Below are 144,179 nucleotides of genomic sequence, written 5' to 3' on the forward strand. Positions count from 1 at the left end.
CACTCATATTCCCTAACAACCCCAGACGCACTCAAATTCCCTAGCAACCCCAGGCACACTCAAATTCCCCGACAACCCCGAGAAGGCCTTGGCAACCCCAGGCACACTCAGATTCCCCGAGAAGGTCATGGCAACCCTAGGCGTGCTCATATTCCCTAGCAACCCCAAGCACACTCAAATCCCCCGGCAACCCCAGGCACGCTCACATCACCTAGCAACTCCAGGCTTACATCCAAATTCCACAGCAAAACTAAGCGCATTCACACCCCCAGGCAATCCTTGGGGGCTTTGTCAATATCAAGTATGATTCCTATCTAATTCATAAACAATACCTTGTCCAACTCACAAATGCAATAGTCTAGGGGGGGGGGGACAAACTCCACCCATCCCGTACACTAACAATAACATTTTACTAAAAAATGACACTAATCTCGATCATTGATATCTCATTCCCAAAGGAAGGCTCAGATAGCCCTCTTATGCGCTGACCAAAACCTTTCACAAAGGTCTGGAACTCATGATTAACCCTTCGGGCTAGTTGCCTTGCCAAACATGGTTGAGATAAACTCTAACTTATGCCAATTATTTAGTTATACTATGACTGAACCCTTACTACATCGCCCATGAAGGGCCTTGCCTTCATAAGGCACGACAACCCTCGATCCTTGTATAGGTAGCAAAACTGCATCTCCCTACAAAAAATAGCTCAACTTCCGTTTTCTACAAATATGGACCCTAATACTCACCTCACAGCTCATTCATGCTCTGTCAATTTTTTCGCACTTCATTGGTTCTATGTGATGATCTACACTTGGAGATCATCAGAACCTGTACTTGGTTTTGATCATTTGTTTTAGAAATGTTTTAAATCTTTGAGATTAATTTAATCCTTGATAGGTTCTATGTCAATATTATCAATACTTTCAAACTTTGATATTTTTTGATCTTTACCAGTTCTATATAATGATCTACAATTAGAGATCATCAGAACCTACAAGTGATTTTTATCATTTGTTAAAATAATGCTTTAAATCTTGATAGGTTCTATATGATGATACGCACTTAGAGATCATTAGAACCTGAATTTTAATTAATCTTTGAGAATCATTCACCTTGATATTTTTTATTAATCTTTGATGCTAACCGTCGTTGGTTCTTCATGATGATCTACACCTGGAGACCATCATAACCACTAACCTAATCATCTATACCATGATAATTATGTGGGTTTTTAATTCTCAATGAGATCATCAAAACCAATAAAGTCTTTTTGGTCTTAAAGAATTTCTAATATGATTTTCGCTTTTATTTGTGATCTAGACCTAGAGATCACTAAATGTCTTGAGCTAAAATAGTTTTACCCTAATATTTTAGGGCGACCCTGAACATTCTTAGGGAGAATGGGAATGTTTGTAAAACAACCCCAAAGCACAATGTTAAAGATCAAATTAAGTCTCTTTCATCAGTGATAAAAAATCACAATTCTAAACATTAGATAAATAAATACAACTCCAAGATTAGGGGAATACAAGAACTGAATAAATTAAGTCTAAACATTAGATAAATAAATTAAGTTTCTTTCATCAGTGATAAAAATCACAATTTTGTTGTTGACAGCAGTTAAAAAAAATAAAAAAAAAAGAGGCAGAATCACAATCAGCCTCTTGTTGGTTGATAGCAGTAAAAAAAAGGGAGGGCCGAATCATATTCAGCCTTTTTTGCTCTCTCTCTTTGTTGTTGACAACAGTTAAAAAATAAAAAAAGAAAAGAGGCAGAATCATATTCAGCCTTTCTTTTTGGAGCTATACGTGAAAGGGATTGACTCAATAAGGCTGGGTCTCTTTTTTTTTTCTCTTTTGGCTAGAGTAATGAGCTAGAGAATTAGAAACGTGCTAGGCCTCTTTAGCTTCTATATTTATCTAAACAGAAGTCCTAATCATAGTGGACTTTTGTTTACCTAACTAATGGATAGCTGGCTGCCTTTTAATTTGTTGGGCCTTTCTTTTACGCCCATAAAGACAAGTGTGAAGTATGGGACCACACTTTAAATAATGGTCCATATTTAATTATTTAAAAGCTTTTAAGTCCCATTAACATATTACTAAGGCCCATTTACCATAAAATCTTGTAGGCCCATTAACACATAACTTGGGCCAACTTCAATTTAAAACAAGGGACTACACTTTATGTATGGGCCCACATTCATAATTTTCTTAAGCCCATTTAATTATACTCTTTAAGCCTTATGTAAAAGCTTCTTGAGCCTATTAAATAATGGGCCACACTTAAGTCATACGGGCCAATAATAATAAAAGAAAGCTTAACAATATACGTGTAGACCCTTTTTCTTTTACAATTTCCAGTCCATTGAAGGGGATTTTATTTTTCACTTTAAGTCCTAATTAAGTCTAATTCACAAAATTCTAGCCCAATCAATTAAAAATGGCTTGAGCACTACAACCTCAAGCTATTATTTTGAGTTCACAGTGCTCAAGGGGGCATTGTTAAGTCCTTAAGTTTGCTAAATTAGGAGTAGGTTATTAAGATACTCCCAACCATTTCTTAAAATAATAATAATAATAATAATAAAGAATAAAAAGGGCTTTCTTATAAGCCTAGTTAATCTTATTGATGGGCTGAAACATTTTAGTAAAGAAAGGGACATGCAGTCTAGTTTGGTGAGCAATAGGCCCTAAGTTAATAGGTCTTGTTTGTAATGCAATAAGCATTTAATGGGCTTGTAATAGAACCCATTTAAGCGAACACCTGGCCCTAAAAGAATAAATCTGTATTAACTAATTTTTTGTGACGTGTCTCAATTATTTATAAGGCGATGCCACTTGTCTTATTCTAACAAGAGGGCTATTTTCCCTCCTTTAACAACTTGAAGTGGGGGGACACATGTCACCTTAGCGGAGAGAGTTACTTTCCCTCCTCTAACCACTTTAAGGTGGGGACACATGTCACCCTAGGGGAGAGAATTACTTTCCCTTCTCCAACCACTTTAAGTGGAGGGGGACACATGTCACCCTAGGAAGAAGGATTTATTTTCTACAATGAAGAATGATCTATAATAACCCCTCTCCTACAAGGGGAAGGGGCTAATGCCTTTTTGTTGGTTAATTCTATTTAGTTGATAGAATTTACAACAACAAGAGACAAACCAAAGGAGAAAGAAGAGAAGATTGTGGTGTGGAAGAAAAAAGGGAGAATAGGAGAAAGAAGAAGGTAGGGATTGCAATATTCCTCCTTCACCTCTTCATTATGATACTCCTACAACTTCCTCTATTATACTTATGTCTTTCCTTATACTCCTTTCACACACTTTCTTTCTTTGTTATTATTATTTCATTTTTTTTTATTCTTATCTCATTACAATCATATATGAGGGAGGCAACCATCTACAGCCTTGTTCATGAAACTTGGCTGGTTATGATTCCTCACAAGTTATTAACCTGTGTGTAAGGGGGAAAAACATCTACAACCTTGTTCATGAAACTTGGTTGATTATGGTTTCTCACACTATGATAAATGTGCATAATCTCAATTTAAAGGCCATTTGCAGCCTTATTAATGAAATACGATTATTTATGATACCTATTTACTTGTTATATATAAAAGTTTGTTTATTTATTTGCGGGTGTTTTTCTCAAACAAAAAGGGAATATATACCCGATTTTTCAAAGGAAAATTCTGTAAAGAAATGATACTTAGTTTAGTCTATTCATTCGTACTTCTGAATCAGAATCAAAAGGTTTTCTCTGCCCCTAGTAGAGATGTAATTAAGGGAATATCTACGTGATATCCTGAATGGGTTTACCCAAATAACAAAAAAAAACTCAGTTATTAGTCTAATTGGGTGAATTATGTTATGTGAGAAATTATACTAAAAAAATTTCCACTAAAAGCAGTATTTGGGTCTTTGTAATGGCTGCAATGAGTAGCACTATCTGGACTGAAAGAAAAAAGCAGGCTTTTCCAAAGTGTAGTGGAATTCCACTAAGTACATAGCAATGGTTAGTTTAAAAGAGTTTATAATTTAGTCTCTTGCCCTGGTGTTTTATGGTTTAAATGATGCATGATGAAGTGTGAGAATTCAAGGCTTCTTATGATATGACTTGAATGGCATTCTTCCCAAAAAACATTGTTCACCTTGTACTGATCGAAACAGTCCCAAAGAGAAGCCTTTAACAACTCCAATAGGCCGATTTGAACACTCAAATAATAGTCTTGACAACCAAGAATGAAGCCTTGCTTTGATACCATGTCATACAACCAGTTCGTACACGAGAAGAGAACATAGTTTTGGGGTATAAAATTGAATCCATCAACTCCACCCTAAGAGCCAACAATTATATATATGAAATATTAGATATTTGAAAATAAATATTTACATAAAATCCCTAGCATGAAATAAACAAGAAGGAAAATACAATACAACAGGGAGTATAGAGTATGATACATCATTGAGACTCTAAACATGGGAAACATTCAGCTTTTGGGAATAGGTCTTCGTGATACTATCCCACACTTCCTTTTTTTTTGAGAGAAAGTAAGTTATAATTTTATTGATAAAACCAAAACAAGAATGACAAGCTGTTGTACAAAGGGGAATACACAGTCGATGCCCATACATTCCTACACCCCCACAACCTGCTTTACAAAATGATTATCAAATATGAAAATGGAATTGAAATTTCTTTCCCTACAAATTTTGTTCATAGCCATCTAGGAAAACAATTTCCCCAAGATTTTTTGAAAAATCGAGTCTACCAAGCTGCTATTGTTTTTAAATCCTTGAGTTTATCTCTTGTCATACAAACCAAAAAACTATTGCAAGAATAATGTTCTATGCTACCTTCCCCCTCTTGGTTTGACCATCATCTTTCCAGCTTTGTATGAAGTCCACCATTGATTTTGTGTTATAGGTTTGCACTACGAAAAATTTCCAAATCCTTGACCATATCTCATGGGCAAAATGATTGTGTAACATCAAGTGGTTAACTAATTTGACATGCTTGTCACATAACACACAATTATTGGACTCTAGAGGCATGTCCCTCCTAATCAAGTTATCCCTAGTTACAATTCTGTTACGGTAAGTGGTCCACACAAAAAAGGCTACCTTTGAAGAAACATTTTTACACTAAATGATGTTTGGTGAAATAGTCTACTCCTCTGATCTGGAAATGTAATTATAGAAAGATTTGACTGTAAAAGTTCCAAATTTCTCCCATTTCACTTCTATCACTGCTCCTTATCTCCACCTAAGTGCTACAAAATTTATGAAGCATTTCCACCATTGCCTCCACTTCCCGGTCATTTAGGTTTTTTCTGAATTGAGGAGTCTAGACTACATTCCCATTCTGCACCTATAAGTGGTCTACCACCCAAGCTTCTTTGTCTAAGCTTCTTTGTCTATTGCCAACTCATACAGGGTAGGGAAAGACTCTTTCAGAGGTCTGCCTTCGGACAAATAGTCTCTCCAGAATTTTACTCAATGGTCATCACCAATCTTAAAACATATTCCCTTTAAGAAAAGGTCAAAATCTTTCCTTATGCCCTCCAAACAGATCACCCATAAGGCTGAGTAGGCACCCCTAACTCCCATCCCGTGTGACTCTGTCCATACTTAGCAATTACCACCCTTCTCCACAGGCCTCCTTGGCTCTCACCAAACCTCCAAAACCACTTTCCCAGCAAAGTTGTGTTAATATCCTTCACTCTTCGTACACCCGATCCGCCTTGAACTTTAGGTTTTTGCATACCATTTTCCAATTAACCAAATTATATTTCTTCTCACGCTTCCAAATTCCCTTTAAGAAATCTCTCATTTTCTTTTTGATTACATTTTCCACTCCAATTAGAATGGGTATAACAATATTTGTAGTATCCATCCACAGGTAGTGCTGACTAATATGTAGTTGCATGGAATTTACCAACCAGCCTACTACTGTGTAATTCTCCTACATCGACCTTGAAGGAAGGTTAGATCCATCATATGGATGGCCAAACCATGGTAGATGGTTTTGGCGAAATTTCAAAAATTTTCTTGCAACCTTCCGAGAATCGTATTCCCAGTTTTAGAAAAACTGCATTTTTCAAGCATCGTTTTTGCACTGAAACCGGACCAATTTTGAATCCAAAAGGAAGGGAGGAGTATACCTGATATTGATTCCACAAATGTAGCTCCAAAAAGGTATTTCACGCCCAAACTGAATCCCAAAACCAGCCTCCACTAAAGATGGCGCAGCTTGAGATGAAGCCGGTTCAACAACGCAATTTTCAGCAAAACTGTAATCCAACAGATTGGATCGTACAAGGGAGGTGAGCACGAAATAATTATGATATTTTCTTGCAAAAATCAGAAGTTGAAATTGGTCAAGATCAGTCACAAAGATGGAGAACAAAATAGGGTTTCTAGGGTGGAAAGAGCCGAGAGAAAGAGTTGATAGTAGAGTGTTTCACTAAAGCAGTTCGATCTCTCCTTTTATAAGCCTTAAGTAGCACCACTCCTAGTTGAATTAGGAGGTTATTAATCCAAATCTTTATTTGGATTTGGACTCTCTAAGTGGATAAGACTTTTCCTCTTATCCTAATGGGTCCTTCATACCCTTATCCAAACCCATATTCACCCAAGTCATATGACTGATTAAGTTGTCATGTGACTACTTGATTAATCCAATTAATCATAGGCTTTAGGCCCATTAAGCAAGTGGCTTACATCCCTAGGTAGTTGTTGGCCCATTTAGGTTCACTTTGTATGGCATGGGACCCCAACAATGACCTTAGATAAGTCCAAATGGGTTTGGCCCAGCCTTTGTGAAAAGGCCTGGCCGAATTCACTATCAAGTACAATGAACCCCTGAGTCCATCACTATGGGCTCTTAATGGGCTCAAAATTTACATTAAATGATCATTGAGTCCAGCCATCCTATGAAGGCCCAAGGGTAATGGACTTAAGTAAGATATAACCCATCAGGTATACAACCCTTAATGGTCTCTTACCCCTAACACTACCTGACAGGGAAGGATCTCACCCCAGGCTGCAAGGTACAGTGTTGCACTCTCTGTTTAAATGGGTCTCGGGAATTAAAACCTTTTGCAAACATTTTTTCTTAAAACATAATATATATTATCATGTAAATATATTTTGCAAAACAAATCTCAAACACGGTTGAAATCGACTGTCGTCAGATTTGATTTCCATCAAAAAGAGTGCAGTCTCGATCATTCACTTTGTCCGACAAAGGGGTTGATCCTATCACTATGATCATCCACTTGAGTGAATTCTCAAACAGCTCCAACATACCCAGGTTTTGACCCCCAAAAGATCTCATTACTTGGCATATCAAAGACACCCCATTCTGACACCCTGTGCGGTACCATAATCGATTCTAGGGATTATGTGTAACTTTCCAATTTTTCCCACAAGTGTCCAGGGCATGACCGGAAATTGGTCCGGGTTCAGTGTTTCAAACAAACACACACCACATGTGCTTCAGGTCCAACCCTAGTAGTTGAGACAGGCTGCCCCAACCTTATTGGCAGCACATCAGTGTTAGGCTTGGCAGGATAAACTTCCCAAAGTCTTTTCAACGGATGAGAACATTCTAAACTAATACGAGTCTCATAACTGTTCAGTTTAAGGGTAATTGCACAGAAACACATCAATTATAATATGAAACAATTATGTACTTTTACTCATTTACAATAGATGGATATATACATCAATCTGATTGGAGCTAAGGGCATACACTATCTAACATACCTCTCATAGGTAGTATCATCCACTACAGGTTACTTCTTGCTCCTGGTGATGTAACCCAATTTCCCTCTACTACATAAAAGTATTTTTATAGACGAAGACCATGCAAAATAATTAGTTCCATCCAATTCTACAGTGGTCACTACCCCTAATAAAGTCTCCACAAACCCTCCATGTCCAAACCCGAAATCTATGCTATATTTGATTTCTCCTTCAATTTGCTCCATTAAGTAAATGAATGCAAACGGAAATTAAATTAGGGTTTTACTAAACTAGAATTTCTAACCAAAGCAAAAAACAACTCTTCACCCCCCCCAAAAAAAAAAAAAACTAGGGTTTCACAAGACCCAATAGGATGGGAGAAGAAGAGAAAGTGCAACCGCTCCAATAGAGTTTCCAAAACATTGTCCAACATAAATCGGCCTTAAAGGAAATCAAAAATCTTCCCTTTGATCTCCAAGTGCCAACTTTAAACTATATCCAGAACCCGTATCAAAGTTTCTCCAAGTTAACAGAAAGAATTATCAATAGACCCCTTTAGACAAAAAAAATATCTATATAGTGTTTATAAAACAATAAAAACCTAGCCCCTCATGATTTAATTAAGAAGAAGCAAAATACCCTAATTACTTTCGGATCAAACCACTCTTGATGATAAGAAGAGTCACTGCATACAAGAATTGACATAACTGATTCAGCAATCAAATATTTAAGCTATCCGACTGAGGTGAAGTCAGTCTTGGAATGGCGAAACCCTAATTTATGAGCAACCTCTCTCGAGCGCAGCCCACCCTATCCCTGAATGACAAATCCTATATTTCTATCAGAATTTTACTCACCAAAGATGCATTAAGAACAAGAATTCGCAGGTCATCAATTCATGTATGAATGATTCCCAACCGAACCATGCAACTTATCTCTATGGTGCATTTAGTCCATTTCTTGATTAGATGATCTAATTACCCAATTCTTTCTCAAGCAGTTCAAGTAATCACAGATGCAAGAACAATTTGGCCAAAATTGTTCTATAAATCGAAACCCTAATCAAGAATCCCAAGAACAAAACATACTCAATCGGATCTGCCTAAGTTTAATTACAAATCAGGATTAAAGCTCATCATGGTTCGCATAAAAAGGAAGAAAGAAAAAGATTCAATAGACAAACCTCAAAACCCTAAATGAATATAGGTTACCAAACTGCAGAACCAAAGAGGAAGACACTTAAGATCTTTGCGTCAGTCTTCGATCTCCTTGTTGTGATTCTCCTACAGTCCGCATTCAGCAGCCTCCTCCTCGCCCTAGTAGCCTTTTTCTTCAATTTTCTTTTAGGGGTTTGAACCCTTATCTCCTCTTTTTATATCCTTCTCTTAAGATAAAACTCTGTTCTCGTGTAAGTGGGAGAGTGGTGAATTCCCGGATGAAAACTTGCAGGCTAAGGAATTGCTCCAGCACGTCAGCAGTCCGGTTGCAGATAATTAGGTCCCAATTTTGACCTCGATTCAGTCCGTATCTATTACAACTCAAAACATGAAAGTTATAGAACTTTTCCTTATCTTTCCAACGCATCCTGAATCATCTCAATCGGAGTCCGGATGAGAGAGTTATTCCCAACTTACCACGTGGCGCCGAAATTGTCTAGAATTACCCGATTAGCCTTGTTTTCCTTATCTTTAATGTCCTATATTCCTCCTAGACAATTGGGTTGGAGGGTTTTCATTTGATAAGGATAGAAGGAACGTTTTTAAAAACCACAAAATAAAGGAGAAAAGGAATGACAATGAAATTGTGTCTAATATTGAACAAAACATTTATAACCCTCATCCCATAAAATGTAAATAATTATAGGCCCATAAGTTTATGCAATGTTATCTATGAAATTATTTAAAAAATCCTTATTAATAGAATTAAGCCTTTTTTGGATAATATTATATCTCCCTATTAAAGTGCCTTTGTGCCAAATAGGAAGATTAATGACAACATTCTTATCGCTCATGAAATGTTGCATATAATGAAAAAGAAGAAAAGGAAAACTTGTATGCTTGCATGCAAAATTGACATAGAAAAAGCATATGATAGACTAGAATGGGAATTCATTGAGAAAGTCTTGAGAAATTTTGGATTTAATGAGAAATGGATTAGCTGGGTTATGGAATGTATAAAGAAGGTGTATCATATCAAATTTTAATAAATGGAACCCCCTCGAAGAAATTTGCCCCTTTTAGATCCTCTTTCTCCCTATATTTTTGTTCTTTGCACTGAAGCGTTAGCAAAGAAGCTTGAAAAAAATTCTCTAGGTAAGAAAATTTCAATTGGTTGTAAAGTTGCCAAAGGAAGTCCAAAAATACCAATTTTATAGTTTGCAGATGATTGCTGCTTGATATTCATTGATACCTCAATTACAATATGTTTGAAAATAAAAGACATTCTCACTAAATTTGTTGCGGCTTCAAGCTAGTGCCCAAACTTTTCAAAATCTACACTTCAATTTTCGAAAAATACACCAATTAGATTCCAAAAAATCTTAGTAAAAATTTTGAGGATCCAAATCCAAGCAAAGTCTGATATTTATTTGGGAGCCCCCATAGAAAATAGTAGAGTTTCAAAGGACACATTCTTGAATCTGAAGGAAAGGGTAAATAACAAACTGGCAAGTTGGAAAAAAATAACACTTTATCCTTGGTAGGTAGAATGACCTTTCTGATTGCTACAACGAATATGATGCCGCAATTCCTCATGAGTTATTTCAAACTTCCCCAAAATATCATAGATGAAAATTGATAAAAGCCAAAGGAACTTCTTATGGACAAATTCTAGTGAAAAAACCCGATTCATTTGATTGGTTGGAACAAGGTGTGTACCTCAAAATGTTAGGGTGGTTTGGGTCTAAAAATCCTTCAACGGGTTAATGAAGCTAACTTAGCAAAGTTGGGTTGGAAAATATTATTAAACATTGATAACCTTTGGGTTAAAATTATTAAAGCAAATTATCTTCAGAAAGAGGATTTTTGGAATGCTAAAGAAAATAAAGGTATATCATGGGCTTGGAAAGGTATCATAAAGGGGAGAGATCTCTATAAAAATGGGTTATGTTGGGAAATAAAGGGAGAGATTTCCTTAAACAATGGCAAATCTATCAAATTTTGTAAAGATATATGGGTAGGCGATGCCTCATTGGACCAAATTATTCCGCCCAAAATCACGGAGAAAATGAAAGAAAAAAAAAATCGTTAATAATATCAAAAGAAGATCCGAATTCAACAGAAAGAAAAATAGAAAGATATCAAAAAATTCGTTGGGAAAGTGGAACTTGCGAAGATACGCCGGTCAGTTCCATGATCATATTACCGTTAACAGCAGGAAGGAAGATATCAAGAAATTAGATTTTAGAAACTGAAAGAAAACGAAAAGCATAAAAACCATTGCACTTTACAAAAATTATTGACGCCTTCCACCGTTTCTTCTTCGTATGTTACTCGTCTCTCCCAAGTTCCAATCTTTTCTGCATCTCTCCATGCGGCTCGTCTGTCATCGCGGAATTCGATAGATATCAGCGTCCGTAATCGTGGAGACGGGTAACGCGCGCCTTGTGGAAATACAAGCGAGAGAAGGAGATGAGAGGAGGAAGCGGGTTACGATATTGCAGATGCATGCAGGCTTTCAAAGATTAGGGTTTTGTGGATTTCGGATTTCGGAGAAAGTCTGAACGATGACTTGAGGAGTCTCTTTTTCCGTTCTCCGCCATCATCGGTATATATCGTAAGCTGCAAGCCTGCAAGCATTCTCTTCGGTTAAAATTTTGTGGATTTCAAATTTCATAGAAAGTCTGAACGATGAGTTGAGGAATCTCCTTTTCCGTTTCCCGCCACTATCCGTAGATAACGTTGGCAGATGGCTGCAGGCATTCGCTTCGGTTAGGGTTTTGTGGATTTCAGATTTCAAAGAAAGTCTGACGATGAGTTGAAGAGTATCTTTTTCCGTTTCCCGCCATGGTCGGTATACACAAAAGGTTTTAGATCTGTACATATAGGCAAGAACGTAGATTCCGATGTAATGGTCAAGTATCCTATATCATGACCGTGGATATTCGTCCTATTAGATCAAGTTCCTACATCCCACGATAAATACCCGATGCAACGACTAACAAGACATGTATATCCTTTCTGCAGTGGTAGAAGTCACCGTTATAATCGGCTAGAAAAGGAGAATGGAAGACAAAGGTGGAGAGAAGTCGAGCATTGTGATCGGTCTGATCGAGAACAGTGGAGGTATCGTATTTGATCCAAGATGTTGTCTCTCTCTTTCTCACTCAAATATTCTATTGCGATCTTATCGAGGTTGAAGATTTTTGAAACTACAAGTATTTTCTTCTTTTCCTCCTTAACGTTGTTCGGTATTCAGATCATCTGCAGCTTCTCGAGTATCAACCTATGATCCTATCCACAAGCATTGGCTGAAAGGTAACTTAATTTGGAATTTGGAAATGAAAATCCTTATTTGCTTTATTCTCGCTCTTAGTGCTACTAGCTCATCTCAGACTTAAGAGGACTGAGATTAACGGTTCCAGATTTGATTGAGAAGATTAAAGTAATGATCCAGATATATATGAACTAATATATATGAACTAAGAGAATTTACCTCTAATTTAAATTGAGACAACGAATTTGCTATAGTTCTCTTGTGGAAATGAAACTAGAAAGTGTTTATGCATTTAAGAGCAAAATCTTGAATCTAAAGGCATCTGTTATATTTCTTAGCAGTAGAAGCCAGAAGGCTGAACCTGTATAGAAAACGAGAAGTAGCCTATTCAAATGCTTTAAACATGAGTCTTATGTAATCTTTGAATTTCTGATGTTAAACAAATGTTGAATAATTAAAAATGTAGTGGTCAAGCTTGTTTTGAACCTGTCCTAATAATAATTATTTAGTGAAATAAAACAGATCTTTGCCAAATCAAGCTGAAACTTCTTGGGATCTAGTCCCCATGAAATGGCTTGCTACATTCTTTTCTCAATTCATACGAGGTAGGGTGCGCTATCTCACATTTGATGTCAACTGCATCCGTATCAAATAATTTATTCGCAAGAAGTTTCAAGGAAAATTTCTTTCAATCGGTTGGCAGTGGGGTCCACTGCCCAATCCACCTTACCCACAAGTAAAAGTTTAAGATGTATAAAACATTACCGAGTTTTTAAATTTTACACTGCAATTTGTCTTATGGTGGGATTTTTATATTTTATATTTTTTATTTTCAAGGTTACATGTTATCTGGCTTGTCTGGTAAAAAATTTCATTCTTAATATCCCAAAACTGGGTTTGATATTTGTTTTCATCTACTGACCTACTAACCCCTAATTTGCTTGCCCACCCAGAAAATTAAAAAGATAAATGTGACTATTGTTTTCATGATATGCTAAGATTTTTTTTTTTAATTTTAAAATTACTGTAAGTTCCTTTTTCATTATAACTTATTTGCAATATATCTTCTGAAATCAAATGCTTTAAAAGTTGGTGAACTTCACTGTGATTTCCTAGATTTCTCTTTTCTAGGATTGATACAAAAGAACAATTGGTGTGTGGGAGTACTTATTAAAACTACTATTTTCCACTTAGTATGCGCTGTCATTTAGTTTATAAGATGATGAAGCATATTGATTTATTACGTTATAATATTGTGAGAACTAGCTTTACCATGACAGGTTGCATTTATTGGTAAACTAGAATTTGACATTATCTATTGTTTATTCTAAGAGTGTACATGGTGAATATAGTACTGCCACCCATAATTTTTATCAAGGTTGAACTCCATGTTATACTGATAACCTGTTGTGGAAGTCCCTGCATACTAGTTTCTTTGGATTCTCAGAGGCTCTGCAGGAGTATCTACTAAGTGTAGATAGAAAACAAAGTTCAAATCTAAGTGGTGGTTCAGAAATCAGTGACAAGCAGAGTTACAGAGATAACTTGAAAGATAATTCGACGGATGAAGGACAAAGTATCAAAGGACCTCAAGCCATAGATTGCAGTGACTCTAGGAGCTGAGGACTGCTCTTAGAAGTAGCGGATGGAGAGTGGGAGAAGAACTTGATTTTGACTGTAGACAAGAGAGTCCAAGATTAGGAGAATGATGCAGGGGCGTTTGCGAAGAGATTTAATTTAAATGGTACTGCTATAGCTAGACCTTTTGATGACTCAAAGGCTGTGTATTATGGAGCTGGTGAAGAAGTAGTGATCCCAGATGCTGAGTCGGTGGAAACTCCAGTCAGAAGAGTAAGGATAGAGAACTGGTTTCTGTCTTGTAACCATAATAGCATCTCAGAAAGTCCTCTCAAGCTCCAGCTGGTAGGGCTTTTCCCTTCAATTACTGGAATGAGGAAACTCTGGTAAAATTGATTCAAGTCCTAGGTGGTTAGGGTCGATTGTCTGAAGCTCGAAGAAGTTCCTAGATGCGTAGAGATGCTCATTAATGGTTGCTGGCTTAAGGTTTGGGTGCTGCTGGAAGGTGAAAGAACTCCTTGGATGAAAGGTTCTAAGGAAGAAGATGTCGACATCCTTGAAGGTTGGGTTACACGTGGAAAAAAGAGTTCGAGCCAGAAGGTCTTGAATAATGTATAGATGACGAACGAAGATGAAGAGACACCACCCGGGTCAGTCAGTAAGTATCTGGATAAGAATGATGGTAGCCCAATTTTTTTGGAAAGTGGAGACCAAAGTGTAGGCAAAAAGTCTTATGTGGAGATCATTAAGGGCAGAGCCATGCCAGCTAACCCTCTGGCTCCACAAGGCATTTTAAAACCAGAGTGGATTCGAACCAGGTCCTTCTTTTGAGGGTGAACCAGAGCTGCCTTGTGGACAAGATTATAGGCACTTCTCTCGAAAAGAATGGTCTTCGATAGGATCACAATGGCAGAGGGGATTTAACTCCCCCTTTTCACCTCAAGGCAAGGTCCCAGGTGATTCAGAGACGGAGGTTGGAGAAGTGTCGTGACGACAAGTTTGGTGAGGTAAATCAGTCTTTGAGTATTTCAATTAAGAAAACTGGCCTGGAATGTTCAACTGGTGTTAAGGAAGCGAAGAATGATTTGCAAATTTGTAGGGAGGAAGTTCAGTCCAGAAACAGAAAAGAAAACAGGAGGAAACATCTAAGGCCCAAAAAATATAATCTGAAACGAAAGAGAAGGATGAGAAGAATTAGCTCGTCTGGGATTAGAAAAAGAAAGGAGAGGTGGGTTTGGGTGATTGCCAGGTTTGACAAATGCAGTAAGAAAAGTTTTGTCTGTGGTCCCGGAGAGACTCTCATCGACTGTTCTCTCTCGTCAACGTTTGGTAATGCTAGATGCTATTCTGAGGTTAGGAGGGGCTCCGATGAGAATCATGTTCCCTATGAGCTTGAGATCTTGAGTTTGAAGTCTCCAGAGGATAGGTATGACTTGGAATGTCTACTTTCTTCATGTGCGGTAGAGACACCTCCCATTGAATTGGAGAACTAGGAAAGAGGGGAGGCAATAACTAGGAAAGAGATTACTAATATAGATGCTGAGTCAAATGCTGAAGGCAATGATTGAGGTAAGGTTGGAGGAAAGGAAGATTTAGCCGTTGAAGATTCTTTCGGTGGACAGGCTGAAAATCAGGACAAAGATGGCTTATTTTATCAGGAAGTTGAGATTGGAAGGCTAGGTGTAAATTTGGGTCAAAGGAGCAGAATGAAAGAGAAGGAAGATCACAATGGTGGGAGAATTAACAAGAAATCGCGTAATTTGAGAACTCACAATATAGTCCATGTGACAGAAGGAAAAGTGTGAAGGTTAATGGGATATCTGGTACTGATAATAGGGGGGCATTGTGCAAGATCAATCACCGTCCCCCCTTTTGTTGAAGGAACAACATGTCAATAAGGTTTCTGATGCCGATTCAGAACCTGGTGCAATGCAGCTGTTACCAGAGAATGAAAGTGCAGATAAAGCTACAGATAAGATGGTTATCAAAGAATTAGTTGATAAGGGAGGCCACAGTTGGGAAAAGCTTGGGTTTATTTTTTTGGGGCAGTGAGGAATTTGCCAGGAGGGCCTTTGAAGAATTTGAAAGAAAAAAGGAGGAAGAGAAATTAAAGATCAAAGAGCATTAGAAAGGGAGCAAGGTCTGGGATGAGGAATTCACAGATTGTTTTCTTAGGCCTGTTTTCTTTTCAGGAGTCTGTTTGGGTTTTATTCTGCTTGAGAGGTTAGTTTTCTTAGGCCTGTTTGGGTTTCCTGTGGTTGCTTCTTGCTATAGGTGATGTCTTATCACCTTCTGTAATCTTTTTTCCTTAATAATTTTTCTTTTAAAAAAAGAAAGCATTGTCGCACAGACCTCACTTTTGTGTTTTTCAATGATTATATGGTTGTTACAACACCAACTTCATTACAGGTTGGAGTGGCTGCTTTTCACTTGAGGTCAGCTTCATTACATCTTTCTCAATTCATTGAAACTAGCCGTACATATCAGAACACAAAGACCTTGCTGCATTTTTATGATCCTAAGGTGATTATTGCCCCCCTCTCCAAACAAGCCACCTCTGGATGGCATGGTTGGAGTTCCAGAGCTGGTGGATAGGTTTTATACATCAGTCAAGAAGGTGGTAATCTATTATTTTGGATTATGCAAATCTTTGTGTGTGCATAATGCATGAATTGCAGTGATTTTTTTTGATAATTATGCATTCCAGTTAAATTACATGTTCTGTTTTCAACTGTGCAGGTTGTAATGTCTCATGGTTGCAAACCACTCACTATGGATATGACCATATTTTCGATGCATGGCATTTTTCTTGATTAGTAGATGTTTGAATGACTGCTATTGTGATCATAATTGCCCAGGTATGTATCAGCATTAGGTATTAATTCAAATGTCCTACTTGCTTGGGCCCAACCTTTGGGTGCATGGCTGTAGAGTACATTCGACAATGTTTCTACCCTAAAAAGAATTGGGCTATGTTTTGTTCATTTTGAATATTAAAATAATGTTATGCTTTTTAAATACACCTGTTTACATAAATTGTTATCAGTAGTACCATATTAGTACGAATTTTGTGAATTCCTGGCATTGCATAAGTAGCTCTGTAGGGATGTATGTAACGTAGATGATATCTGCTCAATGCTTTTACAGTTCTAATCTTCCTTTGTTGCTTAAAATTAAAAAAATATTATTATTTTTTTCTCTTTTGATCAGTAACAACTAACAAATACAAACTTTTTTTTTTCGATAAATAAACATAATTTATTAGTGAACTACTGAAACATGAGAAGAGGTTGTCATTGCAGCTTAAAAGAAAATGAGAGTATGACACTGGTTTCTGTTCCCTATGCAAATTGCATTTGGCCTAAGGCCAAACTTTATCAAACCCTTGTATCCATTGAACTACATGTCCTTTGAAAACCATTTAAAGGCTTAAAGTGTTTGATATCATTTCTATAACTCCACAAAGCTGCTTTACTTCCTTTTGTTAACCATCTGATTGTAACATGGGTGCCCCTTTAATAACCAATTATTCAACTCCCATCTCCTTTATGTTTCATACTCCGGTAACTACTTGAACTCCACCGATTGGACCTGAAAACATTCCACGAATGAGTCCATTCTCATATCTTACAACTCCCCCTACCGTAAAAATCTAGTTCCATCCATCCATCCCTTTGCCAGTGATTTCCACTCCCTCCTTGCATTTTGCTTTTTTTTGTTGATGAGGCTGCAATTGCTGCCTAATTTCTAAGAATATCATTCATTATGAAATCCAAGAACAAATATATTGTTTTCAATCAATGTGCCTCCCTCACTATAATGTTTTCCATTAAATCCTCTTCATTTCTTTCTGTTTCTTTAAACAATCATGCACTCCTTTCTTCCCATATAGTGCAAATCATAGTAACCAGTGCAATTGTCCATGTTAATCTTCCTCCTTCTTTGACAACTTGATCAACGACCATCAAAAAAATTGTCCAAACTAGTAGGGAGAGACCACTTGCATCTAAATAGAGCAAGGAAATATTCCAAAATACAATAGACAAATGGATAGGAGATTAGGAAGTGGTAAGCCGTCTCCCCATTCTGTTTTTTTGCACATTAGACATGAATCAAGAGATTAATACCAGTTGGGTCTCTTCTTTTGTCTTAAATCACTAGTATTAATGCTCTGACGGAAGACTTCCCAGCAGAAGACATTAATTTTCAGGGGGATGCGAACACATCAAACTTCCTTTACAACAAAGGACATCTGGGAGGGACTAGGAGAAAAGCAACCTTCCAATCTTGGATCAAGAGAAACCCCATCCAACACATGCAAAATGATAGAAACAAGAGAAATTTCAAAGTTCCTATGATTTTCTTACTTGAATAAAAAAATCAGAAAAAGAATGTGTTTTCTGATGTAATTTAGAGAGAAGAAGAAAAGAAGTCAACCTAGGTTCGAAGAGAAGAGAGAAGAGAAGAAAGAAGAGAAAGGGTGCGGTTGGATTGTTCTGGCCGCCCCACTAAATCTTATTTATATCTGTGACTTTAAAGAAGTAGAGTTACTCTAATACCCCTACTTAAAACAAAAGAAAATAAAAAAGGCCAAATGGCCCAACTACCATAACTGTAACATAAAGAAATAAACCGTAAAATATAGTTTGGGGCTGGGGCCACAGACACACTAATAGTCTATCAACAAACTCTACATTCTTCTTTGGCCAAAGGTTCAACTAAAGCCCGAAGGAGGAGACAAGGGGATAGCAAGCTCAAAAATAGTTTTCCCTTTAAGAGAGGAACGATGAACATAGAGTGGAAACTACCTTTCAATGGAGACTCCTCAACCCTATGGTCTTCCCAAAATTCGATTGTATTACCAAAGACAAGGCCATACTTGTTGTAATTAAGGAAGAATGGGAGGATACCATGAATGTCTCAAAGTAGAGTCAACAGTAGTTCTATGTGATAGACCATTGTCCCAACTTTTATTTGTGAGCCTATGCATACTTACCACAACCCGATGGCATAGAGAATGGGCAGATTTGTGGGATAGCGAAAATCTTTAACATAAAGTTGTGAGTATTCATGAGCTCTCAGAGTGGTTGGGATGCTGGAATTTTGTGTAGAGCTACCCTTACTTCTTCGTCGAAGGCAATTCATAGCACTCTTTCCCCATTTCTTAATCACATCATCAATGATATCTTGCCTGGCAACAAGGTTAAATTCTTGGAAGATCGCTAGCTTGGAGAATCCTTGTTGAAATGTGTGTTTCCTTTTCTCTATGCCATAACTAATCTTAAAAAGAGATCAACTTTGGGTTGAAAGTTGGATTTTAGGAGAAATGCGAGAAAGCTTGAATTTATTCACACTTCTAGGTTTTTGAATTTGTTGGATGGGGTGGTTCTTGATAGCTCAGTTGGGGATAAACGAATATGGGTTCCTAACTATTAAGATAGGTTTTCTTGTAGTTCCTCTTTTAATATGTTGGTTAGGGTCACTCCCCACACTGAGTCTATCCTTGTGTGTTGTGACATATTGAGAGTTTTGGTGTCCACCTATTCGCCCAAAAGTTTGTACTTTTTGTTGGGATGTTTTCAATGGAAGTATCAACACCCGTGACATTTTGCAACAAACAAAAGACCTAGTTGGCCCTTATACCACTCTGTAGGACTGGTGTCCACAAAAGACCATCCAATCAAAGAGGAACAAGAGTAACCCCATCTAACATATGCAAACGGCTAGAAACAAGAGCAATTTCATAGTTCATAAGGTTTTCTTCTTTAGCCCAATGTTTCAGTTAAACCCAAAGGAGACAAGGGGATAACAAGCTCAGAAATAGATTTGCATATAAGAGAAGAAACAACGAAGATGGAGTGGAAGTGATCTTTCAATGTGGACTCCTCAACCTAGGGCTTCCCAAGATTTGATTTTATTACCAAAGACAAGGTCATACTTGTAGTCATTGATAGATTTGTTGGGGATAAACAAATTTGGGTTCCTAACTCCTCAAGTAGGTTTTCTGGTGGTTTCTATTTTAAAATGTTTGTTAGGGTCATTCCCCTCCCCTGGTCCATTCTTGTGACATGTTGGGAGTTCTGGCCTGCACCTATCCCACAAATGTAGTGGCTTCTGTTGGGTAGTTTTAAATGGAAGTATCAACCCTCGTGATGTTTTGCAAAAAAAAAAAAAAAAAAAAAATAAGAGACCTAGTGGCCCTTTATCTCCTCAAATAGGACTGGTGTCTCACAAATAATCATCAAATTTAAGAGGATCTAGAGCAACACCATCTAGCAGATGCAAAAGGCAAGAAACAAGAGCAATTTTAGAGTTGAAAATGTTTTCTTCCCTAGTCCAAAGTTCAATCTAAAGCCAAAGGAGACAAGGGGATAAAAAGTTCAGAAATAATTTTATTTTTAAGAGAAGGAACGATTAAGATAGGGTGGAAGTGATCTTTCAATGGAGAGTCCTCAACCAAGGGCCTTCCCATGATTTGATTTTATTACCAAAGACAAGGTCAAATTTGTAGTGATTGAGGAATAGTGGGAGGATACACTGGATGTCTATCATAGGAAAGTCAAGAGTAGTTCTATGTCATAATCCATCATTCCTTCCTGTATTTGTTAGCTCATGCATACTTACCACAATACAGTGGCATAATGTTTTGACGGCTTTGTGGGATTTCGAAAATCATAGGCATAAATTTGTGGTGAGCACTCATGGGCTCTCAGAGAATGGTTGGGATACTGGAGTTATGTGCATAGATAAATTAACTTATCCTTGGAGGGCTATTCATAATACTCTACCCCTATTTCCTTATTGCATCATGTATGGTCTCTCATATGGAAACAAGGTCAAATTCTTGGAAGATCTCTAGTTTGGGGAATCCTTGTTGAAAGATGTATTTCCTCATCTTTTCTCCATATCGAATCATAATTAGAAAACAATCTCTAAGCTTGTTCTAACTCTTCATCCTTTAGATTTGATTGGAAGTTGGATTTTAGAAGAAATCCGAGAGCGTTTGAATTTGTTCCCATTTAAGAGGATCTAGAGTAACGCCATCTAACACATGCAAAAGCCTAGAAACAAGAGATATTTCAGAGTTGAAAGGGTTTTCTTCACTAGCCCAAAGTTCCATTTAAAGGCAAAGGAGACTAGGGGGTAAAAAGCACAGAAATAGTTTTATTTTTAAGTGAAGAAACGATGAAGATGGGGTGGAAGTGATCTTTCAATGGAGAGTCCTCAACCAAGGGCCTTCCCATGATTTGATTTTATTACCTAAGACAAGGTCAAACTTGTAGTGATTGAGGAATAGTGGGAGGATACACTGGATGGCTATTGAAGGAAAGTCAAGAGTACTTATATGTCATAATCCATCATTCCAACCATTATTTGTTAGCTCATGCATACTTTCCACAATGCGGTGGCATAATGTTTTGGCAGTTTTGTGGGATATCGAAAATCATAGGTTTAAATTTGTGGCGAGCATTCATGGGTTTTCAGATAATGGTTGGGATGCTGGAGTTATGTGCATAGTTACATTAACTTCTCCTTGGAGGGCTATTCATAGTACTCTTCCGCTATTTCCTTATCGCATCATGTATGGTCTCTCGTAAGGAAACAAGGTCAAATTCTTGGAAGATCTCTAGTTTGGGGAATCCTTGTTGAAAGGTGTATTTCTTCGTCTTTTCTCCATATCGAATCTTAACCAGAAAACAATCTCTAATATTGTCTTAACTCTATGGGAACTAGGAGAGGTGAAAAATGATCACTTGATCAAATGGGAGATAGTTAACAAACCAAAGGTAGAAGGGGGTTTAGGGATAGGGAACATAGTGCTGAAGAATGTAGCCCTTTTGGGAAGTGGCTATGGAGATGGCCCCGAGAGAGAGAGAGAGATTATGGCATGGGGTGGTGGCAAGCATTCATGGTTGTGCAGGAAATGGTTGGGATTCCGGGATATCTCGCCGAGCTACCCTTACTACACCTTGGAAGGCTATACATGGTATTCTCCCTCACTTTCTCAGATTCATCAGGTATGTTGCTTGTTCTGGTAATGCTATTCTGTTCTGGGAGGATATTTGGGTGGGTACTCAACCCCTCAAAGATTGTTTTCCCCTCTCTCTATTCCTTTTCCCTTCACAAATATGAGCCAGTTGCAACTTTTCTCCCGAGCCCGTTAATCCCCTTAATTTTAAACTGGGACTTTGGATTTCGTAGAGGGTTAAGGGATGGTGAATCAAACTGTGTTATTGAGCTAATTCATATACTAGAATCCGTTTGCTTGGCCCCCATTTCTTTTGGTCAAAGGGTTTGGACTCCTCTTCCAAAAGGTACTTTTACTTGTTCTTCTTTTTTAACATCCCTCAGTTCTAACCCCTTTTCCCAAGGATTCCCTGTCAAAGAATTCTGGGCGCGACCTATTCCCCAAAATATTCCTGTATTCTGCTGGGAAGTCTTCCCCTATATCCTTAACACGACATTTATGGTCCCTCGTAGGGAAGCAAGGTCAAATTCTTGGAAGATTTCAATTTTGCGGAATCATTGTTGAATGGTGTATTTCCTCGTCCTTACTCCATTTCGAATCTTAGTGATTGAGGAATAGTGGGAGGATACACTAGATGTCTATCGAAGGAAAGTCAAGAGTAATTCTGTGTCATAATCCATCATTCCAACCATTATTTGTTAGCTCATGCATACTTACCACAACGTGGTGGCATAATGTTTTGGCGGTTTTGTGGGATATGGAAAATCATAGGCTTAATTTTGTGGCGAACACTCATGGGCTTTTAGAGAATGGTTGGGATGCTGGAGTTATGTGCATAGATACATTAACTTCTCCTTGGAGGGCTATTCATAGCACTCTTCAATTATTTCCTTATCGCATCTTGTATGGTATCTCGTAAGGAAACAAGGTCAAATTCTTGGAAGATCTCTAGTTTGGGGAATCCTTGTTGAAATGTGTATTTCCTCGTCTTTTCCCCATATCGAATCTTAACTAGAAAACAATCTCTAACATTGTTCTAACTCTTCATCCTTTAGATTTGATTGGAAGTTGGAATTTAGAACAAATCTGAGAGCGTTTGAATTTGTTCCCATTCAAGAGGATCTAGAGTAATGCCATCTAACACATGCAAAAGGCTAGAAACAAGAGCAATTTCAGAGTTGTAAAGGTTTTTTTCACTAGCCCAAAGTTCCATATAAAGCCCAAGGAGACTAGGGGATAAAAAGCTCAGAAATAGTTTTATTTTTAAGAGAAGGAATGATGAAGATAGGTTGGAAGTGATCTTTTAATGGAGAGTCCTCAACCAAGGGCCTTTCCATGATTTGATTTTCTTACCAAAGACAAGGTCATACTTGTAGTGATCGAGGAAGAGTGGGAGGATACAATGGATGTCTATCAAAGGAAAATCAAGAGTAGTTCTGTGTCATAGTACACCATTCCAACCTTTATTTGTTAGCTCATGCATACTTACCACAACCCGGTGGCATAATGATTTGGCGGCTTTTTGGAATATCGAAAATCATAGGCATAAATTTGTGGTGAGCACTCATGGGTTCCCAGAGAATGGTTGGGATGCTGGAGTAATGTGCATAGATACAATTACTTGGAGGGCAATTCGTAGTACTCTTACCCTATTTCCTCAACGCATGTATGGTCTCTCGTATGGAAATAAGGTCAAATTCTTGGAAGATCTCTAGTTTGGGGAATCCTTGTTGAACGATGTATTTCCTCGTTTTTACTCCATATCGAATCTTAGTTAGAAAACAATCTTTAAGTTTCTTCTAACTCTTCATTGCATGAATTTGATTGAAATTTGCATCTTAAAAGAAATCCAAGAGCGTTTGAATTTGTTCCCATTTAACAGGATCTAGAATAACGCCATCTGACACATGCAAATGGTTAGAAACAAGAGTAATTTCAGAGTTGAAAAGTTTTTTTTTTTCACTAGCCCAAATTTCCATCCAAAGTCAAAGGAGACAAGGTGATAAAATGTTCAGAAATAGTTTTACATTTAATAGAAGAAACTATGAAGATAGGGTGGAAGTGATCTTTCAATGGAGAGTCCTGAACCAAGGTCCTTCCCATGATTTGATTTGATTACCAAAGACAAGGTCAAACTTGTAATGGTTGAGGAATTTTGGGAGGATACACTAGATGTCTACTGGAGGAAAGTCAAGAGTTGTTATGTGTCGTAGTCCATCATTCAAACCTCAATTTGTTAGCTCATGTGTACTTTCCATAACCCGGAGGTATAATGTTTCGGTGGATTTGTGGGATATCGAAAATCATAGGCATAAATTTGTGGTGAGCACTCGTGTGCTGTCTGGGAATGGTTGGGATGCTGGAGTTATGTGCATGGATACATTTACTTTTCCTTGAGGGTAATTCATAGTACTCTTCCCCTATTTCCTTAACGCAACATGTATGGTTCCTCGTATGGAAAGAAGGTCAAATTCTTTGAAGATCTGTAGTTTGGGGAATCCTTGTTGAATGATGTATTTCCTCGTCCTTACACCGTATTGAATCTTAGTTAGAAACAATCTCTAAGTTTCTTCTAACTCTTCTTCACTTGGATTTGATTGAAATTTGGATCTTAAAAGAAATCAAAGAGCGTTTGAATTTGTTCCCATTTAATAGGATCTAGAATAACGACCTCTAACACATGCAAATGGCTAGAAACAAGAGTAATTTCAGAGTTGAAAAGTTTTTCTTCACTAGCCCAAAGTTCCATCTGAAGTCAAAGGAGACCTGGTGATAAAATCTTCAGAAATAGTTTTATATTCAAGAGAAGTAACGATGATGATAGGGTGGAAGTGATCTTTCAATGGACAGTCCTCAACCAATGGCCTTCCCATGATTCAATTTTATTATCAAAGACAAGGTAAAACTTGTGTAATGATTGAGGAATATTGGGAGGATACACTGGATGTCTATTGGAGGAAAGTCAAGAGTTGTTATGTGTCGTAGTCCATCATTCCAACCATTTTTTGTTAGCTCATGTATACTTACCACAAACCGGTGGCATAATGTTTTGGCGGCTTTTTGGGATATCGAAATTCGTAGGCCTAAATTTGTGGTGAACACTATTGGGCTCCCAGAGAATGGTTTGGATACTGGAGTTATGTGCATAGATACATTAACTTTTCCTTGGAGGGCTATTCATAGTACTTTTCCCCTATTTCCTTATCTCATCATGTTTGGTCTCTTGTATGGAAACAAGGTCAAATTCATGGAAGATCTCTAGTTTGGGGAATCCTTGTTGAATGGTGTATTTCCTCGTCATTACTGCATACCGAATCTTAATTAGAAAACAATCTCTAACATTCTTCTATCTCTTCATCCTTTGCATTTGATTGGAAGTTGGATTTCAGAAGAAATGCCAGAACGTTTAAATTTGTTCCCCTTTAAGAGGATGTTGAGTAATGCCATCTAACACATCCAAAAGGCTAGATGCAAGGGCAATTTCAGAGATGAAAAGGTTTTCTTCACTAGCCCAATGTTCCATCTAATGCCAAAGGAGACTAGGGGTTAATAAGCTCAAAAGTAGTTTTATTTTTAAGAGAAGGAACGATGAAGATCGGGTGGTAGTTATCTTTCAATGGAGAGTCCTCAACAAAGGGCCTTCCCATGATTTGATTTTATTACCAATGACAAGGTCAAACTTGAAGTGATTGAGGTATAGTGGGAGGATACACCGGTTGTCTATCGGAGGAAAGTCAAGAGTAGTTCTATGTCATAATCCATCATTCCAACCTGTATTTGTTAGCTCATGCATACTTACCACAACGCGGTGATATAATGTTTTGGCGGTTTTGTTGGATTTCGAAAATCATAAGCATATATTTGTGGTGAGCACTCATGGGCTCTCAGAGAATGGTTGGGATGCTGGAGTTATGTGCGTAGATACATTAACTTCTCCTTGGAGGGCTATTCATAGTACTTTACCCCTATTTCTTTATCGCATCATGTATGGTCTCTCTTATGGAAACTTCGTCAAAATCTTGGAAGATCTCTAGTTTGGGGAATCCTTATTGAAAGGTGTGTTTCCTCATGCTTACTACATATCGAATCATAATTAAAAAACAATCTCTGATTTTGTTTTAACTCTTCGTACCTTGGATTTGATTGGAAGTTGGATTTTAGAAGTAATCCTAGAGCATTTGAATTTGTTCCTATTTTGGAGGATCTAGAGTAACACCGTTTAACACATGCAAAATGCTAGAAACAAGAGCAATTTCAGAGTTGAAAAGGTTTTCTTCACTAGACCAAAATTCCATCTAGGACCAAAGGAGACTAGGGGTTAAAAAGCTCAAAAGTAGTTTTATTTTTAAGAGAATGAACGATGAAGATGGGGTAAAAATGATCTTTCAATGGGGAGTCATCAACCAAGGGTGTTCCGTTGATTTGATTTTATTACCTAAGACAAGGTCAAACTTGTAGTGATTGAGGAATTGTGAGATGATACAATGCATGTCTATCTAAGGAATGTTAACAGTAGTTCTATGTCATAATCCATCATTCCAAGCTTATTTGTTAGCTCATGCATACTTACCACAACGTGGTGGCATAATGTTTTGGCGGCTTTGTGGGATTTCAAAAATCATAGCCATAAATTTGTGGTGAGCATTCATGGGCTTTCAGAGAGTGGTTGTGAAGCTGGAATCCTTGTTGATTGGAAGTTGGAATTTAGATCAAATCCGAGAGCATTTGAATTTCTTCCCGTTCAAGAGGATCTGGAGTGACGCCATTTAACACATGCAAAAGTCTAGAAACAAGAGGAATCTCTGAGTTGTAAAGGTTTTCTTCACAAGGCCAAAGTTCCTTTTAAAGCCATAGGAGAGTAGGGGATAAAAAGCGCAGAAATAGTTTTATTTTTAAGAGAAGGAACGATGAATATAGGTTGGAAGTGATCTTTCAATGGAGAGTCCTCAACCAAGGGCCTTCCCATGATTTGATTTTATTACCAAAGACAAGGTCGTACTTGTAGTTATTGAGGAATAGTGGAAGAATACAATAGATGTCTATGGAAGGAAAGTCAAGAGTTGTTCTGTGTCATGGTACGTCGTTCCAACCTTTATTTGTTAGCTATGCATACTTACCACAACCCGGTGGCATAAAGTTTTGGCAGCTTTGTGGGATATTCAAAATCATAGGCATAAATTTGGGGTGAGCACTCGTGGGCTCTCAAGGAATGGTTTCAATGCTGGAGTTATGTGCATAGATACATTTACTTTTCCTTGGAGGGCAATTCATAGTACTCTTCCCATATTTCCTTAACGCAATATGTATGGTCCCTCGTATGGAAACAATGTCAAATTCTTCGAAGATCTCTTGGGGAATCCATGTTGAACGGTGTATTTCCTTGTCCTTACTCCATATCGATTCTTAGTTAGAATACAATCTCTAAGTTTCTTCTAACTCTTCAACGCTTGGATTTGATTGAAATTTTGATGTTAAAAGAAATCTAAGAGTGTTTGAATTTGTTCCCGTTTAAGAGGATGTAGAGTAATTGTTAGGATGCTGGAGTTATGTGCATATGCACATATTTACTTTTCCTTGGAGTCATAGTACTCTTCTCCTATATCCTTAACGCAACATGTATGGTCCCTCGTAGGGAAACAAGGTCAAATTCTTGGAAGATCTCAATTTTGGGGAATCATTGTTGAACGGTGTATTTCCTCGTCCTTACTCCATATCGAACCTTAGTGATTGAGGAATAGTAGGAGGATACACTGGATGCCTATCGAAAGAAAGTGAAGAGTAGTTCTGTGTCATAATCCATCATTCCAACCATTATTTATTAGCTCATGTATACTTACCACAACGCGGTGGCATAATGTTTTGGCGGTTTTGTGGGATATCGAAAATCATAGGCTTAAATTTGAGGCGAGCACTCATGGGCTTTTAGAGAATGGTTGGGATGCTGAAGTTATGTGCATAGATACATTAACTTCACCTTGGAGGGCAATTCATAGTACTCTTCCCCTATTTCCTTATCGCATGTTGTATGGTGTCTCGTAAGGAAACTAGGTCAAATTCATGGAAGATCAATAGTTTGGGGAATCCTTGTTGAAAGGTGTATTTCCTCGTCTTTTCCCCATATCGAATCTTAACTAGAAAATAGTCTCTAGCATTGTTCTAACTCTTCATCCTTTGGATTTGATTGGAAGTTGGAATTTAGAACAAACCCGAGAGCGTTTGAATTTGTTCACATTTAAGAGGATCTAGAGTAATGCTATCTAACACATGCAAATGGCTAGAAAAAAGAGAAATTTCAGAGTTGAAAAGTTTTTCTTCTCTAGCCCAAAGTTCCTTATAAAGCCAAAGGAGATTAGGGGATAAAAAGCTCAGAAATAGTTTTATTTTTAAGAGAAGGAACGATGTAGATAGGGTGGAAGTGATCTTTCTATGGAGATTCCTCAACCAAGGGCCTTCCCATGATTTGATTTTATTACAAAAGACAAGGTCCAATTTGTCGTTATTGAGGAATAGTGGGAGGATACACTACATGTCTGTTGGAGGAAGGTCACGGGTAGTTCTATGTCATAATCCATCATTCCAACCTGTATTTGTTAGCTCATGCATATTTACCACAATGCGATGGCATAATGTTTTGGCGGCTTTGTCGGATATCGAAAATCATAGGCATAAATTTGTGCTGAGCACTCATGGGATCTCATAGAATGGTTGGGATGCTGGAGTTATGTGCATAGATACATTAACTTCTCTATGGAGGACTATTCATAGTACTCTACCCCTATTTCCTTATCCCATCATGTATGGTCTCTCGTATGGAAACAATGTCAATTTCATGGAAGATCTCTAGTTTGGGGAATCTTTGTTGAAAGGTGTATTTCCTCGTCTTTTACTACATATCGAATCATAATTAGAAAACAATCTCTAAGTTTATTCAAACTCTTCATCCCTTGGATTTGATTGGAAGTTGAATTTTAGAAGAAATCCGATAGCGTTTTAATTTGTTCCCATTTAAGAGGATCTAGAGTAATGCCATTTAACACATGCAAAAGGCTAGAAACAAGAGCAATTTCAGAGTTGAAAAGGTTTTCTTCACTAGTCCAAAGTTCCATCTAAAGTCAAAGGAGACAAGGTGATGAAGATAGGGTGGAAGTGATTTTTCAATGGATAGTCCTCAACCAATGGCCTTACCATGATTTCATTTTATGACCAAAGACAAGGTCAAACTTGTAATGATTGAGGAATATTTGGAGGATACACTTGATGTCTATCGGAGGAAAGTCAAGAGTTGTTCTGTGTCGTAGTCCATCATTCCAACCGTTTTTTGTTAGCTCATGAATACTTACCACAAACCGGTGGCATAATGTTTTGGCGGCTTTGTGGGATATCGAAATTCTTAGTTATAAATTTGTGGTGATCACTCATGGGCTCCCAGAGAATCGTTGGGATACTGGAGTTATATGCATAGATACATTAAATTCTCCTTGCAGGGCTATTCATAGTACTTCTCCCCTATTTCCTTATCGCATCATTTATGGTCTCTCGTATGGAATCAAGGTCAAATTCTTGGAAGATCTCTAGTTTGGGGAATCCTTGTTGAATGCATGTATACTTACCACAAACCGGTGGCTTAATGTTTTGGCGGCTTTGTGGGATATCGATATTCATAGTTATAAATTTGTGGTGATCATTCATGTGCTCCCAGAGAATGTTTGGGATATTGGAGTTATGTGCATATATACATTAACTTCTCCTTGGAGGGCTATTCATAGTACTTTTCTCCTATTTCCTTATCGCGTCATTTATGGTCTCTTGTATGGAAACAAGGTCAAATTCTTGGAAGATCTCTAGTTTGGGGAATCCTTGTTGAATCTTGTATTTCCTCGTCATTACTCCATATCGAATCTTAATTAGAAAACAATCTGTAAGTTTCTCCTATCTCTTGATCCTTTGGATTTGATTGGAAGTTGGAATTTAGAACAAATCCGAGAGCATTTGAATTTGTTCCCATTTAAGAGGATCTAGAGTAATGCCATCTAACACATGCTAATGGCTAGAAAAAAGAGAAATTTCAAAGTTGAAAAGTTTTTCTTCTCTAGCCCAAAGTTCCATACAAAGCCAAAGGAGATTAGGGGATAAAAAGCTCAGAAATAGTTTTATTTTTAAGAGAATGAATGATTGAAGATAGGGTGGAAGTGATCTTTCTATGGAGAGTCCTCAACCAAGGGCCTTCCCATGATTTGATTTTATTACCAAAGACAAGGTCCAACTTGTAGTGATTGAGGAATAGTGGGAGGATACACTGCATGTCTGTCGGAGGAAGGTCAAGAGTAGTTCTATGTCATAATCCATCATTCCAACCTGTATTTGTTAGCTCATGCATACTTATCACAATGCGGTGGCATAATGTTTTGGCGGCTTTGTGGGATTTCGAAAATCATAGGCATAAATTTGTGGTGAACACTCATGGGCTCTCAGAGAATGGTTGGGATGCTGGAGTTATGTGCATAGATACATTAACCTCTCATTGGAGGGCTATTCATTGTATTCTACCCCTATTTCCTTATCGCATCATGTATGGTCTCTCATATTGAAATAAGGTCAAAATCTTGGAAGATCTCTTGTTTGGGGAATCCTTGTTGAACGGTGTATTTCCTCGTCCTTACTCCATATCGAATCTTAGTTAGAAAGCAATCTCTAAGTTTCTTCTAACTCGTCATAGCTTGGATTTGATTGAAAGTTGGATTTTAAAAGAAATCCAAGAGCGTTTCAATTTGTTCCCATTTAAGAGGATCTAGAGTAACACCATCTAACACATGCAAATGGTTAGAAACAAGAGTAATTTCAGAGTTGAAAAGTTTTTCTTCACTTGCCCAAAGTTCCATCTAAAACCAAATGAGACAAGGTGGTAAAATGTTTAGAAATAGTTTTATATTTAAGAGAAGAAACGATGAAGATAGGGTGGAAGTGATCTTTCAATGGAGAGTGCTGAACCAAGGGCCTTCGCATGATTTGATTTTATTACCAAAGACAAGGTCAAACTCGTAATGATTAAGGAATATAGGGAGGATACACTTGATGTCTATCGGAGGAAAGTCAACAGTTGTTCTGTGTCGTAGTCCATCATTCCAACCTTTATTTGTTAGCTCATGCCTACTTACCACAACCCGGTTGCATAATGTTTTGGCAGCTTTTTGGGATATCGAAAATCGTTGGAAAAAAATTTGTGGTGAGCACTCATGGGCTCCCAGAAAATGGTTGGGATACTCGAGTTATGCGCTTCTCCTTAGAGGGCTATTCATAGTACTCTTCCCCTATATCCTCATCGCATCATGTATGGTCTCTCGTATAGAAACAAGGTCAAATTCTTGGAAGAAACCTTGTCGAATGGTGTATTTCCTCGTCCTTCCTCCATATCGAATCTTAATTAGAAAACAATCTCTAAGTTTGTTCCAACTTTTCATCCTTTGGATTTGATTGGAAGTTGGAATTTAGAACAAATCCGAGAGCATTTGAATTTTTTCCCATTTAAGAGGATCTAGAGTAATGCTATTGAACACATGCAAAATGCTAGATACAAGAGCAATTTTAGAGTTGAAAAGTTTTTCTTCTCTAGCCCAAAGTTCCATTTAATGCCAAAGGAGATTAGGGGATAAAAAGCTCAGAAGTAGTTTTATTTTTAGGAGAAGGACCGATGCAAATAGGGTGGAAGTGATCTTTCAATGGAGAGTCCTCAACCAAGGGCCTTCCCATGATTTGATTTTATTACGAAAGACAATGTCCAACTTGTAGTGATTGAGGAATAGTGGGACATACACTATTTGTTAGCTCATGCATACTTACCACAATCTGTCGGAGGAAAGTCAAGAGTAGTTCTATGTCATAATCCATCATTCCAACCAGTTTTTGTTAGCTCATGCATACTTACCACAACGCGGGGGCATAATGTTTTGGCGGCTTTGTGGGATTTCGAAAATCATAGGCATAAATTTGTGGTGAGCAATCATGGGATCTCAGAGAATGGTTGGGATGCTGGAGTTTAGAACAAATCCGATAGCGTTCGAATCTTAACTAGAAAATAGTCTCTAGCATTGTTCTAATTCTTCATCCTTTGGATTTGATTGGAAGTTGGAATTTAGAACAAATCCGAGAGCGTTTGAATTTGTTCCCATTTAAGAGTATCTAGAGTAACGCCATCTAACACATGCTAATGGCTAGAAAAAAGAGTAATTTCAGAGGTGAAATGGTTTTCTTCAGTATCCCAAAGTTCCATCTAATGGCAAAGGAGACTAGGGGATAAAAAGCTCAGAAATAGTTTTATTTTTAAGAGAAGGAACGATGAAGATGGGGTGGAAATGATCTTTCAATTGAGAGTCATCAACCGAGGGCCTTTCCTTGATTTGATTTTATTACCTAAGACAAGGTCTATCTAAGAAAAGTTAATAGTAGTTCTGTGTCATAATCCATCATTCCAAGCTTATTTGTTAGCTCATGCATATTTACCACAACGTGGTGGCATAATATTTTGGTGGTTTTGTGGGATATCAAAAATCGTAGGCTTAAATTTGTGGCGAGCACTCATGGTCTTTCAGAGAATGGTTGGGATGTTGGAGTTATGTGCATAGATACATTAACTTTCCCTTGGAGGGCTGTTCATTGTACTCTTCCCCTATTTCCTTATCGCATCATGTTTGGTCTCACCTAAGGAAATAAGGTCAAATTCTTGGAATATCTCTAATTTGGGGAATCCTTGTTGAAAAGTGTATTTCCTCGTCTTTTCTCCATATCAAATCTTAACTAGAAAACAATCTTTAACATTGTTCTAACTCTTCATCCTTTGGATTTGTTTGGAAATTGGATTTTAGAACAAATCCGAGAGCGTTTGAATTTGTTCCCATTCAAGAGGATCTAGAGTAACGCCACCTAACACATGCAAAAGGCTAGAAACAAGAGGAATCTCCGAGTTGTAAAATTTTCTTCACAAGCCCAAAGTTCCATATAAAGCCAAAGGAGACTAGGGAATAAAAAACTCATAAATAGTTTTATTTTTAAGAGAAGGAACGATGAAGATTGGTTGGAAGTGATCTTTCAATGGAGAGTCCTCAACCAAGGGCCTTCCCATGATTTGATTTTATTACCAAAGACAAGGTCATACTTGTAGTTATTGAGGAATAGTGGAAAGATACAATATATGTTTATCGAAAGAAAGTCAAGAGTTGTTCTGTGTCATAGTCCATCATTCTAACCTTTATTTGTTAGGTATGCATACTTACCACAACCCGGTGGCATTAAGTTTTGGCAGATTTGTGGGATATCGAAAATCATAGGCATAAATTTGTGGTTAGCACTCGTGGGTTCTCAGGGAATGGTTGCGATGCTGGAGCTATGTGCATGGATACATTTACTTTTCCTTGGACGGGAATTCATAGTAGTCTTCCCCTATTTCCTTAATCCAAGATGTATGGTCCCTCGTATGGAAATAAGGTCAAATTCTTGGAAGATCTCTTGGGGAATCCATGTTGAACGGTGTATTTCCTCGTCCTTACTCCATATCGAATCTTAATTAGAAAACAATCTCTAAGTTTCTTCTATTTTTTCATCCTTTGGATTTGATTGGAAGTTGGATTTCGGAAGAAATCCGAGAGCGTTTGAATTTGTTCCCATTTAAGAGGATGTTGATTAACGCCATATAACACATCCAAAAGGCTAGATGCAAGGGCAATTTTAGAGGTGAAAAGGTTTTTCTTCTCTAGCCCAAAGTTCCATCTAAAGCCAAAGGAGACAAGGTGATAAAATGTTCAGAAATAGTTTTATATTTAAGAGAAGAAACGATGAAGATAGGGTGGAGGTGATCTTTCATTGGAGAGTCCTCAACCAAGGGCCTTCCCATGATTTGATTTTATTACCAAAGACAAGGTCAAACTTGTAATGGTTGAGGAGTATTAGGAGGATAGACTGGATGTCTATCGGAGGAAAGTCAAGAGTTGTTCTGTGTCGTAGTCCATTATTCCAACCATTTTTTGTTTGTTCATGTATACTTACCACAAACCGGTGGCATAATGTTTTGGCGGCTTTGTGGGATATTGAAACTCATAGGCATAAATTTGTGGTGAGCACTCATGGGCTCCCAGAGAATGGTTGGGATACTGGAGTTATGTGCATAGATACATTAACTTCTCCTTGGTGGACTATTCATAGTACTTTTCCCCTATTTCCTTATCTCATCATGTATGGTCTCTCATATGGAAACAAGGTCAAATTCTTGGAAGATCTCTAGTTTGGGCAATCCTTGTTGAATGGTGTATTTCCTCGCCATTACTCCATATCGAATCTTAATTATAAAACAATCTCTAACTTTCTTCTATCTCTTCATCGCATGGTTTTGATTGAGATTTGGATCCTAAAAGAAATCCAAGAGCGTTTGAATTTGTTCCCATTTAACAGGATCTAGAATAACGCCATTTAACACTTGTAAATGGCTAGAAACAAGAGTAACTTTAGAGTTGAAAAGTTTTTTTTTTCACTAGCCCAAAGAATAAATTTGTATTAACTAATTTCTTGTGATGTGTCCCAATTATTTATAAGCATTTAATGAGTGCAATTCTTGTGCCAGGGAATTGCACTCAAATTCCCCGATAACCCTAGGTGCGATCTTATCTCCTGGCAACCCCAGGATTGCACTCAAATTCCCCGGCAACCCCAAGAAGGCCCTGGCAACCCTAAGTGCGCTCTTATCTCCTGGCAACCCCAGAATTGCACTCAAATTCCCTAGTAACCCCGGGAAGGCCGTGGCAACCCCAAGCGCGCTCATATTCCCTGGCAACCGTAGGCATGCTCAAATTCCCCGACAACCCTGGGAAGGCTCTGGCAACCCCAGGTGTGCTCTTATCTCCTGGAAATCCCATGATTGCACTCAAATTCCCCAGCAACCCCGGGAGGGCCCTGGCAACCCCAGGTGCGCTCTTATCTCCTGGCAACCCCAGGATAGCACTCAAATTCCTCGATAACCCTGGGAAGGCCCTGGCAACCCCAGGTGCGCTCTTTTCTCCTGGTAACCCCAGGATAGCACTCAAATTCCTCGATAACCCCGGGAAGGCCCTGGCAACTCTAGGTGCGCTCAAATTCCTTGGAAACCCTTGGTGCACTCAAATTCCTCGGCAACCTCAGGAAGGCCCTGGCAACCCCAAGCACGCTCATTTCCCCTGACAACCCTAGGAAGGCCCTGGCAACCCCAAGCGCACTCTGATTCCCTAGCAACCCTGGGAAGGCCCTGGTAACCCCAGGCGCACTCATATTCCCTGGCAACCCCAGGCGCATTAATATTTCCTTCCAACCCAGGCGCACTCACATTCCCTAGCAACCCCAAGCGCACTCAAATTCCCCGACAACCCCGAGAAGGCCTTGGCAACCCCAGGCACACTCAGATTCCCCGAGAAGGTCATGGCAACCCTAGGCATGCTCATATTCCCTAGCAACCCCAAGCACACTCAGATCCCTCGGCAACCCCAGGCACGCTCACATTACCTAGCAACTCTTGGCTTACATCCAAATTCCACAACAAAACTAAGCGCATTCACACCCCCAGGCAACCCTTGGGGGCTTTGTCAATATCAAGTATGATTCCTATCTAATTCATAAATGATACCTTGTCCAACTCATAAATGCAGTAGTCTGGGGGGGGGGGACAAACTCCACCCATTCCGTACACTAACAATAACATTTTACTAAAAAACGACACTAATCTCGACCATTGATATCTCATTCCCATAGGAAGGCTCAGATAGCCTTCTTATGCACTGACCAAAATCTTCCACAAAGGTTTGGATTTGGACTCTCTAAGTGGATAAGACTTATCCTCTTATCCTAATGGGTGCTTCATACCCTTATCCAAACTCATATTCGCCCAAGTCATATGACTGATTAAGTTGTCATGTGACCACTTGATTAATCCAATTAATCATGGGCATTAGGCCCATTAAGCAAGTGGCTTACATCCCTAGGTAGTTGTTGGCCCATTTAGGTTTACTTTGTATGGCGTGGGACCCCAACAATGAGATTAGATAAACCCAAATGGGTTTGGCCCAGCCTTTGTGAAAAGGCCTGGCTGAATTCACTGTCAAGTACAATGAACCCCTGAGTCCATTACTATGGGATCTTAATGGGCTCAAAATTTACATTAAATGATCCTTGAGTCCAGTCATCCTATGAAGGCCCAAGGGTAATGGACTTAAGTAAGATATAACCCATCAGGTATACAACCCTTAATGGTTTCTTACACTTAACACTACCTGACAGGGAAGGATCTCACCCCGGGCTGCAAGGTGCAGTGTTGCACTCTCTATTTGAATGGGTCTCGGGAATTAAAACCTTTTGCAAACTTTTTTTCTTAAAACATAATATATATTATCATATAAATATATTTTGCAAAACAAATCTCATACACGGTTGAAATCGACTGCCAGCATATTTGATTTCCATCAAAAAGAGTGCAGTCTCGATCATTCACTTTGTCCGACAAAGGGGTTGATCCTATCAATATGATCATCCACTTGAGTGAATTCTCAAACAGCTCCAACATACCCAGGTTTTGACCCCCAAAGGATCTCACTATTTGGCATATCAAAGACATCCCATTCCGACACCCAGTGCAGTACCATAATCGAGTCTAGGGATTATGTGTAACTTTCCAATTTTTCCTACAAGTGTCCAGGGCATGACCGGAAATTGGTCCGAGTTCAGTGTTTCAAACAAACACACCACATGTGCTTCGGGTCCAACCCTAGCAGCCGAGACAGGCTGCCCCAACCTTCTTGGTAGCACATCAGTGTTAGGTTTGGCAGGATAAACTTCCCCAAGTGTTTTCAACGGCTGAGAACATTCTAAACTAACACGAGTCTCATAACTGTTCAGTTTAAGGGTAATTGCACAGAAACACATAAATTATAATATGAAACAATTATGTACTTTTACTCATTTTCAATAGATGGATATATACATCAATCTGATTGGAGCTAAGGGCTTACACTATCTAACATACCTCTCATAGGTAGTATCATCCACTACAGGTTACTTCTTGCTCTTGGTGATGTAACCCAATTTCCCTCTACTACATACAAGTATTTTTATAGACGAAGACCACGCAAAATAATTAGTTCCATCCAATTCTACAGTGGTCACTGCCCCTAATAAAGTCTCCACAAACCCGAAATCTATGGTATATTTGATTTTTCCTTCAATTTGCTCCATTAAGTAAATGAATGCAAACGGAAATTAAATCGGGGTTTTACTAAACTAAAATTTCTAACCCAAGCAAAAAACAACTCTTCACCCCCCCCCCAAAAAAAAAACTAGGGTTTCACAAGACCAAATAGGATGGGAGAAGAAGAGAAAGTGCAACTGCTCCAATAGAGTTTCCAAAACACTGTCCAACATAAATCGGCCTTAAAGGAAATCAAAAAGCTTCCCTTTGATCTCCAAGTGCCAACTTTAAACTATATCTAGAACCCGTATCAAAGTTTCTCCAAGTTAACAGAAAGAATTATCAATAGACCCCTTTAGACAAAAAAAATATCTATATAGTGTCTATGAAATTTACCCCTTTAGACAGAAATTAACAAAAAGAATTTACTCATTTGGACATAAATTTACCCCATTAGACATATATTATTAACTATATATAATCAGTTCGGGACAGAAAGAAGCACTCCTGAGCTAATTATTAATCGGGACCCAAGCCACATAATGAGAACTGGCATAACTGGTTTGGTTGGTTTAGTTCTGTTGGATACTTACCCGACCAGTTGATAGCTCTAATGGTTTCGAAGAACCTACTTGAGTTTTGAAAAAGCTGGAATTGTAGGTTGTATTGATTATTTGAAAGGCCTGGAAGAGAATATTGTTCTTGTGAAATGAGGATTGTATCTATTGGTACATATTTAAAGGATTGGTTCACCATGCAAGGCAATACAGTAACTTTCCTTTGCAAATCAAGAGGAAGAATTCGTTTGAGAGGGTAAATTATGGATGTTCCATTTATACCACATATATTTATTTAATGCTTGCATTCCAAGGAATTTATGCAAAACATCAGAATAATCATGCTTTATGTATGGGATATTGTAATTTGTAAGAGCAGATTCATCCTTCTAACTATATAAAAGAAAACAAATGACCACTTTCATGAGAGGCTTCGATACATACGAAAAAGAAAAGAAATGCATAAAGTGGGTTTCTTCTTTTTCTATCTGATATGAATACCATGTGCAATAAGCATGCCTTTCCCACTTGTAGTAATGAAGATAAACATAAGTAGAAAGGAAGTAATGGCTTGGGGGGGCAATTGTCAGTCTCTAGGTAGTAGAATTGTCACATTGCCTGGTGTAATGTTAAAATCTCAGGCTGATTAGTGTGATGTGATTTTGAATCTTAGAATGGTCACTTTGTGGAGAAAATGCCAAAGGTAGGTTTGAATCTTAGAATGTGCTAACCGTGGATTGTTAGTACCAACATTGAGTAATGGCCCTTTCTAAAAAAAAAGAAAAAGGTCTTCAGGACTACTACTCAAACTTCATAAGTAGAATTCTGGACTACTCAAGTGTAATGGTAAAATCTCAGGCTGATTAGTGTGAGATGTGATTTTGAATCTTAGAATGGTCATTTTGTGGAAAAAATGCCAAATGTAGGTTTGAATCTTAGAATGTGCTAACCGTGGACTGTTAGTACCAACATTGAGTAATGGCCCTTTTTATAAGGAATGAGAGATCTTCTGGACTATTCAAACTTCAACCTGACTCAAAAAAAAAAAAAACTTGAATTAACATTAGAATTATGTTTTTCTTTTTAATAAGTTTTACATTATTTTACTCAGTGAAAGATTGGTTTTTTAGTTTCATCTGGTTTGATCGGTTATTGGTGCATCCGGTTTAAGGGAATGCTGAATGTGCTATGCTTCTGTGCTTTGTCAGCACTCTTACAACATATACTGCTTTTTATTTTAATTGATTTGCATTTTTGTTACAAAAAAAAATAAGGTTTTTAGACTGCACTCCACCTCAGAAATCCTAGCTCCACCATACAGTTGGAGGTAGGTGTCAGGTCGGAATTGATGCCAATTCACGGACTGGTATGAATGTTATAGGTGGAGCTGTTTATAATTTTGAATTGTTGTAGGTAGGCCTGTAGTTCAAATCAGATTTCTGAGGTAGAGTGCCGCCTAAAAATCAATATTTTACCACTCCCATGATGTTGAGAGTCATATCCAGAAGTGGTGCTTTCTTTTGAATATCCTCCTTGCCTCCATCACCATAGTCGCATCATTCTTGTTTTTAGTCTTCTAGTTTTCCATTATACTGGTTGAGACGCTTGAGCTATCTTTTGAAGGCCTTGCCTCTTTCTTGTAGCGTTGTCAGCACACAGGTATACCTGCATTTAGAGTAGTTTGTCATTCACTCTGTTATGACATGAAACATTTGTTCCAATAATACGAATAATAAGAAAAAGTTTGTAAATTCTAAATTAGTCGCCATTTTTTAATGGAAATTGAGGGAAAATGAACCTCATAATAATTATATACATTTCTGATGTGTCATGGTGTAACCCGTTTGACCCGGACTATTTAACTATTGGCCATCAACCCAGGGCAAAAATGGTTCAGCCTTTGGTTAGTTTCTAAAACACATTGTTTATCAGTAAATGCATAAATAACAATAAATGCACAAATTAGTATAATTAATGTTAATTTCTGATATTCATATTAAATAAGAACAATTGAATTTATCATTAAATTTAAAGGTAACTAAATTGATCAAACCCACAATTATTGTTCATAAATAATTTATCAATTAATTAATTATCAATAAATCCCAAATTAATCAGTTTCTAGAATTCTGTAACCAAACACTCTAATGTTAATCATTCTTGCCTAGAATGAGTAAGAATTAAGAGAATGAGGCCAAGAGCAGTGAACCAAACATGGCTTTCGTTGACACCTCCCATGCTTACGACTCCTTCAGGCCCACAATATCAATCTTATTATCAACATCAGATCAATGCCTGAGTTCCCATTGAAGTCATGGTTAGTCATTTTTATAATATATACTACTACAAATGTGTAGAGTTTTGATGGTAAAAGAGACGCTTAGTTTGAAATTCAAATTTAAGAATTCAGATTTTAGATGAGAAAGATGTGAGTTTTGTAATAGATGGGAGAATAAGAAGGTCAATACGGGTTTTATTTTACCCAAATAAGCCATGCATTAAGGGACACTTGAATACCCAACCCAGAATTTGTCATCTTCTTGACCCGATTGTGATCCACAATAGAGCATCATGTCATGGTCAATGAAAGACCGCAATTGCTCTCTCAAATCTTCCCTTAAATGCTAGAAACTTAACAAAAGTTGTTTTTCAACTAAAAAAACCAAAAAACTATGAAAAAACAAAGGGGAAAATTTTGTGAATACAAAATAGAAATACAACATCCAAAATGGCAAAAACTTTTAGTTAACATAATGTTTAGATTGATGAGACAAAAGGAATTGATTTGTTAAACTTGACTGAAAATGATTTGTTAAACTTCCTTGATTACAAGTTTTGATCCTTTCAAAGATCCTTGAAGGTTTGAGAAATCAACCAAGTCAATGTTGGCTTGCGAAATTTAGAAAACATCATCTCAGCTGGATCTATTTGCTATTATAGAATGGGAATCAAACCTTATCGGATTGAATTGGAACGAACATATCAGAAATGAGATATTGGATAGAATGAGAAGAGAGAGAGTTTTGCATAATGAGGAAAAAGAGATCAAGATTCGATGGGAGAGGAAAGGATTAAAGGCCATGAGCATCAAAGTTGTCTACACTGTGCACCACTGAACACTAATGTCGGAATGCTATTTGAAACCCTAAAAATGCAGAAAACGATAAGGAAAGTGAATGCTCGGATTTACTACAATGAAGAAGCAAAACAAAAAGCAAAAGTTGGATTTGAGACGTTAAATATACCTGGTTCGAGATAAAGAACACGAATGCTCGGATTCGGTAGTTCGGCGATTGTTCTTCCTCGTTCGAGAGAAAGAAGATGAATGAGTCGATTTAAAAGAGGGGTATATTGTGTCTTTTAAAAAGTATGTAGGGGTATTTTTATATTTGTATAAGTGCATTAAGTGTCGGGCTGCGATCTTAATATTTCATATCTAAAAAACCATTTCAGATCATTATTTCAAACACAATCCAAATGCGTCCGATGTCTGAAAAGCAAGTTCTTTAGACATTTGACGTATGAAAAGTGTTATCAATCGCCACCTTAGCCCAATAAGACTCATCTCAGTTCCTAAGTCCAATCTAATGATCCCTTAGACTTATTTGTATCATAATTAAGCATTGATGAGAAGGAATACTCATCTACAAATACTTATTTGTATTTATTGATGTTTGCATAGGTGAAATGGAATATTTAGCTTCATATGAAGCCATAGATAACTATGTAAATCAATTTATGATGTAATTTCGTAGAAAGTTCAATTTTTGGAAATTAAAATGAACAAACTCCCAATTAGCTTTGGTATCTTAGCATCATTAATTTACATAATAATTGTAAAGTTAAATATATGATGTAAATTTTTCTAATTCCAAAGGTTCTAAAATAATCCATTACCCCCTCACCTCCAAAAAAAAATTAATAAGAGAGAGATAGAGAGAAGGATGTTAAGATAGACAATAATAATTCAAAGAAACTCCAAATACACAATTGAATCATGGGGTTTGTGATGGAAGTTCATACACATCTCCTACAACTTGCTCATATGTTTTCAAATTTTCTTGTTTTTCTTGGCATGATTCTCCCTTTTAGGCTTGGCTATCACCAAAACATAACATATAGACCCTATGGTTGCTCTTGTAGTGGCAAGGTCCTAAAAAGCATAATAATAAATATATTAATAATCTATTGAGGCCTAGATTTTAAAAATTTGATGTTTCTTCAATGGTCTTGACAAATTCTTCCTAAATCTATTTCAAAAAAGCAGCAAGGTTTGGGTAGCACATTTATTAGTAATTGGCGTTCACATAAAAATAGTAAACTTATTAACATTTTCATGAATTTTGCGGGGAAAGTGGTTTCTCATGTTGGTCAACGTTAGTTGTAATTAAATTCTTTGTGTAGATGTTAGCATTTAACGATTTCTGTACAATCAATATATTTAAAATGTATTTGTTAGTTCCATTTTGAAGTGCACATTTACTATGAATTTTAATATATTAACCTGACTCAACTGTGCATTTGCACTTACGAACTTTTTATGTAAATCCCCTGGAGCTAATGAAGCCTAAAAGAATGTAAGTGATGTTAGAAATTTATTATTTAATCAATTTAAATATTAAATAAGTATTAAAATACAAGAAAAAATAATTAATTAATTACTTGTAACCAACTTGTATGCAGGCTCATTTGATGAAAATTGGCATTTAATAATTTTATTTGGTACATATAAAGCCAAGTGATTCAGATTGAGCATGTGTGATACATTAGGATTAAAAGCCACTCTAATAGTAACATCATATGAACCATATTTATAACATCACAAAAATACAAAAAAGTTACTATCAAATTATTTATAATAAAGAAAAATTATCCTTAAAGATGTTTTTTTATTCTTTTATCTTTTCTAATAACCTCTTTTTCCTTGCCACCTTCATGTGATTCCTCACAGGCAATACAATAAACCAAGTAAATAATATGAATGAGATTAAAATTCAATTAAAAAGTATATAAATAATAAAAGAAGTATCACACTACATCATGTTTAATGTTTCTCATGTTTCTCTTCTCTTTTCCGTTAACCACTTTTTCCTTAGCACTTTGATGTGATTCCTAACAAGGAATAAAACAAACCAAGTAAATAATATGAATTAGCAAAAAATTCCAATAATAATATATATAAAAAATATCATACAACGTCATGTTGATGAGATTGTCCGTTTTTTTGTTTCGTTTTTCCAAACAATTTTTTTTCTTATCTATTTCCATTTCATTTACACTTGAAGATTCAAAATCCAAGACCCTACTCTTCAATATATCTTCCACTCCTACACGTGCATTATTAAATGCATCTAATAATTATGAGAATGCCCTTTTATCTTCTGCAGCACATGTTGATATTTCTCTAGATACTAATAATCTCATTAGGTTTGTAAGCATTATAGAAAATTCAGCATTATGATCAACTTTACACGACAATCAAAAGTAGTTCCATCGTTCGCATCCCTTGTGCATTGTTTTAAAATATACTATAATGGAACCTGTTTTAATAATCTTTTTATAAAACACGAAGTGCATACAAACACAAAAATCACACAAACTCAAACTTCTTGCAACTGCATACAACCACTATGTTTGATGGGTTGGATGTAACATTATGTTCACGAGGTCTATTGGAATATTTCACTTTGTGTAGAAAAGTTGTTCCAACATCGACTTTATTTACAATATCACAATCAAGGGCCATTGAATATTCCTTTTCAAATTCCTTAAATATTGTGGGGTGTATATACATGAAGTTCACTTCAATATCTTTATTGGATTAGACACATTGGGTGTACTTTGGTTCATCTTTACTTCAATTTCCATTTATTTTCAATGGCGAACTGCTACAGCTCTTTCGAAATGTTTAAAAAAATTCAGCTAAATTAAGAGATGGTTTTAAATACCCTATCAACAAATTACTCATGCTTTCACTCCTTTGTGTGTTTTTCTCCTTTACTTGAAATAACCCTTGTCACTCATCTCATGCCTTGTAGTAAGATAAGAAACTCATCTTCATCTTCACGGTCATATATGCAACTACTGAAATCTCTATCAAATGATGGAGAAGCAACAAGTATATTACTCAAATGTGTGGCTACATTTTGATATATGTGACATATACATAAACAATGACATGTTTTTAGAAAGACTTGCTTTATTGCATTTGCCATTGCTGGATCTTGGTCTGTAAGAATTGTTTTCAGTTGTTTTGCAGACATTGCCCTTAGAAAAGATTGGAACACCCACTTAAAAGATTTACTATGATCATACATCAATGCGGCTCCAAAAAACATGGTTTTCTTATGATGATTAATTCCCACAAAAGGAGCAGATGGTTGTTTATCTTCATTTGTTCGAAAAGTGGTATCAAAACAAACGACATCTCCAAAACAAAGGCTCGGCAAATAAAGGCCATTAATTAATTTTTAGGTACAAGTTAAAGACTAAAAAACAAAGATGAAAGAAAATTATATATTAGATAATGGTTATGGAAATGAGTGAAGCAATTCTACATAATCCTTTAGCTTCATGGTAGTGGTTGATAATAAATTGGACCTCCGATTTAAAACAACGAATTATGAAATGGTGGGGCAAAATATGAGCCTTTTATTTTACAGTAAATCAGCTTCCTTATTTCCAATAAAACATACGGTAAAACTAAATAGACTAAAAAAACTTAAAAGAAGTTATCTTCACTTTTAGAATTTCCTTCAAACAGAGTTGTAGAGAGTTGTGTAGCAAATTATCAAAATGGAGATGGATATTATCGATCAGTCTATTAGAATAGTACCACGGATGGTATAATTCAATTAAAATTTTCAAGTTTCTGCACATAATACATTTTAATGGATATTATTGGTTTGTCTATTAAAACAATACCATGGACTTATCACTACATTCAAATATTTAAATTTCTTGCACATACCGTGGACTTATCACTACATTCAAATATTTAAATTTCTTGCACATAGTACATCTTAAGTAAAAGTAGATAGCAAAATGTTTAAGTAGTGCTATGGCCTTGCCTAAAGTGAAATTGGTATCAGGTTTTTCCAGAATCTTACTAAACTCAAATTAAAAACATCAAATGTATTGAGAGATCATCAATAGGTGTATCGAGTCTTGGTCTATCCTGCAAGAGTTTCAATAGGGTTGATCATGGGCTGAGCCCGGGCTTTTCTCTAATGATAAGTGCCTTAACCTAGGCCTTGGCCCAACCTGGCCCGCACCCTGGGCCTAGTTTGAAAGCCCATGCCCATGGCTAGGCCGTGCTTATGTTTCTTGCTACGTAACTTTAAAATTTTGAACATGTGTGACTCGGTCACATGTGAAAAAAGGGGTAAAAGCGTAATTGACTATTTATCATAACCTCCTTCGGTGAAAAGTCGGTAACCCCCTCTCTCTCTTCTTATTTTCTTCTTACAGCATCAATACAGTTCAAAGCATTCGCTTTGAACAAGTGTAGATTGTCGTATTTCCGATGGGAGGAAGTTGTTACTCCGGCGTGATCTCGTGTTTCATTTGTTCTTCTATTGAGAAGGTCGAGAGATGGAGTCTACCGGAAGTGTGAAGAAAGGTGCTGGAGGACGGAAGGAGGTAGGCCAAATAACAAGCCAGTCTCTATACTCTGGATCTGTGAAGGCTGGCCTGCAGTTCCTTGTTGGAAGGATTGATAGGTACTTGAAAAAGGGTTGATATTCACAGCGTGTTGGAACTAGTGCCCCTGTTTATTTGGTTGTTGTCCATGAACATATCTACTCTCTGTATCTGTCTTATTCTTTTTTATTCCATTTTGCTTTCTTTTGTCACTGCTATTTCCTTGCCAAAATTTTAACTTTTGATTCCATTTGGACGTTGTCATGAATATCATGCATTTTTTCTTCCTTCCTTGGGGACAAGAAGAAAACAGAATGAGAAGAGAAATGGGAAAGCTTCTGGCTGTGAGGATGATCCGGCAACGTAGAACGAGACAACAAGAAAAACAAAATTGCACATGGAGGAGTTTTTCTCCATGTGGCCGTTGTTCTCAATCCGGCAACGCAGAACGAGACAACAGGAAAAACGATCATCCTAAGGCATGTTCTTCTGGCGGTGAGGAACAATGAAGAACTGGGAAAGCTTCTTGCCGGTGTGACAATTGCACATGCTCTTCTCCCCATCATCAAGAGAAAACCACTTTGACGATTATTGCTGGAGAAAACAACTCTGAGAATGAGAACTGAGAGAAAATCACTGAGGATTATTGCTTGTGAAGCTCTAACGACTATTGATAGTGGCTGGTGGTATTTAGAAAATATTGACAACTGTGTTGGAAAAAACCACTCTAGTTATCATTGTCGGAGAAAACAACTCTAAGAAAAGAAGAAACAAAACAACTCTGAGAAAGAAAAAACAAAAAGAAGAAATAGGTAATTCCAAATGCTTTACTCTTTTTTAGAATCTGGAAAATTCTTAGAATTCGTTCTTTTCAGGATGAATTCTAATAATGAAAAATGGGAGAATTGAAGCACAAACGGGCCTTATTTACTAAAAAAAAAAAACTTACTATTGACATTCCACAACATTGAACAATTTACTTAGTTAAAAACACTCTCCAAAACAATATATTTGTTAGTGGGAAGAGTTTGTTAGTGGGAAGAGTCTTTCAAGATTAAACACTATCCAAAACAATATATATATTGCGTTAAAATAAACATATAATGACCCCCCGTCACTACTAGACCTGTTCATGGGCTGGGCCGGGCTTTTGCTCTTCATCAACAGAATTTTTTCAGGCCCGACCCCAAGCCCGGCCCGACCAACGGGCCTATAACATGGGCCCGAGCCCAGCCCTCATAAAAAGCCCGGAGCCCTACCTAACAACTTGTACAAACTACAGAATAACAGAGGCTGAAATGCATGACTTGTACAAAGTTGAGAAGTGCAAGACTCACCACCGGAGAGAGGGACAATTGAGTTCACTAGTGGCGTGGCTGGCACCGGTGCTTGAGTTCGCCGGTTCCTGAGAATGTGCGACAGTGCAAGTGAGAATGAGAACTGTGAAAGAGACAAGAGAGAGAGAAAGAGGACTGGTGGCGTGCGCGCGTGCGAGAGAGAAGGAGAGAGAGAGCGAGAGAGAGAGAGAGAGAGAGGGCTCACCCGACCAGGGTTGGTAATGGGGTTTGGGGCGGGGCATTTAAGTTTAGGGTTGGTAATGGGGTAGGCAAAACCCGACCCTGCCTTTTTACCATTTCAGATTTTTTTTTGTCTTTCACCTGTTTTTATTCAAATAGGGGTTTGGGCGGGGCATTTAAAGTATGTTGTGTTGTGCTAGCACAACATGATTTTGCAAGCTACCCATGCTATAGCGGGTTGTGTTGTGCCGACATGTGGGCTTGGGTGGGCCGTGCTTGCCTAACTTGAAACCCTTCATAGGTCAGGCCCATGCTAGGTCGGGTCCTGTTGTGGGTTAGGCTGTGAGAGACACATTTAAAAATATGATGAAAATATTAAAATAAATCAACAAAATTGACAAAAAATGAAAAAAAAAGAATTAATTTTATTCTATATGAATTTTGATGTATACAATTATTTATATATGAAATAATAAAATTAAATTAGAAGAATACAATACAATTGGAATTAAATAGTTTAATAAAGTTGAAAATAAAAATTAATAAGAATTGCCCTATTGCTACAGTAACGTCCCAGGCCTAGCATGGCCCATATCATGTCGAGCTATGCTGGCCCACGGGATGAGTATTTGAACTTCAGGCTGCATTTGGATGTGATGTAAATCAAGAACATATGTAAATTTTACATCGGTTTGGTTTTGTGGTTTTGTATGTATTTGGAAAGAGGGTGTAATTATTATCGACGTAAAACTACACTCTGGTTCAGTTTTGTATGCGTTTGGATGGAGTGTAGTTCTACGTCGATAATATATGTAAAACCTCATCAGCTCTAGAGTTTTACATCGATAATCAATGTAAAAACTACATCAATTTTATCGATGTAAAACTTTACATTGCTTCACCCATCACTATTTTCAAAAGAACAACGGTCACTTTCTGGTTCAGTGTAAAACGTCATCAATGTATTTTTACACTGATGATGTTTTACACTGAATCCAAACGCAGTCTCAATGACAACACCTACCCCCCCCCCCGCCCCACCCCAAAAAAAAATGGAACTTCAAAGACAACCGTACTGGTTATAGTGCAACTAGGGATGTAATTTTGATCGGGTTTGGTAGAGAATTTATCATATTTCAAATATATTCGATGGAATTCGACTATAACACCGAAAATTTAAAAAACTCATAACCAATCAACTGGTATCATAAAACTAATTCGACTATAACACCGAAAAATATAATATTGAAAAAATTCATTACCAATCAACCGGTATCATAAAACTGGTAAGGAATTAGATGGTATTCATAAAAATTAAAAAGAGTTTTTGATTTATCAAAGATTTTCCAGTTTCATATTTTCCATCATCATATTTTTACTCGGGCCATAAACCATAATAGTTGAAATAATTAAATTAGGCAACCCCGACCCAACTTGCACCCCAAGACTTTGGCAATGGCTCTGCCAACTTGGTGTTGATTACTAGAAAACATGTGAGGTTGAACGAAGGCGTATGGGGCACTTTCTAACTTTTTATTTGTTTTATGGACGTTTATCGTGAATCCAAAGGATTGATTCTTTGTATGATAAGAAATTGGTCACTTGATTTTTTTTTGAAATAATCATGAAGTAAATATAATAACGTCCTTGTAGTATAGTGGTAAGTATTCATGCCTATCGTGTGGGCAACCCACGTTTAATCCCAGGCCACGGCATTTGCTCACCTCATTTTTCTTAGTTTTTGCTTCATCCAAAGTTTCATCACTCAATAGTAGTAATGATCGACCTCTAATTAGTCTAGCATCCTTATAGAAAGTCATTGTAGTATATTGTCAAATTAAGATTCAAGTGTCATCACTCAACACATATGAAAAATATGGAAATACTTGTATACAAAATTCATAAATATATTATTAGTAATAAGGTTAATGTCAAAATAACTATAAATAATATATAAATACATAGGAATTGTATATTTTAAGGGTATATATGGAAAAATATATTACAATTAATATAACGGGATATATAAATATTACACAATTTTATTGACAATGCATCAATCAAGAATCCAAGACACAAATTATATGGATTTTTACAAATTAATACATGTACAAAGCCATTATTATTTTATTTTCTATTATAGTCCAAGACACAAAACATATGCAACTGTTACATTTGAATTATTATATCATTTTTTCTATTTCTATTTTTTATTTTTAACATTAAAAATCAACTAAAAAATTAATTCTCAAAAGTTGTTAAATAATATTTTCACTTTTGTAAACAATAAATATGTTATTCCCAAGCATTCTATTTGTTGAAATGCTTGGCGGCGATTAAGCAATCATTCTTAGGGATGGCAATTTTCCCCATCCCCGACGGGGACCCGACTCCCCAACCCGATGGGGTTGGGGTCGGGGTTGGGGATGGGGATTGAGGTCTCTGCCCTGCCCGCCCCCGATTATGTATATATATATATTATTTATATTATATATTAAGTATATTATTATATTATATATATATATATCAAAACATATTTAAAAAAGTATTTATAGTTTAAAATTTTGATTTATTTTAAGTAAATTTATTTTTCAAATAAATACTATTATCTAACAAAATTTCGGGGATTCGATCCCTACGGGGAACCCATCCCCGTCAGGGATGGAGGATGGAGGATGGAGGACAAATTTTATCCCCAACGGGGATCAAGGACGGGAATGGGGATTAATTTCATAATTGGGATCGAAGACGAGAAATATGATCCTCGCCCCGAATCCATCCCATTGCCATTCCTAGTCATTCTCAAGCATTATTTTATAAACAGCATTTGGAGCTTTCTCCTTATGCTTGGAAAGAATGTTATTGGTAGAGAACCCAGCAGTAGCAACCCCCGATCCTTGTATGGGTAGCAAAACTACATTCCCTACAAAAAATAGCTCAACTTCCATTTTCTACAAATATGTACCCTAATACTCACCTCACAGCTCATTCATGCTCCATGTCATTTTTTTCGCACTTGAGAATGTTTAGCTGTCGAGACAATTCCTTTCTACAAATACGCTATCTACATAACGTTATTCGGGATAACTCTTTCATACCTACTAGTCTCTCAGATATTGGAATAACATTGTTAGCTTTTTTCTCTTTTCTAAAACAATCTGCAATAAAGTTTACTATGCTTGTGCTAATGCTAGATCGTGATAAATCCCAATAGGTACCCAACATAAATACTTGAAATACCCAATGGCTGACATTCTATTTGCGATAAAATTGCACTACTAGTTCACTTACACGATGATCAAACACATTAACTGACATGGTCACGATAGAACCCCAACTTTCATTCATCAATCATATTGGTCAAACTACTAGCGATGATATCAACACTAAGTGTCTTCATTCAACAATTAACCTTGCCTGCGTGTATGATTGCATAGACGAGAAGTGTCTTTTATCACCAACAAACAAACACAATTTCACTCCTTGACATCATTTAGCAATTGCGATGAGCCTCCAACCTAAGAAGGAACACATTTTTTTATAATAACCCGAAAACACTTACTCGTGCTTCCACGTGATTCCATACATAATTTTAACTGAATAAGATGCGATAGATTTTGTTACAAAATCAAGCACCTCTTTTCCAGTCCAACAAGGACTTTTGGAAGTTATGGCGGAAACCCTGTAATTCATAACTCAATGAAAGAACTCCCCTCTATGTTTCACATCCACTGGATGTCATGTGGTAAGGTCAGTAACTTACTAATAATGCGATAAAGACACCAGTAAAATTTGGGGGCAACAACATGTCTCAAACATTTCTCCCATACGAATAACTACGGGTTTCAATCTAATACAAAGAAAATGTAAATACAAAACAATCATATCTATTCATTATAAACACGTTCATAAAAACTATTGATTATAGGGTAGCGCATTCTTTCCTCACTGACATTATACTCTCTAACGTCGGTCTTCGAGCTTCAAAATTCTTCAACTCCTTTACCTCAACTTCACATTCAGCCACTACTTTTCGCTGGTGACTGCATTCTTCCGTGAGGGCTTCTAACCTCTAAATAGCTTTTGCAAGATTAGTTTCGGCCACCTTAAGACGGAAGCAAACGTCCTTCAACAACCGACCAAAAACCAGCTCTGATCCCCCAAGGCCGCAGCCTTCCAAAATATATGGGCCAATGCGACAATGCGTTCCTCAACTTGCCCCATGTAGAAACCAATAGCTTAAAAACATTCACAAGTCTTAATCCATTGAGCAAAGTCAAGCCATGAAAGCTAATCGTAGGGCCGATTCATAATATCAAACATTATTGTCACAACAGTATTCAGTGTTGGCCCTACGCCCACAGGGGGGAGCTCTGTAGAGGGTAGTCATTCACCCCGAATCACAACCGCAGCAAACTTCGTCACAAACTTTGACACAAAAACTTATCCGCAGCTCGAGACCCCTGGACGTGAGTGGGATCTACAACTTCATACCCCAAAGGGGCTACACCATTCTTGTTACAATAATGGACAAGTTCTTGACGAACCACAACGACCTCTTCATAGTGCAATAACCTGTTCTTGTTATGTCATGGTGAAATTTTCTATCGATTCACCCGTTATCATTACTACCAAAGCCTTCATGGGAACAACAAAATGTTTTAGTCTTCCAAATACTAGATTTTAGCTTGTAGCCTTGTGATATCCACACACTAAAACCTTCATTTCTAGCAAACCCATTATTAAAATGGTAAACATCTTCCAAATTTTCAAATATCATTCCAACATTTGGGACCATAATTTTTTTGTCTACATTTGTCTCATTGCTTGGTTGTGAGAAATTTTCATTTAACGGGCTAGTACAGATTCCCTTCATATCAAAATCAAGCTTACGTGCAGCACTACATACAGCTTCCAAACCCTCATCAAGTTGATTATTCTCTACAATGTTTTTAAAATCATACTAGATAGGGAACCGTTCTATGGTCCGGTTCTCAAGTCAAATGGTTTGACCATTTGGTCTGAATGGATGGCCCGCTTTGACAAAACATATAAAACCAAAAAAAAATGGCCAAAACAATTCTCGGGTCAAATGACTCCACAGTTCGACCGCTTGAGTCAACGGTTCGCTGACTAAATCAACAATTTTTGGCCAAATAGCGGTTTTAGGGTAAACAGAACCGGTCAGGCGACTGGTTCCCAGTTTTTCAGTCCGACTGTATGCTCCAATTTGGTTTTGAAAGCATTGATTCTTTATACCTTCATAAAGTTGAGTGCTTCTCATTACACTCTTCGTTATTTATCCACTAGGAAATTGTTCCATTTTCTAGAAAAAAAACACAAATCAACTAATATACCAATATATTCCAATCCTTTTTTTTAATTGCAACATGTGGTTATATTACTCCGTTTCTACTTTTATTTTCTATTAAAACCAAGCACAACCTAATGCAAAGAAAGTACTAAAAAGCAAGGAAGAACCTTTTTCATAAGAAAAATATTTTCTTAGGAGGTTAGGCTTCATTTATATGGTATGAATTCTCATAATTTAAACATGTGGAGGTTTGGCAAATAAAGGCCATTCATTAATTTTTAGGTACAAGTTAAAGACTAAAAAATAATTATTTACAAAGATGAAAGAAAATTATATATTAGAGAATGGTTATGGAAATGAGTGAAGCAATTCTACATAATCCTTTAGCTTCATGGTAGTGGTTGATAATAAATTGGACCTCCGATTTAAAACTGCGAATTATGAAATGGTGGGGCAAAATATGAGCCTTTTATTTTACAGTAAATCTTCCTTATTTCCAATAAAACATACGGTAAAACTAAATAGACTAAAAAAACTTAAAAGAAGTTATCTCCACTTTTAGAATTTCCTTCAAACAGCGTTGTAGAGAGTTGTGTAGCAAATTATCAAAATGGAGATGGATATTATCGGCCAGTCTATTAGAATAGTACCACGGATGGTATAATTCAATTAAAATTTTCAAGTTTCTGCACATAATACATTTTAATGGATATTATTGGTTTGTCTATTAAAACAATACCATGGACTTATCACTACATTCAAATATTTAAATTTCCTGCACATAGTACATCTTAAGTAAAAGTAGATAGCAAAATGTTTAAGTAGTGCTATGGATATTCCATTTATACCACATATATTTATTTAATGCTTGCATTCCAAGGAATTTATGGAAAACATCATAACAATCATGCTTTATGTATGGGATATTGTAATTTGTAAGAGCAGATTCATCCTTCTAACTATTGCATCTGGTTCAACCATTTAATTTTGTAATGTATCACTATATAAAAGAAAACAGATGCCCACTTTCCTGAGAGGCTTCGACACATACAAAAAAGAAAAGAAATGCATAAAGTGGGTTTCTTCTTTTTCTATCTGATATGAATACAATGTGCAATAAGCATGCCTTTACCACTTATGGTAATGAAGATAAATATAAGTAGAAAGGAACTAATGGCTTGGGGGGCAATTGTCAGTCTCTAGGTAGTAGAATTGTCACATTGCCTGGTGTAATGTTAAAATCTCAAGCTGATTAGTGTGATGTGATTTTGAATCTTAGAATGGTCACTTTGTGGAGAAAATGCCAAAGGTAGGTTTGAATCTTAGAATGTGCTAACCGTGGATTGTTAGTACCAACATTGAGTAATGGCCCTTTCTATAAGAAAAGAAAAAGGTCTTCAGGACTACTACTCAAACTTCATAAGTAGAACTCTGGACTACTCAGGTGTAATGTTAAAATCTCAGGCTGATTAGTGTGAGATGTGATTTTGAATCTTAGAATGTCACTTTGTGGAAAAAAATGCCAAATGTAGGTTTGAATCTTAGAATGTGCTAACCGTGGACTGTTAGTACCAACATTGAGTAATGGCCCTTTTTATAAGGAATGAGAGATCTTTTGGACTATTCAAACTTCCACTTGACTCAAAAAAAAAAAGAAGACTTGAATTAACATTAGAATTATGTTTTTCTTTTTAATAAGTTTTACTTTATTTTACTCAGTGAAAGATTGGTTTTTTAGTTTCATCTGGTTTGATCGGTTATTGGTGCCTCCGGTTTAAGGGAATGCTGAATGTGCTATGGTTTTGTGCTTTGTCAAGACTCTTACAACATATCCTGCTTTTTATTTTAATTGATTTGCATTTTTGTTACAAAAAAAAAATATTGGGGTTTTAAGACTGCACTCCACCTCATAAATCCTAGCTCCACCGTACAGTTGGAGGTAGGTGTCAAGTCGGAATTGATGCCAATTCACGGACTGGTATGTGTGTTATAGGTGGAGCTGTTTATAATTTTGAATTGTTGTAGGTAGGCCTGCAGTTCAAATCAGATTTCTGAGGTAGAGTGCAGTCTAAAAATCAATATTGTTAGACAGTTTTTGTATGCCCTTAGCTTCAATCAGTTTGATGTACATTATGAGTTTTTTGTAAATGAATAAAGTACATATTTGATTCAAGTTCCTTTGGTGTGTTTCTGTGTTATCCCCTTAAACTGGACAAATAATGAGACTCATGTTAGTTTAGAATGTTCACAGCCAGTGGGTCGGTCTGGGGAGACCTATCCTGATAAGGCTGATACTGATGTGCCACCAAGTTGGTTGATGTGGCTTGTCTTAGCCGCCCGGGTGAGACCCTAGGCACATGCATTGTAGGATTAATTGAATCTTTGAACCGAACCAGATTTCCAGTATTGCCCTGGACCTTGAAGATTAATGGGCAGAACTGGAAAGTTACACCCGACCCCTAGACTCGATTATGATACTGCACTAGGTGTCGGATTGGGCTATCTTTGATGTACCAATCGGTGAGATCCTTAGTGGGGGTCAAAACCTGGGTATGTTGGGACAGTCTGAGAATTCATCCGAGTGGGTATGCTCCAATTCGGTTTTGAAAACATTGATTCTTTATACCTTCATAAAGTTGAGTGTTCTTCTCATTACACTCTTCATTATTTATCCACTAGGAAATTGTTCCATTTTCTAGAAAAAAAAACACAAATCAACTAATATACCAATATATTCCAATCTTTTTTTTTTAATTGCAACATGTGGTTATATTACTCTGTTTCTATTATTATTTTCTATTAAAACCAAGCATAACTTAATGCAAAGAAAGTACTAAAAAGCAAGGAAGAACCTTTTTCATAAGAAAAATATTTTCTTAGGAGGTTAGGCTTCATTTATATGGTATGAATTCTCAAAATTTAAGCATGTGGAGGCTCGGCAAATAAAGGCCATTAATTAATTTTTAGGTACAAGTTAAAGACTAAAAAATTATTATTTACAAAGATGAAAGAAAATTATATATTAGAGAATGGTTATGGAAATAAGTGAAGCAATTCTACATAATCCTTTAGCTTCATGGTAGTGGTTGATAATAAATTGGACCTCCGATTTAAAACGGAAAATTATGAAATGGTGGGGCAAAATTTGAGCCTTTTATTTTATAGTAAATCAGCTTCCTTATTTCCAATAAAACATATGGTAAAACTAAATAGACTAAATAAACTTAAAAGAAGTTATCTTCACTTTTAGAATTTCCTTCAAACAGAGTTGTAGAGAGTTGTGTAGCAAATTATCAAAATGGAGATGGATATTATCGGTCAGTCTATTAGAATAGTACCATGGATGGTATAATTCAATTAAAATTTTCAAGTTTCTGCACATAATACATTTTAATGGATATTATTGGTTTGTCTATTAAAACAATACCATGGACTTATCACTACATTCAAATATTTAAATTTCCTGCACATAGTACATCTTAAGTAAAAGTAGATAGCAAAATGTTTTAGTAGTGCTATGGCCTTGCCTAAAGTGAAATTGGTATCAGGTTTTTCCAGAATCTTACAAAACTCAAATTAAAAACATCAAATGTATTGAGAGATCATCAATAGGTGTATCGAGTCTTAGTCTATCCTGCAAGAGTTTCAATAGGGGTGATCATGGAACGGGCCCGGGCTTTGCGCTAATGATAAGTGCCTTAACCTTGTCCTTGGCCCAACCCGGCCTGCACCATGGGCCTAGTTTGAAAGCCCATGCCCATGGCCAGGCCGTGCTTATATTTCTTGCACCGTGGGCCTAGTTTGAAAAGTCGGTAACCCCCTCTCTCTCTTCTTCTTTTCTTCTTACAGCATCAATACAGTTCAAAGCATTCACTTTGAACAAGTGTAGATTGTCGTATTTCCGATGTTAGGAAGTTGTTACTCCGACGTGATCTCGTGTTTCCTTTGTTCTTCTCACTAATGATTATTGCTTGTGAAACTCTAACAACTATTGCTAGTGGCAGGTGGAATTTAGAAAATATTGACAACTATGCTGGAGAAAACCACTCTAGTTATCATTGTTGGACAAAACAACTCTAAGAAAAGAAGAAACAAAACAACTCTGAGAAAGAAAAAACAAAAAGAAGAAATAGGTAATTCTAAATGCTTTACTCTTTTTTAGAATCTGGAAAATTCTTAGAATTCATTCTTTTCAAGATGAATTCTAATAATGAAAAATGGGAGAATTGAAGCGCAAACGGGCCTTATTTCCTGAAAAAAAAAAGAAAAAAGCTTACTATTGACATTCCACAACATTGAACAATTTACTCAGTTAAAAAGACTCTCCAAAACAATATATTTGTTAGTGGGAAGAGTTTGTTACTGGGAAGAGTCTTTCAAGATTAAAAACTATCCAAAACAATATATATATTGCGTTAAAATAAAACATACAATGACGCCATGTCACTACTAGACCTATTCATGGGCCAGGCCGGGCTTTTGCTCTTCATCAACAGAATTTTTTCAGGCCCGAGCCTGAGCCCGGCCTGACCAACGGGCCTATAACATGGGCCCGAGCCTAGCCCTCATAAAAAGCCCGAAGCCCGACCTAACAACTTGTACAAACTACAGAGTAACAGAGGCTGAATTGCATGACTTGTACAAAGTTGAGAAGTGCAAGACTCACCGCCGAAGAGAGGGACAATTGAGTTCATTAGTAGCATGGCTGGCGTCGGTTTGCCGGTTCCTGAGAATGTGTGATAGTGCAAGTGAGAATGAGAACTGTGAAAGAGACAAGAGAGAGAAAAAGAGGACTGGTGGCGTGCGCGCGTGCTGACTGCTGTCTGCAAGAGTATAGAGTTGTGCAAGTAATATAGTAAGGAGTACATAATCGTTCCCACGAGGAATGAATTATTTAGCCTCCTATTAATTTCTTCTCAACTTGTTTAAAGCAATAATCAATTGGGTTGCGAAGTAAGGAATTTAGACTAGCACTACTGATTAAGGAAATTAAATGACAAAAACAAGAACTTGAACGAAATCAATAACAAAGTTGCTAGGGATTAATCCTATCACGATCATCAAGATTCAATACTAATAAAATCTCACGAGAGCTGTTATATTCCAAGGTGTTTCCTAAAAGCACTAGTCAATCTTTCTCAAGAGTTGATTAGCTAAACCTATGTTTAATTAAATGGAATTACAATCAAAGAATTCTCATTCTCTCAATTGAAATCCTCTTTGCATAAACATAAGTTGTTAATACACCTATAAGGAAATCATACCAACAAATGATATCTCTACATAATTATTGGCCGAACAAGTGTTATTAGTTCCACCTCGATTATCATCTCTCGATGCATAATCTTGATTAAAGAACGAATCATTGGTGATCAATCAATGATAAGTAATCAGCACAAATAACACAATATAGAAAAACCTCATCGGTTTTACTAAGGACTGAAAATCAATGCATGATCAAGTATTAATCCCTAACAATAAAAACCTAGCCCCTCATGATTTAATTAAGAACAAGCAAAATACCCTAATTACTTTCGGATCAAACCACTCTTGATGATAAGAAGAGTCACTGCATACAAGAATTGACATAACCGATTCAGCAATCAAATCTTTAAGCTATCCGACTGAGGTGAAGTCTGTCTTGGAATGGCAAAACCCTAATTTATGAGCAACCTCTCTCGAGCACAGCCCACCCTATCTCTGAATGACAAATCCTATATTTCTATCAGAATTTTACTCACCAAAGATGCATTAAGAACAAGAATTCGCAGGTCATCAATTCAGGTATGAATGATTCCCAACCGAACCATGCAACTTATCTCTAAGGTGCATTCAGTCCATTTCTTGATTAGATGATCTAATTACCTAATTCTTTCTCAAGCAGTTCAAATAATCACAGATGCAAGAACAATTTGGCCAAGATTGTTCTATAAATCGAAACCCTAATCAAGAATCCCAAGAACAAAACATACTCAATCGGATCTGCCTAAGTTTAATTACAAATCAGGATTAAAGCTCATCATGGTTCGCATAAAAAGGAAGAAAGAAAAATATTCAATAGACAAACCTCAAAACCCTAATTGAATATAGGTTACCAAACTGCAGAACCAAAGAGGAAGACACTTAAGATCTTTGCGTCAGTCTTCGATCTCTTTGTTGTGATTATCCTACAGTCCGCATTCAGCAGCCTCCTCCTCTCCCTAGCAGCCTTCTTCTTCAATTTTCTTTTAGGGGTTTGAACCCCTATCTCCTCTTTTTCTCCTCTTTTTATATCCTCCTCTTAAGATAAAACCCTGTTCTCGTGTAAGTGGGAGAGTGGTGAATTCCCGGATGAAAACTTGTAGGCTAAGAAATTGCTCCAGCACGTCAGAAGTCCGGTTCTATTATAACTCAAAACATGAAAGTTATAGAACTTTTCCTTATCTTTCCAACGCATCTTGAATCATCTCAATCGGAATCCAGATGAGAGAGTTATTCCCAAATTACCATACGACGCCGAAATTGTCTAGAATTACCCGATTAGCCTTGTTTTCCTTATCTTTAATGTCCTATATTCCTCCTAGACAATTGGGTTGGAGGGTTTTCATTTGATACTGATAGAAGGAACGTTTTTAGAAACCACAAAATAAAGGAGAAAAGGAATGACAATGAAATTGTGTCTAATATTGAACAAAACATTTATAACCCTCATCCCAAAAAATGTAAATAATTATAGGCCCATAAGTTTATGCAATGTCATCTATAAAATTATTTCAAAAATCCTTATTAACAGAATTAAGCCTTTTTTGGATAATATTATATCTCCCTATTAAAGTGCCTATGTGCCAAATAGGAAGATTAATGACAACATTCTTATCGCTCATGAAATGTTGCATACAATGAAAAAGAAGAAAAGGAAAACTGGTATGCTTGCATGCAAAATTGACATAGAAAAAGCATATGATAGACTAGAATGGGAATTCATTAAGAAAGTCTTGAGAAATTTTGGATTTCATGAGAAATGGATTACCTGGGTTATGGAATGTATAAAGAAGGTGTATCATTTCAAATTTTAATAAATAGAACCCCCTCGAAGGAATTTGCCCCTTCTAGAGGGATCGGACAGGGAGATCCTCTTTCTCCCTATATTTTTGTTCTCTGCACTGAAGCGTTAGCAAAGAAGCTTGAAAAAAATTCTCTAGGTAAGAAAATTTCAATTGGTTGTAAGGTTGCCAAAGGAAGTCCAAAAATACCAATTTTATAGTTTGCAGATGATTGCTGCTTGATATTCATTGAGACCTCAATTACAATATGTTTGAAAATAAAAGACATTCTCACTAAATTTGTTACGGCTTCTAGCTAGTGCCCAAACTTTTCAAAATCAACACTCTAATTTTCGAAAAATACACCAATTAGATTCCAAAAAATCTTAGTAAAAATTTTGAGGATCCAAATACAAGCAAAGTCTGATATTTATTTGGGAGCCCCCATAAAAAATAGTAGAGTTTCAAAGGACACATTCTTGAATCTCAAGGAAAGGGTAAATAACAAACTGGCAAGTTGGAAAAAAATAACACTTTATCCTTGGCAGGTAGAATGACCCTTCTGAATGCTACAACGAATACGATGCCGCAATTCCTCATGAGTTATTTCAAGCTTCCCCAAAATATCATAGATGAAAATTGATAAAAGCCAAAGGAACTTCTTATGGACAAATTCTAGTGAAAAAACCCGATTCATTTGATTGGTTGGAACAAGGTGTGTACCTCAAAATGTTAGGGTGGTTTGGGTCTAAAAAACCTTCAATGGGTTAATGAAGCTAACTTAGCAAAGTTGGGTTGGAAAATAATATTAAACATTGATAACCTTTGGGTTAAAATTATTAAAGCAAATTATCTTTAGAAAGAGGATTTTTGGAATGCTAAGGAAAATAAAGGTATATCATGGGCTTGGAAAGGTATCATAAAGGGGAGAGATCTCCTTAAAAATGGGTATGTTGGGAAATAAACAATGGCAAATCTATCAAATTTTGGAAAGATATATGGGTAGGCGATGCCTCACTGGACCAAATTTTTCCACCCGATAAGATTGAAAATGATAATCTCCTTCTTAGTGAGGTTATTTATTAGAAAAAAGGGTGTGTGGATAGAAAATAGAAAATAGAATTTGTAGCTTGGTTCCTTTGAATATTTAGGGGAAAATAAAATCAATCTTTATCCCCTAAAATCCAAAAGAAGATAAATTAGTTTGACAACTTAGTTGTAATGGGAAATTCTCAATTAAGTTTACATATAAATTAAAATGTAGCTTGTCTCTTCATGAAAATTTGAACTCAAAGTGGAACTCAACTGTTTGGAAGGTAAATTGTTTCCCAAAATTGAAAACTTTTCTCTATCTACTTTTTAATAAAAGATTCTCAAGAAAAATGCTCCCGCAAAATAGAGGTTTAAGTATTGATGAAAAATGTAATTTTTGTGCAGATAACGTGATCATATTTTTAAGAATTGTATAGTTGCTAATCAAACATGGGATGCAATAAATCCCATTTTGGAGGGTCCTACATGCTCTAACTTTTCCTTAGAGGAATGGTGGCTAAAAATTGGTAAGAAAAGTTCAAATGGAGGAAATAATGGAAGAAAAAAGTGTGCATTCTTATTATGCTATATCTGGAAGAATATAAATAATAAATCTTTTAATAATGTGTCAACCCTTATTCAAGTGGTGATTGAAAGAGCTTTATCGTCCTTTACGGAATATTATGAAACCAATATGAAGCCGAATGGAGCTGATGCCCATAAGTTGTGCAAATATGCTATGTGGCAAACTCCAAAAATTGGTACTATCAAAACAAATTTTGATGCATCCCGACTAGACAATGGGATGTGCTCAATTGCAGCCATAGCTAGGAATTTTTTGGGTGAGGTGGTAGATTACAAGGCTTATTACTTAGGTTCTTCGACTATCAACATGGCGGAAGCTTGGGCTGCGTGGGAGGCCCACAACTTGGTAGTGAATTTCCCAAACCATTCCATCATCATTGAAAGTGACTCTTTGATGGTGATTTCTTGTCTGAAGTGGCTCATTGACCCCCTAGAATCTACAGAACATCATTGAAGAGTGTTTAGATTTGAAGAATTGAGCAAATGAAGATTTGGTCTACAATAACGTGTATCAGGAAGCTAATCAAGCGGCAGATTGGCTCGCCAATCAAGCCCTTTCTACCCAACAGGGTATGGTAAGTCTCAACCTTAGTGATCTTCCATGGAATTTAGCTAGTATTTGTAAGTCTGATTTTATGGGGACGTGCTACTCCTTGTCTCATGTAGCTCCTCTCGGTTTCTATTAAAAAAAAAAAGAAAAGGAATGACAATGAGAGAGGGTTTTGTATAGTGAATGAAAGAGATAGAGAAAGTAGATTTGTAGATCCAAGTTCTCTCTCTCTCTCTCTCTCTCTCTCTCTCCAGGACTTGTAGCAGTTACCGGACAATCCCCTTTATCCCATGTCTTTTACTCTTCAATGGTGAAAGGTAATAACTAAAGAGGGTGAAATGTGCTTGTATCTTTTTGCCTAAACATACAAGTCAAGAAAAGACATTTTTCCCTCATAGCGGTTTCACATATTCACTTAATGAAAGGGCAATAAAGTCCTTTTGCCTTTTTCTATTAATTGAATTGCATTTGGTCCAATCCGATCCAGTCCAATGTAGGTCCATGGTAAATGGACCCGGTCCAATCCAATTGCATGAATATTTTTTACCATTTTGGTCCAGCCCAAATCAATGTTTGGACTGTCCAATCTGTTCAAATTCGTTTCGATTTAGATTGGTTTCATCCCAAAATTGGTCCATATACTTATCTTATTTCAATGGTGTAGATATTGGCTTAATCCAATCCAATCCAATATAAATTTATTATGGAAGGGCAAAGTCCAATCCAATCTAATAAATATTTTGGACCGGATTGGTCCAATCCAATATGTCTTGTAGGTCCATCCAATATGTCCAGATTGATTTTGGAGGAGAAGAGGCCCAATCCAAAACCGATCCATTGACACCCTTATTTGTGTCCATTTGTTAAACCATAAGGCTCAGTTTGGAAGAATTACAAATACAAATATGTACAATGTAAATACATTCAAAATAATACAAAATATAAGGTTTGCACTCTATGTATTTGTATTTGTATTTGTACTCCTTCCAAACTAAGTATAAGGGTAGTTTAAGAATTTAACCCTAATAATAAAGAGTTGAGATCTTCTACCAACAAAACATGTCCCAACACTCTACTAACTTGATGGAACACCGCACATCTCACTATGAGATTATGACCCACCATAAAAGTGGGACTCGCCACGTATGAGATGTGCGATATGAGGTAATGTTGGTAGGGGGTTGGAACGTGTTTTGTTGGCAAGTGATCCACACTCAACAATAAAGGCAACAAATTAGGAGTCCGGATCACTTGCCAACAACACGTTCCAACCCTCTACCGACATGATCTCACATTTCTAGAGGTGTCAATTGGACAGATTTGGTCAACCCAATCCAGTCCAATGTGAGTCCACTTACAAATGGACTTGACCCAATCTAGTCCAAATCCAATACAAACCAAATCCAATCCAATCAATTAAAATGTAAATGGATTGGATTGGATCCAATCCAAACATAATGAAATATAAAAAATTATATAAAAGCACTTTTGTAAAAGTACTTCGGTAAAAGTATTTTCATAAAAGTGCTTTCCAAAAGCACTTCCTTAAAAGTACTTCCGTAAAAGTTTATTTTTCAGAGAAGGAACGATGAAGATGGGGTGGAAGTGATCTTTCAATGGAGAGTCCTCAACCAAGGGCCTTCCCATGATTTGATTTTATTACCTAAGACAAGGTCAAACTTGTAGTGATTGAGGAATAGTGGGAGGATACACTGGATGGCTATCGAAGGAAAGTCAAGAGTAGTTATGTGTCATAATCCATCATTCCAACCATTATTTGTTAGCTCATGCATACTTTTCACAATGCGGTGGCATAATGTTTTGGCAGTTTTGTGGGATATCGAAAATCATTGCATTAAATTTGTGGCGAGCACTCATGGGCTTTCAGATAATGGTTGGGATGCTGGAGTTATGTGCATAGTTACATTAACTTCTCCTTGGAGGGATATTCATAGTACTCTTCCCCTATTTCCTTATCGCATCATGTATGGTCTCTCGTAAGGAATCTCTAATATTGTCCTCGTCTTTTCTCCATATCGAATCTTAACTAGAAAACAATCTCTAATATTGTCCTAACTCTATGGGAACCAGGAGAGGTGAAAAATCATCACTTGATCAGATGGGAGATAGTTAACAAACCAAAGGTAGAAGGGGGTTTAGGGATAGGGAACATAGTGCTAAAGAATGTAGCCCTTTTGGGAAGTGGCTATGGAGATGGCCCCGAGAGAGAGAGAGAGATTATGGCATGAGGTGGTGGCAAGCATTCATGGTTGTGCAGGAAATGGTTGGGATTCCGGGATATCTCGCCAAGCTACCCTTACTACACCTTGGAAGGCTATACATGGTATTCTCCCTCACTTCCTCAGATTCATCAAGTATGATGCTTGTTCTGGTAATGTTATTCTATTCGGGGAGGATATTTGGGTGGGTACTCAACCCCTCAAAGATTGTTTTTCCCTCGCTCTATTCCATTTCCCATCACAAATATGAGCCAATTGCAACTTTTCTCCTGAGCCCGTTAAACCCCTTATCATTAAACTGGGACTTTGGATTTCGTAGAGGGTTATGGGATGGTGAATCAAACTGTGTTATTGAGCTAATTCATATACTAGAATCCGTTTGCTTGGCCCCCATTTCTTTTGGTCAAAGGGTTTGGACTCCTCTTCCAAAAGGTACTTTTACTTGCTCTTCTTTTCTAAAATCCCTCAGTTCTAACCCCTTTTTCCCAAGGATTCCCTGTCAAAGAATTCTGGGCGCGACCTATTCCCCCAAAAATTCATGTATTCTGTTGGGAAGTCTTCTATGGGAAGATCAATACTTTGGAAAACTTACAGAAAAAGAGACCCTCGCTTTGTCTTTCCCCAAATTGGTGTTCCTTGTGTAAGGCCAAGAATGAGGACTGTGTCCATTTGCTGATCTCATGTTCCTTTGCTACAGCTATATGGAGGTGGAGCCATTGTTTATTTGGAGGTAGGTGGTCTTTGCCTTCTAATTTAAGCTTGTTATTCAACCCATCTCTCTTTGTTTGGCACAGTTGAAGAGGTAAGGTCATGTGGAAATCTGTCAGGGCAGCCACTCTGTGGACTATTTGGGAGGAAAGGAATGCAAGAATTTTCATAGAGAAGGAAAGAGGGTTAGATGAAAAAAAGGATTGTATCCTAACAAGAGCAATCCATTGGCTGAAAACTGTGGATATCTTTGATGACTTCTCCTTTGATGATTTGTGGAGAAATTGGCTAGTAATAGCTAACACTTCAATAAAGAAGGATAGAATTCTGTCAGAATGGATTCCACCTTGGATTTGATTGGAAGTTGGATTTTAGAAGAAATCCGAGAGCGTTTGAATTTGTTCCCATTTAAGAGGATCTAAAGTAACGCCATTTAACACATGCAAAATGCTAGAAATAGGAGCAATTTCAGAGTTGAAAAGGTTTTTCTTCACTAGCCCAAAGTTCCAACTAAAGCCAAAGGAGACAAGGTGATAAAATGCTCCGAAATAGTTTCATGTTTAAGAGAAGAAACGATAAAGATAGGGTGGAGGTGATTTTACAATGGAGAGTGCTCAACCAAGGGCCTTCCCATGATTTGATTTTATTAGCAAAGACAAGGTCAAACTTGTAATATTTGAGGAATATTGGGAGGATACACAGGATGTCTATCGGAGGAAAGTCAAGAGTTGTTCTGTGTCGTAGTCCTTCATTCCAACCTTTATTTGTTAGCTCATGCATACTTACCACAACCCGGTGGCATAATGTTTTGGCGATTTTGTGGGATATCGAAAATCGTTGGCATAAATTTGTAGTGAGCACTCATGGGCTCCTGGAGAATGGTTGGTATACTGGTGTTATGTTCATAGATACATTAACTTCTCCATGGAGGGCTATTCATAGTACTCTTCCCCTATTTCCTTATCGCATCATGTATGGTTTCTCGTATGGAAACAAGGTCAAATTCTTGGAAAATCTCTATTTTGGAGAATCCTTGTCGAATGGGGTATTTCCTTGTCTTTACTCCATATCGAATCTTAATTAGAAAACAATCTCTAAGTTTGTTCTATCTCTTCATCCTTTGGATTTGATTGGAAGTTGGATTTTAGAAGAAATCTGAGAACGTTTGAATTTGTTCCCATTTAAGAGGTTCTAGAGTAATGCCATTTAACACATGCAAAAGGCTAGATACAAGAGCAATTTTAGAGATGAAAAGGTTTTATTCACTTGCCCAAAGTTCCATTTAATGTCAAAGGAGACTAGGTGATAAAAAGCTCAGAAGTAGTTTTATTTTTAAGAGAAGGACCGATGAAGATAGGGTGGAAGTGATCTTTGAATGGAGAGTCCTCAACCAAGGGCCTTCCCATGATTTGATTGTATTACTAAAGGCAATGTCCAACTTGTAGTGATAGAGGAATAGTGGGAGGATACACTGCATGTCTATCGGAGGAAAGTCAAGAGTAGTTCTATGTCATAATCCATCATTCCAACCTGTATTTGTTAGCTCATGCATATTTACCACAACGCGGTGGCATAATGTTTTGGCGGCTTTGTGGGATTTCGAAAATCATAGGCATAAATTTGTGGTGAGCACTCATGGGCTCTCAGAGAATGATTGGGATGCTGGAGTTATGTGCATAGATACATTAACTTCTCCTAGGAGTGCTATTCATAGTACTCTTCCCCTATTTCCTTATCGCATCATGTATGGTCTCTCGTATGGAAACATGGTCAAGCTCTTGGTAGATCTCTAGTTGTGGGAATCTTTGTTGAAAGGTGTATTTCCTCGTCCTTGCTACATATCGAACCATAATTAGAAAACAATCTCTAAGTTTGTTCTAACTCTTCGTCCCTTGGATTTGATTTGAAGTTGGATTTTAGAAGTAATCTTAGAGCGTTTAAATTTGTTCCCATTTAGGAGGGTCTAGAGTAACACCGTCTAACACATGCAAAAGGCTAGAAACAAGAGCAATTTCAGAGTTGAAAAGGCTTTCTTCACTAGCCCAAAGTGCCATCTAGGGCCAAAGGAGACAAGGGGATAAAAATGCCAGAAATAGTTTTATTATTAAGAGATGGAACAATGAAGATAGGGTGAAAGTGATCTTTCAATGGACACTCCTCAACCAACGGCCTTCCCATGAATTGATTTTATTACCAAAGACAAAGTTGCATTTGTAGTTATTGAGGAATAGTGGGAGGATACATTGAATGTCTATCGAAGGAAACTCAAGAATAGTTCTGTGTCATAGTACATCATTCCAACCTTTATTTGTTAGCTCATGCATACATACCACGACCTTTATTTGTGGGATATCGAAAATCATATGCAAAATTTTGTTGTGGGCACTCGTGGGCTCTTAGAGAATGGTTGGGATGCTGGAGTTATGTGCATAGGTACATTTACTTTTCCATGGAGTCATAGTACTCTTCCCCTATATCCTTAACATGACATTTAAGGTCCCTCGTAGGGAAGCAAGGTCAAATTCTTGGAAGATCTCAATTTTGCGGAATCATTGATGAATGGTGTATTTCCTCATCCTTACTCCATATCGAATCTTAGTGATTGAGGAATAGTGGGTGGATACACTAGATGTCTATCGAAGGAAAGTCAAGAGTAATTCTGTGTCATAATCCATCATTCCAACCATTATTTGTTAGCTCATGCATACTTACCACAATGTGGTGGCATAATGTTTTGGCGGTTTTGTGGGATATGGAAAATCATAGGCTTAAATTTGTGGTGAACACTCATGGGCTTTTAGAGAATGGTTGGGATGCTAGAGTTATGTGCATAGATACATTAACTTCTCATTGGAGGGCTATTCATAGTACTCTTTCATTATTTCCTTATCGCATCTTGTAAGGTCTCTCGTAAGGAAACAAGGCCAAATTCATGGAAGATCTCTAGTTTGGGGAATCCTTGTTGAAAGGTGTATTTCCTCGTCTTTTCCCCATATCGGATCTTAACTAAAAAACAATCTCTAACCTTGTTCTAACTCTTCATCCTTTAGATTTGATTGGAAGTTGGAATTTAGAACAAATCCAAGAGCGTTTGAATTTGTTCCCATTCAAGAGGATCTAGAGTAATGCCATCTAACACATGCAAAAGGCTAGAAATAAGAGCAATTTCAGAGTTGTAAAGGTTTTTTTCACTAGCCCAAAGTTCCATATAAAGCCCAAGGAGACTAGGGGATAAAAAGCTAAGAAATAGTTTTATTTTTAAGAGAAGGAATGATGAAGATAGGTTGGAAGTGATCTTTTAATGGAGAGTCCTCAACCAAGGGCCTTTCCATGATTTGATTTTCTTACCAAAGACAAGGTCATACTTGTAGTGATCGAGGAAGAATGGGAGGATACAATGGATGTCTATCAAAGGAAAGTCAAGAGTAGTTCTGTGTCATAGTACACCATTCCAACCTTTATTTGTTAGATCATGCATACTTACCACAACCCGGTTGCATAATGATTTGACGGCTTTGTGGGATATCGAAAATCATAAGCATAAATTTGTGATGAGCACTCATGGGCTCCTAGAGAATGGTTGGGATGCTGGAGTTATGTGCATAGATACATTTACTTGGAGGGCAATTCATAGTACTCTTACCATATTTCCTCAACACATGTATGGAAATAAGGTCAAATTCTTGGAAGATCTCTAGTTTGGGGAATCCTTGTTGAATGATGTATTTCCTCATTTTTACTCCATATCGAATCTTAGTTAGAAAACAATCTTTAAGTTTCTTCTAACTCTTCATCGCATGGATTTGATTGAACTTTGGATCTTAAAAGAAATCCAAGAGCGTTTGAATTTGTTCCCATTTAACAGGATCTAGAATAACACCATCTAACACATGCAAATGGCTAGAAACAAGAGTAATTTCAGAGTTGAAAAGTTTTTTTTTTCACTAGCCCAAATTTCCATCTAAAGTCAAAGGAGACAAGGTGATAAAATGTTCAGAAATAGTTTTATATTTAATAGAAGAAACGATGAAGATAGGGTGGAAGTGATCTTTCAATGGAGAGTCCTCAACCAAAGTCCTTCCCATGATTTGATTTTATTACCAAAGACAAGGTCAAACTTGTAATGGTTGAGGAATTTTGGGAGGATACACTAGATGTCTACCGGAGGAAAGTCAAGAGTTGTTATGTGTCGTAGTCCATCATTCCAACCTCAATTTGTTAGCTCATGTGTACTTTCCATAACCCGGAGGCATAATGTTTCAGCGGATTTGTGGGATATCGAAAATCATAGGCATAAATTTGTGGTGAGCACTCGTGTGCTGTCTGGGAATGGTTGGGATGCTGGAGTTATGTGCATGGATACATTTACTCTTCCTTGAGGGTAATTCATAGTACTTTTCCCCTATTTCTGAACGCAACATGTATGGTTCCTCGTATGGAAAGAAGGTCAAATTCTTTGAAGATCTGTAGTTTGGGCAATCCTTGTTGAACGGTGTATTTCCTCGTCCTTACACCATATCGAATCTTAGTTAGAAACAATCTCTAAGTTTCTTCTAACTCTTCATCACTTGGATTTGATTGAAATTTGGATCTTAAAAGAAATCAAAGAGCGTTTGAATTTGTTCCCATTTAACAGGATCTAGAATAACGACCTCTAACACATGCAAATGGCTAGAAACAAGAGTAATTTCAGAGTTGAAAAGTTTTTCTTCACTAGCCCAAAGTTCCATCTGAAGTCAAAGGAGACCCTTTGATAAAATTTTCAGAAATAGTTTTATATTCAAGAGAAGTAACGATGATGAGAGGGTGGAAGTGATCTTTCAATGGACAGTCCTCAACCAATGGCCTTCCCATGATTCAATTTTATTACCAATGACAAGGTAAAACTTGTGTAATGATTGAGGAATATTGGGAGGATACATTGGATGTCTATCGGAGGAAAGTCAAGAGTTGTTATGTGTCGTAGTCCATCATTCCAACCGTTTTTTTTTAGCTCATGTATACTTACCACAAACCGGTGGCATAATGTTTTGGCGGCTTTTTGGGATATCGAAATTCGTAGACCCAAATTTGTGGTGAACAATAATGGGCTCCCAGAGAATGGTTTGGATACTGGAGTTATGTGCATAGATACATTAACTTCTCCTTGGAGGGCTATTCATAGTACTTTTCCCCTATTTCCTTATCGCAACTTGTATGGTCTCTTGTATGGAAACAAGGTCAAATTCTTAGAAGATCTCTAGTTTGGGGAATCCTTGTTGAATGGTGTATTTCCTCATCATTACTCCATATCGAATCTTAATTAGAAAACAATCTCTAACTTTCTTCCATCTCTTCATCCTTTGGATTTGATTGGAAGTTGGATTTCAAAAGAAATGCTAGAGCGCTTAAATTTTTTCCCATTTAAGAGGATGTTGAGTAACACCATCTAACACATCCAAAAGGCTAGATGCAAGGGCAATTTCAGAGATGAAAAGGTTTTCTTCACTAGCCCAATGTTCCATCTAATGCCAAAGGAGGCTAGGGGTTAACAAGCTCAAAAGTAGTTTTATTTTTAAGAGAAGGAACGATGAAGATCAGGTGGTAGTTATCTTTCAATGGAGAGTCCTCAACCAAGGGCCTTCCCATGATTTGATTTTATTACCAATGACAAGGTCAAACTTGAAGTGATTGAGGAATAGTGGGAGGATACACTGGTTGTCTATCGGAGGAAAGTCAAGAGTAGTTCTTTGTCATAATCCATCATTCCAACCTGTATTTGTTAGCTCAATCATACTTACCACATCGCGGTGATATAATGTTTTGGCGGCTTTGTTGGATTTCGAAAATCATAAGCATAAATTTGTGGTGAGCACTCATGGGCTCTTAGAGAATGGTTGGGATGCTGGAGTTATATGCGTAGATACATTAACTTCTCCTTGTAGGGCTATTCATAGTACTCTACCCCTATTTCCTTATCGCATCATGTATGGTCTCTCTTAAGGAACTTGGTCAAAATCTTGGAAGATCTCTAGTTTGGGGAATCCTTATTGAAAGGTGTATTTCCTCATCCTTACTACATATCGAATCATAATTAGAAAACAATCTCTGAGTTTGTTCTAACTCTTCGTCCCTTGGATTTGATTGGAAGTTGGATTTTAGAAGTAATCCTAGAGCGTTTGAATTTGTTCCCATTTTGGAGGATCTAGAGTAACACCATTTAACACATGCAAAATGTTACAAACAAGAGCAATTTCAGAGTTAAAAAGGTTTTCTTCACTAGACCAAAATTCCATTTAGGACCAAAGGAGACTAGGGGTTAAAAAGCTCAAAAGTAGTTTTATTTTTAAGAGAAGGAACGATGAAGATGGGGTGGAAATGATCTTTCAATGGAGAGTCATCAACCAAGGGCCTTACCTTGATTTGATTTTATTACCTAAGACGAGGTCAAACTTGTAGTGATTGAGGAATAGTGGGATGATACAATGCATGTCTATCTAAGGAATGTTAACAGTAGTTCTATGTCATAATCCATCGTTCCAAGCTTATTTGTTAGCTCATGCATACTTACCACAACGCGGTGGCATAATGTTTTGGCGGCTTTGTGGGAGTTCAAAAATCATAGCCATAAATTTGTGTGAGCACTCATGGGCTTTCAGAGAGTGGTTGTGAAGCTGGAATCCTTGTTGAAAAGTGTATTTCCTCGTCTTTTCTCCATATCGAATCTTAACTAGAAAACAATCTTTAACATTGTTCTAACTCTCCATCCTTAGGATTTGATTGGATGTTGCAATTTAGATCTAATCCAAGAGCGTTTGAATTTGTTCCCATTCAAGAGGATCTACAGTAACGCCATTTAACACATGCAAAAGGCTAGAAACAATAGGAATCTCCGAGTTGTAAAGATTTTCTTCACAAGGCCAAAGTTCCATTTAAAGCCATAGGAGACTAGGGTATAAAAAACGCAGAAAGAGTTTTATTTTAAAGAGAAGGAACGATGAATATAGGTTGGAAGTGATCTTTCAATGGAGAGTCCTCAACCAAGGGCCTTCCCATGATTTGATTTTATTACCAAAGACAAGGTCATACTTTTAGTTATTGAGGAATAGTGGAAGAATACAATAGATGTCTATCGAAGGAAAGTCAAGAGTTGTTCTGTGTCATAGTACGTCATTCCAACCTTTATTTGTTAGCTATGCATACTTACCACAACCCGGTGCCATAAAGTTTTGGCAGGTTTGTGGGATATCCAAAATCATAGGCATATTCAAATTCTTGGAAGATCTCTTGGGGAATCCATGTTGAACGGTGTATTTCCTCGTCCTTACTCCATATCGAATCTTAATTAGAAAACAATCTCTAAGTTTCTTCTATCTCTTCATCCTTTGGATTTGATTGGAAGTTGGATTTCAGAATAAATCCGAGAGCGTTTGAATTTGTTCCCATTTAAGAGGATGTTGACTAATGCCATCAAATACATCCAAAAGGCAAGATGCAAGGGCAATTTTAGAGGTGAAAAGGTTTTTCTTCTCTAGCCCAAACTTCCATCTAAAGCCAAAGGAGACAAGGTGATAAAATGTTCAGAAATAGTTTTATATTTAAGAGAAGAAATGATGAAGATAGGGTGGAAGTGATCTTTCATTGGAGAGTCCTCAACCAAAGGCCTTCCCAAGATTTGATTTTATTACCAAAGACAAGGTCAAACTTGTAATGGTTAAGGAGTATTAGGAGGATAGACTGGATGTCTATCGGAGTAAAGTCAAGAGTTGTTCTGTGTCATAGTCCATCATTCCAACCATTTTTTGTTAGTTCATGTATACTTACCACAAACCGGTGGCATAATGTTTTGGCGGCTTTGTGGGATATTGAAATTCGTAGGCATAAATTTGTGGTGAGCACTCATGGGCTCCCAGAGAATGGTTGGGATACTGGAGTTATGTGCATAGATACATTAACTTCTCCTTGGAGGACTATTCATAGTACTTTTCCCCTATTTCCTTATCTCATCATGTATGGTCTCACATATGGAAACAAGGTCAAATTCTTGGAAGATCTCTAGTTTGGGCAATCCTTGTTGAATGGTGTATTTCCTCGCCATTACTCCATATCGAATCTTAATTAGAAAACCATCTCTAACTTTCTTCTATCTCTTCATTGCATGGTTTTGATTGAATATTGGATCTTAAAAGAAATCCAAGAGCGTTTGAATTTGTTCCCATTTAACAGGATCTAGAATAACGCCATTTAACACATGCAAATGGCCAGAAACAAGAGTAACTTTAGAGTTGAAAAGTTTTTTTTTTTTTCACTAGCCCAAAGTTCCATCTAAAGTCCAAGGAGACAAGGTGAAAAAATGTTCAGAAATAGTTTTATATTTAAGAGAAGAAACGATGAAGATAGGGAGGAAGCGATCTTTCAATGGAGAGTCCTCAACCAAGGGCCTTCCCATGATTCGATTTTATTACCAAAGACAAGGTCAAACTTGTAATGATTGAGGAATATTGGGAGGACACCCTGGATGTCTATCGGAGGAAAGTCAAGATTTGTTCTGTGTCGTAGTTCATCATTCCAACCATTTTTTGTTAGCTCATGTATACTTTCCACAAACCGGTGGCATAATGTTTCAGCGGCTTTGAGGGATATTGAAATTCGTATGCATAAATTTGTGGTGAGCACTCATGGGCTCCCAGAGAATGTTTGGGATACTGGAGTTATGCGCATAGATACATTAACTTCTCCTTGGAGGGTTATTCATAGTACTTTTCCCCTATTTCCTTATCGCATCATGTATGGTCTCTCGTATGGAAACAAGTTCAAATTCTAGGAAGATCTCTTGTTGAGGAATCCTTGGAAGATCTCTAGTCCATCATTCCAACCTTTATTTGTTTGCTCATGCATACTTACCACAACCCGGTGGCATAATGTTTTGGGGGCTTTGTGGGATATCGAAAATCATAGGCATAAATTTGTGGTGAGCACTCATGGTCTCCCAGAGAATGGTTGGGATATTGTAGTTTTGTGCATTGATACATTAATCTTCCTTTTTTCTTTGACGACTTGAGCATGGAGCCATGAAACAACTTGTCCATTCTAGTAGGGAGAGACCACTTGCATCCATTCATTTTGCATATTAGATGTGAACCAGGAGATTTATACCAGTTGAGTCTCTTCCTTTGTATTGAATCTCAAGTATTAATACCCCCATGGAAGGCTTCTAGCAGAAGAGATGACACTAATTTTCGAAGGGATGGGAACACATCAAACTTCCATTACAAGATTGGACATCGGGGAGGGACTAGAGGAAATTAATGATTTTAAAGGAGGCACAAAAAAAAACCACCCGTAGGACTAGTGACCCACAAACAACTGTCAAATCTAATGGGATCTAGAGAAATCCCATCCAACAAATGCAAAAGGCAAGAAACAAGAGGAATTTTAGTGTTCCTAAGGTTTTTCTTTTTAGCCCAAAGTTTCCGCCAATGCCCAAAGGAGACAAGGGGATAGCAGGCTTAGAAATAGTTTTGCCTTTAAGAGAGGAAACGATGAAGATAGATTGGAAGATATCTTTCAAAGAAGACTTCTCAACCCAAAGGTCATCCCAATACATAGAGTGGAAGATATCTTTCATGTAAATCTAGTTGTTGACCTATAAAAATTTTATCAAATCATTTAAGTTATATTTATATAAGTTAACATTTTATAGATAATATGGGCGCATGGCCTAGCATGTGAAATCATTGGTTGTGACGCTTGAGCTATCTTCTGAAGGCCATGTCTTTCTCTTGTAGCACTGTCAGCATGCACACATGTATGTGCCTGCATTTTAGAGTGGTTTATCATTCATTCTTTTATGACATGGAACATTTGTTTTAACAATACCAATAATAAGAAAAATTTTGTAATGATGCTTGAACTACCAGAATATTTGCATAAGACCCAGAAAAATTTTGTAATCAAAGAGTTTGGACTCCTCTTCCTAAAGGTACTTTCACTTGCCCTTCTTTCAAAAATCCCTTAGTTCCAACCCCAATTCCCAAGGGTTCCCTTTCAAAGAAGTTTGGGCCTGACCTATCCCTCCAAAAATTGCTGTATTCTATTGGAAAGTCTACTATGGGAAAATCAATACCTTGGAAAACTTGCAGAAAAAGAGAGCCTCTCTTTGTTTCTCCCCGAATTGGTGTTTCTTGTGCAAGGCCTAGAATGAGGACCGTTTCCATTTGCTGCTTTCCTGCTCTTTTGCTACAAACTAATGGAGTTGGAGTTAGTTTATTTGGAGGTAGGTGGTCTCCACCAACTGATTTGAGTATGTTATTTAACCCATCTTTTTTTTTTGGCACACTAGAAGAGGCAAGTTCATGTGGAAATGCGTCAGGGCAGCAACCTTATGGACCCTATGGGAGGAAAGGAATGCAAGAGTTTTCTTAGAGAAGGAAAGAAGATTAGATGAAGTGAAGGACTGCATCCTAAGAAGAGCAATACATAGGCTGAAAACCGTGGAGATATTTGATGATTTTTCTTTTGATGACTTGTGGAGGAATTGGTTAGTAATGTTTTGGGTGAAGTTGTAATATTTTGTCTCTACTTATTCTTTTGTTTTCTTGATTGTACTTAGAAGATAATTGTGTTTGTCTTCCTTATGTAACCTCTTTGGTGAATTAATGAAATTGTTATTGATCAAAAGAAAAAAAAGGAATTGGTTAGTAATAGCTAATACTTCTACAAAGAAGAATAAATGCTTATCAGAATGGGATCCGCCGTCAGAAGGTGTCATCAAGTTAAATTTTGATGGAAGTAGCCAAGGTAACCCTGGGCCGTTAGGTATAGGGGTGTCTTGGGGAACAAGAACAGCAACATCATCTCCTTATTCTCAGGACCGGTGGGAGTGGGGGACTCTACGAGGGCAGAAATACTAGCTGCAGTACAAGGAATTCAGATCGCTAACCAGCTGGGGGTGGAGCATCTCCTAGTTGAAGGGGACTCTCAGGTAGTAACAAGGTGGCTTCTAAACCCGGATGCTACCATTTAGGGCTACAAAGACCTCATCAAAAAAGTAAAGTGGTTAACTAGGAATATGAGATTTGAGGTAAAATGGGTAAGTAGGTCAGCTAATACTGTGGCTGATTCTCTGGCTAAATAGGGGGTATCCAGGGAGAAAGAAGAAGGTAGGGATTGCAGTATTCCTCCTCCACCTCTTCATTATGATACTCCTACAACTTCCTCTATTATACTTATGTCTTTCCTTATACTCCTTTCACACACTTTCCTTCTTTGTTGTTATTATTTCCTTTTATTTATTCTTGTCTCATTATAATCATATGTGAGGGAGGCAACCATCTACAGCCTTGTTCATGAAACTTGGCTAGTAATGATTCGTCACAAGTTATTAACCTGTGTGTAAGGGGGAAAAACATCTACAACCTTGTTCACGAAACTTGGTTGATTATGGTTTCTCACACCATGATAAATGCACATAATCTCAATTTAAAGGCCATTTGCAGCCTTATTAATGAAATACGATTATTTATGATACCTATTTACTTGTTATATATAAAAGTTTGTTTATTTATTTGCTGGTGTTTTTCTCAAACAAAGAGGGAATATATACTAGATTTTTCAAAGGAAAATTCTGTAAAGAAATGATACTTAGTTTAGTCTATTCATTCGTACTTCTGAATCAGAATCAAAAGGTTTTCTCTGCCCCTAGTAGAGACGTAATTAAGAGTATATCTATGTGATATCCTGAATGGGTTTACCCAAATAACCAAAAAAAAAAAACTCAGTTATTAGTCTAATTGGGTGAATTATGTTATGTGAGAAATTATACTTAAAAAATTTCCACTAAAAGCAGTGTTTGGGTCTTTGTAATGGCTGTAGTGAGTAGCACTATTTGGACTGAAAGAAAAAGCAGGCTTTTCCAAAGAGCAGTGGAATTCCACTAAGTACATAGCAATGGTTAGTTTAAAAGAGTTTATAATTCAGTCTCTTGCCCTGGTGTTTTATGGTTTAAATGATGCATGATGAAGTGTGAGAATTCAAGGCTTCTTATGATATGACTTGAATGGCATTCTTCCCAAAAAACATTGTTCACCTTGTATTGATCGAAACAGTCCCAAAGAGAAGCCTTTAACAACTCCAATAGGCCGATTTGAACACTCAAATAATAGTCTTGACAACCAAGAATGAAACTTTGCTTTGATACCATGTCATACAACCAGTTCGTACACGAGAAGAGAACATAGTTCTGGGGTATAAAATTGAACCCATCAACTCCACCCTAAGAGACAACAATTATATATATGAAATATTAGATATTTGAAAATAAATATTTACATAAAATCCCTTGCAAGAAATAAACAAGAAGGAAAATTCAATACAACAGGGAGTACAGAGTATGATACATCATTGAGACTCTTAACATGGGAAACATTCAGCTTTTGGGAATAGGTCTTCGTGATACTATCCCACACTTCCTTTTTTTTTTGAGAGAAAGTAAGTTATAATTTCATTGATAAAACCAAAACAAGAATGACAAGTTGTTGTACAAAGGGGAATACACAGTCGATGCCCATACATTCCTACACCCCCACAACCTGCTTTACAAAAAGATTATCAAATATGAAAATGGAATTGAAATTTTTTTCCCTACAAATTTTGTTCATAGCCATCTAAGAAAACAATTTCCCCAAGATTTTTTGAAAAACCGAGTCTACCAAGCTGCTATTGTTTTTAAATCCTTGAGTTTATCTCCTGCCATACACACCAAAAAACTATTGCAAGAATAATGTTCTATGCTACCTTCCCCCTCTTGGTTTGACCATCATTTTTCCAGCTTTGTATGAAGTCCACCATTGATTTTGTGTTATAGGTTTGCACCACGAAAAATTTCCAAATCCTTGACCATATCTCATGGGCAAAATGATTGTGTAACTTCAAGTGGTTAACTAATTTGACATGCTTGTCACATAACACACAATTATTGGACTCTAGAGGCATGTCCCTCCTGGTCAAGTTATCCCTAGTTAGAATTCTGTTACGGTAAGTGGTCCACACAAAGAAGGCTACCTTTGAAGGAACATTTTTACACTAAATGATGTTTGGTGGAATAGTCTACTCCTCTGATCTGGAAATGTAATTATAGAAAGATTTGATTCTAAAAGTTCCAAATTTCTCCCATTTCACTTCTATCACTGCTCCTTATCTCCACCTAAGTGCTACAAAATTTATGAAGCATTTCCACCATTGCCTCCACTTCCCGGTCATTTAGGTTTCTTCTGAATTGAGGAGTCTAGACTACATTCCCATTCTGCACCTATAAGTGGTCTACCACCCAAGCTTCTTTGTCTAAGCTTCTTTGTCTATTGCCAACTCATACAGGGTAGGGAAAGACTCTTTCAGAGGTCTGCCTTCGGACAAATAGTGTCTCCAGAATTTTACTCGATGGTCACCACTAATCTTAAAACATATTCCATTTAAGAAAGGGTCAAAATCTTTCCTTATGCCCCTCCAAACAGATCACCCATAAGGCTGAGTAGGCACCCCTGACTCCCATCTCATGTGACTCTGTCCATACTTAGCAATTACCACCCTTCTCCACAGACCTCCTTGGCTCTCACCAAACCTCCAAAACCACTTTCCCAGCAAAGTTGTGTTAATATCCTTCACTCTCTGTACACCCGATCCGCCTTGAACTTTAGGTTTTTGAAAACCTTTTTCCAATTAACCAAATTATATTTCTTCTCACCCTTCCGTATTCCCTTTAAGAAATCTCTCATTTTCTTTTTGATTACATTTTCCACTCCAATTAGAATGGGTATAACAATATTTGTAGTATCCCTCCACAGGTAGTGCTGACTAATATGTAGTTGCATGGAATTTACCAACCAGCCTACTACTATGTAATTCTCCTACATCGACCTTGAAGGAAGGTTAGATCCATCATATGGATGGCCAAACCATGGTAGATGGTTTTGGCGAAATTTCAAAAATTTTCTTGCAACCTTTTGAGAATCGTATTCCCAGTTTTAGAAAAACTGCATTTTTCAAGTATCGTTCTTGCACCGAAACCGGACCAATTCTGAAACCAAAAGGAAGGGAGAAGTATACCTGATACGGATTCCACAAATGTAGCTCCCAAAGTGGTATTTCACGTCCAAACTGAATCCCAAACCAGCCTCCACTGAAGATGGCGTAGCTTGAGATGAAGTCGGTTCAGCAACGCAGTTTTCAGCAAAATTGCAATTCCATAGATTGGATCGTACAAGGGAGGTAAGCATGAAATAACTATGATATTTTCTTGCAAAAATCAGAAGTTGAAATTGATCAAAATCAGTCACAAAGATGGAGAACGAAATAAGGTTTCTAGGGCAGAAAGAGCAGAGAGAAAGAGCTGATAGTAGAGTGTTTCACTGAAGAAGTTCAATCTCTCCTTTTATAAGCCTTAAGTAGCACCACTCCTAATTGAATTAGGAGGTTCCTAATCCAAATCTTTATTTGGATTTGGACTCTCTAAGTGGATAAGACTTATCCTCTTATCCTAATGGGTGCTTCATACCCTTATCCAAACCCATATTCCCCCAAGTCATATGACTGATTAAGTTGTCATGTGACCACTTGATTAATCCAATTAATCATGGGCTTTAGGCCCATTAAGCAAGTGGCTTACATCCCTAGGTAGTTGTTGGCCCATTTAGGTTAACTTTGTATGGCGTGGGACCCCAACAATGACCTTCGATAAGCTTAAATGGGTTTGGCCCAGCCTTTGTGAAAAGGCCTGGCCGAATTCACTGTCAAGTACAGTGAACCCCTAAGTCCATCACTATGGGCTCTTAATGGGCTCAAAATTTACATTAAATGATCCTTGAGTCCAGCCATCCTATGAAGGCCCAAGGGTAATGGACTTAAGTAAGATATAGCCCATCAGGTATACCGGCCTTAATGGTCTCTTACACTAAACACAACCCGACAGGGAAGGATCTCACCCCAGGCTGCAAGGTGCAGTGTTGCACTCTCTGTTTGAATGGGTCTCGGGAATTAAAACCTTTTGCAAACATTTTTTCTTAAAACATAATATATATTATCATATAAATATATTTTGCAAAACAAATCTCAAACACGATTGAAATCGACTGCCGGAAAATTTGATTTCCATCAAAAAGAGTGCAGTCTCGATCATTCACTTTGTCCGACAAAGGGGTTGATCCTGTCACTATGATCATCCACTTGAGTGAATTCTCAAACAGCTCCAACATACCCAGGTTTTGACCCCCAAAGGATCTCACTACTTGGCATATCAAAGACACCCCATTCCGACACCCAGTGCAGTACCATAATCGAGTCTAGGGATTATGTGTAACTTTCCAATTTTTCCCACAAGTGTCCAGGGCATGACCAGAAATTGGTCCGGGTTCAGTGTTTCAAACAAACACACACCACATGTGCTGAGGGTCCAACCCTAGCAGCTGAGACAGGCTGCCCCAACCTTTTGGCAGCACATCAGTGTTAGGCTTGGCAGGATAAACTTCCCCAAGTCTTTTCAAATGGCTGAGAACATTCTAAACTAACGCGAGTCTCATAAGTGTCCAGTTTAAGGGTAATTGCATAGAAACACATCAATTATAACATGAAACAATTATGTAATTTTACTCATTTACAATAGATGGATATATACATCAATCTGATTGGAGCTAAGGGCATACACTATCTAACATACCTCTCATAGGTAGTATCATCCACTACAGGTTACTTCTTGCTCCTGGTGATGTAACCCAATTTCCTTCTACTACATACAAGTATTTTTAAAGACGAAGACCATGCAAAATAATTAGTTCCATACAATTCTACAGTGGTCATTGCCCCTAATAAAGTCTCCACAAACCCACCATGTCCAAACCCGAAATCTATGGTATATTTGATTTCTCCTTCAATTTGCTCCATTAAGTAAACGAATGCAAACGAAAATTAAATTAGGGTTTTACTAAACTAGAATTTCTAACCCAAGCAAAAAACAACTCTTCACCCCCCCCCCCAAAAAAAAAAAAAAAACTAGGGTTTCACAAGATCCAATAGGATGGGAGAAGAAGAGAAAGTGCAACCGTTCCAGTAGAGTTTCCAAAACACTGTCCAACATAAATCGGCCTTAAAGGAAATCAAAAAGCTTCCCTTTGATCTCCAAGTGCCAACTTTAAACTATATCTAGAACCCGTATCAAAGTTTCTCCAAGTTAACAGAAAGAATTATCAATAGGCCCCTTTAGACAAAAAAAATATCTATATAGTGTTTATAAAACAAGTGTTTTTAACTAAAAATATCTATATAGTGTCTATGAAATTTACCCCTTTAGACAGAAATTAACAAAAAGAATTTACTCATTTGGACATAAATTTACCCCATTAATTAGACATATATTATTAACTATATATAATTAGTTCGGGACAGAAAGAAGCACTCCTGAGCTAATTATTAATCGGGACCCAAGCCACAGAATGAGAACTGGCATAACTGGTTTGGTTGGTTTAGTTCTGTTGGATACTTAGCTATACCCAACCAGTTGATAGCTCTAATGGTTTCGAAGAACCTACTTGAGTTTTGAAAAAGCTGCAATTGTAGGTTGTATTGATTATTTGAAAGGCCTAGAAGAGAATATTGTTCTTGTGAAATGAGGATTGTATCTGTTGGTGCATATTTAAAGGATTGGTTCACCATGCAAGGCAATACAGTAACTTTCCTTTGCAAATCAAGAGGAAGAATTCGTTTAAGAGGGTAAATTATGGATATTCCATTTATACCACATATATTTATTTAATGCTTGCATTCCAAGGAATTTATGGAAAACATCAGAATAATCATGCTTTATGTATGGGATATTGTAATTTGTAAGAGCAGATTCATCCTTCTAACTATTGCATCTGGTTCAGCCATTTAATTTTGTAATCTATTACTATATAAAAGAAAACAGATGACCACTTTCATGAGAGGCTTCGATACATACGAAAAAGAAAAGAAATGCATAAAGTGGGTTTGTTCTTTTTCTATCTGATATGAATACCATGTGCAATAAGCATGCCTTTCCCACTTGTAGTAATGAAGATAAACATAAGTAGAAAGGAAGTAAGGGCTTAGGGGGCAATTGTCAGTCTCTAGGTAGTAGAATTGTCACATTGCCTGGTGTAATGTTAAAATCTCAGGCTGATTAGTGTGATGTGATTTTGAATCTTAGAATGGTCACTTTGTGGAGAAAATGCCAAAGGTAGTTTTGAATATTAGAATGGGCTAACCGTGGATTGTTAGTACCAACATTGAGTAATGGCCCTTTCTAAAAAAAAAGAAAAAGGTCTTCAGGACTACTACTCAAACTTCATAAGTAGAATTCTGGACTATTCAAGTGTAACGGCAAAATCTCAGGCTGATTAGTGTGAGATGTGACTTTGAATCTTAGAATGGTCACTTTGTGGAAAAAATGCCAAAGGTAGGTTTGAATCTTAGAATGTGCTAACCGTTGACCGTTAGTACCAACATTGAGTAATGGCCCTTGTTATAAGGAATGAGAGATCTTCTGGACTACTCAAACTTCAACTTGACTCAAAAAAAAAGACGTGAATTAACATTAGAATTATGTTTTTCTTTTTAATAAGTTTTACTTTATTTTACTCAGTGAAAGATTGGTTTTTTAGTTTCATCTGGTTTGATCGGTTATTGGTGCATCCGGTTTAAGGGAATGCTGAATGTGCTATGCTTCTGTGCTTTGTCAGCACTCTTACAACATATCCTGCTTTTTATTTTAATTGATTTGCATTTTTGTTACAAAAAAAATATTGAGGTTTTTAGACTGCACTCCACCTCAGAAATCCTAGCTCCACCATACAGTTGGAGGTAGGTGTCGGGTCGGAATTGATGCCAATTCACAGACTGGTATGAGTGTTATAGGTGGAGATGTTTATAATTTTGAATTGTTGTAGGTAGGCCTACAGTTCAAATCAGATTTCTGAGGTAGAGTGCAGTCTAAAAATCAATATTTTACCACTCCCATGATGTTGAGAGTCATATCCAGAAGTGGTGCTTTCTATTGAATATCCTCCTTGCCTCCCTTCATCACCACAGTCGCATCCTTCTTGTTTTTAGTATTCTATTTTTCCATTACACTGGTTGAGACGCTTGAGCTATCTTCTGAAGGCCTTGCCTCTTTCTTGTAGCGTTGTCAGCACACAGGTATGTACCTGCATTTAGAGTAGTTTGTCATTCACTCTGTTATGACATGGAACATTTGTTCCAACAATACGAATAAAAAGAAAAAGTTTGTAAATTCTAAATTGGTCGCCATTTTTTAAGGGAAATTGAGGGAAAATGAACCTCATAATAATTATATACATTTTTGATGTGTCATGGTGTAACCCGTTTTACCCGGACTATTTAACTATTGGCCATCAACCCAGGGCAAAAATGGTTCAGCCTTTGGTTGGTTTCTAAAATACATTGTTTATCAGTAAATGCATAAATAACAATAAATGCACAAATTAGTATAATTAATGTTAATTTCTGATATTCATATTAAATAAGAACAATTAAATTTGCCATTAAATTTAAAGGTAACTAAATTGATCAAACCCACAATTGTTGTTCATAAATAATTTATCAATTAATTAATTATCAATAAATCCCATATTAATCAGTTTCTAGAATTCTGTAACCAAACACTCTAATGTTAATCATTCTTGCCTAGAATGAGTAAGAATTAAGAGAATGAGGCTAAGAGCAGTGAACCAAACTTGGCCTTGGTTGACACCTCCCATGCTTACGACTCCTTCAGGCCCACAATATCAATCTTTATTATCAACATTATATCAATGCCTGAGTTCCCATTGAAGTCATGGTTAGTCATTTTTATAATATATACTACTACAAATGGGTAGAGTTTTGATGGTAAAAGAGACGCTTAGTTTGAAATTCAAATTTAAGAATTCAGATTTTAGATGAGAAAGATGTGAGTTTTGTAATAGATGGGCGAATAAGAAGGGCAATACGGGTTTTATTTTACCCAAATAAGCCATGCATTAAGGGTCACTTGAATACCCAACCCGGAATTTTTCATCTTCTTGACCCGATTGTGATCCACAATAGAGCATCATGCCATGGTCAAGGAAAGACCCCTGTTGCTCTCTTAAATCTTCCCTTAAATGCTAGAAACTTAACAAAAGTTGTTTTCCAACTAAAAAAACCAAAAAACTATGAAAAAACAAAGGGAAAAATTTTGTGAATATAAAATAGAAATACAACATCCAAAATGGCAAAAACTTTTAGTTAACATAATGTTTAGATTGATGAGACAAAAGGAATTGATTTGTTAAACTTGACTGAAAATGAAAACTTCCTTGATTACAAGTTTTGATCCTTTCAAAGATCCTTGAAGGTTTGAGAAATCAACCAAGTCAATGTTGCCTTGCGAAATTTAGAAAACGTCGTCCAAACTGGATCTATTCGCTATCATAGAATGGGAATGAAACCTTATCGGATTGAATTGGAACGAACATATCACAAATGAGATACTGGATAGAATGAGAAGAGAGAGAGTTTTGCATAATGAGGAAAAAGAAATCGAGATTCGATGGGAGAGGAAAGGATTAAAGGCCATGAGCATCAAAGTTTTCTACACTGTGCACCACAGAACACTAACGTCGGAATGCTATTTGAAACCCTAAAAAATGCAGAAAACGATAAGGAAAGTGAATGCTCAGATTTACTACAATGAAGAAGCAAAACAAAAAGCAAAAGTTGGATTTGAGACGTTGAATATACCTGGTTCGAGATAAAGAACACGAATGCTCGGATTCAGTAGTTCGGCGATTGTTCTTCGTCGTTCAAGAGAAAGAAGATGAATGAGTGGATTTAAAAGAGGGGTATATTGTGTCTTTTAAAAAGTATTTAGGGGTATTTTTATCTTTGTATAAGTGCATTAAGTGTCGGGCTGCGATCTTAATATTTCATATCTAAAAAACCATTTCAGATCATTATTTCAAACACAATCGAAACACGTCCGATGTCTGAAAAGCAAGTTCTTTAGACATTAGACGTCTGAAAAGTGTTATCAATCGCCACCTTAGCCCAATTAGACTCATCTCAGTTCCTAAGTCAATTCTAATGATCCCTTAGACTTATTTGTATCATAATTAAGCATTGATGAGAAGGAATACTCATCTACAAATACTTATTTGTATCTATTGATGTTTCCATAGGTGAAACGGAATATTTAGCTTCATATGAAGCCATAGATAACTATGTAAATCAATTTATGATGTAATTTCGTAGAAAGTTCAATTTTTGGAAATTAAAATGAACAAACTCCCAACTAGCTTTGGTATCTTAGCATCATTAATTTACATAATAATTGTAAAGTTAAATATATGATGTAAATTTTTCTAATTCCAAAGGTTCTAAAATAATCCATTACCCCCTCCCCTCCAAAAAAATTAATAAGAGAGAGATAGAGAGAAGGATGTTAAGATAGACAAAATAATAATTCAAAGAAACTCCAAATACACAATTGATTCATGGAGTTTGTGATGGAAGTTCATACACATCTACAACTTGCTCATATGTTTTCAATTTTTCTTGTTTTTCTTGGCATGATTCTCCCTTTTAGGCTTGGCTATCACCAAACCATAACATATAGACCCCATGGTTGCTCTTGTAGTGGCAAGGTCCTAAAAAGCATAATAATAAATATATTAATAATCTATTGAGGCCTAGATTTTAAAAATTTGATGTTTCTTCAATGGTCTAGACAAATTCTTTCTAAATCTATTTCAAAAAAGCAGCAAGGTTTGGGTAGCACATTTATTAGTAATTGACATTCACATAAAAATAGTAAACTTATTAACATGTTTCATGAATTTTGCGGGGAAAGTGGTTTCTCATGTTGGTCAACGTTAGTTGTAATTAAATTCTTTGTGTAGATGTTAGCATTTAACGATTCCTGTACAATCAATAAATTTAAAATGTATTTGTTAGTTCCATTTTGAAGTGCACATTTACTATGAATTTTAAAATATTAACCTGACCCAATTGTGCATTTGCACTTACAAACTTTTTATGTAAATCCCCTGGAGCTAATGAAGCCTAAAAGAATGTAAGTGATGTTAGAAATTTATTATTTAATCAATTTAAATATTAAATAAGTATAAAAATACAAGAAAAAATAATTAATTAATTACTTGTAACCAAGTTGTATGTTGGCTCCTTTGATGAAAATTGGCATTTAATAATTTTATTTGGTACATATAAAGCCAAGTGATTCAGATTGAGCATGTGTGATACATTAGGATTAAAAGCCACTCTAGTAGTTAGATCATATGAACCATATTTATAACATCACAAAAATACAAAAAAAGTTACTATCAAATTTTTTAAAATAAAGAAAAATTATCCTTAAAGATGTATTTTTATTCTTTTATCTTTTCTAGCAACCTCTTTTTCCTTGGCACCTTCATGTGATTCCTCACAGGCAATACAATAAACCAAGTAAATAATATGAATGAGATTAAAATTCAATTAAAAGTATATAAATAATAAAAGAAGTATCACACTACATCATGTTTAATGTTTCTCATGTTTCTCTTCTCTTTTCCGTTAACCTCTTTTTCCTTAGCACTTTGATGTGATTCCTAACAAGGAATAAAACAAACCAAGTAAATAATATGAATTAGCATAAAATTCCAATAATAATATATATAAAAAATATCATACAACGTCATGTTGATGAGATTGTCCTTTTTTTTCTTTCATTTTTCCAAACAATTTTTTTTCTTATCTATTTCCATTTCATTTACACTAGAAGATTCAAAATCCAAGACCCTACTCTTCAATATATCTTCTACTCCTACACGTGCATTATTAAATGCATCTAATAATTATGAGAATGCCCTTTTATCTTCTGCAGCACATGTTGATATTTCTCTAGATACTAATAGTCTCATTAGGTTTGTAAGCATTATAGAAAATTCAGCATTAGGATCAACTTTACACAACAATCAAAAGTAGTTCCATCCTTCGCATCCCTTGTCCATTGTTTTAAAATATACTGTAATGGAACCTGTTTTAATAATCTTTTTATAAAACACGAAGTGCATAAAAACACAAAAATCACACAAACTCAAACTTCTTGCAACTGCATACAACCACTATGTTTGATGGGTTGGATGTAACAATATGTTCACGAGGTCTATTGGAATATTTCACTTTGTGTAGAAAAGTTGTTCCAACATCGACTTTATTTACAATATCATAATCAAGGGCCATTGAATATTCCTTTTCAAATTCCTTCAATATTGTGGGAGTGTATATACATGAAGTTCACTTCAATATCTTTATTGGAATAGACACATTGGGTGTACTTTGGTTCATTTTTACCTCAATTTCTATTTCTTTTCAATGGCGAACTGCTACAGCTCTCTCGAAATGTTTAAAAAAATTCAGCTAAATTAAGAGATGGTTTTAAATACCCTATCAATCTACTCATGCTTTCATTCCTTTGTGTGCTTTTCATATCTGCACAAAATTCATTTTGCCCACATACTAAAGCCCATTTCTCCTTTACTTGAAATAACCCTTGAAACTCATCTCATGCCATGCACTAAGATAAGAAACTCATCTTCATCTTCACGGTCATATATGCAACTACTGAAATCTCTATCAAATGATGGAGAAGCAACAAATATATTACTCAAATGTGTGGCTACATTTTGATACATGTGACATATACATAAACAATGACATGTTTTTAGAAAGACTTGCCTTATTGCATTTGCCATTGCTGGATCTTGGTCTGTAAAAATTGTTTTCAGTTGTTTTCCAGACATTGCCCTTAGAAAAGATTGGAACACCCACTTAAAATATTTACTATGATCATACATCAATGTGGCTCCAAAAAACAAGGTTTTCTTATGATGGTTAATTCCCACAAAAGGAGCAGATGGTTGTTTATCTTCATTTGTTCGAAAAGTGGTATCAAAACAAACGACATCTCCAAAACAACCATAATCAACCAACATCTTTGCATCAACCCAAAAGATATTTGTAATTTGGTAATCTTCATCAAGCTGCATAGAGTTAAAAGGATGATATATTCTCTTCATGCAATGTATCGAATCAAAATACCTTAGTATAGCTCATGCACCCCCATTTTCCATGTCCTTCGTTTTAGCATACAAATAGTTGTTATAATCAACATTAGTGAAACCAAGATTTTAAAATCCACTAGCTTGTTTACCTTCTAATGTTGCCTTTGGACACATACCAAAACCACTAGCAAGATTGGCGTGAGCAACTTAAACTACTGTTATTTTCCTTTGTGACCTGAGCATATATGATTTTTTTGGAGTAACAAGTTGATGATTATGACCTCCTTCAAATTCAACCAAACAGTATTTTCCATTTTCTTGCATCACAAGATTAAACATTGCTTTATAACCTGTTCTTGTTATGTCGTGGTGAAATTTTCTATCAATTCACCTGTTATCATTACTACGAAAGCCTTCATGGGAACAACAAAATGTTTTAGTCTTCCAAATACTAGATTTTAGCTTGTAGCCTTGTGATATACGCACACTAAAACCTTCATTTCTAACAAACCCATTATTAAAATGGTAAACATCTTCCAAATTTTCAAATATCATGCCAACATTTGGGACCATAAATTTTTTGTCTACATTTGTCTCATTGCTTGGTTGTGAGAAATTTGCATTTGAGGGGCTAGTACAGATTCCTTTCATATCTCATTGCTTGGGTTATGGAATGTATAAAGAAGGTGTATCATATCAAATTTTAATAAATGGAACCCCCTCGAAGGAATTTGCCCCTTCTAGAGGGATCAGACAAGGAGGTCCTCTTTCTCCCTATATTTTTGTTCTTTGCACTGAAGCGTTAGCAAAGAAGCTTGAAAAAAAATCTCTAGGTAAGAAAATTTCAATTGGTTGTAAGGTTGCCAAAGGAAGTCCAAAAATACCAATTTTATAGTTTGCAGATGATTGCTGCTTGATATTCATTGAGACCTCAATTACAAGATGTTTGAAAATAAAAGACATTCTCACTAAATTTGTTGCGGCTTCTAGCTAGTGCCCAAACTTTTCAAAATCTACACTCCAATTTTCGAAAAATACACCAATTAGATTCCAAAAAATCTTAGTAAAAATTTTGAGGACCAAAATCCAAGCAAAGTCTGATATTTATTTGGGAGCCCCCATAAAAAATAGTAGAGTTTCAAAGAACACATTCTTGAATCTCAAGGAAAGGGTAATAACAAACTGGCAAGTTGGAAAAAAAAAACACTTTATCCTTGGCAGGTAGAATGACCCTTCAGAATGCTACAACAAATACGGCGCCGCAATTCCTCATGAGTTCTTTCAAGCTTCCCCAAAATATCATAGATGAAAATTGATAAAAGCCAAAGGAACTTCTTATGGACAAATTCTAGTGAAAAAAAACCGATTCATTTGATTGGTTGGAACAAGGTGTGTACCTCAAAATGTTAGGGTGGTTTGGGTCTAAAAAACGTTCAATGGGTTAATGAAGCTAACTTAGCAAAGTTGGGTTGGCAAATATTATTAAACATTGATAACCTTTGGGTTAAAATTATTAAAGCAAATTATCTTCAGAAAGAGGATTTTTGGAATGCTAAGGAAAATAAAGGTATATCATGGGCTTGGAAAGGTATCATAAAGGGGAGAGATCTCCTTAAAAATGGGTTATATTGGGAAATAAACAATGGCAAATCTATCAAATTTTGGAAAGATATATGGGTAGGTGATGCCTCATTGGAACAAATTATTCCACCCGATAAGATTGAAAATGATAATCTCCTTCTTAGTGAGGTTATTTATCAGAAAAAAGGGTGTGTGGATAGAAAATAGAAAATAGAATTTGTAGCTTGGTTCCTTTGAATATTTAGGGGAAAATAAAATCAATCTTTATCCCCTAAAATCCAAAAGAAGATAAAGTAGTTTGACAACTTAGTTGTAATGGGAAATTCTCAATTAAGTTTACATATAAATTAAAATGTAGCTTGCCTCTTCATGAAAATTTGAACTCAAAGTTGAACTCAACTATTTGGAAGGTAAATTGTTCCCCAAAATTGAAAACTTTTCTCTATCTACTTTTTAATAAAAGATTCTCAACAAAAATGCTCCTGCAAAATAGAGGTTTAAGTATTGATGAAAAATGTAATTTTTGTGCAGATAACGTGATCATATTTTTAAGAATTGTATAGTTGCTAATCAAACATGGGATGCAATAAATTCCATTTTGGTGGGTCCTACATGCTCTAACTTTTCCTTAGAGGAATGGTGGCTAAAAATTGGTAAGAAAAGTTCAAATGGAGGAAATAATGGAAGAGAAAAGTGTGCATTCTTATTATGGTATATCTGGAAGAATATAAATAAAAAATCTTTTAATAATGTGTCAACCCTTATTCAAGTGGTGATTGAAAGCGCTTTATCGTCCTTTACGGAATATTATGAAACCAATATGAAGCCGAATGGAGCTGATGCCCATAAGTTGTGCAAGTATGTTATGTGGCAAACTCCAAAAATTGGTACTATCAAAACAAATTTAGATGCATCCCGACTAAACAATGGGATGTGCTCAGTTGCAGCCATAGCTAGGAATTTTTTGGGTGAGTTGGTAGATTACAAGGCTTATTACTTAGGTTCTTTGACTATCAACATGGTGGAAGCTTGGGCCGCGTGGGAGGCCCACAACTTGGCAGTGAATTTCCCAAACCATTCCATCATCATTGAAAGTGACTCTTTAATGGTGATTTCATGTCTGAAGTGGCTCATTGACCCCCTGGAATCTACGGAACATCATTGAAGAGTGTTTAGATTTGAAGAATTGAGCAAATGAAGATTTGGTCTACAATCATGCGTATCTGGAAGCTAATCAAGCGGCAGACTAGCTCGCCAATCAAGCCTTTTCTACCCAATAGGGTATAGTAAGTCTCAATCTTAGTGATCTTCCATGGAATTTAGCTAGTATTTGTAAGTCTGATTTTGTGGGGACGTGCTACCCCTTGTCTCATGTAGCTCCTCTAGGTTTCTATTAAAAAAAAAAGAAAAGGAATGACAATGAGAGAGGGTTTTGTATAGTGAATGAAAGAGATAGAGAAAGTAGATTTGTAGATCCAAGTTCTCTCTCTCTCTCTCTTTCTCTCCAGAACTTGAAGCAGTTACCGGACAATCCCCTTTATCCCATGTCTTTTACTCTTCAACGGTGAAAGGTAATAACTAAAGAGGGTGAAATGTGCTTGTATCTTTTTGCCTAAACATACAAGTCAAGAAAAGACATTTTTCCCTCGTAGCGGTTTCACATATTCACTTAATGAAAGGGCAATAAAGTCCTTTTGCCTTTTTCTATTAATTGAATTGCATTTGGTCCAATCCGATCCAGACCAATGTAGGTCCATGGTAAATGGACCAGGTCCAATCCAATTGCATGAATATTTTTTACCATTTTGGTCCGGCCCAAATCAATGTTTGGACTGTCCAATCTGTTCAAATTCGTTTTGATTTAGATTGGTTTCATCCCACAATTGGTCCATATACTTATCTTATTTCAATGGTGTAGATATTGGCTTAATCCAATCCAATCCAATATAAATTTATTATGGAAGGGCAAAGTCCAATCCAATCTAATAAATATTTTGGACCGGATTGGTCCAATCCAATATGTCTTGTAGGTCCATCCAATCTGTCCAAATTGATTTTGGACGAGAAGAGGCCCAATCCAAAACCGGTCCATTGACACCCTTATTTGTGTCCATTTGTTAAACCATAAGGCTCAGTTTGGAGGAATTACAAATACAAATATGTACAATGTAAATACATTCAAAATAATACAAAATATAAGGTTTTGCACTCTACGTATTTGTATTTGTATTTGTACTCCTTCCAAATTAAGTGTAAGGGTAGTTTAAGAATTTAACCCTAATAATAAAGAGTTGAGATCTTCTACCAACAAAACATGTCCCAACACTCTACCAACTTGATGGAACACCGCACATCTCACTATGAGATTATGACCCACCATAAAAGTGGGACTCGCCACGTATGAGATGTGCGATATGAGGTAATGTTGGTAGGGGGTTGGAACGTGTTTTGTTGGCAAGTGATCCACAATCAACAATAAAGGCAACAAATTAGGAGTCCGGATCACTTGCCAACAACACGTTCCAACCCTCTACCGACATGATCTCACATTGCTAGAGGTGTCAATTGGACAGATTTGGTCAACCCAATCCAATCCAATGTGAGTCCACTTACAAATGGACTTGACCCAATCTAGTCCAAATCCAATACAAACCAAATCCAATCCAATCAATTAAAATGTAAATGGATTGGATTGGATCCAATCCAAACATAATGAAATATAATAAATTATATAAAAGCACTTTTGTAAAAGTACTTTGGTAAAAGTATTTTCATAAAAGTGCTTTACAAAAGCACTTTCTTGAAGTACTTTGTAAAAAAAGCACTTTTAGAAAAGTACTTCCAAAGACGTGTAAAAGTACTTTTGTAGAAGTGCGTTTGTAAAAGTACTTTTGTAAAAGTGCTTTTATATAAGTACTTCCATAAAAGTGCTTTTGTAAAAGTGCTTTCGTAGAAATGTTTTTATAAAAGTGCTTTCAGAAAAGTACTTTTGCAAAAGTGCTTTCGCAAAAGTTCTTCCATAAAAGTGCTTCTATAAAAGTGCTTTCGTAAAAGTGCTTTTATAAAAGTATTTCTATAAAATGCTTCCGTAAAAGTACTTTTCTGTAAAAGTACTTCCGTAAAAGTTTTTTTTTTTTGTAAAAGTGATTTCGTAAAAGTGCTTTCGTGTAAAAGTACTTTTACAAAAGTGCTTTTATAAAACTTGTATAAAAATGCTTTTATAAAAGTACTTTTGTAAAAGTATTTTTATAAAAATACTTTCGTAAAAATACTTTTTATAAAATTACTTTTATAAAAGTGTTTTCGTAAAAGTGCTTTTGTAAAAGTACTCTCATAGAAGTGATTTTATGATAGCTTCAGTTTTGACTGATTTCAAATTGGACAAATGTTTGGCATCATGATCAGATTATTGGAAATTTGGTTTTGGTCCAATTCAAACCAATAAGAATATGGACCAATTTATTTTGGATTGACTCAATCCAATAATTATAATGGACCGCCCAAATCCAATTTTATAAGGTTTGGATTAGATTGGATCCAAATCAAAACCACAATTGACACCCCTACACATCGCACATCTCATACATGGAAGGTTCCAGTCTCATGGTGAGATGTGTGGTGTTAAATCAATTTGGTAGAGGGTTAAAAATAAATCTGTTCATGGACTGTGCATCTTGGCCCGACTCAGGCCATTTCATTCAATATCCTTCTAACCTTCCAAATCACAGCCGGCACTAGCAGCAGTGTGCACCTGAGCGGTATCATCTTTCATCTCCTTCCACAAACGGTGAAGCAACAGGCGATATCATCTTTCGCAAGGCGGTGCCCAATTTCCCATTCTCTAATTTTTAAATATACATTAGCACATCCCAGATTAGAGGCAGTGTCCCCATTCCCTAACAACGGCCGGTGGCATCTACAACGGAAGTCGGACAAGCGACAACCGGTGACAGAAAACCCTATCAGGTCTCTCTCTCTCTATCTCCTCCACTCCTCCGGTTTGCCGACCCTTCTAAAATCATTTTAGTTTAGGCATTAGCTCGGGCTCGGGCCTCAGGCTTTTATGAGGACCGGCTCAGGCTTAAAATGTAGGCCCCGGCCAAATTGCTGTCCGTGCCTAATATTTTATGTTTATACCAGGTGAAAGCCCTGCCCGACCCAAAATCTCGGAGAAAAAGAAAGAAAAAAAAACTCGTTAATAATATCAAAAGAAGATCCGAATTCAACAGAAATAAAAATAGAAAGATATTATTCCCACACAAATGGAAATGCGACAGTTGGGAAAGTGGAACTTGCGAAGATACGCCGGTCAGTTCCATGATCATATTACCGTTAACAGCAGGAAGGAAGATATCAAGAAATTAGATTCTAGAAACTGAAAGAAAAAGAAAAGCATAAAAACCATTGCACTTTACAAAAATTATTGACGCCTTCCACCGTTTCTTCTGCGTATGTTCCTCGTCTCTCCCAAGTTCTAATCTTTTCTGCATCTCTCCATGCGGCTCGTCTGTCATCGCGGAATTCGATAGATATCAGCGTCCGTCATCGTGGAGACGGGTAACGCGCGCCTTGTGGAAATACAAGCGAGAGAAGGAGATGAGAGGACGAAGCGGGTTACGATATTGCAGATGCATGCAGGCTTTCAAAGATTAGGGTTTTGTGGATTTCGGATTTCGGAGAAAGTCTGAACGATGACTTGAGGAATCTCTTTTTCCGTTCTCCGCCATCATCGGTATATATCGTAAGCTGCAAGCCTGCAAGCATTCTCTTCGGTTAAAATTTTGTGGATTTCATATTTCATAGAAAGTCTGAACGATGAGTTGAGGTATCTCCTTTTCCGTTTCCCGCCACTATCCGTAGATAACGTTGGCAGATGGCTGCAAGCATTCGCTTCGGTTAGGGTTTTGTGGATTTCAGATTTCAAAGAAAGTCTGACGATGAGTTGAAGAGTATTTTTTTCTGTTTCCCGCCATGGTCGGTATACACAAAAGGTTTTAGATCTGTACATATAGGCAAGAACGTAGATTCCGATGTAATGGTCATGTATCCTATATCATGGCCGTGGATATTCGTCCTATTAGATCAAGTTCCTACATCCCACGATAAATACCCGATGCAACGACTAACGAGAACAGTGGAGGTATCATATTTGATCCAAGATGTTGTCTCTCTCTTTCTCACTCAAATATTCTATTGCGATCTTATCGAGGTTGAAGATTTTTGAAACTACAAGTATTTTCTTCTTTTCCTCCTTAACGTTGTTCGGTATTCAGATCATCTGCAGCTTCTCGAGTATCAACCTATGATCCTATCCACAAGCATTGGCTGAAAGGTAACTTAATTTGGAATTTGGAAATGAAAATCCTTATTTGCTTTATTCTCGCTCTTAGTGCTACTAGCTCATCTCAGACTTAAGAGGACTGAGATTAACGGTTCCAGATTTGATTGAGAAGATTAAAGTAATGATCCAGATATATATGAACTAAGAGAATTTACCTCTAATTTAAATTGAGACAACGAATTTGCTATAGTTCTCTTGTGGAAATGAATCTAGAAAGTGTTTATGCATTTAAGAGCAAAATCTTTAATCTAAAGGCATCTGTTATATTTCTTAGCAGTAGAAGCCAGAAGGCTGAACCTGTATAGAAAACGAGAAGTAGCCTATTCAAATGCTTTAAACATGAGTCTTATGTAATCTTTGAATTTTTGATGTTAAACAAATGTTGAATAATTAAAAATGTAGTGGTCTAGCTTGTTTTGAACCTGTGCTAATAATAATTATTTAGTGAAATAAAACAGATCTTTGCCAAATCAAGCTGAAACTTCTTGGGATCTAGTCCCCATGAAATGGCTTGCTACATTCTTTTCTCAATTCATACGAGGTAGGGTGCGCTATCTCACATTTGATGTCAACTGCATCCGTATCAAATAATTTATTCGCAAGAAGTTTCAAGGAAAATTTCTTTCAATTGGTTGGCAGTGGGGTCCACTGCCCAATCCACCTTACCCACAAGTAAAGTTTAAGATGTATAAAACATTACCGAGTTTTTAAATTTTACACTGCAGTTTGTCTTATGGTGGGATTTTTATTTTTTATTTTTTTATTTTCAAGGTTACATGTTATCTGGCTTGTCTGGTAAAAAATTTCATTCTTAATATCCCAAAACTGGGTTTGATATTTGTTTTTATCTACTGACCTACTAACCCTAATCTGCTTGCCCACCCAGAAAATTAAAAAGATAAATGTGACTATTGTTTTCATGATATGCTAAGATTTTTTTTTTAATTTTAAAATTACTGTAAGTTCCTTTTTCATTATAACTTATTTGCAATATATCTTCTGAAATCAAATGCTTTAAAAGTTGGTGAACTTCACTGTGATTTCCTAGATTTCTCTTTTCTAGGATTGATACAAAAGAACAATTGGTGTGTGGGAGTACTTATTAAAACTACTATTTTCCACTTAGTATGCGCTGTCATTTAGTTTATAAGATGATGAAGCATATTGATTTATTACGTTGTAGTATTGTGAGAACTAGCTTTACCATGACAGGTTGCATTTATTGGTAAACTAGAATTTGACATTATCTATTGTTTATTCTAAGAGTGTACATGGTGAATATAGTACTGCCACCCATAATTTTTATCAAGGTTGAACTCCATGTTATACTGATAACCTGTTGTGGAAGTCCCTGCATACTAGTTTCTTTGGATTCTCAGAGGCTCTGCAGGAGTATCTACTAAGTGTAGATAGAAAACAAAGTTCAAATCTAAGTGGTGGTTCAGAAATCAGTGACAAGCAGAGTTACAGAGATAACTTGAAAGATAATTCGACGGATGAAGGACAAAGTATCAAAGGACCTCAAGCCATAGATTGCAGTGACTCTAGGAGCTGAGGACTGCTCTTAGAAGTAGCGGATGGAGAGTGGGAGAAGAACTTGATTTTGACTGTAGACAAGAGAGTCCAAGATTAGGAGAATGATGCAGGGGCGTTTGCGAAGAGATTTAATTTAAATGGTACTGCTATAGCTAGACCTTTTGATGACTCAAAGGCTGTGTATTATGGAGCTGGTGAAGAAGTAGTGATCCCAGATGCTGAGTCGGTGGAAACTCCAGTCAGAAGAGTAAGGATAGAGAACTGGTTTCTGTCTTGTAACCATAATAGCATCTCAGAAAGTCCTCTCAAGCTCCAGCTGGTAGGGCTTTTCCCTTCAATTACTGGAATGAGGAAACTCTGGTAAAATTGATTCAAGTCCTAGGTGGTTAGGGTCGATTGTCTGAAGCTCGAAGAAGTTCCTAGATGCGTAGAGATGCTCATTAATGGTTGCTGGCTTAAGGTTTGGGTGCTGCTGGAAGGTGAAAGAACTCCTTGGATGAAAGGTTCTAAGGAAGAAGATGTCGACATCCTTGAAGGTTGGGTTACACGTGGAAAAAAGAGTTCGAGCCAGAAGGTCTTGAATAATGTATAGATGACGAACGAAGATGAAGAGACACCACCCGGGTCAGTCAGTAAGTATCTGGATAAGAATGATGGTAGCCCAATTTTTTTGGAAAGTGGAGACCAAAGTGTAGGCAAAAAGTCTTATGTGGAGATCATTAAGGGCAGAGCCATGCCAGCTAACCCTCTGGCTCCACAAGGCATTTTAAAACCAGAGTGGATTCGAACCAGGTCCTTCTTTTGAGGGTGAACCAGAGCTGCCTTTTGGACAAGATTATAGGCACTTCTCTCGAAAAGAAAGGTATTCGATAGGATCACAATGGCAGAGGGGATTTAACTCCCCCTTTTCACCTCAAGGCAAGGTCCCAGGTGATTCAGAGACGGAGGTTGGAGAAGTGTCGTGACGACAAGTTTGGTGAGGTAAATCAGTCTTTGAGTATTTCAATTAAGAAAACTGGCCTGGAATGTTCAACTGGTGTTAAGGAAGCGAAGAATGATTTGCAAATTTGTAGGGAGGAAGTTCAGTCGAGAAACAGAAAAGAAAACAGGAGGAAACATCTAAGGCCCAAAAAATATAATCTGAAACGAAAGAGAAGGATGAGAAGAATTAGCTTGTCTGGGATTAGAAAAAGAGAGGAGAGGTGGGTTTGGGTGATTGCCTGGTTTGACAAATGCGGTAAGAAAAGTTTTGTCTCTGGTCCAGGAGAGACTCTCATCGACTGTTCTCTCTCGTCAACGTCTGGTAATGCTGGATGCTATTCTGAGGTTAGGAGGGGCTCCGATGAGAATCATGTTCCCTATGAGCTTGAGATCTTGAGTTTGACGTCTCCAGAGGATAGGTATGACTTGGAATGTCCAGTTTCTTCATGTGCGGAAGAGACACCTCCCGTTGAATTGGAGAACTTGGAAAGAGGGGAGGCAATAACTAGGAAAGAGATTACTAATATAGATTAGGAGGGGCTCCGATGAGAATCTTGTTCCCTATGAGCTTGAGATCTTGAGTTTGACGTCTCCAGAGGATAGGTATGACTTGGAATGTCCAGTTTCTTCATGTGCGGAAGAGACACCTCCCGTTGAATTGGAGAACTTGGAAAGAGGGGAGGCAATAACTAGGAAAGAGATTACTAATATAGATGCTGAGTCAGATGCTGAAGGCAATGATGGAGGTATGGTTGGAAGAAAGGAAGATTTAGCCGTTGAAGATTCTTTCGGTGGACAGGCTGAAAATCAGGACAAAGATGGCTTATTTTATCAGGAAGTTGAGATTGGAAGGCTAGGTGTAAATTTGGGTCAAAGGAGCAGAATGAAAGAGAAGGAAGATCACAATGGTGGGAGAATTAACAAGAAATCGCATAATTTGAGAACTCACAATATAGTCCATGTGACAGAAGGAAAAGTGTGAAGGTTAATGGGATATCTGGTACTGATAATAGGGGGGAATAGTGCATGATCAATCACTGTCCCCCCTTTTGTTGAAGGAACAACATGTCAATAAGGTTTCTGATGCCGATTCAGAACCTGGTGCAATGCAGCTGTTACAGGAGAATGAAAGTGCTGATAAAGCTACAGATAAGATGGTTATCAAAGAATTAGTTGATAAGGGAGGTCACAGTTGGGAAAAGCTTGGGTTTATTTTTTTGGGGCAGTGAGGAATTTGCCACGAGGGCCTTTGAAGAATTTGAAAGAAAAAAGGAGGAAGAGAAATTAAAGATCAAAGAGCATTAGAAAGGGAGCAAGGTCTGGGATGAGGAATTCACAGATTGTTTTCTTAGGCCTGTTTTCTTTTCAGGAGTCTGTTTGGGTTTTATTCTGCTTGAGAGGTTAGTTTTCTTAGGCCTGTTTGGGTTTCCTGTGGTTGCTTCTTGCTATAGGTGATGTCTTATCACCTTCTGTAATCTTTTTTCTTTAATAATTTTTCTTTTAAGAAAAGAAAGCATTGTCGCACAGACATAACTTTTGTGTTTTTCAATGATTATATGGTTGTTACAACACCAACTTCATTACAGGTTGGAGTGGCTGCTTTTCATTTGAGGTCAGCTTCATTATATCTTTCTCAATTCATTGAAACTAGCAGTACATATCAGAACACAAAGACCTTGCTGCATTTTTATGATCCTAAGGTAATTATTGCCCCCCTCTCCAAACAAGCCACCTCTGGATGGCATGGTTGGAGTTTCAGAGCTGGTGGATAGGTTTTATACATCAGTCAAGAAGGTGGTAATCTATTATTTTGGATTATGCAAATCTTTGTGTGTGCATAATGCATGAATTGCAGTGATTTTTTTTGATAATTATGCATTCCAGTTAAATTACATGTTCTGTTTTCAACTGTGCAGGTTGTAATGTCTCATGGTTGCAAACCACTCACTATGGATATGACCATATTTTCGATGCATGGCATTATTCTTGGTTAGTAGATGTTTGTAAGACTGCTATTGTGATCATAATTGCCCAGGTATGTATCAGCATTAGGTATTAATTCAAATGTCCTACTTGCTTGGGCCCAACCTTTGGGTGCATGGCTGTAGAGTACATTCGACAATGTTTCTACCCTAAGAAGAATTGGGCTATGTTTTGTTCATTTTGAATATTAAAATAATGTTATGCTTTTTAAATACACCTGTTTACATAAATTGTTATCAGTAGTACCACATTAGTACGAATTTTGTGAATTCCTGGCATTGCATAAGTAGCTCTGTAGGGATGTATATAACGTAGATGATATCTGCTCTATGCTTTTACAGTTCTAATCTTCCTTTGTTGCTTAAAATAAAAAAATATTATTATTTTTTTCTCTTTTGATCAGTAACAACTAACAAATACAAACTTTTTTTTTTTTTTCGATAAATAAACATAATTTATTAGTGAACTACTGAAACATGAGAAGAGGTTGTCATTACAGCTTAAAAGAAAATGAGAGTATGACACTGGTTTCTGTCCCCTATGCAAATTGCATTTGGCCTAAGGCCAAACTTTTATCAAACCCTTGTACCCATTGAACTACATGTCCTTTGAAAACCATTTAAAGGCTTAAAGTGTTTGATATCATTTCTATAACTCCACAAAGCTGCTTTACTTCCTTTTGTTAACCATCTGATTGTAACATGGGTGCCCCTTTAATAACCAATTATTCAACTCCCATCTCCTTTATGTTTCATACTCCGGTAACTACTTGAACTCCACCGATTGGACTTGAAAACATTCCACGAATGAGTCCATTCTCATATCTTACCACTCCCCCTACCGTAAAAATCTAGTTCCATCCATCCATCCCTTTGCCAGTGATTTTCACTCCCTCCTTGCATTTTGCTTTTCTTTGTTGATGAGGCTGCAATTGCTGCCTAATTTCTAAGAATATCATTCATTATGAAATCCAAGAACAAATATATTGTTTTCAATCAATGTGCCTCCCTCACTATAATGTTTTCCATTAAATCCTCTTCATTTCTTTCAGTTTCCTTAAACAATCATGCACTCCTTTCTTCCCATATAGGCCAAATCATAGTAACCAGCGCAATTGTCCATGTTAATCTTCCTCCTTCTTTGACAACTTGATCATGGACCATCAAACAAATTGTCCAAACTAGTAGGGAGAGACCACTTGCATCTAAATAGAGCAAGGAAATATTCCGAAATACAATAGACAAATGGATAGGAGATTAGGAAGTGGTAAGCCGTCTCCCCATTCTTTTTTTTTTGCACATTAGACATGAATCAAGAGATTAATACCAGTTGGGTCTCTTCTTTTGTATTAAATCACTAGTATTAATGCTCTGACGGAAGACTTCCCAGCAGAAGACACTAATTTTCAGGGGGATGGGAACACATCAAACTTCCTTTACAACAAAGGACATCTGGGAGGGACTAGGAGAAAAGCAACCTTCCAATCTTGGATCAAGAGAAACCCCATCCAACACATGCAAAATGATAGAAACAAGAGAAATTTCAAAGTTCCAATGATTTTCTTACTTGAATAAAAAAATCAGAAAAAAATGTGTTTTCTAATGTAATTTAGAGAGAAGAAGAAAAGAAGTCAACCGAGGTTCGGAGAGAAGAGAGAAGAGAAGAAAGAAGAGAAAGGGTGCGGTTGGATTGTTTTGGCCACCCCACTAAATCTTATTTATATCTGTGACTTTAAAGAAGTAGAGTTACTCTAATACCCCTACTTAAAACAAAAGAAAATAAAAAAGGCCAAATCGGCCCGACTACCATAACTGTAACATAAAGAAATAAACCGTAAAATATAGTTTGGGGCTGGGACCACAGACACACTAATAGTCTATCAACAAACTCTACATTCTTCTTTGGCCAAAGGTTAAACTAAAACCCGAAGGAGGAGACAAGGGGATAGCAAGCTCAAAAATAGTTTTCCCTTTAAGAGAGGAATGATGAACATAGAGTGGAAACTACCTTTCAATGGAGACTCCTCAACCCTATGGTCTTCCCAAAATTCGATTGTATTACCAAAGACAAGGCCATACTTGTTGTAATTAAGGAAGAATGGGAGGATACCATGAATGTCTCAAAGTAGAGTCAACAGTAGTTCTATGTGATAGACCATCGTCCCAACTTTTATTTGTGAGCCTATGCATACATACCACAACCCGATGGCATAGAGAATGGGCAGATTTGTGGGATAGCGAAAATCTTTAACATAAAGTTGTGAGTATTCATGAGCTCTCAGAGTGGTTGGGATGCTGGAATTTTGTGTAGGGCTACCCTTACTTCTTCGTCGAAGGCAATTCATAGCACTCTTTCCCCATTTCTTAATCGCATCATCAATGATATCTTGCCTGGCAACAAGGTTAAATTCTTGATAGATCGCTAGCTTGGAGAATCCTTGTTGAAATGTGTGTTTCCTTTTCTCTATGCCATCACTAATCTTAAAAAGAGATCAACTTTGGGTTGAAAGTTGGATTTTAGGAGAAACGCAAGAAAGCTTGAATTTATTCACACTTCTAGGTTTTTGAATTTGTTGGATGGGGTGGTTCTTGATAGCTCAGTTGGGGATAAACGAATATGGGTTCCTAACTATTAAGATAGGTTTTCTTGTAGTTCCTCTTTTAATATGTTGGTTAAGGTCACTCCCCACACTGAGTCTATCCTGTTGAGTTGTGACATATTGAGAGTTTTGGTGTCCACCTATTTGCCCAAAAGTTAGTACTTTTTGTTGGGATGTTTTCAATGGAAGTATCAAAACCCGTGACATTTTGCAACAAACAAAAGACCTAGTTGGCCCTTATACCACTCTGTAGGACTGGTGTCCCACAAAAGACCAATTTCATAGTTCATAAGGTTTTCTTCTTTCAATGGACAGTCCATTTCAATGGACAGTCGTCAACCAATGGCCTTCCCATGATTCAATTTTATTACCGAAGACAAGGTAAAACTTGTGTAATGATTGTGGAATATTGGGAGGATACACTGGATGTCTATCGGAGGAAAGTCAAGAGTTGTTATGTGTCGTAGTCCATCATTCCAACCGTTTTTTGTTAGCTCATGTATACTTACCACAAACCGGTGGCATAATGTTTTGGCGGCTTTTTGGGATATCGAAATTCGTAGGCCTAAATTTGTAGTGAACACTAATGGGCTCCCAGAGAATGGTTTGGATACTGGAGTTATGTGCATAGATATATTAACTTCTTGTTGGAGGGCTATTCATAGTACTTTTCCCCTATTTCCGTATCGCATCATGTATGGTCTCTTGTATGGAAACAAGGTCAAATTCATTGAAGATCTCTAGTTTGGGGAATCCTTGTTGAATGGTGTATTTCCTCGTCATTACTCCATATCGAATCTTAATTAGAAAACAATCTCTAACTTTCTTCTATCTCTTCATCCTTTGGATTTGATTGGAAGTTGGATTTCAGAAGAAATGCCAGAGCATTTAAATTTGTTCCCATTTAAGAGGATGTTGAGTAACGCCATCTAACACATCCAAAAGGATAGATGCAAGGGCAATTTCAGAGATGAAAAGGTTTTCTTCACTAGCCCAATGTTCCATCTAATGCCAAAGGAGACTAGGGGTTAACAAGCTCAAAAGTAGTTTTATTTTTAAGAGAAGGAACGATGAAGATCAGGTGGTAGTTATCTTTCAATGGAGAGTCCTCAACCAAGGGCCTTCCCATGATTTGATTTTATTACCAATGACAAGGTCAAACTTGAAGTGATTGAGGAATAGTGGGAGGATACACTGGTTGTCTATCGGAGGAAAGTCAAGAGTAGTTCTATGTCATAATCCATCATTCCAACCTGTATTTGTTAGCTCATGCATACTTACCACAACGCGGTGATATAATGTTTTGGCGGCTTTGTTGGATTTCGAAAATCATAAGCATAAATTTGTGGTGAGCACTCATGGGCTCTCGGAGAATGGTTGGGATGCTGGAGTTATGTGCGTAGATACATTAACTTCTCCTTGTAGGGCTATTCATAGTACTCTACCCCTATTTCCTTATCGCATCATGTATGGTCTCTCTTAAGGAAACTTGGTCAAAATCTTGGAAGATCTCTAGTTTGGGGAATCCTTATTGAAAGGTGTATTTCCTCATCCTCACTACATATCGAATCATAATTAGAAAACAATCTCTGAGTTTGTTCTAACTCTTCGTCCCTTGGATTTGATTGGAAGTTGGATTTTAGAAGTAATCCTAGAGCGTTTGAATTTGTTCCCATTTTGGAGGATCTAGAGTAACACCGTTTAACACATGCAAAATGTTAGAAACAAGAGCAATTTCAGAGTTGAAAAAGTTTTCTTCAGTAGACCAAAATTCCATCTAGGACCAAAGGAGACTAGGGGTTAAAAAGCTCAAAAGTAGTTTTATTTTTAAGAGAATGAACGATGAAGATGGGGTGGAAATGATCTTTCAATGGAGAGTCATCAACCAAGGGCCTTCCCTTGATTTGATTTTATTACCTAAGACAAGGTCAAACTTGTAGTGATTGTGGAATAGTGGGATGATACAATGCATGTTTATCTAAGGAATGTTAACAGTAGTTCTATGTCATAATCCATCGTTCCAAGCTTATTTGTTAGCTCATGCATACTTACCACAACGCGGTGGCATAATGTTTTGGCGGCTTTGTGGGATTTCAAAAATCATAGGCATAAATTTGTGGTGAGCACTCATGGGCTTTCAGAGAGTGGTTGTGAAGCTGGAATCCTTGTTGAAAAGTGTATTTCCTCGTCTTTTCTCCATATCGAATCTTAACTAGAAAACAATCTTTAACATTGTTCTAACTCTCCATCCTTTGGATTTGATTGGAAGTTGGAATTTAGATCTAATCCGAGAGTGTTTGAATTTGTTCCCGTTCAAGAGGATCTAGAGTAACGCCATTTAACACATGCAAAAGGCTAGAAACAAGAAGAATCTCCGAGTTGTAAAGGTTTTCTTTACAAGGCCAAAGTTCCATTTAAAGCCATAGGAGACTAGGGGATAAAAAGCGCAGAAATAGTTTTATTTTTAAGAGAAGGAACGATGAATATAGGTTGGAAGTGATCTTTCAATGGAGAGTCCTCAACCAAGGGCCTTCCCATGATTTGATTTTATTACCAAAGAAAAGGTCGTACTTGTAGTTATTGAGGAATAGTGGAAGAATACAATAGATGTCTATCGAAGGAAAGTCAAGAGTTGTTCTGTGTCATAGTACGTCATTCCAACCTTTATTTGTTAGCTATGCATACTTACCACAACCCGGTGGCATAAAGTTTTGGCAGCTTTGTGGGATATCCAAAATCATAGGCATAAATTTGTTGTGAGCACTCATGGGATCTCATAGAATGGTTGGGATGCTGGAGTTATGTGCATAGATACATTAACTTCTCTATGGAGGACTATTCATTGTACTCTACCCCTATTTCCCTATTGCATCATGTATGGTCTCTCGTATGGAAACAAGGTCAAATTCATGAAAGATCTCTAGTTTGGGGAATCCTTGTTGAAAGGTGTATTTCCTCGTCTTTTCCCCATATCGAATCTTAACTAGAAAATAGTCTCTAGCATTGTTCTAACTCTTCATCCTTTGGATTTGATTGGAAGTTGGAATTTAGAACAAATCCGAGAGCATTTGAATTTGTTCCCATTTAAGAGGATCTAGAGTAATGCCATCTAACACATGCAAATGGTTAGAAAAAAGAGAAATTTCAGAGTTGAAAACTTTTTCTTCTCTAACCCAAAGTTCCATAAAAAGCCAAAGGAGATTAGGGGATAAAAAGCTCAGAAATAGTTTTATTTTTAAGAGAAGGAACGATGAAGATTGGGTGGAAGTGATCTTTCTATGGAGAGTCCTCAACCAAGGGCCTTCCCATGATTTGATTTTATTACCAAAGACAAGGTCCAACTTGTAGTGATTGAGGAATAATGGGAGGATACACTGCATGTCTGTCGGAGGAAGGTCAAGGGTAGTTCTATGTCATAATCCATCATTCCAAACTATATTTGTTAGCTCATGCATACTTACCACAATGCGGTGGCATAATGTTTTGGCGGCTTTGTCGAATATCGAAAATCATAGGCATAAATTTGTTGTGAGCACTCATGGGATCTCATACAATGGTTGGGATGCTGGAGTTATGTGCATAGATACATTAACTTCTCTATGGAGGACTATTCATAGTACTCTACCCCTATTTCCCTATCGCATCATGTATGGTCTCTCGTATGGAAACAAGGTCAAATTCATGGAAGATCTCTAGTTTGGGGAATCCTTGTTGAAAGGTGTATTTCCTCGTCTTTTATTACATATCGAATCATAATTAGAAAACAATCTCTAAGTTTATTCAAACTCTTCATCCCTTGGATTTGATTGGAAGTTGGATTTTAGAAGAAATCCGAGAGCGTTTGAATTTGTTCCCATTTAAGAGGATCTAGAGTAATGCCATTTAACACATGCAAAAGGCTTGAAACAGGAGCAATTTCAGAGTTGAAAAGGTTTTATTCACTAGCCCAAAGTTCCATCTAAAGTCAAAGGAGACAAGGTGATAAAATGCTCCGAAATAGTTTTATATTTAAGAGAAGAAACGATGAAGATAGGGTGGAAGTGATCTTTCGATGGACAGTCCTCAACCAATGGCCTTCCCATGATTTCATTTTATTACCAAAGACAAGGTCAAACTTGTAATGATTGAGGAATATTGGGAGGATACACTGGATGTCTATCGGAGTAAAGTCAAGAGTTGTTATGTGTCGTAGTCCATCATTCCAACCATTTTTTGTTAGCTCATGTATACTTACCACAAACCGGTGGCATAATGTTTTGGCGGCTTTGTGGGATATCGAAATTCGTAGTTATAATTTTGTGGTGATCACTCATGGGCTCCCAGAGAATCGTTGGGATACTAGAGTTATGTGCATAGATACATTAACTTCTCCTTGGAGGGCTATTCATAGTACTTCTCCCCTATTTCCTTATCGCGTCATTTGTGGTCTCTCGTATGGAAACAAGGTCAAATTCTTGGAAGATCTCTAGTTTGTGGAATCCTTGTTGAATGCATGTATATTTACCACAAACCGGTGGCATAATGTTTTGGCGGCTTTATGGATATCGAAATTCGTAGTTATAAATTTGTGGTGATCACTCATGGGCTCCCAGAGAATGGTTGGGATACTGGAGTTATGTGCATATATACATTAACTTCTCCTTGGAGGGCTATTCATAGTACTTTTCCCCTATTTCCTTATCGCGTCATTTATGGTCTCTCGTATGGAAACAAGGTCAAATTCTTGGAAGATCTCCAGTTTGGGGAATCCTTGTTGAATGCTGTATTTCCTCGTCATTACTCCATATCGAATCCTAATTAGAAAACAATCTCTAAGTTTCTCCTATCTCTTGATCCTTTGGATTTGATTGGAAGTTGGAATTTAGAACAAATCCGAGAGCGTTTGAATTTGTTCCCATTTAAGAGGATCTAGAGTAATGCCATCTAACACATGCAAATGGCTAGAAAAAAGAGAAATTTCAGAGTTGAAAAGTTTTTCTTCTCTAGCCCAAAGTTCCATATAAATCCAAAGGAGATTAGGGGATAAAAAGCTTAGAAATAGTTTTATTTTTAAGAGAAGGAATGATGAAGATAGGGTGGAAGTGATCTTTCTATGGAGAGTCCTCAACTAAGGGCCTTCCCATGATTTGATTTTATTACCAAAGACAAGGTCCAACTTGTAGTGATTGAGGAATAGTGGGAGGATACACTGCATGTCTGTCGGAGGAAGGTCAAGAGTAGTTCTATGTCATAATCCATCATTCCAACCTGTATTTGTTAGCTCATGCATACTTACCACAATGGGGTGGCATAATGTTTTGGCGGCTTTGTGGGATTTCGAAAATCATAGGCATAAATTTGTGGTGAACACTCATGGGCTCTTAGAGAATGGTTGGGATGCTGGAGTTATGTGCATAGATACATTAACTTCTCCTTGGAGGGTTATTCATTGTATTCTACCCCTATTTCCTTATCGCATCATGTATGGTTTCTCGTATTGAAATACGGTCAAAATCTTGGAAGTTTCTTGTTTGGGGAATCCTTGTTGAACGGTGTATTTCCTCGTCCTTACTCCATATCGAATCTTAGTTAGAAAACAATCTCTAAGTTTCTTCTAACTTGTCATCGCTTGGATTTGATTGAAAGTTGGATTTTAAAAGAAATCCAAGAGCGTTTGAATTTGTTCCCATTTAAGAGGATCTAGAGTAACACCATCTAACACATGCAAATGGTTAGAAACAAGAGTAATTTCAGAGTTGAGAAGTTTTTTTTCACTTGCCCAAAGTTCCATCTAAAGCCAAATGAGACAAGGTGGTAAAATGTTCAGAAATAGTTTTATATTTAAGAGAAGAAACGATGAAGATAGGGTGGAAGTGATCTTTCAATGGAGAATGCTCGACCAAGGGCCTTCGCATGATTTGATTTTATTACCAAAGTCAAGGTCAAACTTGTAATGATTAAGGAATATAGGGAGGATACACTTGATGTCTATCGGAGGAAAGTCAAGAGTTGTTCTGTGTCGTAGTCCATCATTCCAACCTTTATTTGTTAACTCATGCCTACTTACCACAACCCGGTTGCATAATGTTTTGGCAGCTTTTTGGGATATCGAAAATCGTAGGCAAAAATTTGTGGTGAGCACTCATGGGCTCCCGGAGAATGGTTGGGATACTAGAGTTATGTGCTTCTCCTTGGAGGGCTATTCATAGTACTCTTCCCCTATATCCTCATCACATCATGTATGGTCTCTCGTATAGAAACAAGGTCAAATTCTTGGAAGAAACCTTGTCGAATGGTGTATTTCCTCGTCCTTACTCCATATCGAATCTTAATTAGAAAACAATCTCTAAGTTTGTTCTAACTCTTCATCCTTTGGATTTGATTGGAAGTTGGAATTTAGAACAAATCCGAGAGCATTTGAATTTGTGCCCATTTAAGAGGATCTAGAGTAATGCCATTCAACACATGCAAAAGGCTAGATACAAGAGCAATTTCTGAGTTGAAAAGTTTTTCTTCTCTAGCCCGAAGTTCCATTTAATGCCAAAGGAGATTAGGGGATAAAAAGCTCAGAAGTAGTTTTATTTTTAGGAGAAGGACCGATGCAGATAGGGTGGAAGTGATCTTTCAAGGGAGAGTCCTCAACCAAGGGCCTTCCCATGATTTGATTTTATTACGAAAGACAATTTCCAACTTGTAGTGCTTGAGGAATAGTGGGACATACACGCATGTCTGTCAGAGGAAAGTCAAGAGTAGTTCTATGTCATAATCCATCATTCCAACCTGTATTTGTTAGCTCATGCATACTTACCACAACGCGGTGGCATAATGTTTTGGCGGCTTTGTGGGATTTCGAAAATCATAGGCATAAATTTGTGGTGAGCACTCATGGGATCTCAGAGAATGGTTGGGATGCTGGAGTTATGTGTATAGATACATTAACTTCTCTGTGGAGTTATGTGCTTAGAAGTAGTTTTATTTTTAAGAGAAGGACCGATGAAGATAGGGTGGAAGTGATCTTTCAATTGAGAGTCCTCAACCAAGGACCTTCCCATGATTTGATTTTATTACCAAAGACAAGGTCCAACTTGTAATGATTGAGGAATAGTGGGAGGATACACTACATGTCTGTCGGAGGAAAGTCAAAAGTAGTTCTATGTCATAATCCATCATTCCATCCTGTATTTGTGAGCTCATGCATTCTTACCACAACGCGATGGATAATGTTTTGGCGGCTTTGTGGGATTTCGAAAATCATAGGCATAAATTTGTGGTGAGCACTCATGGGATCTCAGAGAATGGTTGGGATGCTGGAGTTATGTGCAAAGATACATTAACTTCTCTTTGGAGGGCTATTCATAGTACTCTACCCCTATTTCCTTATCGCATCTTCTATGGTCTCTCGTAAGGAAACAAGGTCAAATTCATGCAAGATCTCTAGTTTGGGGAATCATTGTTGAAAGGTGTATTTCCTCTTCTTTTCCCCATATCGAATCTTAACTAGAAAATAGTCTCTAGCATTGTTCTAACTCTTCATCCTTTGGATTTGATTGGAAGTTGGAATTTAGAACCAAATCCTAGAGCGTTTGAATTTGTTCCCATTTAAGAGGATCTAGAGTAACGCCATCTAACACATGCAAATGGCTAGAAAAAGGAGTAATTTCAGAGGTGAAAAGGTTTTCTTCAGTATCCCAAAGTTCCATCTAATGGCAAAGGAGACTAGGGGATAAAAAGCTTAGAAACAGTTTTATTTTTAAGAGAAGAAATGATGAAGATGGGGTGGAAATGATCTTTCAATTGAGAGTCATCAACCGAGGGCCTTCCTTTGATTTGATTTTATTACCTAAGACAAGGTCAAACTTGTAGTGATTGAGGAATAGTGGGATGATACACTGCATGTCTATCTAAGGAAAGTTAATAGTAGTTCTGTGTCATAATCCATCATTCCAAGCTTATTTGTTAGCTCATGCATATTTACCACAACGCGGTGGCATAATATTTTGGTGGTTTTGTGGGATATCAAAAATCATAGGCTTAAATTTGTGGCGAGCACTCATGGCCTTTCAGAGAATGGTTGGGATGCTAGAGTTATGTGCATAGATACATTATTAACTTACCCTTGGAGGGCTGTTCATTGTACTCTTCCCCTATTTCCTTATCGCATCATGTTTGGTCTCACCTAAGGAAATAAGGTCAAATTCTTGGAATATCTCTAGTTTGGGGAATCCTTGTTGAAAAGTGTATTTCCTCGTCTTTTCTCCATATCGAATCTTAACTAGAAAACAATCTTTAACATTGTTCTAACTCTTCATCCTTTGGATTTGTTTGGAAATTGGAATTTAGGACAAATCCGAGAGCATTTGAATTTGTTCCCGTTCAAGAGGATCTAGAGTAACGCCACCAAACACATGCAAAAGTTCCATATAAAGCCAAAGGAGACTAGGGGATAAAAAGCTCAGAAATAGTTTTATTTTTAAGAGAAGGAACGATGAAGATTGGTTGGTAGTGATCTTTCAATGGAGAGTCCTCAACCAAGGGCCTTCCCATGATTTGATTTTATTACCAAAGACAAGGTCGTACTTGTAGTTATTGAGGAATAGTGGAAGGATACAATATATGTCTATCGAAGGAAAGTCAAGAGTTGTTCTGTGTCATAGTCCATCATTCTAACCTTTATTTGTTAGCTATGCATACTCACCACAACCCGGTGGCATTAAGTTCTGGCAGATTTGTGGGATATCGAAAATCATAGGCATAAATTTGTGGTTAGCACTCGTGGGTTCTCAGGGAATGGTTGCGATGCTGGAGTTATGTGCATGGATACATTTACTTTTCCTTGGACGGCAATTCATAGTAGTCTTCCTCTATTTCCTTAGTCCAAGATGTATGGTCCCTCGTATGGAAACAAGGTCAAATTCTTGGAAGATCTCTTGGGGAATCCATGTTGAACGGTGTATTTTCTCGTCCTTACTCCATATCGAATCTTAATTAGAAAACAATCTCTAAGTTTCTTCTATCTCTTCATCCTTTGGATTTGATTGGAAGTTGGATTTCAGAAGAAATCTGAGAGCGTTTGAATTTGGTCCCATTTAAGAGGATGTTGACTAACGCCATCTAACACATCCAAAAGGCTAGATGCAAGGGCAATTTTAGAGGTGAAAAGGTTTTTCTTCTCTAGCCCAAAGTTCCATCTAAAGCCAAAGGAGACAAGGTGATAAAATGTTCAGAAATAGTTTTATATTTAAGAGAAGAAACGATGAAAATAGGGTGGAAGTGATCTTTCATTGGAGAGTCCTCAACCAAGGGCCTTCCCATGATTTCATTTTATTACCAAAGACAAGGTCAAACTTGTAATGGTTAAGGAGTATTAGGAGGATAGACTGGATGTCTATCGGAGGAAAGTCAAGAGTTGTTCTGTGTCGTAGTCCATCATTCCAACCGTTTTTTGTTAGTTCATGTATACTTACCACAAACCGGTGGCATAATGTTTTGGCGGCTTTGTGGGATATTGAAATTCGTAGGCATAAATTTGTGGTGAGCACTCATGGGCTCCCAGAGAATGGTTGGGATACTGGAGTTATGTGCATAGATACATTAACTTCTCCTTGGAGGACTATTCATAGTAGTTTTCCCCTATTTCCTTATCTCATCATGTATGGTCTCTTATATGAAACAAGGTCAAATTCTTGGAAGATCTCTAGTTTGGGCAATCCTTGTTGAATGGTGTATTTCCTCGCCATTACTCCATATCGAATCTTAATTAGAAAACAATCTCTAACTTTCTTCTATCTCTTCATCGCATGATTTTGATTGAAATTTGGATCTTAAAAGAAATCCAAGCGTGTTTGAATTTGTTCCCATTTAACAGGACCTAGAATAACGCCATTTAACACATGCAAATGGCTCGAAACAAGAGTACCTTTAGAGTTGAAAAGTTTTTTTTTTCACTAGCCCAAAGTTCCATCCAAAGTCCAAGGAGACAAGGTAATAAAATGTTCAGAAATAGTTTTATATTTAAGAGAAGAAATGATGAAGATAGGGTGGAAGTGATATTTCAATGGAGAGTCCTCAACCAAGGGCCTTACCATGATTCTATTTTATTACCAAAGACAAGGTCAAACTTGTAACGATTGAGGAATATTGGGAGGATACCCTGGATGTCTATCGGAGGAAAGTCGAGATTTGTTCTGTGTCGTAGTTCATCATTCCAACCGTTTTTTGTTAGCTCATGTATACTTACCACAAACCGGTGGCATAATGTTTCGGCGGCTTTGAGGGATATTGAAATTCGTAGGCATAAATTTGTGGTGAGCACTCATGGGCTCTTATAGAATGTTTGGGATACTGGAGTTATGCGCATAGATACATTAACTTCTCCTTGGAGGGTTATTCATAGTACTTTTCCCCTATTTCCTTATCGCATCATGTATGGTCTCTCGTATGGAAACAAGTTCAAATTCTTGGAAGATCTCTAGTTTGGGGAATCCTTGTTGAATGGTGTTTTTCCTCGTCATTACGCCATATCGATTCTTAATTAGAAAACAATCTCTAACTTTCTTCTATCTCTTCATCCTTTGGATTTGATTGGAAGTTGGATTTCAGAAGAAATGCGAGAGCGTTTGAATTTGTTCCCATTTAAGAGGATCTAGAGTAACGCCATTTAACACATGCAAAAGGCTAGAAACAAGAGCAATTTCAAAGTTGAAAAGGTTTTTCTTCACTAGCCCAAAATTCCATCTTGGACCAAAGGGGACTAGGGGTTAGAAAGCTCAAAAGTAGTTTCATTGTTGAATGGTGTATTTCCTCGTCCTTACTCCGTGTCGAATCTTAGTGATTGAGGAATAGTGGGAGGATACACTGGATGTCTATCGAAGGAAAGTCAAGAGTAGTTTTGTCTCATAATCCATCATTCCAACCATTATTTGTTAGCTCATGCATACTTACCACAACGTGGTGGCATAATGTTTTGGCGGTTTTGTGGGATATCGAAAATCATAGGCATAAATTTGTGGTGAACACTCATGGGCTTTTAGAGAATGGTTGGGGTGCTGGAGTTATGTGCATAGATACATTAACTTCTCTTTGGAGGGCTATTCATAGTACTCTTCCCCTATTTCCTTATCGCATCTTGTATGGTCTCTCGTAAGGAAACAAGGTCAAATTCTTGTAAGATCTCTAGTTTGGGGAATCCTTGTTGAACGGTGTATTTCCTCGTCCTTACTCCATATCGAATCTTAGTTAGAAAACAATCTCTAAGTTTCTTCTAACTCTTCATCGCTTGGATTTGATTGAAAGTTGGATTTTAAAAGAAATCCAAGAGCATTTGAATTTGTTTCCATTTAAGAGGATCTTGAGTAATGCCATCTAACACATGCAAATGGCTAGAAACAAATGTAATTTCAGAGTTGAAAAGTTTTTCTTCACTAGCCCAAAGTTCCATCTAAAGCCAAATGAGACAAGGTGATAAAATGTTCAGAAATAGTTTTATATTTAAGAGAAGAAACGATGAAGATAGGGTGGAAGTGATCTTTCAATGGAGAGTGCTCAACCAAGGGCCTTCCCATGATTTGATTTTATTACCAAGGACAAGGTCAAACTTGTAATGATTGAGGAATATTGGAAGGATACACTGGATGTCTATCGGAGGAAAGTCAAGAGTTGTTCTGTGTCGTGGTCCATCATTCCAACCTTTATTTGTTTGCTCATGCATACTTACCACAACCCGGTGGCATAATGTTTTGGCGGCTTTGTGGGATATCGAAAATCGTAGGCATAAATTTTTGGTGAGCACTCATGGGCTCTCAGAGAATGGTTGGGATATTGGAGTTTTGTGCATTGACACATTAATCTTCCTTTTTTCTTTGACGACTTGAGCATGGAGCCATCAAATAACTTGTCCATTCTAGTAGGGAGAGACCACTTGCATCCATTCATTTTGCATATTAGATGTGAACCAGGAGATTTATACCAGTTGAGTCTCTTCCTTTGTATTGAATCTCAAGTATTAATACCCCCATGGAAGGCTTCTAGCAGAAGAGAAGACACTAATTTTCGAAGGGATGGGAACACATCAAACTTCCTTTACAAGATTGGACATCGGGGAGGGACTAGAGGAAATTAATGATTTTAAAGGAGGCACAAAAAAAAAAAAAAAACCACCCATAGGACTAGTGGCCCACAAACAACTGTCCAATCTAATGGGATCTAGAGAAACCCCATCCAACAAATGCAAATGGCAAGAAACAAGAGGAATTTCAGTGTTCCTAAGGTTTTTCTTTTTAGCCCAAAGTTTCTGCCAATTCCCGAAGGAGACAAGGGGATAGCAGGCTTAGAAATAGTTTTGCCTTTAAGAGAGGAAACGATGAAGATAGATTGGAAGATATCTTTCAAAGAAGACTTCTCAACCCATAGGTCTTCCCAATACATAGAGTGGAAGATATCTTTCATGTAACTCTAGTTGTCGACCTATAAAAATTTTATCAAATCATTTAAGTTATATTTATATAAGTTAACATTTTATAGATAATGTGGGCGCATGGCCTAGCATGTGAAATCATTGGTTGTGACGCTTGAGCTATCTTCTGAAGGCCATGTCTTTCTCTTGTAGCACTGTCAGCATGCACACATGTATGTGCCTGCATTTTAGAGTGGTTTATCATTCATTCTTTTATGACATGGAACATTTGTTTTAACAATACCAATAATAAGAAAAATTTTGTAATGATGCTTGAACTACCAGAATATCTGCATAAGACCCATATAATGTGGCTGTTACAAGGAATTTCCTATGCAGGACTAGACTACTCCAAGCCCAACCCTCTTCATCGTTTAAAAGACATCAAGACTATCAATCCTCTTCTGCCCAATCCTCTTCCTATCCATAGGAGGAACAAGAGTTTTTAGGTTAACTACTTTTTCTATCAGTAGGTTTACTACATTTTCTTGTACTATGGTTGTATTATTGTTTATGTCAATTGGATTCTTGTTCAGTAAAACTACTCTCTGCGTTTTCATTTTAAAGCCAAACTGTATAAGATTCAAACTTGGAAAATTATAATTTTAATTATCGGAAGACCAAGAATGCTCAATATGTCAAAGGTGATGAGCAAATGGTTTTCGTAACAGATGATGACTAGGTGCAAGATAGAATTATTGTTAAAATTTATTAAATGAAAATCTAGTTCCTAGGACTAGACTAGAATCTTTGGGTACTTGTACAACCAGGGTGTTTGGAGTCAAACAAGCTGAAGCAAAGATGAACACAAGAAAGCTTTGGAACCAGGATAATGCCTTGAAATAGGTTAAGGAATTATCTATTGCAGTCGAGTTCACCTCTGTTCTTACGACAGTGGTTAGAGATTATAATATACATGATGGAGTAACATGACTATCTCTTTAATTGGGTTTAGACTGAGCTTTCAGGGAATTGGTTCGTACTACCTTAGAATGGAACTTAGCGGACTAGTTCTGTTTAGGACTGATCAGGTGGTTCTTTTTGTTGCAATTCCTGTTTTTCATAAAATCTTATTGGAAAATAAATATAATTAACTATTTGAGTTTCTCAGTGAAGTTTCTGTACAAATTCCTTCACATTTTCTCATAAAATACATGTATATTTGTTTTCATCAAATGTTTTCTGAAGATATAACATGAAACAACATGACTCCACAAATAGAACTCTGCTATAATAATATTTAAGTTGCTTACACTATAAAGAAACTGGTAAGCAGAATTTCTTGAAAATAGTGCATAGATAGTGTTATAGAGAAAGAAGTTTTTAAGTGGCTGTATTCTGGAAGCTGCATACTTCTAATATTTATAGAGGTGATGAAATGGTCCATGATGCCATTCAAGATAGGGTCTTCTGTGACTACTGTTTCAAGGCTAACAAAATTTTCAATGTGGCCTATGGTGTTGATAATGTTAGAAGGAGACAGGTGCTGATATCAAGCATTATCCTTCTTAAGACTGCTTTGGAGCTTCTCCGAAACATTTCCAAGCCCATCTGTGAAAATGAAAAGTATGCTTCTATATTTGAAAAGGTTAAGTTACACTTGCTTTTGCTTACATTATTATATGTGTTTATATGCTATTATGTGTTTTTTTAGCAAATAAAAACTCATTAAATAAGTGTTGTGATAATAATGTATTTGTGCCATGCTGATATCCATGTTCTTTTATTTCATTCTTATTTACTAGCGGTGACTCATGTGATGCATTGGATGCTTTCTAAAACTGTATTTTTAAGGGAAAAAAATGAAGTTACGGTGATTCACCGAAGGTTTTATATATTTCTGGTTCTTTACATATAAAATAGGAGGAAAAACAATTTTTTCCTTTTAAGTTATTGAGCTTCTAGCTTATTCCTATATATATTTATACTTTATACCATCTATAGATTGTTGTTGGACTATCAGGTCCCATACCCAGATATCCTGTTTTCTTTCCAAAAGATACTTAAATTATTAGATGAGGTTTGCTAAGACCATTACAGTCATATACCAAGCAAGTTCCTTGCATTTTTAGCACAAGATGACTGTTGAGAATCTCTTAGCAAATAACAGAGATTAAAGAATTGATTCGACTTAGAATTAACTAATCCTTATTATAATCTCAGATAGGGGGTAGGGTGACCTTTATTAGGGCTACATTTGCTAACCTTCCAACCTATACTACCTATCAGTGTTCAGGAGTCCCCCAAGGGAGGCTAAGAAACTGGAGAAGGTAATGAGGGACTTTCTGTGGAAACCAGGGGAGGTGAAAAAGGATCATCTGGTTAGATGGGAGATAGTTAATAAACCTAAGGAAGAAGGGGGTCTAGGGATAGGGAATATAGTGCTGAAGAATGTAGCCCTCCTTGGAAAGTGGTTATGGAGATGGCCCCGAGAGAGAGAGAGAGAGAGAGAGAGAGAGAGAGAGAGAGAGAGTATGGCATGAGGTGGTGTTTAGCATTCATGGCTGCTCAGGAAATGGTTGGGATGGTGGGATATCTCGTCGAACTACCCTTACAACACCTTGGAAAGCTATACATGGTATTCTCCCTCACTTCCTCAGTTTTATCAGGTATGATGCCTGTTCCGGTGATGTTATCAGGTTCTGGGAGGATGTTTGGGTGGGTACTCAACCCTTCAAAGAGCGATTCCCCTCGCTTTACCCTATCCCTTCACAAAAATGAGCTGATTGCAAATTTTCTTCCGAACCCGTTATGTCCCTCGTCTTTAAACTGGGATTTCGGTTTTTGTAGGGGATTAGGGATGGTGAGTCGATTTGTATCACTAAGCTTCTTCATTTACTAGAGTCTGTTTGTTTGGACCCCACTTTGTTTAATCAAAGAGTTTGGACTCCTCTTCCTAAAGGTACTTTCACTTGCTCTTCTTTCAAAAATCCCTTAGTTCCAACCCCAATTCCCAAGGGTTCCCTTTCAAAGAAGTTTGGGCCTGACCTATCCCTCCAAAAATTGCTGTATTCTGTTGGAAAGTCTACTATGGGAAAATCAATACCTTGGAAAACTTGCAGAAAAAGAGACCCTCTCTTTGTTTCTCCCCGAATTGGTGTTTCTTGTGCAAGGCCCAGAATGAGGACTGTTTCCATTTGCTGATTTCCTGCTCTTTTGCTACAAACTTATGGAGTTGGAGTTAGTTTATTTGGAGGTAGGTGGTCTCCACCAACTGATTTGAGTATGTTATTTAACCCATCTTTTTTTGTTTGGCACACTAGAAGAGGCAAGTTCATGCGGAAATGCGTCAGGGCAGCAACCTTATGGACCCTATGGGAGGAAAGGAATGCAAGAGTTTTCTTAGAGAAGGAAAGAAGATTAGATGAAGTGAAGGACTGCATCCTAAGAAGAGCAATACATTTGGCTGAAAATCGTGGAGATATTTGATGATTTTTCTTTTGATGACTTGTGGAGGAATTGGTTAGTAATGTTTTGGGCGAAGTTGTAATTTTTTGTCTCTACCTATTCTTTTGTTTTCTTGATTGTACTTAGAAGATAAGTGTGTTTGTCTTCCTTATGTAACCTCTTTGGTGAATTAATGAAATTGTTATTGATCAAAAGAAAAAAAAGGAATTGGTTAGTAATAGCTAATACTTCTACAAAGAAGAATAAACGCTTATCAGAATGGGAACCGCCGTCAGAAGGTGTCATCAAGTTAAATTTTGATGGAAGTATCCAAGGTAACCCTGGGCCGTCAGGTATAGGGGGTGTCTTGAGGAACAAGAACAGCAGCATCATCTCCTTATTCTCAGGACCGGTGGGAGTGGGGGACTCTACGAGGGCAGAAATACTAGCTGCAGTACAAGGAATTCAAATCGCTAACCAGCTTGGGGTGGAGCATCTCCTAGTTGAAGGGGACTCTCAGGTAGTAACAAGGTGGCTTCTAAACCCGGATGCTACCATTTGGGGCTACAAAGACCTCATCAAAAAAGTAAAGTGGTTAACTAGGAATATGAGATTTGAGGTAAAATGGGTAAGTAGGTCAGCTAATACTGTGGCTGATTCTCTGGCTAAATAGAGGGTATCCAGGGAGATCCTTTTTTGTGCTACTTTGTAAGTTGTTATAATATTTTGGAAGCTCTACTTAACTAACCTGGAGAGGTTGCATCTCGTGCCTCTCCTTGGGACATTGTACTCTTCACCTCTGCTTATTAATAAACTTCATTCATTTATCAAAAAAATCTCAGATAGCTGCCACCATGCTTCATACATTGATATATTTTAAGGATTTTCACATGTTCCAATCTCTGCTCTCTACCTTTTCTTTCCTTTTTTTCACATTATTGAAAATTAGGATCTACTAATAGAACTATATAAAATTATTATAAGCTCTTTAATGAAAAGTAAAGGTTTCTTGATATAGGAGTTCTAACATGTCATTGCTGTAGTTTTAATTGAAATTTTTGGGGTTTAATCACAGCTTACCCACCAAAAGAAGAAGGATTGTTTAGTATACAAATTTAAAATGTAGTTACATGAATAATAATTAAAATACCAAGCAATGTTTCCTTAAAAAATCAATATTATTAGAAGCTGGACCAGACCTAGAGACTCCTAGGACCTGAACTAGAACATGATTGGGTCAAGTAGGTTGCTGGGTCAACCTAGATTTTAGGTACATGCCATGAGCCCACAACAGGATGTTGGTAGTCCTTTTCGTTCTACTTTCTTCTCCCTTCCCAAGGAAAGAGATGATTGGGAGGCTTGGATGATGATGGTGATGCTTAATTGCTTATAGAAACATGACAGTTTTGAAATAGATGATTGGTTGATTCCAGAAAACCTAGATATTTTTTTTTTAATTCCAGAAATGTAGAGCTTAGCAGACCATCGTTCTTAATGATTCCTAACACTAGCTCTTTCCTGTTCTTGTAATCTTTTTAAACCTTTTGTTGACTCCCATCCTTTATCCTAATTCTTTCCTGTTTCTCTTCCCCAACCCACTCACCCTCTTAATTTCTCTTGTCATCATTGTTTGCAATTTTAATATACAGAAATACAAAAAAATCGGGAATATTCTACTAATTTTACTGGGATGTTTGGAAATGCCAGATTTACAGAGCCAGTTATGCATTGAAAAGATGAAGAAATACATCTGGTGGGAAATGGGGACTGATGAACATATTAAAAAGAAATCGAATGAAACTCAGCAGCCATATGTAAGATGTCCTTCAATATATGCTGAATAGCCCATGAGCATGATACAGATCTTCCTCTCAAACCAATAAAACCTGATATCTGTGTGAACATAAATGGTTTGTTCCTTTCTTTTTTAATTAACAAATGCGATCCCAACAAAAAAACATTCCAATGTGTTTCCAGCATGATCTGTGTCCACACATCTCAGATTTATAAGTCCCACTCTTATGGTTAGATGTGCAGATACAGATGATATTTACAATGGTTTAACAGGTCAGTCTCAATAATGTATCATGCAGATGAGCTCCCAAACAGTCGAAGCTGTTTTTCCCCCTAAATGGTCCAACAACAATCAAACAAGTAAACATGCATGTTATTCAATAAATCAAACAGTGAAAATTAGAATGGATTGGACTTCTACATTTGTCTTTTTCAAACATACATTTGCCTCGTGATAGTGCACCCCTTTCATAAAAAATAGGATGTGCCAAAACATTCCCCTCGGAACCAAGGACCGATCATGGCTGCTACAAAAGGATGATCTGAGAATAGAGTTCAGAGTGATTGTCAAACTATAATCTCATAAAGGAAGGTTGGTGCTGAATGGGTCCTAGGTTGCAGCTGCATTTAGAAAAACTAGGTGCTGTTAGGAAAAGGATGGAATGAGGTGAACCCAGGCCAGGATTTATTTTGTAATCAAAGTGTTACAGTTCCGAGCCAAATGGGCTTGTACTTCATTGGCCTGCTACACTTTTTGAGTAGTAACTATGGAGACTGTTCAATGAAACTCTCATGGCTATTTATGCAAAAAAGGAAAACATTTGACCATCTTCTAGTTGCATTGCTTTAAATAGCTGGTGTGATGTTAGACTTCCTGCATCCATTCCTTCGGATGTTGGGGCCTAAGCATCCCAAACTTGAACTTTTAGCCTGTATACATAGGGGGTTGGTTTTGTAACTAGGGTCACAATTTATTCCATTTAAGTGTTAAGGATCAAAGATCATTTGTATTCTTGTTGCTTCTTAAAGTGGAAATACCCTATCTAAATTCATATCCACAATAACTAGGGTCTCAGTATTCAAAAAGTTTTTGTTTTCTATTTCTTTTAAAGGATGATAGACCACTGCTAGTGCACAACCACCAATGAAAGAAAAGTGCTGGTGCTGCTATCAATGGATCGGATAAACCCGGTAGAACTGAACCAAACCAACTAAATTGTAATTTATAATCAAGTCCGCTCCAGAGAAAGTGCTGGTGGCAAGGAAGAAACAATTGGGTGGAGAAGCCATGTTCAGAACCTTTAACTTGTTCCTAGAAAAAGGAAGTGATTAAAAAAGTAAAAAGAACAATTCTTTGTGTTTCCCCAATCACAGTTCTGGTTCTGAACTGTAACTGAAACCCAGCAAGCATGAACCTTTACCATCAAGCCAGCTGCCATTTCCTTCACAGATTAAAGCTTTCTATACAAATATCACATTGCTCCTTGCAAAAGAAAAAAACTCATAAATCAAATCAGATATAAAAATAAAGAGGAATGAAATATGTAGAGCTGCATACAAAACTTCAGAAGTAAGGCTTCGTTTGTTTGCAGTATGGTATAGATGCAACGGAGCATAATTAGTCCAAGTGTAAAATCTGGTTTACTTTTGCTTTGGATTTAATTGTCTTATTTATTTGTTAAAAATAAAATAAGAATAAATGGTTGGGACCAGAAATGATTTAATTGTCATATAGTTGGGAGGCTTAGATGATGATGATGCTTATAGAAACATGACAGTTCTGAAATAGATGATTGGTTGATTCTAGAAAATGTAGATGATCTTTTATTTAATTCCTGAAATGTAGAGCTTAGCAGACCATCAATTAACAATGTTGGACCTTGTTCTAGCTGCAGTTGTTAAGTCCTTAAAGTTTGCTGGACTGGGAGTTATTAAGATACTCCCAGACATAGCTTAAAAAAATAATAATAATAATGAAGAAAAAGGGCTTTCTTATAAGCCTAGTCAGTCTTATTGATGGGCTGAAACATTTAGTAAAGAAAGGAGCCTACAGTCTAATTTAGTGAGCAACAGGCCCCAAGTTAATTGGTATTGTTTGTAATGCAATAAGCATTTAATGGGTTTGCAGTAGAGCCTATTTAATGGAACAACAGGCCCTAAAAGAATAAATTTGTATTAACTAATTTCTTGTGACGTGTCTCAATTATTTATAAGCATTTAATGAGTGCAATTCTTGTGCTGGGGAATTGCTCTCAAATTCCCCGGTAACCCTAGGTGCGCTCTTATCTCCTGGCAACCCCAGGATTGCACTCAAATTCCCCGGCAACCCCAGGAAGGCCCTGGCAACCCTAAGTGCGCTCTTATCTCCTGGCAACCCCAGGATTGCACTCAAATTCCCCAGTAACCCCGGGAAGGCCCTAACAACCCCAAGCGTGCTCATATTCCCTGGCAACCCCAAGCGCACTCATATTCCTTGGCAACCCCTGGCATGCTCAAATTCCCCGGCAACCCTGGGAAGGCCCTGGCAACCCCAGGTGTGCTCTTATCTCCTAGAAATCCCAGGATTGCACTCAAATTCCCCAGCAACCCCGGGAGGGCCCTGGCAACCCCAGGTGCGCTCTTATCTCCTGGCAACCCCAGGATAGCACTCAAATTCCTCGATAACCCCGGGAAGGCCCTGGCAACCCCAGGTGCGCTCTTATCTCCTGGCAACCCCAGGATAGCACTCAAATTCCTCGATAACCCCAGGAAGGCCCTGGCAACCCTAGGTGCGCTCAAATTCCTTGGAAACCCCAGGTGCACTCAGATTACTCGGCAACCCCAGGAAGGCCCTGGCAACCCCAAGCACGCTCATATCCCCTGACAACCCTAGGAAGGACCTGGCAACCCCAAGCGCACTCTGATTCCCAAGCAACCCTGGGAAGGCCCTGGTAACCCTAGGCGCACTCATATTCCCTGGCAACCCCAGGCGCACTAATATTCCCTACCAACCCCAGGCGCACTCATATTCCCTAGCAACCCCAAGTGCACTCAAATTCCCTGACAACCCCGAGAAGGCCTTGGCAACCCCAGGCACACTCAGATTCCCCAAGAAGGTCATGGCAACCCTAGGCGTGCTCATATTCCCTAGCAACCCCAAGCACACTCAGATCCCCCGACAACCCAGGCACGCTCACATTACCTAGCAACTCTAGGCTTACATCCAAATTCCACAGCAAAACTAAGCGCATTCACACCCCCAGGCAACCCTTGGGGGCTTTGTCAATATCAAGTATGATTCCTATCTAATTCATAAACGATACCTTGTCCAACTCACAAATGCAGTAGTCTAGGGGGGGGGACAAACTCCACCCATCCCGTACACTAACAATAACATTTTACTAAAAAACAACACTAATCTCGACCATTGATATCTCATTCCCATAGGAAGGCTCAGATAGCCCTCTTATGCGCTGACCAAAATCTTCCACAAAGGTCTGGAACTCATAATTAACCCTTCGGGCTAGTTGCCTTGCCAAACATGGTTGAGATAAACTCTAACTTATGCCAATTATTTAGTTATACTATGACTGAACCCTTACTACATCGCCCATGAAGGGCCTCGCCTTCATAAGGCACGACAACCCTCGATCCTTGTATAGGTAGCAAAACTGCATCTCCCTACAAAAAATAGCTCAACATCCATTTTCTACAAATATGGACCCTAATACTCACCTCACAGCTCATTCATGCTCTGTCATTTTTTTCGCACTTGATAATTTTTAGCTATCGAGACAATTCCTTTCTACAAATACGCTATCTACATAACGTTATTCGGGATAACTCTTTCATACCTGCTAGTCTCTCAGATATTGGAATAACATTGTTAGCTTTTTTCTCTTTTCTAAAACAATCTGCAATAAAGTCTACTATGCTTGTGCTAATGCTAGATCGTGATAAATCCCAATAGGTGCCCAACATAAATACTTGAAATACCCAATGGCTGACATTCTATCTATGATAAAATCGCACTACTAGTTCACTTACACGATGATCAAACACATTAACTGACACGGTCACGATAGAACCCCAACTTTCATTCATCAATCATACTAGTCGAATTACTAGCGATGATATCAACACTAAGTGTCTTCATTCAACAATTAACCTTGCCTGGGTGTATGATTGCATAGACAAGAAGTGTCTTTTATCGCCAACAAACAGACACAATTTCACTCGTTGACATCATTTAGCAATTGCGATGAGCCTCCAACCTAAGAAGGCACACATTTTTTTATAATAACCCAAAAACACTTACTCGCAATAACACCTGCCTGGAATATGTGCGCAAAACACTTCAATATGGACAATAATTCATAGACCTTCCTTATGCTTTCCACGTGATTCCATACATAATTTTGACTGAATAACATGCAATGGATTTTGTTACAAAACCAAGCACCTCTTTTCCAGTCCAACAAGGATTTTCGGAAATGGCGGAAACCCTGTAATTCATAACTCAACGAAAGAACTCCCCTCTATGTTTCACATCCACTGGACGCCATGCGGTAAGGTCAGTAACTTACTAACAATGCGATAAAGACACCAATAAAATTTGGGGGCAACAACATGTCTCAAACATTTCTCCCATACGAATAACTACGGGGTCCATTCTAATTCAAAGAAAATGAAAATACAAAACAATCATATCTATTCATTATAAACACGTTTACAAATGACACTGGAGAAGATGAACAGACGCCAATACGCGACCCTAAATAATGCTTAATGAAAAAGCAACCTGAGGAAATTTACCGATATACCCCTCCAATAGGCAGGATGGAACAACACATTAATTTGAACAACCCACCACGTCCTTAGCCGCCACTCTTAAAATAGGACACCAGGGCCACACCTCCCGCATAAACCAGCATATTTATTACAAATGACGGCTAAAACAATCCCAATGATAACAGCCACATCATCCAACACCCTCCCCCTCGACTCCCAACGGTCACTGAACACAACATGCTATCGGGAACGGTACTGTCACCACACTTAAAGGACCGCCAAACAAGCAGGGGGGCTTGTCACCTAGGCTAGAACAAAATGCACAAGTACCTTTGAGCAATCCCTTTCTGCCAACAACCAGAGGTTTGAAGTTCACAAACTCAACATATGCTCGCCCATTTGCAGAAAGGGGATCACCTACAGTACAATTTCTATTCAATATCACAAACCCACATAAAGGACCACCTAGCACATAAAAGGGGGGGCCCGTTGTCCACACAGGTAAATGATAAGTTAGTGTCTTTTGCTAATTCCCTTCCTGCCAATGGATAGGGGGGCTGAAACGCCCAAACGAAGCATAGCATTGCCCATTGACAGAAAGGAAATCACCAAAAGACAAGGGGGATAAACCATGGAATGTAGGAAACCCCATCTAAGATCACAAACGCACAAAATGCACGACCATCCGAGTAACTAACTCCCAGCTCGTTAATAAGTAGGGAGGGCTGACAAAGCATAAAATTAAGTTTATACCACCCACACAAAATCACAAAATAGGGTAAAACCCCAAACCAAACACACGCAAACGAATCCACCGCAAGACCTAAAAGCAAGTGTGAAAGCAAAGTGCTTATCGATAAGCTCCCACTTATTGATAAGCAGGGGGGCTAATGTAGGTATATAGTGCTCACTCAGTCCCTCAGAGCACAATAAACACCACATCGATACCATACGGACGCTTGCGATCAGCCTACAACCAGCCTTCTCTCTGTGATTGATAGGTTTTGTCTATATTATCAAAACATTCAATCTTTGATTGATTTTTATCTTTACCGGTTCTATATAATGATCTACAATTAGAGATAATCGGAACCTTTAAGTGATTTTAATCATTTGTTACAATAATTCTTAAAGTCTTGATAGGTTCTATATGATGATCTGCACTTAGAGATCATCAAAACTTGAACCTCAATTAATCTTTGAAATTCATTCATCTTGATAACTTTTAGCTTTGATGCTAATCTTCATTGGTTCTATGTGATGATCTACACTTGGAGATCATCAGAACCTGTACTTGGTTTTGATCATTTGATTTAGAAATGTTTTAAATCTTTGAGATTAATTTAATCCTTGATAGGTTCTATGCCAATATTATCAATACTTTCAAACTTTGATTGATTTTGATCTTTACCAGTTCTATATAATGATCTACAATTAGAGATCATCAGAACCTATAAGTGATTTTTATCATTTGTTACAATAATGCTTTAAATCTTGATAGGTTCTATATGATGATATGCACTTAGAGATCATTAGAACCTGAATTTTAATTAATCTTTGAGAATCATTCACCTTGATATTTTTTATTAATCTTTGATGCTAACCGTTGCTGGTTCTACATGATGATCTACACCTGGAGACCATCAAAACCACTAACCTAATCATCTATACCATGATAATTATGTGGGTTTTTAATTCTCAATGAGATCATCAAAACCAATAAATTCTTTTTGGTCTTAAAGAATTTCTAATATGATTTTCGCTTTTATTTGTGATCTAGACCTAGAGATCACTAAATGTCTTGAGCTAAAATAGTTTTACCCTAATATTTTAGGGCGACCCTGAACATTCTTAGGGAGAATGGGAATGTTTGTAAAACAACCCCAAAGCACAATGTTAAAGATCAAATTAAGTCTCTTTCATCAGTGATAAAAAATCACAATTCTAAACATTAGATAAATAAATACAACTCCAGGATTAGGGGAATATAAGAACTGAATAAATTAAGTCTAAACATTAGATAAATAAATTAAGTCTCTTTCATCAGTGATAAAAATCACAATTTTGTTGTTGACAGCAGTTAAAAAAAAAATAAAAAATAAAGAGGCAGAATCACATTCTGCCTCTTGTTGTTGATAGTAGTAAAAAAAAGGGAGGGCCAAATCATATTCTGCCTTTTTTGCTCTCTCTCTTTGTTGTTGACAATAGTTAAAAAAAAAAAAAAAGAAAAGAGGCAGAATCATATTCAGCCTTTCTTTTTGGAGCCTATACGTGAAAGGGATTGACTCAATAAGGCTGAGTCTCTTTTTTTTTTCTTTTGGCTAGAATAATAAGCTAGAGAAGTTAGAAACGTGCTAGGCCTCTTTAGCTTTTATATTTATCTAAACAGAAGTCCTAATCATAGTAGGACTTTTGTTTACCTAACTAATGGATAGCTGGCTGCCTTTTAATTTGTTGGGCCTTTCTTTTAAGCCCATAAAGACAAGTGTGAAGTATGGGACCACACTTTAAATAATGGTCCATACTTAATTATTTAAAAGCTTTTAAGTCCCATTAACATATTACTAAGGCCCATTTACCATAAAAGCTTGTAGGCCCATTAACACATAACTTGGGCCAACTTCAATTTAAAACAAGGGACTACACTTTATGTATGGGCCCACATTCATAATTTTCTTAAGCCCATTTAATTATACGCTTTAAGCCTTATGTAAAAGCTTCTTGGGCCTATTAAATAATGGGCCACACTTAAGTCATACGGGGCCAATAATAATAAAAGAAAGCTTAACAAGATACGTGTAGACCCTTTTTCTTTTACAATTTCCAGCCCATTGAAGGGGATTTTATTTTTCACTTTAAATCCTAATTAAGTCTAATTCACAAAAATCTAGCCCAATCAATTAAAAATGGCTTGAGCACTACAACCTCAAGTTATTATTTTGAGCTCACAGTGCTCAAGGGGGCATTGTTAAGTCCTTAAGTTTGCTAGATTAGGAGTAGGTTATTAAGATACTCCCAAACATATCTTAAAATAATAATAATAAAGATAATAATAATAATAATAAAAATAAAGAAGAAAAATGGCTTTCTTATAAGCCTAGTTAATCTTATTGATGGGCTGAAACATTTTAGTAAAGAAAGGGGCATGCAGTCTAGTTTGGTGAGCAACGGGCCCCAAGTTAATAGGTCTTGTTTGTAATGCAATAAGCATTTAATGGGCTTGTAAAAGAACCCATTTAAGGGAACACCAGGCCCTAAAAGAATAAATCTGTATTAACTAATTTTTTGTGACGTGTCTCAATTATTTATAAGGGGATGCCACTTGTCTTATTCTAACAAGAGGGCTATTTTCCCTCCTTTAACAACTTGAAGTGGGGGGACACATGTCACCTTAGGGAGAGAGTTACTTTCCCTCCTCTAACCACTTTAAGGGGGGGGGGGACACATGTCACCCTAGGAAGAACGATTTATTTTCCCTCCTTTAACCACTTTAAGTGGGGGACACATGTCACCCTAGGGGAGAGAGTTACTTTCCCTCCTCCAACCACTTTAAGTGGAGGGGGACACATGTAACCCTAGGAAGAAGGATTTATTTTCTACAAGGAAGAATGATCTATAATAACCCCTCTCCTACAAGGGGAAGGGGCTAATGCCTTTTTGTTGGTTAATTCTATTTAGTTGATAGAATTTACAACAACAAGAGACAAACCAAAGGAGAAAGAAGAGAATATTGTGGTGTGAATGAAAAAGGGAGAATAGGAGAAAGAAGAAGGTAGGGATTGCAGTATTCCTCCTTATACTCCTTTCACACACTTTCCTTCTTTGTTGTTATTATTTCATTTTTTTTATTCTTGTCTCATTACGATCATATGTGAGGGAGGCAACCATCTACAACCTTGTTCATGAAACTTGGCTGTTTATGATTCCTTACAAGTTATTAACCTGTGTGTACGGGGTAAAAACATCTACAACCTTGTTCATGAAACTTGGTTGATTATGGTTTCTCACACTATGATAAATGCGCAAAATCTCAATTTAAAGGCCATTTGCAGCCTTATTAATGAAATACGATTATTTATGATAATTATTACTTGTTATATATAAAAGTTTGTTTATTTATTTGCTGGTGTTTTTCTCAAACAAAGAGGGAATATATACCAGATTTTTCAAAGGAAAATTCTGTAAAGAAATGATACTTAGTTTAGTCTATTCATTCGCACTTCTGAATCAGAATCAAAAGGTTTTCTCTACCCCTAGTAGAGACGTAATTAAGGAAATATCTACGTGATATCCTGAATGGGTTTACCCAAATAACAAAAAAAAAAAAACTCAGTTATTAGTCTAATTGGGTGAATTATGTTATGTGAGAAATTATACTAAAAAAATTTCCACTAAAAGCAGTATTTGGGTCTTTGTAATGGCTGCAGTGAGTAGCACTATCTGGAATGAAAGAAAAAGCAGGCTTTTCCAAAGAGCAGTGGAATTCCACTAAGTACATAGCAATGGTTAGTTTAAAAGAGTTTATAATTCAGTCTCTTGCCCTGGTGTTTTATGGTTTAAATGATGCATGATGAAGTGTGAGAATTCAAGGCTTCTTATGATATGACTTGAATGGCATTCTTCCCAAAAAACATTGTTCACCTTGTACTGATCGAAACAGTCCCAAAGAGAAGCCTTTAACAACTCCAATAGGCCAATTTGAACACTCAAATAATAGTCTTGACAACCAAGAATGAAACCTTGCTTTGATACCATGTCATACAACCAGTTCATACACGAGAAGAGAACATAGTTCTGGGGTATAAAATTGAACCCATCAACTCCACCCTAAGAGCCAACAATTATATATATGAAATATTAGATACTTGAAAATAAATATTTACATAAAATCCCTTGCAGGAAATAAACAAGAAGGAAAATACAATACAACAGGGAGTATAGAGTATGATACATCATTGAGACTCTAAACATGGGAAACATTCAGCTTTTGGGAATAGGTCTTCGTGATACTATCCCACACTTCCTTTTTTTTTTGAGAGAAAGTAAGTTATAATTTCATTGATAAAACCAAAACAAGAATGACAAGCTGTTGTACAAAGGGGAATACACAGTCGATGCCCATACATTCCTATACCCCCACAACCTGCTTTACAAAAAGATTATCAAATATGAAAATGGAATTGAGATTTTTTTCCCTACAAATTTTGTTCATAGCCATCTAGGAAAACAATTTCCCCAAGATTTTTTGAAAAACCGAGTCTACCAAGCTGCTATTGTTTTTAAATCCTTGAGTTTATCTCCTGCCATACACACCAAAAAACTATTGCAAGAATAATGTTCTATGCTACCTTCCCCCTCTTGGTTTGACCATCATCTTTCCAGCTTTGTATGAAGTCCACCGTTGATTTTGTGTTATAGGTTTGCACCACGAAAAATTTCCAAATCCTTGACAATATCTCATGGGCAAAATGATTGTGTAACATCAAGTGGTTAACTAATTTGACATGCTTGTCACATAACACACAATTATTGGACTCTAGAGGCATGTCCCTCCTGGTCAAGTTATCCCTAGTTAGAATTCTGTTACGGTAAGTGGTCCACACAAAGAAGGCTACCTTTGAAGAAACATTTTTACACTAAATGATGTTTGGTGAAATAGTCTACTCCTCTGATCTGGAAATGTAATTATAGAAATATTTGACTGTAAAAGTTCCAAATTTCTCCCATTTCACATCTATCACTGCTCCTTATCTCCACCTAAGTGCTACAAAATTTATGAAGCATTTCCACCATTGCCTCCACTTCCCGGTCATTTAGGTTTCTTCTGAATTGAGGAGTCTAGACTACATTCCCATTCTGCACCTATAAGTGGTCTACCACCCAAGCTTCTTTGTCTAAGCTTCTTTGTCTATTGCCAACTCATACAGGGTAGGGAAAGACTCTTTTGGAGGTTTGCCTTCAGACAAATAGTCTCTCCAGAATTTTACTCGATGGTCATCACCAATATTAAAACATATTCCCTTTAAGAAATGGTCAAAATCTTTCCTTATGCCCCTCCAAACAGATCACCCATAAGGCTGAGTAGGCACCCCTAACTCCCATCCCGTGTGACTCTGTCCATACTTAGCAATTACCACCCTTCTCAACAGACCTCCTTGGCTCTCACCAAACCTCCAAAACCACTTCCCCAGCAAAGTTGTGTTAATATCCTTCACTCTCCGTACACCCGATCCGCCTTGAACTTTAGGTTTTTGCATACCTTTTTCCAATTAACCAAATTATATTTCTTCTCACTTTCCAAATTCCCTTTAAGAAATCTCTCATTTTCTTTTTGATTACATTTTCCACTCCAATTAGAATGGGTATAACAATATTTGTAGTATCCATCCACATGTGGTGCTGACTAATATGTAGTTGCATGGAATTTACCAACCAGCCTACTACTGTGTAATTTTCCTACATCTACCTTGAAGGAAGGTTAGATCCATCATATGGATGGTCAAACCATGGTAGATGGTTTTCGCGAAATTTCAAAAATTTTCTTGCAACCTTTCGGGAATCGTATACCCAGTTTTAGAAAAATTGCATTTTTCAACTATCGTTCTTGCACCAAAACCGGACCAATTCTGAAACCAAAAGGAAGGGAGAAGTATACCTGATATGGATTCCACAAATGTAGCTCCCAAAGTGGTATTTCACGCCCAAACTGAATCCAAAAACCAGCCTCCACTGAAGATGGCGCAGCTTGAGATGAAGTCGGTTCAACAACGTAGTTTTTAGCAAAAGTGTAATCCAACAGATTGGATCGTACAAGGGAGGTGAGCAGGAAATAATTATGATATTTTCTTGCAAAAATCAGAAGTTGAAATTGGTCAAGATCAGTCACAAAGATGGAGAACAAAATAGGGTTTCTAGGGCAGAAAGAGCAGAGAGAAAGAACTGATAGTAGAGTGTTTTACTGAAGCAGTTCGATCTCTCCTTTTATAAGCCTTAAGTAGCACCACTCCTAATTGAATTAGGCAGTTCCTAATCCAAATCTTTATTTGGATTTGGACTCTCTAAGTGGATAAGACTTATCCTCTTATCCTAATGGGTGCTTCATACCCTTATCCAAACCCAAATTCGCCCAAGTCATTCGACTGATTAAATTGTCATGTGACCACTTGATTAATCCAATTAATCATGGGCTTTAGGCCCATTAAGCAAGTGGCTTACATCCCTATGTAGTTGTTGGCCCATTTAGGTTCACTTTGTATGGCGTGGGACCCCAACAATGACCTTAGATAAGCCCAAATGGGTTGGGCCCAGCCTTTGTGAAAAGGCCTGGCCGAATTCACTGTCAAGTACAATGAACCCCTGAGTCCATCACTATGGGCTCTTAATGGGCTCAAAATTTACATTAAATGATCCTTGAGTCCAGCCATCCTATGAAGGCCCAAGGGTAATGGACTTAAGTAAGATATAGTCCATCAGGTATACAACCCTTACACTTAACACTACCCAACAGGGAAGGATCTCACCCCAGGCTGCAAGGTGCAGTGTTGCACTCTCTGTTTGAATGGGTATCGGGAATTAAAACCTTTTGCAAACATTTTTTCTTAAAACATAATATATATTATCATATAAATATATTCTGCAAAACAAATCTCAAACACGATTGAAATCGACTGCCGGCAGATTTGATTTCCATCAAAAAGAGTGCAGTCTCGATCATTCACTTTGTCCGACAAAGGGGGTTGATCCTATCACTATGATCATCCACTTGAGTGAATTCTCAAATAGCTCCAACATACCCAGGTTTTGACCCCCAAAGGATCTCACTACTTGGCATATCAAAGACACCCCATTCAGACACCCAGTGCAGTACTATAATCGAGTCTAGGGATTATGTGTAACTTTCCAATTTTTCCCACAAGTGTCCAGGGCATGACTGGAAATTGGTCTGGGTTCAGTGTTTCAAACAAACACACACCACATGTGCTTCGGGTCCAACCTTAGCAGCTGAGACAGGCTGCCCCAACCTTCTTGGCAGCACATCAGTGTTAGGCTCGGTAGGATAAACTTCCCCAAGTCTTTTCAACGGCTGAGAACATTCTAAACTAACATGAGTCTCATAACTGTTCAGTTTAAGGGTAATTGCACAGAAACACATCAATTATAACATGAAACAATTATGTACTTTTACTCATTTACAATAGATGGATATATACATCAATCTGATCGGAGCTAAGGGCATACACTATCTAACATACCTCTCATAGGTAGTATCATCCACTACAGGTTACTTCTTGCTCCGGGTGATGTAACCCAATTTCCCTCTACTACATACAAATATTTTTATAGACGAAGACCACACAAAATAATTAGTTCCATCCAATTCTACAGTGGTCACTGCCCCTAATAAAATCTCCACAAACCCTCCATGTCCAAACCCGAAATCTATGGTATATTTGATTTCTCCTTCAATTTGCTCCATTAAGTAAATGAATGCAAACGGAAATTAAATTAGGGTTTTACTAAATTAGAATTTCTAACCCAAGCAAAAAACAACTCTTCACCCCCCCCCAAAAAAAAAAACTAGGGTTTCACAAGACCCAATAGGATGGGAGAAGAAGAGAAAGTGCAACCGCTCCAATAGAGTTTCCAAAACACTGTCCAACATAAATCAGCCTTAAAGGAAATCAAAAAGCATCCCTTTGATCTCCAAGTGCCAACTTTAAACTATATCTAGAACCCGTATCAAAGTTTCTCCAAGTTAACAGAAAGAATTATCAATAGACCCCTTTAGACAAAAAAAATATCTATAGTGTTTATAAAACAAGTGTTTTTAACTAAAAATATCTATATAGTGTCTATGAAATTTACCCCTTTAGACAGAAATTAACAAAAAGAATTTACTCATTTGGACATAAATTTACCCCATTAGACATATATTATTAACTATATATAATCAGTTCAGGACAGAAAGAAGCGCTCCTGAGCTAATTATTAATCGGGACCTAAGCCACAAAATGAGAACTGGCATAACTGGTTTGGTTGGTTTAGTTATGTTGGATACTTAGCTATACCCGACCAGTTGATAGCTCAAATGGTTTCGAAGAACCTACTTGAGTTTTGAAAAAGCTGCAATTGTAGGTTGTATTGATTATTTGAAAGGCCTAGAAGAGAATATTGTTCTTGTGAAATGAGGATTGTAACTGTTGGTACATATTTAAAGGATTGGTTCACCATGCAAGGCAATACAGTAACTTTCCTTTGCAAATCAAGAGGAAGAATTCGTTTGAGAGGGTAAATTATGGATATTCCATTTATACCACATATATTTATTTAATGCTTGCATTCCAAGGAATTTATGGAAAACATCAAAATAATCATGCTTTATGTATGGGATATTGTAATTTGTAAGAGCATATTCATCCTTCTAACTATTGCATCTGGTTTAGCCATTTAATTTTGTAATCTATTACTATATAAAAGAAAACAGATGACCACTTTCATGAGAGGCTTCGATACATACGAAAAAGAAAAGAAATGCATAAAGTGGGTTTCTTCTTTTTCTATCTGATATGAATACCATGTGCAATAAGCATGCCTTTCCCACTTGTAGTAATGAAGATAAACATAAGTAGAAAGGAAGTAATGGCTTGGGGGGCAATTGTCAGTCTCTAGGTAGTAGAATTGTCACATTGCCTGGTGTAATGTTAAAATCTCAGGCTGATTAGTGTGATGTGATTTTGAATCTTAGAATGGTCACTTTGTGGAGAAAATGCCAAAGGTTGGTTTGAATCTTAGAATGTGCTAACCGTGGATTGTTAGTACCAACATTGAGTAATGGCCCTTTCTAAAAAAAAAAAGAAAAAGGTCTTCAGGACTACTACTCAAACTTCATAAGTAGAATTCTGAACTACTCAAGTGTAACGGTAAAATTTCAGGCTGATTAGTGTGAGATGTGATTTTGAATCTTAGAATGGTCACTTTGTGGAAAAAATGCCAAAGGTAGGTTTGAATCTTAGAATGTGCTAACCGTGGACTGTTAGTACCCACATTGAGTAATGGCCCTTTTTATAAGGAATGAGAGATCTTCTGGACTACTCAAACTTCAACTAGACTCAAAAAAAAAAAAGACTTGAATTAACATTAGAATTATGTTTTTCTTTTTAATAAGTTTTACTTTATTTTACTCAGTGAAAGATTGGTTTTTTAGTTTCATCTGATTTGATCGGTTATTGGTGCATCCGGTTTAAGGGAATGCTGAATGTGCTATGCTTCTGTGCTTTGTCAGCACTCTTACAACATATCCCGCTTTTTATTTTAATTGATTTGCATTTTTGTTACAAAAAAAAATAAGGTTTTTAGACTGCACTCCACCTCAGAAATCCTAGCTCCACCATACAGTTGGAGGTAGGTGTCAGGTCGGAATTGATGCCAATTCACGGACTGGTATGAGTGTTATAGGTGGAGCTGTTTATAATTTTGAATTGTTGTAGGTAGGCCTGCAGTTCAAATCAGATTTCTGAGGTTGAGTGCAGTCTAAAAATCAATATTTTACCACTCCCATGATGTTGAAAGTCATATCCAGAAGTGGTGCTTTCTTTTGAATATCCTCCTTGCCTCCCTTCTTCACCATAGTTGCATCCTTCTTGTTTTTAGTCTTCTAGTTTTCCATTATACTGGTTGTGACGCTTGAGCTATCTTTTCAAGGCCTTGCCTCTTTCTTGTAGCGTTGCCAGCACACAGGTATGTACCTGCATTTAGAGTAGTTTGTCATTCACTCTGTTATGACATGGAACATTTGTTCCGACAATACGAATAAAAAGAAAATGTTTGTAAATTCTAAATTAGTCACCATTTTTTAAGGGAAATTAAGGGAAAATGAACCTCATAATAATTATATACATTTCTGATGTGTCATGGTGTAACCCGTTTGACCCGGACTATTTAACTATTGGCCATCAACCCAGGGCAAAAATGGTTAAGCCTTTGGTTGGTTTCTAAAACACATTGTTTTTCAGTAAATGCATAAATAACAAGAAATGCACAAATTAGTATAATTAATGTTAATTTCTGATATTCATATTAAATAAGAACAATTAAATTCATAATTAAATTTAAAGGTAACTAAATTGATCAAACCCACAATTATTGTTCATAAATAATTTATCAATAAATCCCATATTAATCAGTTTCTAGAATTCTATAACAAAACACTCTAATGTTAATCATTCTTGCCTAGAATGAGTAAGAATTAAGAGAATGAGGCCAAGAGTAGTGAACCAAACATGGCCTTGGTTGACACCTCCCATGCTTACGACTCCTTCAGGCCCACAATATCAATCTTATTATCAACATCAGATCAATGCCTGAGTTCCCATTGAAGTCATGGTTAGTCATTTTTATAATATATACTACTACAAATGTGTAGAGTTTTGATGGTAAAAGAGACGCTTAGTTTGAAATTCAAATTTAAGAATTCAGATTTTAGATGAGAAAGATGTGAGTTTTGTAATAGATGGGCGAATAAGAAGGTCAATACGGGTTTTATTTTACCCAAATAAGCCATGCATTAAGGGACACTTGAATACCCAACCCGGAATTTTCATCTTCTTGACCCGATTATGATCCACAATAGAGCATCATGTCATGGTCAATGAAAGACCCCAATTGCTCTCTCAAATCTTCCCTTAAATGCTAGAAACTTAACAAAAGTTGTTTTCCAACTAAAAAAACCAAAAAACTATGAAAAAACAAAGGGGAATATTTTGTGAATACAAAATAGAAATACAACATCCAAAATGGCAAAAACTTTTAGTTAACATAATGTTTAGATTGATGAGACAAAAGGAATTGATTTGTTAAACTTGACTGAAAATGAAAACTTCCTTGATTATAAGTTTTGATCCTTTCAAAGATCCTTGAAGGTTTGAGAAATCAACCAAGTCAATGTTGGCTTGCGAAATTTAGAAAACGTCGTCCCAGCTGGATCTATTTGCTATCATAGAATGGGAATGAAACCTTATCGGATTGAATTGGAACGAACATATCAGAAATGAGATAATGGATAGAATGAGAAGAGAGAGAGTTTTGTATAATGAGGAAAAAGAGATCGAGATTCGATGGGAGAGGCAAGGATTAAAGGCCATGAGCATCAAAGTTGTCTACACTGTGCACCACTGAACACTAACATCGGAATGCTATTTGAAACCCTAAAAAATGCAGAAAACGATAAGGAAAGTGAATGCTCGGATTTACTACAATGAAGAAGCAAAATAAAAAGCAAAAGTTGGATTTGAGACGTTAAATATACCAAGTTCGAGATAAAGAACACGAATGCTCGGATTCGGTAGTTCGGTGATTGTTCTTCCTCGTTCGAGAGAAAGAAGATGAATGAGTGGATTTAAAAGAGGGGTATATTGTGTCTTTTAAAAAGTATGTAGGGGTATTTTTATCTTTGTATAAGTGCATTAAGTGTTGGGCTGCGATCTTAATATTTCGTATCTAAAAAACCATTTCAGATCACTATTTCAAACACAATCCAAACGCGACCGATGTCTGAAAAGCAAGTTCTTTAGACATTAGACGTCTGAAAAGTGTTATCAATCGCCACCTTAGCCTAATAAGACTCATCTCAGTTCCTAAGTCAAATCTAATGATCCCTTAGACTTATTTGTATCATAATTAAGCATTGATGAGAAGGAATACTCAACTACAAATACTTATTTATATCTATTGATGTTTGCATAGGTGAAATGGAATATTTAGCTTCATATGAAGCCATAGATAACTATGTAAATCAATTTATGATGTAATTTCGTAGAAAGTTCAATTTTTGGAAATTAAAATGAACAAACTCCCAACTAGCTTTGGTATCTTAGCATCATTAATTTACATAATATTTGTAAAGTTAAATATATGATGTAAATTTTTCTAATTCCAAAGGTTCTAAAATAATCCATTACCCCCTCCCCTCCAAAAAAAATTAATAAGAGAGAGATAGAGAGAAGGATGTTAAGATAGACAAAATAATAATTCAAAGAAACTCCAAATACACAATTGAATCATGGAGTTTGTGATGGAAGTTCATACACATCTTCGACAACTTGCTCATATGTTTTCAAATTTTCTTGTTTTTCTTGGCATGATTCTCCCTTTTAGGCTTGGCTATCACCAAAACATAACATATAGACCCTATGGTTGCTCTTGTAGTGGCAAGGTCCTAAAAAGCATAATAAGAAATATATTAATAATCTATTGAGGCCTAGATTTTAAAAATTTGATGTTTCTTCAATGGTCTTGACAAATTCTTTCTAAATCTATTTCAAAAAAGCAACAAGGTTTGGGTAGCACATTTATTAGTAATTGGCATTCACATAAAAATAGTAAACTTATTAACATTTTCATGAATTTTGCGGGGAAAGTGGTTTCTCATGTTGGTCAACGTTAGTAGTAATTAAATTCTTTGTGTAGATGTTAGCATTTAACGATTTCTGTACAATCAATAAATTTAAAATGTATTTGTTAGTTCCATTTTGAAGTGCACATTTACTATGAATTTTAATATATTAACCTGACCCAATTGTGCATTTGTACTTACAAACTTTTTATGTAAATCCCATGGAGCTAATGAAGGCTAAAAGAATGTAAGTGATGTTAGAAATTTATTATTTAATCAATTTAAATATATCTTCCACTCCTACACGTGCATTATTAAATGCATCTAATAATTATGAGAATGCCCTTTTATCTTCTGCAGCACATTTTGATATTTCTCTAGATACTAATAGTCTCATTAGGTTTGTAAGCATTATAGAAAATTCAGCATTAGGATCAACTTTACACGACAATCAAAAGTAGTTCCATCATTCACATCCCTTGTCCATTGTTTTAAAATATACTATAATGGAACCTGTTTTAATAATCTTTTTGTAAAACACAAAGTGCATACAAACACAAAAATCACACAAACTCAAACTTCTTGCAACTGCATACAACCACTATGTTTGATGGGTTGGATGTAACATTATGTTCACGAGGTCTATTGGAATATTTCACTTTGTGTAGAAAAGTTGTTCCAACATCGACTTTATTTACAATATCACAATCAAGGGCCATTGAATATTCCTTTTCAAATTCCTTAAATATTGTGGGAGTGTATATACATGAAATTCACTTCAATATCTTTATTGGAATAGACACATTGGGTGTACTTTGGTTCATCTTTACTTCAATTTCCATTTCTTTTCAATGGCGAACTGCTATAGCTCTCTCGAAATGTTTAAAAAAATTCAGTTAAATTAAGAGATGGTTTTAAATACCCTATCAACAAACTACTCATGCTTTCATTCCTTTGTGTGCTTTTCTCCTTTACTTGAAATAACCCTTGAAGCTCATCTCATGCCATGCAGTAAGATAAGATACTCGTCTTCATCTTCACGGTCATATATGCAACTACTGAAATCTCTATCAAATGATGGAGAAGCAACAAGTATATTACTCAAATGTGTGGCTACATTTTGATATATGTGACATATACATAAACAATGACATGTTTTTAAAAAGACTTGATTTATTGCATTTGCCATTGCTGGATCTTGGTCTGTAAGAATTTTTTTCAGTTGTTTTCCAGACATTGCCCTTACAAAAGATTGGAACACCCACTTAAAAGATTTGCTATGATCATACATCAATGCGGCTCCAAAAAACATGGTTTTCTTATGATGGTTAATTCCCACAAAAGGAGCAGATGGTTGTTTATCTTCATTTGTTCGAAAAGTGGTATCAAAACAAACGAAATCTCCAAAACAACCATAATCAACCAACATCTTTGCATCAACCCAAAAGATATTTGTAATTTGGTAATCTTCATCAAGCTGCATAGAGTTAAAAGGATGATATATTCTCTTCATGCAATGTATCGAATCGAAATACCTTAGTATAGCTCATGCACTCCCATTTTCCATGTCCTTCGTTTTAGCATACAAATAGTTGTTATAATCAACATTAGTGAAACCAAGATTTTAAATTCCACTAGCTTATTTACCTTCTAATGTTGCCTTTGGACACATACCAAAACCACTAGCAAGATTGGCGCGAGCAACTTGAACTACTGTTATTTTCCTTTGTGACCTGAGCATGTATGATTTTTTTGGAGTAACAAGTTGATGATTATGACCTTCAAATTCAATCAAATAATATTTTCCATTTTCTTGCATCACAAGATTAAACATTGCTTTATAACCTGTTCTTGTTATGTCATGGTGAAGTTTTCTATCAATTCACCCGTTATCATTACTACAAATGCCTTCATGGGAACAACAAAATGTTTTAGTCTTCCAAATACTAGATTTTAGCTTGTAGCCTTGTGATATACGCACACTAAAACCTTCATTTCTAACAAACCCATTATTAAAATGGTAAACATCTTCCAAATTTTCAAATATCATGCCAACATTTAGGACCATAAATTTTTTGTCTACATTTGTCTCATTGCTTGGTTGTGAGAAATTTGCATTTGAGGGGCTAGTACAGATTCCTTTCATATCAAAATCAAGCCTACGTGCAGCACTACATACAACTTCCAAACCCTCATCAAGTTGATTATTCTCTATAATGTTTTTAAAATCAGACTAGATTGGGAACCGTTCTAGGGTCCGGTTCTCAAGTCAAATGGTTTGACCATTTGGTCTGAATGGACAGCCCACTTTGACAAAACATATAAAACCAAAAAAAAATTGTAAAAACAAATCATGGGTCAAATGGCTCGACGGTTTGTCTGCCTGGGTCAATGGTTCGCTGACTAAATCAACAGTTTTTGGCCAAATAGCAGTTCTAGGGTAAATAGAACCGGCCAGGCGACCGGTTCCTAGTTTTTTCAGTCCAACTGTATGCTCCAATTCAGTTTTGAAAACATTGATTCTTTATACCTTCATAAAGTTGAGTGTTCTTCTCATTACACTCTTCATTATTTATCCACTAGGAAATTGTTCCATTTTCTAGAAAAAAAAACACAAATCAACTAATATACCAATATATTCCAATCTTTTTTTTTAATTGCAACATGTGGTTATACTACTCTGTTTCTATTATTATTTTCTATTAAAACCAAGCATAACCTAATGCAAAGAAAGTACTAAAAAGCAAGGAAGAACCTTTTTCATAAGAAAAAGATTTTCTTAGGAGGTTAGGCTTCATTTATATGGTATGAAGTCTCATAATTTAAGCATGTGGAGGCTTGGAAAATAATGGCCATTAATTAATTTTTAGGTACAAGTTAAAGACTAAAAAACAAAGATGAAAGAAAATTATATATTAGATAATGGTTATGGAAATGAGTGAAGCAATTCTACATAATCCTTTAGCTTCATGGTAGTGGTTGATAATAAATTGGACCTCCGATTTAAAACAGCGAATTATGAAATGGTGGGGCAAAATATGAGCCTTTTATTTTACAGTAAATCAGCTTCCTTATTTCCAATAAAACATACGGTAAAACTAAATAGACTAAAAAAACTTAAAAGAAGTTATCTTCACTTTTAGAACGAGACAATAGGAAAAATGATCATCCCCAGGCATGTTCTTCTGGCGTTGAGGAACAATGAAGAACTGGGAAAGCTTCTTGCCGGTGTGACAATTGCACATGGTCTTCTCCCCATCATCAAGAGAAAACCACTTTGACGATTATTGCTGGAGAAAACAACTCTGAGAATGAGAACTAAGAGAAAATCACTGAGGATTATTGCTTGTGAAGCTCTAACGACTATTGCTAGTGGCTGGTGGTATTTAGAAAATATAGACAACTATGCTGGAGAAAACCACTCTAGTTATCATTGTCGGAGAAAACAACTCTAAGAAAAGAAGAAACAAAACAACTCTGAGAAAGAAAAAACAAAAAGAAGAAATAGGTAATTCCAAATGCTTTACTCTTTTTTAGAATCTGGAAAATTCTTAGAATTCATTCTTTTCAGGATGAATTCTAATAATGAAAAATGGGAGAATTGAAGCACAAACGGGCCTTATTTACTAAAAAAAAAAAAAGCTTACTATTGACATTCCACAACATTGAACAATTTACTTAGTTAAAATCACTCTCCAAAACAATATATTTGTTAGTGGGAAGAGTTTGTTAGTGGGAAGAGTCTTTCAAGATTAAACACTATCCAAAACAATATATATATTGCGTTAAAATAAAACATATAATGACCCCCCATCACTACTAGACCTGTTCAAGGGCTGGGCCGGGCTTTTGCTCTTCATCAACAGAATTTTTTTAGGCCCGAGCCCGAGCCCGGCCCAACCAACGAGCCTATAACATGGGCCCAAGCCCAGCCCTCATAAAAAGCCCGAAGCCCAACCTAACAACTTGTACAAACTACAGAGTAACAGAGGCTGAAATGCATGACTTGTACAAAGTTGAGAAGTGCAAGACTCATCGCCGGAGAGAGGGACAATTGAGTTCACTAGTGGCGTGGCTGGCGCCGGTGCCCGAGTTCGCTTGTTCCTGAGAATGTGCGACAGTGCAAGTGAAAATGAGAACTGTGAAAGAGACAAGAGAGAGAGAGAAAGAGGATTGGTGGCATGCGTGCGTGCGAGAGAGAAGGAGAGAGAGAGAGAGAGGGCTCACCGCCGAAGAGAGAGAGATGACCAGTGCCTAAGCTCGCCTCTGAGACTAAGAACGGTGGCTGCCTGCCTGGGTTTGTGCCAGCTCTTGAGAGTGAGAGTGAGGAGAGAAGATAGAAGATGAAAAAAGAGAATGGTAAAAGGTTAGTCATCTAGGAATTTAGGGTTTAGAAGAAATTACAAAATGTCAATTGGAGGCCCGAGGTTAAGCCCGTAGGCTAAAATCCATGTGCAAGCCTGTCTGGGGGGTCAAGCTAGCCGGTCGGGCTACCTAGCCCATGAATAGGTCTAGTCACTATTAACCCCGTTAGTCTATTAGAAATGTGGGCTTACGTGTCATGTGGAGAGCATTCTCCAACAGCATAGAGGACTGCTAGGATCTTCCGTAGGCAAATGTTGTAAGCTAAAGCCATGTTTAGGAGGACTGTTGGGATCCCCATTCCTCAAGGGGTCAGGGATGGGATTAGGACTTCTAGCCCTACTGGGGTTTGGGGCGGGGCATTTAAGTTTAGGGTTGGTAATGGGGTAGGCAAAACCCGACCCTGCCTTTTTACCATTTCAGATTTTTTTTTGTCTTTCACCTATTTGTATTCAAATAGGGGTTTGGGCGGGGCATTTAAAGTAGGTTGTGTTGTGCTAGCACAACATGATTTTGCAAGCTACCCATGCTATAGCGGGTTGTGTTGTGCCGACATGTGGGCTTGGGTGGGCCGTGCTTTCCTAACTTGAAACCCTTCATAGGTCAGGCCCATGCTAGGTCGGGTCCTGTTGTGGGTTAGGCTATGAGAGACACATTTAAAAAAATGATGAAAATTTTAAAATAAATCAACAAAATTGACAAAAAATGAAAAAAAAAGAATTAATTTTATTCTATATGAATTTTGATGTATACAATTATTTATATATGAAATAATAAAATTAAATTAGAAGAATACAATACAATTGGAATTAAATAGTTTAATAAAGTTGAAAATAAAAATTAATAAGAATTGCCCTATTGCTACAGTAACGTCCCAGGCCTAGCATGGCCCATATCATGTCGAGCTATGCTGGCCCACGGGATGAGTATTTGAACTTCAGGCTGCATTTGGATGTGATGTAAATCAAGAACAGATGTAAATTTTACATCGGTTTGGTTTTGTATGTATTTGGAAAGAGGGTGTAATTATTATCGATGTAAAACTACACTCTTGTTCAGTTTTGTATGCGTTTGGATGGAGTGTAGTTCTACGTCAATAATATATGTAAAACTTCATCAGCTCTAGAGTTTTACATCGATAATCAATGTAAAAACTACATCAATTTTATTGATGTAAAACTTTACATTGTTCCACCCATCACTATTTTCAAAAGAACAACGGTCACTTTCTGGTTCAGTGTAAAACGTCATCAATGTATTTTTACACTGATGATGTTTTACACTAAAAGTAGATAGATAAATGTTTAAGTAGTGCTATGGCCTTGCCTAAAGTGAAATTGGTATCAGGTTTTTCCAGAATCTTACAAAACTCAAATTAAAAACATCAAATGTATTGAGAGATCATCAATAGGTGTATCGAGTCTTAGTCTATCCTGCAAGAGTTTCAATAGGGGTGATCATGGAATGAGCCCGGGCTTCGCGCTAATGATAAGTGCCTTAACCTTGGCCTTGGCGCAACCCGGGCCGCACCCTGGGCCTAGTTTGAAAGCCCATGCCCATGGCCAGGCCGTGCTTATGTTTCTTGCTACGTAACTTTAAAATTTTGAACATGTGTGACTCGGTCACACGTGAAAATAGGGGAAAAATTGTAACTTACTATTTATCATAACCTCCTTCGGTGAAAAGTCGGTAACCCCCTCTCTCTCTTCTTCTTTTCTTCTTACAACATCAATACAGTTCGCTTTGAACAAGTGTAGATTGTCGTATTTCCGATGTTAGGAAGTTGTTACTCCGACGTGATCTCGTGTTTCCTTTGTTCTTCTCACTAATGACTATTGCTTGTGAAACTCTAACAACTATTGCTAGTGGCTGGTGGTATTTAGAAAATATTGACAACTATGCTGGAGAAAACCACTCTAGTTATCATTGTTGGACAAAACAACTCTAAGAAAAGAAGAAACAAAACAACTCTGAGAAAGAAAAAACAAAAAGAAGAAATAGGTAATTCTAAATGCTTTACTCTTTTTTAGAATCTGGAAAATTCTTAGAATTCATTCTTTTCAAGATGAATTCTAATAATGAAAAATGGGAGAATTGAAGCACAAACGGGCCTTATTTCCTGAAAAAAAAAAAAAGCTTACTATTGATATTCCACAACATTGAACAATTTACTCAGTTAAAAACACTCTCCAAAACAATATATTTGTTAGTGGGAAGAGTCTTTCAAGATCAAAAACTATCCAAAACAATATATATATTGCATTAAAATAAAACATATAATGACGCCCCGTCACTACTAGACCTGTTCATGGGCTAGGCCGGGCTTTTGCTCTTCATCAACAGAGTTTTTTCAGGCCCGAGCCCGAGCCCGGCCTAACCAACGGGCCTATAACATGGGCCCGAGCCCAGCCCTCATAAAAAGCTCAAAGCCCAACCTAACAACTTGTACAAACTACAGAGTAACAGAGGCTGAAATGCATGACTTGTACAAAGTTGAGAAGTGCAAGACTCACCGCCGGAGAGAGGGACAATTGAGTTCATTAGTAGCGTGGCTGGCGTCGTTGCCTGAGTTCGTCGGTTCCTGAGAATGTGTGATAGTGCAAGTGAGAATGAGAACTGTGAAAGAGACAAGAGAGAGAAAAAGAGGACTGGTGGCGTGCGCGCGTGCTGACTATTGTCCGCAAGAGTACGGAGTTGTGCAAGTAATATAGTAAGGAGTACATAATCGTTCCCACGAGGAATGAATTATTTAGCCACCTATTAATTTCTTCTCAACTTGTTTAAAGCAATAATCAATTGGGTTGCGAATTAAGGAATTTAGACTAGCACTACTGATTAAGGAAATTAA

At 37.0% G+C, this 144,179-nt stretch overlaps 3 long non-coding RNA genes and 2 pseudogenes across 31 annotated transcripts in view; 2 read left to right on the forward strand and 3 right to left on the reverse strand.

Moving 5' to 3' along the window:
* Positions 1 to 10,953: 10,953 nt before the first annotated feature.
* Positions 10,954 to 118,970, forward strand: LOC148803593 (uncharacterized). 29 transcript variants are annotated; one of them, XR_016077427.1, is made up of 8 exons: positions 10,954 to 11,524; positions 11,667 to 11,774; positions 11,935 to 12,033; positions 12,167 to 12,225; positions 16,172 to 16,197; positions 16,502 to 16,620; positions 98,533 to 98,651; positions 115,102 to 117,909. It is a non-coding gene; the product is annotated as an uncharacterized LOC148803593 (long non-coding RNA). The 29 variants fall into 29 exon arrangements; XR_016077431.1 differs by having other exon boundaries at positions 10,954 to 11,515; positions 11,644 to 11,774; XR_016077428.1 differs by having other exon boundaries at positions 10,954 to 11,515.
* LOC148803594 (protein FAR1-RELATED SEQUENCE 5-like) lies at positions 85,636 to 87,828 on the reverse strand (annotated as a pseudogene).
* LOC148803595 (uncharacterized) lies at positions 92,427 to 94,322 on the forward strand. Its single transcript, XR_016077447.1, has 3 exons — positions 92,427 to 92,724; positions 92,899 to 93,898; positions 94,032 to 94,322. It is a non-coding gene; the product is annotated as an uncharacterized LOC148803595 (long non-coding RNA).
* Positions 118,971 to 137,237: 18,267 nt separating the features above from the next.
* LOC148803596 (protein FAR1-RELATED SEQUENCE 5-like) lies at positions 137,238 to 140,214 on the reverse strand (annotated as a pseudogene).
* Positions 140,215 to 140,771: 557 nt separating this feature from the next.
* The window catches only part of LOC148803597 (uncharacterized), a 4,727-nt gene continuing 1,319 nt past the window's right edge, over positions 140,772 to 144,179 (reverse strand). The window contains exons 2-3 of the long non-coding RNA XR_016081375.1: positions 141,197 to 143,912; positions 140,772 to 141,073 (exon numbers count right to left, since the gene is read on the reverse strand). This is a non-coding gene — a long non-coding RNA (uncharacterized LOC148803597). The remainder of the gene's footprint in view (positions 141,074 to 141,196; positions 143,913 to 144,179) is intronic.

This window comes from Nelumbo nucifera, chromosome 1 (genome assembly GCF_055504915.1).
Source record: "Nelumbo nucifera cultivar China Antique chromosome 1, China Antique-T2T, whole genome shotgun sequence".
NCBI lineage: Eukaryota > Viridiplantae > Streptophyta > Magnoliopsida > Proteales > Nelumbonaceae > Nelumbo > Nelumbo nucifera.